Below are 144179 nucleotides of genomic sequence, written 5' to 3'. Positions count from 1 at the left end.
CATTTGAGATATCAAAACATCAAGACCTTCAAGGACTTAACTGTACTAGGGACACGAATTGAAGACGACATCCGTAAAGGACTCTTGTCCAAAACGGTAGGTCGAGGATATCAAGGGTCCACGAGTCGTTCATACGGCTCTACTAGCAAGATCGACGAAGTTAACCTTCTCGAGCCATCCAAGAAAACTAGCCCACCAAGGAAGTTCACAAACCTTGGAGATACGTACTCCAACGCTCTAAAAAGACTAATGAAGCAAGGTAAACTCCAACCCATTGGGCCTACTCCCGAACCTGAAAGGAAGTCCAAATTCTGGGATGAAAATTCCTACTGTGAATACCATAGGGGCAAGGGGCATGACACAGAAAAATGCTACAAGTTGAAACACGTGCTTCAGGATATGATTGAAGATGGTCGACTTCCAATTCCACCAGGAGGTAAGCCCAACAACACTCAGAATCCTCTTGGAGTTCTAGTGATTACAAGTGACGAATCTACCTTAGATTGCTCACATCTCATTTCTCCCACCGAAAATGAAATTCATGCAATTGAGAAAGAAAGACTCTACTCTTCCATCTCCCCTACCATTTCCGACTTCATCACATGGGCAAGGAGTGTAGATAGACAAGTGTGGGAACTAGAAAACATGGTAACGACCTTACGCGATCCCAATGCAATGCCTAAAGAATGTGTACCATTGACCTTCTCTCAAAATGCCACTATGCAAGAAGTAGTCACCGTGGTCGATAAGCTAGTCGATCAAATCATACAACTAGAAAGTGACATCATGAGGATGAAGGAACTAGCTGCAATCAATGGAGTTTGGGCCGATGACGATGAAGACGAATATCTCATTGAAAACTCCTTGGTCAAGGAAATAGTCCAAAATGGTGAAGACCAAGATGTGGATCACCTAACTCGTTCGGGTCGCCCATATCAAAGCACCACTCAAAACGGTCCAACCAATGTCATCACACCAAATGACAACGAAGACGACCCCACTGATCATTTGCTCAAGCAATTACAGAAAACCAAGGCTGATCTTTCAGTCTGGAAACTAGTGGCAAGCTCATTTCCGCATCGCCAAGCTTTACTGCAAGCTTTGGCCAAATTGAATGTAGCGCATAACTCTACTCCCGAAGATGTAGTCAACTTGGTCTTCCAAGAATCACCGAAGCTAAGTAATCCTATTACTTTCTCAGATGAAGACTTGCCACCTTTTGGCGCTAGTCACAACCTTGCTCTATACATCACCGTCATTTGTCTAAAGAAGAATGTGCCAATGACTTTGGTAGATGATGGCTCCGCGGTCAACGTCATACCCCTCAAAACGGCATATAAACTAGGCATGAAGGAGTCAGATTGGACTCCCACCAATCAAGGTGTACGTGCCTATGACGGTACACGACGAAAAGTGGTTGGACTTACTAGCCTAACCATAGCCACGGGACCAATCGAGCGAAAAGTCAACTTCCAAATAGTAGACATCGAAGCTTCATTCAACATACTTTTGGGAAGGCCTTGGATTCACGCTTCCAAAGCGGTAACATCCACCCTTCACCAAAAGATCAAGATCCCACTTAATGGCAAAGTTGTGACGATCACTTCGTCACCTATCAAGGCAATAATTGAGAAGCAATCAAACAATCAAGTCCTTGCGGATCCCATATACGAACTTGGGGGCTTCCAAAGTGTGAATGTCATAGAAAGTGAGTTGGCACCTTTATACTATAATCCCTACTCTAACTTGGTGGTCAACCACATACTCAAGAATCAGGGATACTTCCCTGGAATGCCTTTAAACCCAGTTCGGAAGAACACCTTTGCACCATACAAGAAAGGCAACTCGACGAGGATACCACTTGGGCTAGGATACAAACCCACAGCTGAAGAAGTTCTCGAAATGCTCGCTCAAGTCCAAAATCGCAAGTACGTAGGAGTCCAAATGAGGCCATATCTCCCCACCTTAAATGGATACTTCGTTCAAGAAGGAAGTTCAGAACTCTTTCACGGATTTCCCGAACCTTGGCATTATCTTGAGAGGAAGTTAGCCGGAATCGAGATCTTTCACGATTGCTACTTCATTCCTCCCGAAACGGTTCCTACCGTCAAAACCCGTCAAGCACCTTGCTTCGACGAACAAGCCGTTAGTCTATTATTTGGAGAGGACCGATTCATTAGGGCCGCGCAGGATGAGATCATTACTATGATACTTCAGGACGATCGCTTCAACCCCACCGCATTGATCACAGAAATCGACACAAAACAGCAGAAAGGATGGAGAAAATCTATCAAATGGACCAACAACCAAGGAAGGCTCTTCAAGCTCACTACTGGAGAAGGAGAGATGTTCAAAGGAGAACCAGAAGACGACGAGTTCGAGTCGGAGTCGGAATCAGAGTCAGAGTCGGAGTCTAGAGAAGTCATTAGAGAGTCTACTCCTGTTGTCATCCCCACTCCCTTCGTTTCTCCTAGCCTAGCATCGAGTAGTCACGGTAGTTCGGGGAATGCCCCAATTACTGTTCCTTTACCGCCACTGACCATGGATCAGTTGGCTTCTTTGTTTCAACTTTACTCAAATCTTAATATGAATAAATCAGGTTCGCTTACTCCTCTGTGTTCTTTCGAGTGCAATTCTGTTTATGATGATACTGAGGATGACCAAGACCCAGACTTAACCGAAATACCTCCCTACGTAGCCAAAGAAATATTACAGGAAGGGGAAGGGGGACCAGTAATAGAGGATACCGAACCCATCAACGTAGGAACCGAATTAGAGCCCAAAGAACTTAGGATAGGGACTACCTTGAGCTCTACCGAAAGGGCCGATTTCATAGACCTCCTAAATGAATTCAAAGACGTTTTCGCTTGGTCCTACAAAGACATGCCAGGGATCGACAGGGATATCGCCGAACATAGGATTCCGATTAAGCGGGTTTCAAACTCAGAAATGAAGCTTGACGAATGAGAACAGAATGGGCTCTAAAGATTAAGGAAGAAGTTGATAAGCAATTCAAAGCCGGGTTCATCAAAGTTTCCGAGTACTCTTCTTTGGGTAGCTAACATAGTACCCGTACCCAAAAAGGATGGGAGAATCCGTGTTTGTGTTGACTTCAGGGACTTAAACAAAGCGAGTCCGAAAGATGACTTCCCTCTACCTCACATTGACATATTGGTGGACAATACTGCAGACCACGCATTACTATCCTTCATGGATGGGTATGCGGGCTATAACCAAATCAAGATGGCCATGGAAGATATGCACAAGACCGCTTTCGTCACCCAATGGGGAACCTATTGCTATACAGTAATGCCATTCGGATTGATCAACGCCGGAGCTACATACCAACGCACCGCAACTACACTCCTACATGACATGATGCACAAAGAAGTTGAGGTATATGTAGATGATATGATCGTCAAATCCAAGGAAAGAGGGGGACACATTGCAAACCTTCGCAAGTTCTTCGCAAGGCTACGAAAGTACAACATGAGACTCAATCCTCAGAAATGTACATTTGGGGTAACATCCGGAAAACTCCTAGGATATGTCGTTAGCCAACGCGGTATAGAAATAGATCCCTCGAAAATCAAAGCTCGATCGAAATGCCACAACCTCAAACAGAAAAAAGTCGAGGATTCCCGGGAAAGGTACAATATATAAGCCGATTCATATCGAAGCTTACCATGATTTGCGAGCCTATCTTCAAGAAACTCAAGAAAACAGACCACACCATGTGGGATGATGATTGTCAAAAGGCGTTTGACCGAATCAAGGAGATATTGGCTAAACCACCAGTGCTCATGCCGCCACAACGAGATCAACCTCTTGGTTTATATCTCACAAGAATCGAAACGCCATGGGTGCTATCTTTGGCTCAAACCGTAGGAAGTGAAGAAAGAGCTATTTACTATCTAAGTAAGAAGTTCTTAGAATATGAGTGCAAGTACTCACAACTCGAAAAGACATGCCTCGCTCTTGTGTGGGCAACGAAGAAGCTACGTCACTACATGCTTAGCTACTCAGTCAAGATATATTCCAAAATGGATCCAGTCAAATACCTCTTCGAGAAACCCGTCCTCAACGGACGGCTTGCAAGGTGGACTCGATGCTCTCGAAATTTGACCTTAAATATGTGCCACTAAAAGTCATAAAAGGTCGCGCCGTCGCCGAATTCTTCGCAGAAAATCCTATCAACGACGCGCAAACCATAGACACTTGGTCATTTCCCGACGAGGATATACTCCAAACAGACGTAGACTCGTGGGACCTATACTTTGATGGAGCATCAAACTTAAGAGGATTCGGAATAGGAGTATTGCTCATTTCTCCCGAAGGTGAGCATACACCAATCGTTTGTCAAACTCGACTTCGAGGTGACAAACAACGCCTGCAGTATGAGGCTTGTCTCATTGGACTTCAAGCGGCAGTAAGCTTAGGCATCAAAACCTCCGGGTACATGGGGATTCATCACTCGATCATCAATCAAATTACGGATCCTGGAAAATCCGAAGCGAGAGCCTCGCACCCTATCAAGCCAGGATAGACCAAGTGGCTCAATTCTTTGACCACGTAACCTACCTACACCTACCTCGGGAGGAAAATCAATTTGCAGACGCTCTTGCGAAACTCGCATCTTTGATAAATATGCCGGACCACATGGTAGAAATGCCTTTGTGTATTGAACGACGATCGAACCACTTACGTCCATCAAATCACCGATGAAGAAGAAATCGCACAGGAACCCTGGTTCCAAGCGATCCTGAATTTCAAGCTTAACGGTACCTATCCACCAGATATGGACAAAAGGGGACAACGTGCTATACGCCTACTAGCTTCCTAATACATCCTGATGCAAGGAGAATTATACAAAAGAACACCTCTTGGTGTAATCCTACGTTGCCTTGATCATTCACAGGCACGAAAGGTGATGGAAGAAGTCCACGACGGAGAGTGCGGTCCTCACATGAGTGGGCCTATGATGGCAAAGAAAATCACGCGTTTAGGGTATTATTGGACCACAATGGAATCTGATTGCATCAAATACGTGAGACACTGCCACAATTGCCAAATCTTCGGGAACGTACAACACGTCCCTCCTTCGTTGCTATACACGATGACATCTCCTTGGCCATTCTCCGCATGGGGAATTGACATAATCGGAAAGATAACCCCAGCCGGAATAGGAGGTCACTGTTTCATTCTAGTGGCAATTGATTATTTCACCAAGTGGGTAGAAGCGGCTTCCTACACTGCTCTCACGGCCAAAAATGTGGCAAAGTTCATACAGAACAACATCATCTGTCGATATGGTTGCCCACATGAGATCATCAGCGATAATGGGTCACACTTCCAAGCCGAAACCGAGCAATTGCTAGCCAAATACAAGATTAAGCATCACCACTCTTCGCCGTATAGACCACAGACTAACGGCGCGGTAGAGGCGGCAAACAAGAACGTTGTCACAATTCTCAAGAAAATGACCGACAACTATAGAGATTGGCCAAGCAAGATACCCTTTGCTTTATGGGGGTATCGTACGTCAGTTAGGACGCCCACTGGGGCTACTCCTTTCTATTTAACCTATGGAATGGAGGCCGTACAACCAGTCGAGCTGGAAATACCATCATTACGCATTTTACTCGAAAGCCAAATCCCTGAAGCCGATTGGAAGAGGGATAGGTATGAAGAACTCATCCTCCTGGATGAACGTAGGCTACGCGCCTTGCATAATGTCCAAACATATCAAGCACGTATCAAACGAGCATTCAACAAAAGAGTTAGGCCAAGAAACATCAAAGAAGGAGACTTAGTACTCAAATCGGTTAGAGCTCTTTTACCCAATCGACCCAAGGGGAAAATTCAAACCTAATTGGGCCGGACCATACCTAGTCAAATCCATACTCCCAGGGGGTGCGGTTAGAATCACAGACCTAGATGGGAATGAGTTTTCGAACCCCACAAACCTTGACCAACTGAAACGATACTATGCCTAGAATAGGACAAAAACGTGCCTCGCGTAAACCCATGTGTCGCTCTTGTGGCACTAAATAAACGACCCCCGGCCAAGCGAAATAAGCTAAGTGTCACTATGCTCTTGCATCTTGACAAGACTGTCATCCTCATATCACCAAATAAACTGAATTCGCACCTTGAGAACAAAAGCTCATGCTTATTTTCTATGTTCATTACAAGCTCTTGCTTCGAACAATTATTTTTTTACATTTACTCGAACTACGCGCAAGGGTTTGATTTCGCTTTTTTTAAGTGAATACGTAGGCAATCCTTCACCGGATTCAACCCAATATACCTAAAATGTAAATAGAAGGACATTTGCATTGCATTTGAAATTCGACAAGAATAATAAAAGAAAATCACAAATGGTTTTCTTAACCATTCAACCTTTTTTATTTCATTCATTTTCTAATAATAATAGTACGTTACATAATAGAAAATAGAATAGGCTAGGATTCTAAAAATCCCTCCTTTTTATTACAACAATAATAATAATAATCAAATAATAAATAAAGACTCGGGCTATTCCTCCATCTTCCCCTTGCCCTTGTCAGTCTTGTCATACTTCTTGTCACGACCTCGAGCTGGGCGCTCTTGCACCACTTCAGACCTAATTACCAACGGTCTTTCTCGAGGCCTGACTTTTCCATTCTTGCCAACCACCATTTCCGCAACAGGAGTAGTCTTTGATTTCTTCGAAGGATGAATGACCTGAAATCCAGCTTCTTCTTCTCCTTCTGTCAGATGCTTCTCCTTCTCTTTCTCTCCCTCGCGTACCTTGTAGTCGACAGGCTCGCGTTTCCTCAGTCTCTCGCGTTCTTCCGAAGTTGCAGCCTTTCTCCACCTCAGATAGGAATCTGACACCCACAAAGCATTGGCGGAGAAGCTCAAGAACCACATGTTCCTTTGGGCCCATTTGATGGCCCACTCTCTTCGGCTCTCGGTGGTAAGCGCTACGGCGATCTCATGAACGGTATCAAGCCTCGGGATAGTCTCGCTTCACCAACCTGCCTCATCAATCTCTCCGGAAAGATGCATACCATGAACTCTAATCCCGGAATGCGCACGGACCTAGTGGGATCCAAAGAAGACACTCCAGTAACAGACTTGAGATGCCACCACGGTACGACCCACCTAATCAACGGGCCATCATCACTCTTGACTTGTTCTTCCAATAGTCACAGACAGAGTGAAGTCCACCATGTACAACCGCGTCCTCATCGCAATCATACGGGAATGATAGGAAAGTGCATGAACTGGGGGCTCGAGTAGTCGGAGCCGTTCCATAAGCCAAACCTACCAAAAAGCAGGAATTAGACACCCACAAAAAAAAAAAAAAAAAAAAAAAAAAAAAAAAAAAAAAAAAAAAAAAAAAACGAAAAAAAAAAGGTGTCTTTTACCTGTAAGATAACGGGACTCCCCAAAAATGGGAGGTCGTGGTTGGATTTCCTATTATCCAAACCCGGGATAATCTCCCTAAGCACAAGCAAGCTGGGCTCTGCGCGACTCCATTTGCTCGATAAGACCCAAAAGACGGGGATCACCTCGCAAATCTTCATCAACATGTCCATGAAAGACATACACATGCGATGAAACAAGCCAAATGCTCTCCTCCTAGCAACATAAGAAAGCGTGGGGTCGGCTCTGTTGATGAATCGGTCTACAAAATCCAGCATTCTCACGCCTTTCGGGGTAACCAAGCGATCCACCTCGAGTCTAGTCAATCCGAGCAAGTCTCTGAATTTGGTCTTATACCCTTGTGAAGTGGAAGGAATAGCAGGTAAGTGCTCGGGATCCCACCCACCAATAGCGCAATTTCCTCCCGGAAAAGGACAAATATCACCTCCCGGGAAAGCGAAAACATGACAATTTGGGTCCCAGTAGTCTAGACAAGCATCCAAGAACGGTTTCACAACCTTAATGAGTTTCAAACTCAACAAAGACCCAAGGTTATGAGCACCCATGTCGTGCTTCTCAATATTCGAAAATTCATTAGTCCATTCCTTCAAGCGGATCTCCAAAGTATTCATGCTGACAATTTTCTCTTGAAAATTTATTTTGGGAGTTTTTTATGAGGATTAACGGAGAAAAGACGGAAGAATTATATGATTCAAAGCTTCGTCGACGCTTCTATTTATACTAATCGCTGTTTCCAAAAATCCGCCAGAAGAGACAAGCTTGGGAACAGGCGCAGCTCCTGCTGCGCCTATTCAAAGGTACGCAGCTCATGCTGCGCCTCTTCCCCGGACTAGATTCCTGTGATCTCCGTGTTTGGATCTTTCCTAATCCTATAACGAATAATTTCCTATTCCTACGGGATTTTATTTTGGTAAATATGAGCAGTTTACCATGTTTCATGTTTCCTAACTTCGCGGGCACGCATTTCGAGGCGACGTCGACACATTCGCCATTTTTATCACATTTACCTTTTCTTTTATTATTATTTTAATTTATTTATTTATTCTTGGGAAATAAATTTCATTTTAATTTCGTTCTTAGGAAATAATTTTCTTTTATTTTCATTTTTTCTAACATTTTCACTCCTACACTTACAGGTTTCTATTTTTTCTTTTTTTTAGGGGGTAACCCTCCCTACCGTCCGGTCGTTTCCGACAAAATTTTTGCTTTTTTGCATTTTTGCATTTTTGTCCTTTTGAGTCTCATTTTTGCGCTAATTAAGACCATATGTGTATAAAATGCATGATTTCCATGTAAATTTCGGCAGCATGACGGCGTAAACCGTTGTCTACCAAACCTGTTCAAGAACTAACTGCGGTACAAGCAACACAACCCAAAGCAAAAGGCACTCGTGCCATCATATATACAAATGTACAAAACAATCGGGGCTTGCGCCCGAATCAAGTTCCAAAGTCCGAGGCAACCGGGGGCTTGCGCCCCAAACAAGTCCAAAAATGTTCAAAATCAAGTCTACAAGAACTACGCAGACTCTGCTGGGCACCCTCCAACTCAAGAACCCTCGCCGTAAGAGCGGCAATCTCGGCGTCCCGAAACTCGAGCTCCCTCGACAAGCGAGCCGTCTCCTCCCGAGACCGGGTCAACTCCCGCTCCAGACTCACGACCGACCTGTGGACAACAAGAAATTGGCTCATGTCAATCAATTCAAACAAAACTGAAAAACCAAATATCAAGAGAAATCAAATGAGGTTCATACCTGACGATCTCGACCACCGACAAGTGCCTCGATGGCGGTAGCTCGTAGCCGGTTGGCCACCCTCCATAGTGCCACAAACCGGGATGGCGCGACCTGCATTTCAAAAGAAATTCTCAGTAAAGTGAACAAGTTCAATCAAATGTGTTCTTACACGAAAGGTATATAAGCTGGAGGCTCACCCTCCGAATCAGATGTTGCCAGTCGCTAGGCCAAGGATCCGTCACAGCTACGTCAAAGTCACGCAACTCGGAGATCGTCGTCCTCCCAGTCGCGTCAGTGTACTCAAGAGTCTCGGGGTACACTGGGGGCTCGATGCCCGCCGCCTCAACCTCCTGCGAAGACAAATAGCTCTCATTAATCGATGATCTTTCATCATAACTCTCGAAATCAAATCAAGAAAAGTAAAGGATACTCACTACTACTGGCCAGTACGCCAACCTCCCGTAAAGGAATGCTGAGTAGTCCTCGCCAGGCATAAGAAGGTCGTCGCCACCGGCACCGGCCCAGTCCGCCTCCTCTCGGCCTCGAAGGCTCCTAAACATCGTCCTCGGAGGGTCAATGGGAACCGTCAACGCGCCCGAGAGCACCGACGAGCCAAACGCTCGCCCGGATACCACACAGACCCATCGACGTCCACAACAAGAAAGACTCGGGCTCCTAGGTCGAAGGACCTCAGCGACAAAAGGAGGCGCTCCAGCGTACTCCGCCCAAGGTCTGGGCACCCACTGCGACAATATAAAGGCAAAGATCATTCCTATGATCAAATAGAAGCAAAGTACAAGAGATGCACATACAAGTGAGATACTCACGTGCCAAGGGAAGGGCGTTCACATCCCGCCGATAGACATTGTGAGAAGAGCGCTTGCTCTTCGTCCTGCACATCACCCAATCCCTCACTACGGGATAGGCCTTCTCCAACGGCTCTGTCCTCTTGGGCGTGAAGCTCGGGAAGTAGGAGTACACCCATGCCTACAAAACAAGATAATCAATGACGATCTTTCGCGATTCAACAAAGAAAAGAATTTATTTTGGTCTAAAGGAAGGTTCGTACCTCCAACGATAGTCCGAGTCCGACGCGGCGGAGAAGTCCCCTTCTCCATCAACTCCCGACGAACCATGGCCCTCATGAAGCGGATGAGGACCGCAAAACCAAGCGGTGACCCGGTCCCAACGCCCTAGGGAACTCGGTCGAAAGGAAGGGAAGAAGCTTCGTCGATAGCCTCTCGCTCTTGTCTCCGAGGTAAATCGAAGACAAGAACCACCAAAGCCACGACGAGCTCTGCGCTCACCAGTACAAGGAGGAGGAGCGAGTCCCTCCCATCAATCGTCACCGCTCCGGGTCTTCCCATAAAGTAGTCTCGGACGTAGGTGCGGGTACCAAGCCCGGCAAGATCGCAACAGACCTTCGGCGACAAGTTCCAGCCGATCAACCTCCTCGCCTCGGCCGAATCCGCTCTCATGGCGCCTCTCGGCCACACCATCTCCTCGGTCCCACACGGCAAACCGTAAATCATGCCGTAATCCTCCCGAGTAACTCCCACCTCACCAAAAGGCAGGTGAAACGTGGAAGTCGTATCCCAGAATCGATCCAAGAAAGCGCGGACCGGGCTAAGGTTAGCCCGCAACTTCCTCTTCACGATATCCCTCCGGACACGAACCGAGAGGACCAAACGCTCCACGCTCGATCATGGCCCTCTCCTCCGCCGACAGCCGCTCGTAGTGCTCCATCGCTGTCGTGTAACCCGAGAACGACCTGATGTTCCCGGCCTCCTATTATGATTTGAAACAAGGCTATCTTTAGTTTTGAATGAAATTTGCAAGAAATTTGGACAAAAAAGAATGAAAGAGAATAGGTGATGAGCAGTGAATTCTTATTTACCAAGCTCTTCACCGTCCTGTAGGACAGGTGACCCTCTGCAGCCCACACGAGGTGCCTACTCTCCCAAGTCTCAGCCCACGCAGGAGCTCCCCTCAGCTGACGACCTCTCTGCCTGACGTTGGCCCGTCTCGGGGCCTCCTCCTCCTCCTCGACGGCCTCCTCCTCATGAGCCTCGCCTCCAGTAGCCATCACCGCATCGGTGAAGACCTGCTCCAAAGCCTCAACAACAGCAGCGTCTATCTCCATGGGAGTCCTCCCAGAAGTAGAAGCCTCATCACCTGCAACATTAAAGTAAATGTAGGCCGCGTCACATGACGACGAGCCTTTGTTAAGGAGTTTTTTCGAGCCTCCGGAGCCCTGAAAACTGTCCTTTCTGGCCATCCTTGGCCATATCCCCGCTAACCCAGTCACTCGTGTGATAAATTGGGTCAAGTCAAGTCCAAGTCAAAGCCTAGTTCTGGGCTCAAGTCAAAAATTCGGCAGCATTTCGTTATAACGGCGATTATGCCCTAGAAAGGTGCCCTGAAAAAGTTGTCACAAACCAAAATTTCGAGATGACAGGAAGTTTACCCATCATCCAAGGATCCCAAATATCAAATTTCATCGCCAATGGACAATCCTAAGGCTATTTTCGAAGCAATTTACGGTTCAGCTGTAAAACCGTCTCAAAATTCGCTCAAGGGCTCAAAACTCGATGAAAATTCAAAGTGAACACATGGTTATGTTCCTAACATTGCCTACTATCCATTTCTAGCATCAATTTGGCAAAGCAAATTCATTTGGGGGAAAAGCCCCAAATTTTCGATCAAAAGGGTCGAAAACCCTAACTCTTGCGGCTCAAAATTCGACAAATACGGATGATTAATGCAAGATTAAGACACATACCTCGATTAGTCATGTTTAAAGCAAGCTTTTGAATCCAACCTCGACGGAAATGGTGAAGATTTGAGAGAGGAATTGAAAGAATTGAGTTTCGAAATAATGAAGAATAAACCTTCTGATTTCGCGTTTTTACGCGGAAATTGCCAAATTGGGGAAAAGACGCGGCGGGCTGCGCCTCTTCCAAGAGACGCAGCTCTTCTTTGCGCTCTTCCTGGTGTCCCCTCCATACGAATTTTCAAAAATTCGTTATGAGTTCGTTATTAGTGGGCCCATCTTTGGTGCGCCTCTTCTTCAACGCTATTATATTCTTTTGGTCCGTTTCGACGATCTTCTTTCGTTCCGGTCCACGTTTTACCCAGCGCGACAGTATTTTGCAGTATTGTCCAGATTCATTTTACCCGGCGCGACAGTATTTTGCAGTATTGTCCCAAATTCATCTTATCCCGCGCAGCAGTATTTTGCAGTATTGCTCAGTTTATTTTGTCCCAAAAGAGAGTATTTTGCGATCTTTTGCTCACTCAAGATTCCTCTCACGACGATCAAGATGTTCCTAGTCGTCAATATTTCCCCAGCAAGAGTTCGCTTGAGACCAACGCAAGCGGGTTCCCCAGCAGTTTCTACCGACGTCCTGCTGCTTTCAATATTTCTTGTTTCCCCGCGGAGTCCGACAAGGTGTCGCTCTCCAGAAGTTCCTATACCCAAAACTTAATTACCTCTAGGTTGAACTTATATTTGACCTCCTTCCCGTCGATGCTTTCCTTTAGGGTCCCACACCCTAGCACCAATCCTTATATATCTTTTAGGTCTTACCCTTAGCTCCCAAGCCCAAACCTTAGCTCCTATGCAAACTCCGGAAGCATCTCGAGGAAGAAGTCTCAGGTATGGTCTCTTCTTATGGCTGGCGAGCTTCCTTAAGTAGTCTAATGGACTTTAAACGACCCTCCCCGATAGTCGACAGACTCTAAAATGTTCCCGACGACAGGTCCTTGGTTCAGACCCCTTGAACCGCCTCGCGTCGCCATAGTCGTCAGGTTGTAATCTTCGATTGACCTGATGGCTATACTTTGACTTTCGCCTTGTCCAAGCCTCAATCAAAGTGGGGGCTCTGTAGACACCTCGTTTCTGCACCTCCCTGTGGACAGCGGGCCGCCCACGGGGGCGCTTGGGACGAAGGGGCTCGAAAACAAGCGTTTGCATTTTGTAAGGAGTCGCCACCAATTTTTATGGGAAATTGGAACCGTTCGAATACCTCGTGTCATGTCAGGACACAAAGTAGTGACATGAACACTAAGCAATCGTTACCCTTAGCATTCTATGTCTAGAATGACTCTCGTGGATGCCAATGAACACGGGTGCTCACGGAGATCTGGAGTAAGGGGTGAGGGTACGTATTAGGAAGCTCTTTTGATCGAACACCTAATCCCGCCCGCCTCGATAGCGGCCTCTACTAATGATTAGGGAGTTTATTCGCACTCGATATATCGTCGGCTATATGCATGCTATGCAACATCCAATAAATTAATCCTAACATGTGAATTAGACTAAGTCGGTGAACACGTAATTAGCAAACAATTGATATCGAAGTCGGGATTTAATATTGATTTACGTGTGGAAACATACAAATGATAAATGGAATACAATAAAGATTACAATGATAGAAAATTACAATAATTACAATGGAAAAGGCGATTTATGTCGAAAACACCTTTAAAACGGATGGTTTGAGAAAAAGGAATAAAAGAAATAAAAGAAAGAATTAAATAAACCAACGACCAGGAATTAGCGATATTACGGATATTGGTTGATTAATACGTAAACTAATTAAACTACGTCAAGGCAGAAAAGGAGTTCAGAGACAGAACTCATCCTGGAACAAAGCAGAGCGAACGCGCCCTTTGGAAGAGGCGCGGCGATTCTGCTGCGTCTGTTCCAAGGGTGAGTTCTGGCTGTGAAGCCGGAACTGCAAACCGTTAATGTCAATTGTTAATTTAATGATTGATTACGACAATAATTACTCGGATGAAAGTGATTAGCATGTTATTTACATATGAATGATGGATGAACAATTATATACATGTGAATTGATATGTTATTATGATGAACGAATTAATGAACAAAAAGAAACAAATAAAACAAACACAAACACGAATTACGAGAGGACGGAGAAGAAGAAAAGAAGCGGGAACTGCGGCCCTCACGAAGAGGCGCGCGTCTGCGCGCTCCTTCAAGAGGCGCGGCGATTCTTTGCGTCTTTTCTCTTCGTCTCATCTCTTGGAAATCCGTAAAAAAAGGTTTTAAAGACGGTTTTTAGAAATCGGTTTTAATGGTGTGTTCGACATAAATCTTACAATTGTTATGCGATAAACAAAATACAATAAATAAAGAGAATTATACACCCTCGGACTTACATGTTGTGAAACGAGAAGAACTAAGAATATCGATTAGTGATGCTCGACGCGAATGCAAGGAAAGAGTGCCCTCGTAAGAGGAAAACGATTGAACAAATTGATTAATTAGATTGATTAAGTGTAGTGGTCAAATTGGTCGGTCATGCAACGGAGAGGCTGGTACCCGGAAAGATCCGAGCTTACGTGGTCGAATGTTCAAGCACGTAGGCGCCAATTAGTAAGAACAAAGTCTAGAATGCAAAGGGAGAAGAGAAGGGCGGACACTCGCGTGAGAAATATGAGGAACGAAGCTCCTATTTATACTAATCACACGGAGGAATAGGGTTTCGGAGACTCTTTGGAAGTGAATCTCGGAAAGATATAAAAAGATACGTAAATCATGCAAAGAAGGGCACGGGAAGAGGCGCGGCAGCCACTGCGTCTCTTGAAGAGGCGCAGCGACTGCTTGCGTCTATTCCCGTGGAGGTTTCCTCCGTTTAAGAAAGATTTCCGTGTTTTAGTTATGGTAGGACGGATTTAATTCGATTATCTTTTGAATATTACGGGATATTATTTGCCAAAAGATAAAATTTGAGAAATATGGAATAGAAATATCCTAACATTCCAACATTCTGACTCGGGATTTTACAGCTATCAGAAAATGGAGACGGTTTTTGACCCGGACTCCGAATGTACTCTAATTACTGTCAAAACGACCGTATCGGGACGTGGATGACAACTAAGAGGCTGACATTAATTTTTGAGCAATCACTTGACGATAATCTTACGAACTGTCACTAATCGTTCCGCGAACCAAACATGCGGCCCAATCATCACCGGGTGGTTTGCGAGGGGTGCAGAAACGAGGTGTCTACAGAGCCCCCACTTTGACTGAGGCTTGGACAAGGCGAAAGTCAAAGTATAGCCATCAGGTCAATCGAAGATTACAACCTGACGACTATGGCGACGCGAGGCGGCTCAAGGGGTCTGAGCCAAGGACCTGTCGTCGGGAATATTTTAGAGTCTGTCGACTATCGGGAGGGTCGTTTAAAGTCCATTAGACTACGTAAGGAAGCTCGCCAGACCATAAGAAGAGACCATACCGAGACTTAATCGAACTTCGCGGGAAACAAGAAATGTTGAAAGCGGCAGGACGTCGGTAGAAATCGCTGGGGGAATCCGCTTGCGTTGGTCTCAAGCGAACTCAGGCAAGAAAACTTGAGGTTGAAGTTGAATTTGCTTGCGTTGGTCTCAAACAAACTCTCGTTGGGGAATACACCGACGATTAGGGACATCTTGATCGTCGGGGAAGAAGGTCTTAAGTGAGCGGTACTGCAAAATACCACTGCGCCGAAACAAAATGAGCAGTACTGCAAAATACTGCTGCGAGGGATAAAATGAATTTGGACGATACTGCAAAATATTGTCGCGCTGGATAAAATGCGGGCCGAAACGAAGAAAAATCGTCGAAACGGACCAAAATGATACAAAATGTCATCGAGGAAGAGGCGCACCAAAGATGGGCCCACAAATAACGAACTCATAACGAATTTTCGAAAATTCGTAAATAGGGAACAAAAGGAAGAGGCGCAGCAAGAGCTGCGTCTCTTGGAAGAGGCGCAGCGCCTGCTGCGTCCTTTCCCCAATTTGACAATTCTTGCGTAAAAACGCGAAATCAGAGGGTTTTATCTCATTATTTCGAAACACAAATTTTTCAATTTCTCTCTCAAATCTTCACCATTTCCGTCAAGGTTAGATTCAAAAGCTTGCTTGGAATATGACTAATCGAGGTATGTGTTTTAATCTTGCGTTAATCACCCGTATTTGTCGAATTTTGAGCCGCAAACATTAGGGTTTTCGACCCTTTTACTCGAAAATTTGGGGCTTTTCCCCCAAATGGATTTGCTTTGCCAAATTGATGCTAGAAATGGATAGTAGGCAATGTTAGGAACATAACCATGTATTCACTTTGAATTTTCATCAAGTTTTGAGCCCTTGAGCGAATTTTTGAGACGGTTTCACAGCTAGATCGAAAATGGCTTCGAAAATGGCCTTAGAATTGCCCATTTGTGATGAAACTTGATATTTGGGACCCTTGGGTGACGGGTAAACTTCCTGTCATCTCGGAATTTTGGTTGGTGACAACTTTTGCAGGGCACCTTTCTAGGGCATAACCGCCATTATAGCGAAATCTTTGCCAATTTTCGACTCGAACCCGGAACTAGGCTTTGACTTTGACTTGACTTGACCCAACTTGTCACATGAGTGGTTGAATTGGTGAGAATATGGCCAAGGATGGCCAGAAATGGGCGACTTCCGGGCCTTGAAGGCTTGAAATAGCTACTTAACAAAGGCTTGTCATCACGTGATGCGGCCTGGACTTGCTTTAATGTTGCAGGCGATGATGCTTCCACTTCCGGGAGGACTCCCATGGAGGTTGACGCCAGTACGATTGAGGAGGCTTTGGAGCAGACTTTCACCGACGCGGTGATGGCTGCTGCAGACGAGGTTCCTGAGGAGGAGGTTGCTGATGAGGAGGAGATTTCGCGACGGGCCCACCTCGGACGAGGGGGTCGTCAGCTGAGAGGAGCTCCCGCATGGGCTGAGACTTGGGAGAGTAGACACCTTGTGTGGGCTGCAGAGGGTCACTTGTCCTACAGGACGGTGAAGAGCTTGGTAAATAGGAATTCCCTAACTCATTACTTATCCTCTTTCTGTTTTTCGTTCAAATTTCCTTCAAATTCACTTCAGAACTAAAGATAGCTTTATTTCGAATCATAATAGGAGGCCGGGAATATCCGGTCGTTCTCGGGGTACACGACGGCGATGGAGCACTACGAGCGGCTGTCGGAGGAGGAGAGGGCCATGATTGAGCGTGGAGCGTTCGGTCCTCTGGTTCAGGTCTGGAGGGATATCGTGAAGAGGAAGTTGCGGGCCAACCTTAGCCTGGTCCGCGCTTTCCTGGATCGATTTTGGGATACGACTTCCACGTTTCACCTGCCTTTTGGTGAGGTGGGAGTCACCTTGGAGGATTACGGCATGACTTCCGTCTGCCGTGCGGGATCGAGGAGATGGTGTGGCGGAGACGGCATGAGAGCGGATTCGGCCGAGGCGAGGAGGTTGATCGGTGGAACCTGTCGCCGAAGGCTGTTGCGGTCTTGGGTTTGGTACCCAGTACCTATGTTCGAGATTACTTTGCGGGGAAGACCCCGGTATCGGTGGTGATCGATGGGAGGGAGACGGCTCCTCCTCCTTGTCAGGTGAAGCGAGAGGGGCTCGTCTGTGGCTTTGGTGGTTCTTGTCTTCGATTTACCTCGGAGACAAGGGTGAGAGGCTGTCGACGAAGCTTCTTCCCTTTCTTGCTGACCTGAGCTCCCTAGGGCGTTGGGACTGGGTCACCGCTGGTTTTGCGGTCCTCATCCGCTTCATGAGGGCCATGGTTCGTCCGGAGTTGATGGAGAAGGGGACTTCTCCTGGCGCTGTCGGACCTGGGCTACTGTTGGAGGTATGAACCTTCCTTTGGACCAAAATAAATTCCTTTCTTTTATCAAAGATCGAAAGATCGTCATTGGTTATCCCGTTTTACAGGCGTGGGTGTACTCTTACTTCCCGGGCCTCGCGCCCAAGAGGACGGAGCCGCTGGAGAGGGCCTATCCCGTGGTGAGGGATTGGGTCATGTGCCGGACGAAGAGCAAGCGTTCTTCTCACAATGTCTACCGGCGGGATGTGAACGCCCTTCAGCTGAGCAGCGTGAGTATCCCGTTTGTATGCATTTATACTTCTTTCCCTTCATCTGATCATAGGAATGATCTCTGTCTTTATCTTGTCACAGTGGGTGCCCAGACCTTGGGCGGAGTATGCCGAGGCACCTCCTTTTGTTGCTGAGGTCCTTCGACCTAGGAGCCCGAGTCGGCTGTTGTTGTGGACGTCGATGGGTCCTGTGTGGTACTTAGGCGAGCGTTTGGCTCGTCAGTGCTCTCGGGGTGCATTGACGGTTCCTATTGACCCTCCGAGGACGATGTTCAGGGAGCCTTCTGAGGCTGAGAGGGAGGCAGACTTGGCTGGTGCCAGTGGCGATGACCTCCTTCTGCCTGGTGAGGACTACTCGGCGTTCCTTTATGGGAGGTTGGCGTACTGGCCGGTAGTGGTGAGTATCCTTTTATTTCTCTTTGATTGGCTTCGGGAATTACGATGAAGGATCATCGATTAATGAAAGCTTACTTGTCTTTGCAGGAGGTTGAGACGGCGGGCATCGAGCCCCCAGTGTATCCCGAGACCCTCGAGTACACCGACGCGACCGGGAGGACGACGATCTCCGAGTTGCGTGATTTTGACGTGGCTGTGACGGATGCTGGCCTAGACGACTGGCAGCATCTGATTCGGAGGGTGAGCTTTTACTTTGCATAGTTTTTTTTTGTGTAAGAACACATTTGATTAAACTTGTTCAGTTTACTGAGAAGCTTTTGAAACGCAGGTTGCGCCATCTCGGTTCGTGGCACTATGGAGGGTGGCCAACCGGCTACGAGCTACGGCCATCGAGGCACTTGTCGGCGGTCGAGGTCGTCAGGTATGAACCTTGCTTGATCTCTTTTGACTTTTTGATTTCCAGTTTTGTTTGAATTGGTTGACATGAGCCAACTTGTTGCTGTTCTCAGGCCGATCGTGAGCTGGAGCGAGAGTTAGCCCAGTCCCGGGAGGAGACGGCTCGTTTGTCGAGGGAGCTCGAGTTTCGGGACGCCGAGATTGCCACTCTTATGGCGAGGGTTGCCGAGTTGGAGGGTGCTCAGCAGTAATCTGCGTGGTCTTTGTAGTCTTGATTTTGGACATTTTTGGACTTGTTTGGGGCGAAGCCCCCAGTTTGTTTAGACTTGGATTTGTCTGGGGCGAAGCCCCCAGTTTGCACATCTGGATTTGTTTGGGGCGAAGCCCCCCCAGTTTGCTCGTACATTTGCTTTTTTGTTGTATATACGATGGCCTGAGTGCCTTTTGCTGCTGGGTTGTGTTGTTTGTATCTGCAGGTTAGCTTTTGGACAAGTTTGGTAGACAACGGTTTGCACCGTCATGCTGCCGAAATTCACATAGAAAAACACATTCATTTACATTTTTATATACGCATAAGGCCTTTAATTGGTGCAAAATGAGACTCGAAAAGGACGCGAAAATGCAAAAATGCAAAAAAATTTTGTCGGAAATGACCGGACGATAGGGAGGGTTACCCCCGCAAAAAAAGAAAAAAGAAATATATAAGTTAGAAAATGAAGAAAATAGAAGTGAAATGATTAAATAAAAGTGAAAATGAAAAAGAAAAGAATCAAAGAAAGGAATTAAAATGAAAACTAAATATAAAAGTGTGAGAAAAAATGGCCGAAAATGCCGACGTCGCCTCGAAATGCGCGTTCATGGATCAAGGAAACCTGGAGCATGGTAAATTTCGCGGATTTACCAAAATAAAATCCCGTAGGAATAGGAAATTATTCGGTTATAGAATTAGGAAAGATCCAAACGCGGAAATCACAGAAGTGATGCTAGGGAAGAGGCGCAGCAAGAGCTGCGTCCCTTTGAAGAGGCGCGAAAGTCCGTGCGCCTTTGTTCCCAAGTAGGTCGGTTCGACATTTTTGGAAACAAAGAATTAGTATAAATAGAAGCGTCGATGAAGCTTTAAATCATACGATTCTTCCTTCTCTTCTTCGTCGATTCACATATAAAACTCCCCATAAATTTTCAAGAGAAAATTATCATCATGAATACCCTAGAAATTCGCTTGAAGGAATGGACTAACGAGTTTTCGAATATTGAGAAACATGACATGGGTGCTTACAACCTTGGGTCTTTGTTGAGTTTGAAACTCATTAAGGTAGTAAAACCGTTCTTAGATGCATGTCTTGATTATTGGGATCCAAATTATCATGTTTTCGCGTTCCCAGGAGGTGATATTTGTCCTTTTCCGGAGGAAATTGCTGCTATTGGCGGGTGGGACCCCGAACATCTACCTGCCATCCCTTCCACTTCACAAGGGTATAAGAGCAAGTTTAGAGATTTGCTTGGACTTACTAGGCTTGAGGTAGATCGTCTTGTTACTTCGAAAGGCGTGCGGATGCTGGACTTTATGGATCGATTCATCAACAGGGCCGACCCTACTGTCTCTTATGTCGCTAGAAGGAGAGCATTTGGCTTCTGTTTGCTTCACGTTTACGTCTTTCAGGGACATGTTGATGAAGATTTGAGAGGTGATCCCCGCCTATTGGGTCTCGTTGAGCAAATGGAGCTGCGCAGGAGCCCAGCTTGCTTGTGCTTAGGGGAGATTATCTTGGGCTTGGATAATAGGAAATCCAACCGCGATCTTCCATTTTTGGGGAGTCCCGTCATCTTACAGGTAAAAAGACACCCTCCTTTTTTCTCTTTTTTTTTTTTTCTTTTTTTTTTTTTTTTTTTTTTTTTTTTTTTTTTTTTTTTTTTTTTTTTTTTTTTTTTTTTTTTTTTTTTTTTTTTTTTTTTTTTTTTTTTTTTTGGGTGTCTAATACCTGTTTTGGTAGGTTTGGCTTATGGAACGTCTCCGATTGCTCGAGCCCCCAGTTCATGCACTTTCCTATCATGCCCGTATGATTTCGATGAGGACACGGCTGTACATGGTGGATTTTACCCGGGTCTGCGATTATTGGAAGAACAAGCTGAAGACTGATGATGGCCCTTTGATCAGGTGGGTTGTACCGTGGTGGCACCTCAAGTCCGTCTCTGGAGTGTCTTCTTTGGATCCTACTAGGTCCGTGCGCATCCCTGGATTGGAGTTCATGGTATGCATCTTCCCTGAGAGATTGATGAGGCAAGTCGGGTTGAAGCAGATGATTCCCAGGCTTGACACCGTTCCGCAGACTGCTATGGCGCTTACTACAGAGAGCCGAAGAGAGTGGGCTATGAAATGGGCCCAAAGAAATATGTGGTTCTTGAGCTTCTCCTCCAATGCCTTGTGGGTGTCGGATTCTTATCTGAGGTGGAGGAAGGCCGCAACTTCGGAAGAGCGCGAAAGACTGAGGAAGCGCGAGCCCGTTGACTACAAAGTACGCGAGGGAGAGAAAGAGAAGGAGAAGCATCTGACTGAAGGAGAAGAGGAAGCCGGGTTCCAAGTCATTCATCCTTCGAAGAAATCGAAGACTACTCCTGTCGCAGAGGTGGTGGTTGGCAAGAACGGGAGAGTCAGGCCTCGAGAAAGACCGTTGGTGATTAGGTCTGAAGTGGTGCAGGAGCGCCCGGCTCGAGGTCGTGATAAGAAATATGACAAGAACGACAAAGGCAAGGGAAAGATGGAGGAATAGCCCAAGTCTTATTATTATTATTTGATTATTATTTATTATTGTTGTAATAAAAGGAGGGATTTTTAGGATCCTAGCCTAGTCGATTTTTATTATTTGTCGTATTATTATTATTAGAAATTGAATGAAATACAAAAGGCTAAGTGGTTACGAAACCGTTGTGATTTTCTTTAATTATTCTTGTCGAATTTCAAATGCAATGCAAATGTCCTTCTATTTACATTTTAAATAAAATGGTGGGTTGAATCCCGTGAAGGATTGCCTACGTATTCACTTAAAAGTGAAATCAAACCCTTGCGCGTAGTTCGAGTAAATGTAAAAGAATAATTGTTCGAAGCAAGAGCTCGTAATGAACATAGAAAATAAGCATGAGCTTTTGCTTACTCTGGAGGTGCGAATTTAGTTTGTTTGATGATACGAGGATGACAAGTTTACCAAAATGCAAGAGCATAGTGACATTCAAAAGGGCCAGGGGCCGCTTATTTAGTGCCGCAAGAGCGACACGCGGGTTTACGCGAGGCGCGTTTCTGTTCTATCCTAGGCATAGTATCGCTTGATTGGTCGAGATTTGTGGGGTTTGAAAACTCATTCCCATCTAGGTCTGTGATTCTAACCGCACCCCTGGGAGTATGGATTTGACTAGATATGGTCCGGCCCGATTAGGTTTGAATTTTCCCCTTGGGTCGACGGTAAAGAGCTCGACCGATTTGAGAACCAAATCTCCTTCTTTGATGTTTCTTGGCCTAACCCTTTTGTTGAAAGCTCGTTTGATACGTGCTTGATATGTTTGGACATTATGTAAGGCACGAAGCCTACGTTCATCCAAGAGGATGAGTTCTTCGTATCTATCTTTCTTCCAATCGGCTTGATCTCGACTCTCTAGTAGGATGCGCAAGGATGGTATTTCTAGCTCGACTGGTTGTACGGCTTCCATGCCGTAAGTCAAATAGAAAGGAGTAGCCCCAGTGGGCGTCCTGACGGATGTTCGATACCCCCACAAAGCGAAGGGTATTTTGCTTGGCCAATCTCTATAATTGTCGGTCATTTTCTTGAGGATTGTGACGACGTTCTTGTTAGCCGCTTCTACCGCGCCGTTAGTCTGTGGTCTATAGGGCGATGAGTGATGATGCTTGATCTTGTACTTGGCTAGCAACTGTTCGGTTTCGGCTTGGAAGTGGGACCCATTATCGCTGATGATCTCATGTGGGCAACCATATCGGCAGATGATGTTATTTTGTATGAACTTGGCTACATTTTTGGCCGTGAGAGCGGTGTAGGAAGCCGCTTCTACCCATTTGGTGAAGTAGTCAATTGCTACTAGGATGAAACAGTGACCTCCTGTTCCTGCTGGGGTTATTTTCCCGATTATGTCGATTCCCCACGCGGAGAATGGCCAAGGAGATGTCATTGTGTAGAGCAACGAAGGAGGGACGTGTTGTACGTTCCCGAAGATTTGACAGTTGTGGCAATGCCTCACATATTTGATGCAATCGGATTCCATTGTGGTCCAATAGTACCCTAGACGTGTGATTTTCTTTGCCATCATAGGTCCACTCATATGAGGACCGCATTCTCCGTCGTGGACTTCTTCCATCACTTTTCGTGCCTGTGAATGATCAAGGCAACGTAGGACTACACCAAGAGGTGTTCTTTTGTATAATTCTCCTTGCATGAGGACGTATTGTGAAGCTAGTAGGCGTATAGCTCGTTGTCCCCTTTTGTCCATATCTGGTGGATAGGTACCATTAACACTACTACAGATACAGCCTATAACAACGGGTAAAAACCGTTGTAAAATAAAAAAGCGGACGTTGTTAAAGCGGCCGTTGTAGAAGGTATTTACAACGGTTTGCTTATTTAGTGAAACCGTTGTTAAAAGTATTCACCACGGTTAAAAGCCGTTGTTGTTGGGTGTTCTCCGTTGTGGAAAGTGTCTCAAAATTTTGGAGGGAATAATATAACAACGGTTGTCCTATGTATAACCGTTGTTGTAACTTTCCCTCCAAAATTATGAAGTCTTTTCACAACGGGTTTATGTTACATACCCGTTGTTGAAATTATTAGTAACAACGGTTCTTTGTTTAATACCCGTTGTTGTAATTTTACCTCCAAAATTGTGAATACTTTTAACAACGGTTCTTCGATTAAAACCTGTTGTTGAATATTATGCGCGGGTATTTGTGAATGTCATTCACAACGGTGTTATTTTTATTAACCCGTTGTTAAAGGTATTCACAACGGTTTTTTTTTAGTAACCGTTTTTATTACGAACTCCTAATGTTTTGAAAAATTTAATTTGTTTCATGCCATTCAAAAACCTCGCATATATCAAGAAGACCAAAGATAAATCACAAATGGGTTCATCGAACTCAATACATTCAATTCAACCACAACAAAAAATCATCATATATATATATACTTACAAGGAGTTGAATTTACATGAACTAATCATTCCCTAACTTCAACAAAAATTTACTAATAAGTTGATCTAAACTCCGAGTATCATGCATTTCTAATATATTCTAAGACGTAGTTGCCCCACATGTCTCTTACCTCGTCTATATCTATATTTGAGTACTTGCTCAACTGTTACGACGGGTTGATTGCATACTGCGGAAAAAACAAAGAGAAGACATTATGGTATATATAGCGAAAAGCAAGACAACATAGCAACATCATGGCATATATAGCAGCAAGCAAGACAACATTAACTCTAATTTAAAAAAAGTAATAAACACATTATTAAATTACTAACCTTTGGAGGAATAATGATATATCTTCGCCTAATAATCTCCAACATGAACCGACAAGCGTAGTATCCACATTGTATGCTATCTCGTTTGCGAGGCTATTATTACATAAAAACAAACAGACGAGAGAAGGCTTACATCAGAATCTTGAACTTTAGGTATTGTATTAGTATTAAACACAGATTTTGCACTTAATATTATTGTATTTGAGCACGTACCCTGTTATCGTAATAAAATCGGGGCCAACATCGAGAATCTTTCGTGGGTTGATCCCCGCTCGTTTGCTCTTTTCTTCTCAAAGGCCCTTTTTTTAAAAAAAAAAAAAAAAAAAAGGAGGCGAAAACTCATTTTGGTAGGGGCAAAAATGAGCTTTTTTCTATAAATAAAAATTGAAACTTAATGTTATTATAAATAAATCAATATTATAAACTTACATATTAATCAAGCGCTTAAAAGTCTCGCTTGTTGCGATGTAAAGAGTCCAACCAGAAAACTTTTTCTTTGTCGGCATGATGTCTGCTAGCACCCAATGAGTCCTACATCAAGAGACATCATCATTATTAACAAGTACATATACTCCCTCCAAGTTTTATCAATCTTCCCCTTTCAATAAAATACTCCTCACATATATTAGAGAAAGGGGAAGATACATATCACTTGGAGGGAGTATTAGTTATGAAAATGCAATTGTAGGGGAAACGTAATATTAATTTGTTTATTACCCTTTTTCATTATAAACGCCAAAAATCGGCTTCTTGTTTGTCGTCAATTCTTGAGCAATATAATCTACCCGTTGATCGAACGAGAAATCCAAAATAAATAAAGATAAAACATAGGGGCACAGGAATCCGTAGTGATCAGATGGAATTTCTTCTCGGGGATCACTCTCAATTGCAATATCCTACATTATTACGGTATTAATTCCGGTATTTAAAACACTATCTACCTAGTAGTCGAATATTAGACTATGAAATTATTTATTAAGAAACTTACTTCATCCAAACAAATATGTGTGATATATCAATCTGGTCTAGGCCAACCCATACGGCTAGCAGATCCCATGATATAAGCGCTTGGCGCTCGGCCCCTAGAATATCCTCCTCGAGCGGAATAATTATCGATTGCTCGGAGGCTATGCGATGGCCACCTCCTCATACATCTCATCATCGTCTCCGTTCTTACTTTTTGCATGTAATCCTTCCCTTTATATATTGTGGAGTTTATACTCCTAACTTTCACTACGGAAAGAATGAGTCTTTGATGTGGTGCTACTACCACCAGCCTACACATGTAGTATAGATAATTAAAATAATAACAAATCCAAAGGTAATAACATATCCTAGTTGGAGTAATAAAAATAAAAGCGTACTTAATTAAATACATACCTCATCAAGTTGTTGTGAAGTCGAGGTCGTTGGCATGTCTGTGGACTTAGGCTTATCCGCCAAAGCCGCCTTTTTGTTCCCTACAAAAAAAAAAAATAACATATAAAAACATTCAACAATTAAAAATGTAACACATATATATATATATATAAAGGTGTTTCTTCTAACCCCAATCGCTTTCCGCTTCTCGGTGAGATATCTTCGCCAAGAAGATGTGAGTATCGAGCCATTGGATGAAACTTCCAAGCGCATCTCCCGAGAATGGTAATGTCGTCACGAATCGGGACGAGCGGTGGAAGTTTTTCATGGCCTGGATTGACCGTAGTTATCTCTACTATTCTATGATTCGGCAAAAGTTTTTCGCCATGAACTACAATTTCATTGCTGCTGAGGTTTGTTTTCTACGAGACCCCGACCAACACGCACATGTGGCTTTTCGATTCTATTAGGGTCGCAAGAATAATCGGCCTCTTGTTTACGGCCTGAGGAATATACACATACATACATTATTATTATATCTTTGCAAAAACGCTTGAAAGATTCAAAAGATTTTGCAAAAACGCTTTCTGTCTCGGGCCGATTTTTGCACAAACTTCAAAGATTCATATAAATTTAACTAATTAAACACTTCATGCATACCTTATTGAAAACAGGGAACCGACTTGAAGGGGATGTATCTTTGTTTTCCATCACCGTCTTCTCATCAAGTTGCATCTCCTTTTCAGACCCATTATTTACCTAATAAAATTAACCAATTCAATGGCACCATGTCGAAGTTGGCGGTGAACACACCCCCTGATCTTACCCAAAAAAAAAAAAAAAAAAAAAAATAAGGAAGTATATTAGGTACACGATCGGCTTTAGTTGTTACAACTTGAAGCATTATTAGGTACCCGATCCTTCGAATCTCGTTGACCGATACTTCCTTCTCATGTATTGCCAAGGTAGTAGCGGCCTCTTCACCAATCTGTTGTACCTTATTATTACCCCCTTTAGAAATGACATCCTCCATCATCTTCACTTCTTCTTCGGAAAGCTTACCTCCAAAGATTCAGCTTTAGTAGTACGGATGCCATTAATCAAGTCGCTTGCCAAGAATGTAATGTGTCGGCAATTTTTATCCCAACAATAACATGTGAATTGAACTTAAATGAAAATAATAGAATAAATGTTACATTGTCGGCCTTCTCGGACTTAGTCTTCCTTTTCTTCTTTATCTCGCGTTTTCCCATAATATTTCGTTACTCCAACCTGTAACGGACGCCCCTCAAACGACCTGGATGTTCGGGTCGGCCGATCGCTCTAGCAAGAACGTCATTACGACCATTGGGAGTGAATTTCCCTTCTTCTACCTCTTTCAATACGTTATCCTATAATATATTAAATAAACTTCAAATTATATTTGTGACTAAAATAATAAAGTTAGTAATGAACTCGTCTTAATAAAATAATGCTTACTATGTTGGCCAAAACTTCCACATCGTATTTGTCATGCGACGACCGGGATCCTTTAGGCGTGTGCCCATGTTTATAAGTTACATGCCGATCCACCTCTTTCACTCCCTTTGCCACCTACACATTAACATGGTAACATTTATACACGTAAATGTGTATCAATGCAAGTCCAAGTGTGATTAAAAAATAAAGTCTCACAGGGCAATAATGCATGCTACTTACGAGGTCCTCTTCTATCTTTCAGAATCCGCCTCGAGAACCATAGAATTTCCCCTTCTTGCATGAAATGTTAGCACGATTTCTTGTGCTAACGGACTTCAAATAATTATATAAAAGCGCAAGTTGATGAGATAATAAAAAGATTATATAAAGGACTCATTAATTAAAAAATGATAGGTAAATCGTTAAAAGGCGAGGATATTTAACCGAAACTTCTCGTAGTTCTCATCTTTTGAAAAGATCCCATTCTTCCTGCTTGATGGTGGGACACTTGTTTTCCGGTGGGCTCTTACGCATCTCCCCGTTGCCTTGTCCACATACAACCAATCCCTAGCAACGGCACACTTCCACCGCTGTGGACCTCCGCTGCCTTATGCATTAAATACTCATCATGGCTTATATCGGGTATAATAAAGCCTTCCTTTATACGAGCCAAGTATAACTCCGCCAATTTTGGATTCAAAGTTCTAACATCATCTAAATGGATAGGCACAAACTGTCTTGTGCAAGCACCAATCCAACCGGAGAAAAGACCCGCATTTGGACCAAAGAGGGGAAACCCTTCTCACTCCATGTTATTTCGAACTACATTTTTTAGCGGCTATAGCTGCAAGGACTCTCTTGCACTTCGTAGCACCCCTCTCACCAGGCTTATTATCACCAGGCTCATTATTCTTTTGACTTCTTTTACGTTTTTCACCCATGATAATCCTAAAACCCAAATATGAATGATATAGGAAATGAACAACTTAACAACGTACATGCAGAGTATTATCTAAAACCCTAAACCCTAATAGGAATGAAAATTTAAAACAACAGATTGAGCTTCTAAAATCCTAAACCCTGATAAGAGGAGTAAAGTAGATGATGCGGGATGATAAAGATAACAAAGAAAACGAAAAACAAACAGATGCACGAAAAAAGAAACAAGATGATCATCTTAAAACCCTAATGACGAAACACAAAATTAAAGTGAACATCCCTGTTGATGATGATGATAAAGAGAACGAGCGAAGGCAACGGAATCTGGGCTTCGAAATCTGGCGACGGCCGCGACGAAATGTAAAAAGCGAGGAAGAGAGAAGAATTAACACAGGATACCAACGGTTGGAGTAATAATGTTGTGTGTGTTTTTGTGTATGGCATGCTGGATGGGTTTCTATATTAGTTTTTTATTAAGACAACCTATTGACAACGGGTGCTCAAAACAAAACCGTTGTTGTATGTTATAACAACGGGTCAATAAACGTTAACCGTTGTCAAAATTTTATTACAACGGGTAAACTATACCCGTTGTAATATATGTTCACCAAATTTGCGCCAAAATGAAATATGTCAAAAAAATATAATTGACAACGGGTAGAAGTACTACACCCGTTGTTGAAAGTATTAACAACGGGTAATTTAAATATAACCGTTGTTATTGTTGAACCTCTTTTTTTTTTTTTTAAATTATCGTAATTCCATTACTGACCAAACTCAGTAACAATACATACTGCAACATTATTCAAAGCAATTTCAACACCAAAGATCCACATCTAATAATAAGATCAAGAAAATAAGACAACTTACACCAAAGATGCATGCATACTTGTACATGTCCCGATGAACTATCTCGGGATCGGGGCGTTTCTTGGATGTCATAGTTTCTTCGTTAACCCAAATACCTTCACCATGGTCATCACGCATATAGATGCTTTCAGTGTCCTCATGATCAGTGTCAACATCGTCGAAATAAGATACAGTGGTAGACTGATCCATTCCCTCAAAAACGACATCCTGATCATCATCATCATTATCGGATGGACTACTCCTTCTTTTCCTTATAGACAGTACAACAGACCACTTCTTATCCATAGGATCGGTGACATAGAACACTTGTTTAGCTTGGGATGCCATTATGAAAGGATCATCCTTATTATTGCCAACCTTACCCAGATTGACCAACGTAAATCCCATCTTATCCTTTCGGACACAATGGATGTTGTTATCAACCCAGTTACATCGAAACAAAGGCATTGTGAAATCAATGTAATCTAGTACCAATATTTCTTGAATAACACCATAATAAAGGCATTTTCCCCAAATAGGCTTTTTATCTTTTGAAGTAGCAAAGTGCATTGCCTCAAATTCAGAACTCACACCACTATTTTGCATTGTGCTCACCTCATCTTGCTCGCGGGTGTAAAAAGTATATCCATTAATGGCAAAACTGTTGTAAAAGGTGACCCTGGCATTTGGACCTAAACCAAGACGTAGTAACCTAGGAGAGATGTCATCACCAGTTTGATCGGTACACCGTAAGACAATATTCCTAAACCACTCTGGAAACGTCTTCGTATGCTCGTTCGCAATCCACTTCTCGGTCTTGTTTTGGTGATCGTATTTGAGCTCATCTTTGTGTTGTTGAATATAAGGTTGCACCTCATCTTCGTTGTTTAGCACATACATGTGTGCTAAATGCAACATTTCACGTGTCACAATTTTTTCAACCCGGCCCCTAATACCTTTTCCGGTCATCCAATCACTATGACGATTCTTAGGAACGCCAATCAACTCCTCAGGGGAGAGATGAGCGTAACAATATGAAAGAGCTTAATCTAAAATAGCGCGTTCAGCAATACAACCTTCCGGACGATACCGATTAGATGTATAGTCCTTGTAGACTTTCATCAATCTTTCGAAAGGATACTGGTATCTCAAGTACACGGGCCCAAGGTACAAAATCTCCCTAACCAAGTGAATGGTCAGATGAATCATGATAGTGAAGAAAGAGGGTGGAAAATACATTTCCAACTGACAAAGAGAGGTTACAACGAGGTCCTGCAATGAATCCGCGTCATCGGGATCGATGACTTTCTCGCATATGGACTGGAAGAAGAGACAGAATCTAGTTATAGCATATCTTACCTTTTCAGGTAAAATGGAACGAATAGCCACAGGTAGTAATTGTTGCATCAAAGTGTGACAATCATGTGACTTTAACCCGGTGAGTTTTAGGTCTTGCATCGACACTAGGCTTTTGATGTTCGACGAATAACCATGTGGCACTTTAATTCCATTCAAGCATGCACGAACTCTTTTCTCTCATTCCGTGAAAGGGTAAAAGTCTGCGGCGGTAAAAATGTACGATTACCTCTCTTCTGTGGTGCCAACTCTAGCCTAATACCCATCATTTTCATATCTTCCCTAGGCTGCGGCGTTATCCTTTGTTTTACCAGAACATTCGAAGGGTATTGATAATATTATCACGGACATTTTTCTCAATGTGCATGAAATCGAGGCAATGCACGACCTCCGGTCAGCCAATATGGAAGTTTATCAAAAAATATGGATCTTTTCTTATACCCACGAGTAGACAATTTAGAGCCGCTCTTCTTCCCATAATCTATCTCAATATGCTTTACTTTCCGATAAACTTCATGCCCACTCAAAATTCTAGGAGGTTGACGAAGTTCTTGTCTTCCATTGAATGCTTTCCGCATCTTGCGATAACAATGGTCATGATACAAGAACCTCCTATTTCCCATATACACATACTTACGAGAAGACTTCAAGTATTCGGACTCGATATCCTCCCCACACAATGGACAAGCCTCTTTCCCATGAACTGTGTGCCCGGAAAGGTCGCCATAAGTCGGATAGTCGTTATTGTACACAATAACATCGCTCTCAAATTGAAAGTTTCGTTCTTATATGCATCAAATACTTCTATCCCACTATCCCACAACAATCGCAAATCATCTAGAAGAGGTTCCAAATATACATCTATATCATTTCCAGGTTGTTTAGGGCCGGAAATTAACAACGACAACATCAAATACTTTCTTTTCATGCACACATATGGAGGTAAGTTATAAATAGCCAACACTACTGGCCAAGTACTATGTTGGCTACTCATGTTTCCGTGTGGGTTCATTCCATCCGTGGACAGCGCTAGACGTAAGTTTCTAGGTTCATTGCCGAACTCGGGATACTTAGCGTCGAACGATTTCCATTGCTTACCATCTGCCGGGTGTCTTAGCTTTCCATCATTTATTCTTCCTGTTTCATGCCAAGTTAACATTTTTGCATCATCGGGATTCGCATAAATCCTTATGACTCTTGGTATCAATGGAAAATACCACAACACCTTAGCCGGATCCCTTCCTTATCCTTATAACGCCACTCCAAACATTTAGGGCAATTGGTTAAGTTTTGATATAATTTCCGATACAATATGCAATCATTTGGACATGCATGTATTTTCTCATATTTCATACCCACTCCTCTTATTAGTTTTTTCGCCTCATATGTCTTAACAGGTAGAACATTACCATCAGGAAGCAACTCCTTTATCAAGGCTAAAAAACTAGTGAAACACGTGTCACTCACCCCATTTGCCCCCTTGATATTATACAACTTCACCACATCCGACATTTTTGTGAACTTACAACCAGGATAAAGAGGTGCTTCAGACTCACACAACTTCTCATACATGTTGTTAATAAGGTCATCCCAATTACTAGTGTCATCACCTACATCTTCAAAAGCAATGGAATCATCATCATTCTCTTCATTATCTATAGACCCAACATTCAACTCTCTACTTCCAACTCTTCCAACTCAAAAACTCGGCAAACTCAGGATCATCGGTTAGCCTTTCGTGTACCTCAACATCATCTTCTTCCGAGTTATTCTCTTCCTCTAATGATTCCCCATGAAAAATCCAAAGTGTATAGGATCGACTAAATCTCCACTTTTCTAGGTGTATTTTAACGTCCGGAAAAGCCATATAGCTAATATTACCGCATCTTTCACAAGGACATGCAATACTAGAAGAACCTTTCAAATTGTTCTAAACGAATTCATAAAATTCAGCTAAACCATCCTTGTAGGTGCGGTCACTCATATTTGCATCAATCATCCAAGTTCGAGTCATTATTCTACATTCGTAATAATAGGCAACTAATTCAGAAAATACAATAATAGGCAAACAAATAAACGAAATAAGCGTTGCTAAGAAACATATATATACCTGATTGATAAACACGCGCGATGAGGGGGAGAAGACGTGACAACAAAGGAGGAGATGAAGACAGAGAGACGATCAGGGAGGAATGGAGGATGATATAGTAGCAGTATTAGCTTGTGTTTGTGTTTGTAGCGTATAGCAGAATAAAGCAATATGTTGTTCTTAAGATTTTCATAATATTAATAACAACGGTTATTGAGACTACAACCGTTGTTAAAACGTATTAAAAACGGGTTCTAATATAACCGTTGTGATTACTTTTCACTAATTTGGCGCCAAACCATTAACAACGGTTAAATTTTAACCGTTGTTATTAGTTTTTTTATTAACAACGGTTGTTTAAGTATGACCCGTTGTTAAAAGAAATAACAACGGTTAACAACGCATAACCGTTGTCATTAAGTTTGGTAAAATTCGCGGAATAAATTCTACAACGTGTTTTGATGATTTTCGTGAATAAGCGTTGTTAAAGGGCCGTTGTGGTTGCCTGTTTTTGTAGTAGTGTAAGCTTGAAGTTCAGGATTGCTTGGAACCAGGGTTCCTGTGCGATTTCTTCTTCATCGGTAATTTGATGGACATAAGCCGGCTCTGACCGTCGTTCGATACACAAAGGCATTTCCATCATGTAATCTGGCATATTTATCAAAGATGCAAGTTTCGCAAGAGCGTCTGCAAATTGATTTTCCTCCCGAGGTAGGTGCAAGTAGGTTACGTGATCAAAGAATTGAGCGACTTGGTCAATCCTAGCTTGATAGGGTGCTAGGCTTTCGCTTCGGATTTTCCAAGATCCCGTAACTTGGTTGATGATTAGTGACGAATCTCCATGTACTCGGAGGTTTTTGATGCCTAAGCTTACTGCCGCTTGTAGTCCAATTAAACAAGCCTCATACTCTGCGGCGTTGTTTGTCACCTCGAAGTCGAGTTTGACAGCGATCGGTGTATGCTCACCTTCAGGAGAAATGAGCAACACTCCTATCCCAAATCCTCTTAGGTTTGATGCTCCATCAAAGTATAGGTCCCAGGAGTCTACATCTGTTTGAAGTATATCCTCGTCGGGAAATGACCAAGTATCGATGGCTTGTGCGTCGTTGATGGGATTTTCTGCGAAGAATTCGCGACAGCGCGACCCTTTATTACTTTTAGTGGCACGTATTTGAGGTCAAATTCTGAGAGCATCATGGTCCATCTTGCTAGGCGTCCATTGAGGACAGGTTTCTCGAAGAGGTATTTGACTGGATCCATCTTGGAGAATATTTTGACGGAGTAGCTAAGCATGTAGTGGCGTAGCTTCTTTGTTGCCCACACAAGAGCGAGGCATGTCTTTTCGAGTTGTGAGTATTTACACTCGTATTCCAAGAACTTCTTACTTAGATAGTAAATAGCTCTTTCTTCACTTCCTACGGTTTGAGCTAGCATTGCGCCCATGGCGGTTTCGGTTACCGTGAGATACAAACCAAGAGGTTGATCTTGTTGTGGTGGCATGAGCACTGGTGGTTTAGCCAATATCTCCTTGATTCTGTCGAACGCCTTTTGACAATCATCATCCCACATGGTGTGGTCTGTCTTCTTGAGTTTCTTGAAGATAGGCTCGCAAATCATTGTAAGTTTCGATATGAATCGACTTATGTATTGAACTTTTCCCGAATCCTCCGACTTCTTTTTCTCGTTTGAGGTTGTGGCATTTCAATCAGAGCTTTGATTTTCGAGGGATCTATTTCTATACCTCGTTGGCTAACGACGTATCCTAGGAGTTTGCCAGATGTTACCCCAAATGTGCATTTCTGAGGATTGAGTCTCATGTTATACTTGCGAAGAACTTGCGAAGGTTCGCAATATGTCCCTCTCTCTCTTTGGATTTGACGATCATGTCATCTACGTATACCTCAACTTCTTTGTGCATCATGTCATGTAAGAGTGTAGTTGCGGTGCGTTGGTATGTAGCTCCGCGTTGATCAATCCGAATGGCATTCTCAGATATAGCAATAGGTTCCCCATTGGGTGACGAACGCGGTCTTGTGCATGTCTTCCATGGCCATTTTGATTTGGTTATAACCCGCATATCCATCCATGAAGGATAGCAAAGCGTGGTCTGCAGTGTTGTCCACCAATATGTCGATGTGGGGTAGAGGAAAGTCGTCTTTCGGACTTGCTTTGTTCAAATCTCTAAAGTCAACACAAACTCGAATTCTCCCATCCTTTTTGGGTACGGGTACTATGTTAGCCACCCAGTCAGAATACTCGGAAACCTTGATGAACCCGGCTTTGAATTGCTTATCAACTTCTTCCTTGATCTTTAGGGCCCATTCTGTTCTCATCCGTCGAAGTTTCTGTTTTACGGGCTTGAAACCTGGCTTAATCGGAATTCTATGTTCGGCGATATCCCCAATCGATCCCTGGCATGTCTTTGTAGGACCAAGCGAAAACGTCTTTGAATTCATTTAGGAGGTCTATGAAGTCGGCCCGTTCGGTAGAGCTCAAGGTAGTCCCTATCCTAAGTTCTTTGGGTTCTAGTTCAGTTCCTACATTGATGGGTTCGATGTCCTCAATTCTGGTCCCCCTTCCCTTTCCCCCGTAGTATTTCTTTGGCTACGTAGGAGGTATTTCGGTCAACTCGGGTTTTGGTCATCCTCGGTATCATCATAAAATGAATGCACTCAAAATAACGCAAAGAGTAAAGCGAACCCGATTTATTCATATTAAGATTTGAGTAAAGTTGAAACAAAGAAGCCAACCGATCCATGGTCACGGCAAAGGAAACGATGGTTGGGGCATTTCCCAAACTACTGTGACTACTTGAAAGTAAGCTAGGAGAAACGAAAGGAGTGGGGGTGACGACAGAGTAGACTCTCTAATGACTTCTCTAGACTCGACTCGACTCCGACTCCGACTCGATTCGAACTCGTCGTCTTCCTCGGCTCTTCTTTGAACATCTCTCCTTCTCCGGTGGTGAGCTTGAAGAGTCTTCCTTGATTGTTGGTCCATTTGATTGATTTTCTCCATCCTTTCTGCCGCTTTGTATCGATTTACGTGATTAACGCGGTGGGGTTGAAGCGATCGTCTTGAAGTATTGTAGTAATGATCTCATCCTCGCGCGGCCTTAACAAATCGGTCCTCCCCAAACAGAGGCTAACAGACTTGTTCGTCTAAGCAAGGTGCTTGACGGGTTTTGACGGTAGGAACCGTTTCTGGAGGGATAAAGTAGCAATCGTGAAAGATCTCGATTCCGGCTAACTTCTTCTCGAGGTAATGCCAAGGTTCGGGAAACCCGTGATAGAGTTCCGAACTTCCTTCTTGAACGAAGTATCCATTTAAGGTGGGGAGATATGGCCTCATTTGGACTCCTACATACTTGCGATTTTGGACTTGAGCAAGCATTTCGAGAACTTCTTCAGCTGTGGGTTTGTACCCTAGTCCAAGTGGTATTCTTGATGAGTTGCCTTTCTTGTATGGCGCGAAGGTGTTCTTTCGAATTGGGTTCAAAGGCATTCCGGGAAGTATCCCCGATTCTTGAGTATGTGATTGACCACCAAGTTAGAGTAGGGATTGTAGTATAAGGGTGCCAACTCGCTTTCTATGACACTTACACTTTGGAAGCCCCCAAGTTCGTATATGGGATCCGTAAGGACTTGATTGCTTGACTGTTTCTCGATTATTGCCTTGATAGGCGACGAAGTGATTGTCACAACTTTGCCATTGAGTGGGATCTTGATCTTTTGGTGAAGGGTGGATGTTACCGCTTTGGAGGCATGAATCCAAGGCCTTCCCAGAAGTATGTTGAATGAAGCTTCGATGTCCACTATTTGGAAGTTGACTTTTCGCTCGATTGGTCCCGTGGCTATGGTTAGGCTAGCAAGTCCAACCACTTTTCGTCGCGTCTTACATATGCGCGTACACCTTGACTTGTAGGGGTCCAATCCGACTCTTTCATGCCTAGTTTATATGCCGTTTTGAGGGGTATGACGTTGACCGCGGAGCCATCATCTACCAAGGTCATTGGCACATTTTTCTTTAGACAGATGACAGTGATGTATAGAGCAAGGTTGTGACTAGCGCCAAAAGGTGGCAAGTCTTCGTCTGAGAAAGTAATAGGATTACTTAACTTCGGTGATTCTTGGAAGACCAAGTTGACTACATCTTCGGGAGTAGAGTTATGCGCTACATTCAATTTGGCCAAAGCTTGCAGTAAAGCTTGGCGGTGTGGAAATGAGCTTGCCACTAGTTTCAGGATGAAAGATCAGCCTTGGTTCTTTGTAATTGCTTGAGCAAATGATCGGTGGGGTCGTCTTCGTTGTCATTTGGTGTGATGACATTGGTTGGACTGTTTTGAGTAGTACTTTGGTATGGACGGCCCGAGCGAGTTAGGTGATCCACATCTTGGTCTTCGCCATTTTGGACTATCTCTTTTACCAAAGAGTTTTCAATGAGGTATTCGTCTTCATCGTCATCGGCCCAAACCCCATTGATTGCGGCTAGTTCCCTCATTCTCATGATGTCGCTTTCTAGTTGTATGATTTGATCGACTAGCTTGTCGACCACGGTGACTACTTCTTGCATAGTGGCATTTTGAGAGAAGGTCAATGGTACGCGTTCTTTAGGCGTTGCCTTGGGATCGCGTAAGATCATTACCATGTTTTCTAGTTCCCACACTTGTCTATCTACACTCCTTGCCCATGCGACGAAGTCGGAAATGGTAGGGGAGATGGTAGAGTAGAGTCTTTCTTTCTCAATTGCATGAATTTCATTTTCGGTGGGAGAAATGAGATGTGAGCAATCTAAGGTAGATTCGTCACTTGTAATCACTAGAACTCCAAGAGGATTCTGAGTGTTGTTGGGCTTACCTCCTGGTGGAATTGGAAGCCGACCATCTTCAATCACATGTTTCAATTTGTAGCATTTTTCTGTGTCGTGCCCCTTGCCCCTATGGTATTCACAGTAGGAATTTTCATCCCAAAACTTGGACTTCCTTTCGGGTTCGGGAGTAGGTCCAATGGGTTGGAGTTTGCCTTGCTTCATTAGCCTTTTCAGAGCATTGGAGTACGTGTCCCCAAGGTTTGTGAACTTCCTTGGTGGGCTAGTTTTCTTGGATGGCTCGAGAAGGTTAACTTCGTCGGTCTTGCTAGTAGAGCCGTATGAACGACTTGTGGACCCTTGATATCCTCGACCTACCGTTTTGGACAACAGCCCTTTACGGATGTCATCTTCAATTCGTGTCCCCAACACGGTTAAATCTTTGAAAGTCTTGATGTTTTGATATCTCAAATGGTTGGCATATATGGGCTTGAGATTGTCCACGAATTTCTCCACAAGAGTGGCCTCATCTGGGCGTTCTACTAGTTGAGTACTAGTCTTCCTCCACCTACTTAGAAAGTCGGTGAATCCTTCCTTGTCATTTTGGGTAAGAACCTCTAGAGTGCGCATGTTGACTTGGATCTCGGCATTATCCGCGTATTGTTTCGAGAACTCAATGGCGGCGTCTTCCCAAGTAGCGACCTTTTTGTGATCTAAAGTGTAGAACCATTGCTTTGGGATGGTGTCAAGAGATGAAGGAAAGATCCTTAAGAACATCTCGGGTTTGATGCCTTTGATAGACATGTAGTCCTTGAAGGCGCGGATGTGGTTCAAAGGGTTCTCATGTCCTTTAAACTTAGGGATATCCGTCATGCTAAAGTTAGTGGGCAATTTGGAATTGACGGCCTCATACTTTCGATTGTTCTCCCTGTAAATGTCATCCCCCTTAAGGTACATCAATTGCTCCTCTAGGTATTGGAGTCTTTTCTCAGCTGCAATTGTCCCCATGAGAGGATTCTCACCTTTGGACTCGTCATCGGAAAAACCTAGTACTTCACTTTTAATGGGAGGTAGCTTTCCCTCTACATCAAAGATGCGGCCTTCGATAAGCTCAAGGCGGTCATAGGTTTGTTCTTGAGTGATTTGCATTTGGGTTATCGCGGCTAGGATTCGATCATTACTCTCTTGAATTTGCTGGAGGTTCGTATCATCACTTGACCCAGGCATCTTGGAAACTGGATAAGAGACCGGCGACGAATCAAAACACGATCGACCATTCTATCACATTTGCTAAAAGAGGAAAAGTTTGACTCGTGAAGTGGGTGTGTGCCACTTGTGTTGAGTGAGTTTTTGAAGAAAGACAAGGTCTTTGAAAATGTGTGTCCTAGCCAACTGTAGTGTAGTTGTAGGAGTGGACTCGAAGTGAGGTTTTGAAATGGGCTTGTGGCCCGAATTTTGACAAACGGACAGAGTTTTGACCGGACTTTGTACTAATTAAAGGCCCTATTTTCGAAATTCTTGATTGAAAATGGGTTTTGATTTTTTTGAAAATTAAATCATGATTTGTTTTGAAATGGTGATCACATAAGGTTTTGCATATTTATACAAGCATTATAACGGGATCTTTGAGTGCATTTAGAAAGGTTTTGGTTTAAAGGGTGGGTTGCCATACCGAACCATCAAACCCGAAGTCTGTGGAGAGGCTCGTGCCAAACAAGAGTAAGGCCGATTCCTAGTCCATTTCCTCAAGTAGTGAAGGCCCTTGATACAAACAAGAGTAAGCATCATGGTATGGATGACGTCAATCGCTATCCTTCCTTAGGCCCAAATAAGAATTAGGACCGTTTAGACGGGACGATTGGTCGAATGGGTTGGGTTGGGCCTAGGAAGGCCGAATTTAAACGGTCTAGGAAGACCGAGTTATGAAAACCGACAATTGTCTTGTACAAACTTATTCCCTAACCTTGTTCGAGTTTCACCCTAGCTACACGTAAGTGTATGATCCCCAGTGAGTCGCCAAACGTGGACAGCGGGGCCGCCCACGGGGCGCTTTGGGACGAAGGGGCTCGAAAACAAGCGTTTGCATTTTGTAAGGAGTCGCCACTAATTTTTATGGGAAATTGGAACCGTTCGAATACCTCGTGTCATGTCAGGACACAAAGTAGTGACAAGAACACTAAGCAATCGTTACCCTTAGCATTCTATGTCTAGAATGACTCTCGTGGATGCCAATGAACACGGGTGCTCACGGAGATCTGGAGTAAGGGGTGAGGGTACGTATTAGGAAGCTCTTTTGATCGAACACCTAATCCCGCCCGCCTCGATAGCGGCCTCTACTAATGATTAGGGAGTTTATTCGCACTCGATATATCGTCGGCTATATGCATGCTATGCAACATCCAATAAATTAATCCTAGCATGTGAATTAGACTAAGTCGGTGAACACGTAATTAGCAAACAATTGATATCGAAGTCGGGATTTAATATTGATTTACGTGTGGAAACATACAAATGATAAATGGAATACAATAAAGATTACAATGATAGAAAATTACAATAATTACAATGGAAAAGGCGATTTATGTCGAAAACACCTTTAAAACGGATGGTTTGAGAAAAAGGAATAAAAGAAATAAAAGAAAGAATTAAATAAACCAACGACCAGGAATTAGCGATATTACGGATATTGGTTGATTAATACGTAAACTAATTAAACTACGTCAAGGCGAAAAGGAGTTCGAGAGATGAACTCATCTCGAACAGCGCGGCAGCAACCGCGCCCTTTGGAAGAAGCGCGCGATTCTTTTGCGTCATTTCCAAGGGTGAGTTCTGGCTGTGAAGCCGGAACTGCAAACCGTTAATGTCAATTGTTAATTTAATGATTGATTACGACAATAATTACTCGGATGAAAGTGATTAGCATGTTATTTACATATGAATGATGGATGAACAATTATATACATGTGAATTGATATGTTATTATGATGAACGAATTAATGAACAAAAAGAAACAAATAAAACAAACACAAACACGAATTACGAGAGGACGGAGAAGAAGAAAAGAAGCGAGAAGCTGCGGCGGCCCTCACGAAGAGGCGCGCGCGTCTGCGCTCCTTCAAGAGGCGCGGCGATTCTTTGCGTCTTTTCTCTTCGTCATCTCTTTGGAAATCCGTAAAAAAAGGTTTTAAAGACGGTTTTTAGAAATCGGTTTTAATGGTGTGTTCGACATAAATCTTACAATTGTTATGCGATAAACAAAATACAATAAATAAAGAGAATTATACACCCTCAGACTTACATGTTGACGAAACGAGAAGAACTAAGAAAATCGATTAGTGATGCTCGACGCGAATGCAAGGAAAGAGTGCCCTCGTAAGAGGAAAACGATTGAACAAATTGATTAATTAGATTGATTAAGTGTAGTGGTCAAATTGGTCGGTCATGCAACGGAGAGGTAGTGCCGGAAGATCCGAGCTTACGTGGTCGAATGTTCAAGCACGTTGGCGCCAATTAGTAAGAACAAAGTCTAGAATGCAAAGGGAGAAGAGAAGGGCGGACACTCGCGTGAGAAATATGAGAGCAAAGCTCCTATTTATACTAATCACACGGAGGAATAGGGTTTCGGAGACTCTTTGGAAGTGAATCTCGGAAAGATATAAAAAGATCGTAAATCATGCAAAGAAGGGCACGGGAAGAGGCGCGGCGACCTGCGTCTCTTGGAAGAAGCGCGACACTGCTTCGCGTCTATTCCCGAGGAGGTTTCCTCTGTTTAAGAAAGATTTCCGTGTTTTAGTTATGGTAGGACGGATTTAATTCGATTATCTTTTGAATATTACGGGATATTATTTGCCAAAAGATAAAATTTGAAAAATATGGAATAGAAATATCCGAACATTCGAACATTCGACTCGGGATTTTACGGCTATCGAGAAAATGGAGACGGTTTTTGACCGGACTCCGAATGTACTCTAATTATTGTCAAAACGACCGTATCGGGACGTGGATGACAACTAAGAGGTTGACATTAATTTTTGAGCAATCACTTGACGATAATCTTACGAACTGTCACTAATCGTTCATGAACCAAACATGCGGCCCAATCATCACCGGTGGTTTGCGAGGGTGCGAAGCGAGGTGTCTACACTCCCGCAAACCACCCGGTGATGATTGGGCCGCATGTTTGATTCGCGGAACGATTTGTGACAGTTCGTAAGATTATCGTCAAGTGATTGCTCAAATATTAATGTCTACCTCTTAGTTGTCATCTACGTCCTGATACGGTCGTTTTTGGCAAGAATTAGAGTACATTCGAGTCCGGTCAAAAACCGTCTCCATTTTCTCGATAAATGTTAAATCCCGAGTCAGAATGTTCTGGAATGTTCCGGATATTTCTATTCCATATTTCACAAATTTTATCTTTTGGCAAATAATATCCCGTAATATTCAAAAGATAATCGAATTATTTCCGTCCTACCATAACTCAAACGCGGAAATCTTTCTTCAGCAAGAGGAAACCTCTCGGGAACAGACGCAAAGAAGTGCCGCGCCTCTTCCAAAAGACGCAGGATCGCCGCGCCTCTTCCCAGGCCCTTCTTTGCATGATTTACGTATCTTTTTATATCTTTCCGAGATTCACTTCCAAAGAGTCTCCGAAACCCTATTCCTTCACGTGATTAGTATAAATAGGAGCCTTCGTTCCTCATATTTCTCACGCGAGTGTCCGCCCTTCTCTTCTCCCTTTGCATTCTAGACTTCGTTCCTACTAATTGGCGCCTACGTGCTTGGACTTCCGACCACGTAAGCTCGGATCTTCCGGTACCAGCCTCCCCCGTTGCATGACCGACCAATTTGACCAACTACACCAATAATCAACTTAATTTAATCAATCGTTTTCCTCTTACGAGGGCACTCTTTCCTTGCATTCGCGTCGAGCATTCACTAGTCGATTCTTAGTTCATCTCGTTCCGTCAACATGTAAGTCTGAGGGTGTATAATCCTCTTTTATTTATTGTATTTTATTCATCATATCATTCATGTAAGATTTACGTCGAAAATACCTCATTAAAACCGATTTCTAAAACCGTCTTTAAAACCTCGTTTTTGATTCCCGATGAGAGAGACGTCGAGAAAAGACGCAGAATCGCCGCGCCTCTTCGAAGGAGCGCAGTTCCTGCTGCGCCTCTTCGTGAGGCTGCCGCAGTTCCTGCTTCTTTTCTTCTTCTTCGTCCTCTGTTATTCCGTCTTTCTTATTTGTTTTCGTATGTTTGTCTTTAATTCTCCCACATGATAGTTCAATAATTCACATGTATATAATTTATTCATCATTAATATGTTTTAATCATCATAAATCCGACCTTAAATCCTAAATAATCCATATTTACGGGTTTTCGTCATTAATACTCAAACCCGGATTTTAGAGATTCAATTCGTTCATATTGAGTTTCTGGAATTCGTCATTGATATAGTTTTCATCTGTTTATCCATTAATTCGTCATTAATTTGTCATCAATTCATCATGTTTAGTTTGTTCCATTCACCGATGTCACTAATTAATCATTCATTAACATCGTCCCTTCACATAATTAATCCGTTTGCATCCGCCTCATTCATGTTCTACTGTTTTTATGACTAATTCACATGTTAAATAATCTATTAACCACTTTCATCCGAGTAATTATATCTAATCAATCCTTAAAATTAACAATTAACCTTAACAATTTGCGATTCGGCTTCAACTGGGACCACTTCAACCCTTGAGCGCAAAGAATCGCCGCGCCTCTTCCGAGAGGGCGATCTCGCTCGCTTTGTTCGAGATGAGTTCTGTCCCTGAACTCCTTTTCTGCCTTGACCTAGTTTGTTTAGTTTACGTATTAATTAACTAGTATTCGTAATGTCACCTAATCCCTGTTCGTTAATTTATTTCTTTTATTCTTTTATTCCTTTTTCTCAAATCATCCGTTTTAAAGGTATTTTCGACATAAATCGCCTAACCCGTTGTAATTATTGTAATTTATAATTATTGTATTTCTTTCTTTGCTTGTATGTTTTCACATGTAATCAACCTTAAATTCCTACTTCGACCAAATTGTATGCTAATTACATGTCAACCGACTTAGTCTATTCTTCACATGCTAGGATTAACCTAATGGATGTTGCATTGCATGCATATAACCGACGATACATCGAGTACGAATAACTTCCCTAATCATTAGTAGAGGCCGCTATCGAGGCGGGCGGGATTAGGTGTTCGATCAAAAGAGCTTCCTAATACGTACCCTCACCCCTTACACCAGATCTCCGTGAGCACCCGTGTTCATTGGCATCCACGAGAGTCATTCTAGACATAGAATGCTAAGGGTAACGATTGCTTAGTGTTCATGTCACTACTTTGTGTCTTGACATGACACGAGGTATTCGAACGGTTCCAATTTCCCATAAAAATTGGTGGCGACTCCATATAAAATGCAAACGCTTGTCCCTCGTTTCTCACCAAGCGCCCCCGTGGGCGGCCCGCTGTCCACAACGGGCAACGACGACGGATTTCCTGAAGCATGGTCGCACGATCAACAAGGTTGAAAGCATTCTGGAAATCAACCAGCAACATAGAAAGTCCCACCTCAGTACCCCGAGCCTCAATGAGCCGATTCTAGGCATGTAAGATAGCCTCTCCTCCACCGGACACACCCACCCCAAACTGAAGACCAGCAAAATAAAAAGATAAAGAAGCTTCAACCATAAAAGCACCAACCTTAGAGACAAGTCGTCTCTAGATAGTACCAACAGCAATAGGACGAACACCACCACCCGGTTTAACAAGCGGCGTGAGGGGGGCGCTGACAATGTACTCACCCAGAGCGAGAGGACACCGACCCTCAAGAAAAAGATAACCACCCTAGTGATAGAAGTGATCAAATCATCAGAGATAACCACAACAGCGCCACTCAAACAGTCCATAAGGTGTTGGGCACGAAAACCATCCCTCCCACAAGAAGTACCACGTGGGAAGCTCCGAATCATATCCAAAACCACTATCGAAGAGGCAACCAGAGAATGATGATCTCCAGACAAAGGAGGCAAAGAAGGAGGCAGGGAGAAAAGATGTTTCTCACGCTAGGCCACAAGAGTGGCATCGGAGTAAGGGGCGACCCCAGAGGAAGAAAGCACCCGAACAGCAGCAATATAGTGACCGTCACAAATCTTCCGTCGACATTGACGGAAGTTAAGCTCACTCAAATCAAGATCCTCCTCCACATGAAGAGAAGAAGGACCCTCATTCAAACACTCCCGTAACAGCTGCAAACCACCCCCAGACACCCCCCAAGCGAGGATAGCCCTGGTAATACTCTCCTCCTGATGCTGGCGCTGAATAACAGTCCTACACTCAAGATTACTCCGAGGGGAGAAAGTCCTAAGCAGACAAAGAGGCAACACAAGCAAACAAATCCAGCAGGAGAGGTCACCAGGAGAACTAACCACGTCATCCAAAGCCCCCCTCAAAGCCCGAGTAAACCCAAGCCGACACTTAAGAGGTATAGATTTCATGGTGCGAAGGCCCAAAGATAACAAACGATCAAGCGAAGATATGGACCACTGAACAATCTCAACCCCAGCATCAGACGAAATAACCGATGGAGACAAAGCCGGAGGTCGAGGTATACCCTGAATGACAAAACTATAGAGGTCGTCAACACACTCCAGAGGCGCTACAATAGCACCCCGACTATGCCGACATCTAGCGCGAAAGGTACGGGTTTTAAAGCACACCCCACACAGCCAGAGCCCCATCCGTCTCAAAGTACTCTCGGCAGTGGAGTAAACAGTCAAACTATCAGAAAGAGTTTGACGCGTAAGTCCCAACGCACCATCATTTCAATGGCGGTCCTGAAAATGCTTATGCCAAGCAGCCTTACTAAGGCCCTTACCAAACCCATCCCGACATGTATGAAGACTCAAAAAAGGACAATGGTATCGCACAAGCTCGGGCATGAAGGAAGAAGCAAAAACCCCACGCCCTACCTGCACAAAAACCAATATAGCCACCAAAACAAACACCCGCACGAAAACCACCACACAGGCAACCTCTCGAGCAACAAGAGGCAATTATGAAATTAACATTATTATTATTATTATTACTACTACTACTACTGCCACTACTACTACTACTACTACTACTACTATCATCACCATCATCATCATCATCGTCGTCGTCGTAAATCAAAAGCTCCAATTTCTTTTCACTTGTGAGTTGTTGCACTTGAAATAGGACCGGGGAAGTGGTGATTGACCCTATAACTTTGAGCAATTACGAAATTAACTCCAAAACTTTCAATTGGAGCAATTTGGCTCCATAAGTTTCACATAAGATTCAATCAAACTCAATACAAAATCTCACCAAAATATCATTATATATCATTAACTATGCCAATACGTATACGTATAACATAATAAAATCATGCGTATTACTGATTACATACTAAAATCATTTTTTTACATACATATGTAATACAATATGATTTTTTGGAAAAAAATAATTAACAATTTTATGTAAATTTTTATGAAATGTTGAAAAATAGAAAAAATTGAATATTTTTTTACCCCTTTATTATATTTTTTGTCATGAAAATCTTTTATTCCGACTTTTGATTTTAACACAGCCACTTAATAAAATATTTTGCAATTGAAATTTTTTACAAAAATCATAAAAAAAGTTGAAAAATCTGTACTTTATAATAAAATAATATTTTTTTGCTTTTTATAAAGTATTTTAAATTTTTTTTATCTAATTTATGCAATTTTTTTGATTCTTTTTTTTTGTATTTTTCATAAAACCATGACTATTTTTACTTTTTTTTTATATGATAAATTGAATTTTTCGTGAGATTTTAATAAATGGATTTAATTTCACTTACTATGTAAGTTATGATGCCTAATTACTCCAATTAAAAGTTATACTCCCTCCGTACCACACCAAAGGTAACGTATGGAAAATTGGAGTATTAAGAAAAAGTGGAAAAAGTAAGGGTAAAGAGGAAAAAAATAGGTGGGGTATGTAATTGTGGGTTTAATTGTGGGTTGGTAGGTGGGGTATGTAGTGGTATTTTGTGTAAATATCAAATGAGTATAAGGATAACTTGGTAATGTTATGGGCCAAATAAGGAATGTTACCTTTGGTGTGGTACGTCCGTTTATAGTAAGTGTTATATTTGGTCTGGTACGGAGGAAATAGGAATTAATTTCAAAATTGCACAAAATTACGGGGTCAATCACCCCCTTTCAGGAAATAGAACTAAAGTTCACAATGGGCTCGACAAAAATTGCAGGACGGACACCAGAAGGCGTTTTTTGAGCAACTGGATTGCACTATGATGGATTGATGGATATTAACGGGTTATGTTTTAAGCCCAATGTGTGAGCCCATCACTAGAGATGGCTTAACAAAGAACAAACACCACACCTATGATTGGTGCGACACAAGGAGTTCGAGCCATCACATGACATTAAGATCCCATATGCCCTGTTTTTTAGGACTTTAACTTTAGTTCATTCACTTCAATTTAGGTTCCGTTTGGTAAAACTAACTGAAAAGTTACCTGAAATCTGAAAAATTATCTGAAACCTGAAAAGCTACCTGAAACCTGAAAAATAGCTGAAACCTGAAAATGTAACTTAAAAGTAGCTGAAAATTACGACCTGAAAAGGTACCTGATTTTTATTAAAACTGTTTGGAAAACTAGCTGAAAAAGTAGCGGATATTTGGTCAAATGACGTAAAAGGATGTTATCATTTATGTTTTTATTATTATTGTTGTGTTATTGTCGTTGGCATTGTTAGTAATTCGAAGAAATTGTAATTTTTTTCACTATAATTGCAGAAGTCTTCAACATGTTTCAAAATGACGGAAACAATAATTAAAATATCACGATAACGTAAAAAAAAAATCAAATAGTATATCAACAAAAAAATGTATTTTATGGATACAAAGTAAGTTTTATATTAAACCATACATAAAAATAGTTAATTAAATTGCACCCTGAATTAAAGTATTGATATTATCACGGACGCTTTTCATTTCCGTAAAAACTCTTTAATTGGGTTTATTTGGGATCATAATATATAAAATAATAATATTGGAGTAATATATAAAAAGGTGAAGGGTAAAAAAGGTAAGCAAAATATAATCAGGTACCTGAAATCTCAAATGCTACCCTAGGTAGCATTTCATTTCAGGTACTTTTTTTTGCTATAAAATGCTACTTGCCAAACGCGTTCAAGAAAATAAACTACCTGAAATTTTTGTCAAAAAAGCTACTTCGATGAAAAAAGGTACCTGAAATGCGCTACCAAACAGAGCCTTAGTGTAGCTTGTTTCTTTACAGATGTATTTTTAGGTCAAGTTATTTCGGCTAAAAAGAACTAAACTGAACTGAAATACTTTTTTTTTTTTTTTTTGGTGTAAACCGGGGTGTCCACCGTCGACAACAGTGTATAATCCCCTCGCCGCGCGTGCTCTCACGAAAAGGTAAACAGCTGGCCAAAGAGTTTGCTCCATTCCCATGGACTGAACCGAAGTACTAAACGTAATGAAACTGAACTGAATAAACTTGAACTGAACTGAAACTAAGCCAAGAAAAAACATGGTCTTCCTCTAGTTCACTTCAGCTTTATTAAGGAGTTGTTTGGTTACCCACTAAAAAACACAAGAAGTACAATTCATATGAATTGCAAAATGAGGGACTTGTTTGGTTACCTCAATTCACATGAATTGGAACTTCCCATGAATTCTAATTCCTCTATAATGGAAGAAGTTGCCTACCTAGGTCCTCTAGGTGAGTGAGAATGTCTACATGAATTCCAATTCTTATATGCAACCAAACAACATATTCTAATTCACATGAATTCTAAAATCATGTGATTTATCACTTCCTAGGCAATAAAAATTCCTACATGCAACTAAACGACTCCTAAGTTCAACTCCATTATGACCATGTTCTTTTTATTAGTTTTTCATTTTAATTGTATACCATAAATGCCTCCGCGAGATGTATACTAGTATCCAATCTCTTAGGATAATGATATTATAACCACTTCATTACTTTTTCTGAAATCATTCAATTTCTTCAAGATATCCTTGTCATCCAAATACTATCCATAAATACAATTTTAGCAAAAAAACAAAAGCTTTCCGAATCAAACTCCAAATCAAATTCAAAATCAAAATTGAACTCCAAATCAAATAAAAACCATACAAAGAAGGAAAAAAATCGAGTATACAAGGTATGAAATGAAATCACCAACCATGAAGATAAAATCAAAGAGATACTGATGCACCAATGCATGTGACACACATATAGCCCGTCCTATATTACTCTCCTACGGCCCGACCCATGAACCAACTGAAACAAGTGGCTTACATTTTGTTACATTTTCCGCGTGTGGAGCTTTGCTTTCCTACTCCACAACCCCACATGTTTCTAACGTAACAAACTACGAGTACTTACAATTCTGGTTACTGAGTCTTTGAAGAGACCGTCTCTTAATAAATTATTGTAAATTATTTACAAATGAATTTGCGGTTAATTAGGAGTTGTAAATAAATGTACATAATACAAAATGAGTTACTAAATAATAGTGTCACTAATAACATACAAACGTTATTAAACTTAAAGTTACGGAGTATTCTGTATTAAACAATTTTGCCTTAATTTCTTAGCAAATTAAACTTATGAGAGATTATTAAAAATTATCGCATAACTCAGATAGTTTTTAATGCTCTGAATTATTTATCGTTTTATGATTGACTTCAAACTAGTTATCGAAACGGTTCACGTAGAATCGTTACGAAACCTCTATCACACATCAACTTTAACGTAAATCATCTGGTTAAACTAATAACTTAGACTACAGATAAGACTCATGAGTCATGACAACTCGTTAGAAGTTTATCCCTTTATCCCCAGGTAAAAAAGGCAAGCATAAAGTTGTTGGTTTAATTACCGATTTCTTTAAGGCCGCAACTCCACATAATATCTTTTTTAGTCTTATACGCTTCCACATTACCCCTTTCACGGTAAACATTTCCGACTCAAACGAGAATCGGGAATCCCCAATGACAAACCTTTATACTTCCTCCATTCAACTCCACTCTACCTATTTGTATTTTGCACAAATATTAAGAAGGGTGGGGTTGAGTGGAAAATATTGTAAATAAATAATGAGGTATAATGTAATTAAGTGGGGTATGAGTGGAAAAGGGTGGAGTTTGATGTAGAAGTAGTGGGGTATGAGTGGTAAATATTGTAAATAAGTAATGGAGTATGAGGATAAAATGGTCATTTGGCATTCTTTTTTAGGAAATAGGTAGAGTGGAGTTGAATGGATGGAAAAGGAAAGATGGTAGAGTGGAGTTGAATGGAGGAAGTAGTAACTCTATCTTAAGTCAAACTCGGATCACCCCACCAACACCTACACACCTCTTTAAAACGCACCCATCCATCCTTGATCTCTCTTGTCATAATTTCATCCTCCATTAATATCACCATTAACGTTACTTTCTAACTCCACACACTTTTACACCAAACTCATCACCACCTTCAACCAAAATCAATCAAATCCCCAAATCAATCAAACCCTAATTCCGCCATGGAAGACATCACATTCGCCGACGAGATCTCCGCCATTAACGCCGCCACTAACAACAACCCCAACCACGGCTGGCAGAAAGTCACCTACGCCAAAAAGCGTAAAAACCAGAACGCTTCAAACGCTAAATCAGCCGTTACGGCGGCGGCGACGGGTGGATCTACGGCGGAGAGAGAAAACGGGAATGTATTCCGTGCGATCGAGCTGCAATCGGAGGATCGACACCGTAGAATCGTTGAAGCAAAGAAGAATTCGACGGCGGAGATCGATGATGATGAGGATTATACCGGTAAGAAAAATGGTAGATCGAAGAAGCGTGATTCGGATGAGAGTGATTCAGATGATGCTGAGGAGAGAGAAAATGGAAATGTTGGTGGTGTTAATGAGGTGAAGAAGGAGAAGAAGAAGAAACCGAAAGCGGAGAAGAAACCTAAGGTTTCTGTTACTGAAGCTGGTTCGAAGATTGATTCTGAGAGCTTATCTGCGTTTTTGGTTGATATTTCGGTGAGGATTTGATTTGATTTTGTTTTGATTTGGGGATTTAGGGTTAATTGTATTGAATTGTATTAAATTGATTGAAAATGTTGTTTTTTTTGTGGTTTTGTGTTGGATTAGGCTACGTATGAAGCTCAGGAGGATGTACAATTGATGCGATTTGCTGATTTCTTTGGACGCGCGTTTTCTGGTGTTGGTTCTGCTCAATTTCCTTGGGTTAAAACATTCAAGGAGTCGCCTGTCCCGAAAATTGTTGATGTGAGGATTAATTATTTACGTTTGATTGTTAATTTTGGATGTTATTTAAGCAATCTGATTGTTTGCAATTGTTAGAATTTCGTAATTTGGGTGATCACGTGCTCAATTTCTGTTGGTTAGGTGAGGATTGATTTTTTCGGTTTAATTGTGTGAGATTTGTGTGTTTTTGTAGGCAGTTGGATGTTTGTAACTGTTAGAATTTCGTAATTCAGGTGATCTTGTGATTTGTAGTCCTGCATTGGTGTTGAGAAGTATATTAAATTGTTAATTTATCTGTGATTTAGCATGTTTGCTCTCATGATGTGATGTTGCATTGATACCTGTTGTGCCGAAGAGTGCTTTTGTTGCTGAAAGTTCGCGTCTTTGGTGATCATATCGTCAGAGATTTAATGATTGTGTTTAAAGCAAGAATGGCCTTGACGAAGTCACGAAAGTTATGTTGGTGACGAATGAGATGAACTTTTTCCGTTTGTCAATGATGCTGTATGGTGACAATGTGACATGTTTTTCATCTTCATGTGTGAGTGTGAATGAAATGTTTTGAAGATAACCATTGTGCAAAAAAGTTTGGAATTTGCTTTTGTTTTGAAAGTTTCTCATTGATCACTTTTGTTTTTTGACAAGCGCTGCTTTATGATAATATTGTGTACAAAAAAAGAACGTAACTTTTCACGACTAAACAAAATATTAAGATGATCAATGTAAGTCAATGTTTAGAATTTACATCAATTTTGAAGTTCGTTCTTTTTATAAATGGTAGGCAGAGGCCTTTGGCATCACTCCAAGCAACAAAAATGTGTACTTTATCAGTTCATATTTTTAATTTTGTTTTTGAGCGACCTAGTAGACTTTCTTGTTCATTGAACAAGGGATTCAACAGTTTCAGCTTTAATATAGTTTGTGGTATTCTATTGCAAAGATTATCTGTGATATAAATGTTTCGTAGAGTACCTGGCCCTTTATTTTGTTCTCGATCTAGTCGCTCATGTGGTGCTTTCATCTGTGAACAGATCCCTCTCTCCCATATCCCGGAGGCGGTCTATAAGACTTCAGTTGATTGGATCAACCAACGTTCAACGACAGCTCTTAGTTCGTTTGCGTTGTTGTTACTAGATAGTATTCTTACAGACTTAGCAAACCATATTACCAGTGTCAAAAGTTCGAAGAAGGCGAGTCAACAGCTATCATCCAAATCTCAGGTAAATTAGTTGTGCTTCTCATGTTTTCTTTGTCTCCCTTGTAGTCTTGCAGACATAGCAGACCATATTTTGCCAAAACTCCTATAGTTAGCTTCTGGTCTTTTATATTGTTCATCATATTACTTGATACTTGAGGTCTGACTGTTTGAGGAACTGTTTTGTTTGAACTTTGCAGTAGAGTTTTTCTACAGGCCTTTCTTTTCTTTTTTTCTTTTTCCTTAAAACATTTTAGACGCACCTGGTTAGATTATAGGAAGCAAAAGAAGGATTTTAAAAAGGGTTTGGAAGAAAAGAAGTAATAAAAAGAACTTGAAAGTTTAGCATGAGGATGATAAAAACAATGAAATTAAAGGGAAAAATTGCGAGGCTATTTCAGAAGAGTATAGGAGTTGGGTCAAGGAGTGAGAATAAGGTGAAGTGATGTAAGAATTGATTTTTTAATCACATGTGTTTTCAACTTAACAGATGGTGGGTTTGTTGGAGGGAAAGGAGAAAATGGATTCTGTCAATTCCATCATCCCTTCCGTCAATTCCATTTTCTCTTCCTTCACTGACGCGGCCTCTTGGTTATACAAAGAAGGGATTTTCAATCCTTTCCTCCTCTCCTCCCTTCCCCCGATTTACCTTGATCTCAATAATAATATACACATGTGGGTTGTTTAGCTCTTAGCTACTGCCTACTAGCTTTAATCTGGAAATGCTTGCGTCAGCTAACATGAACTCATTTGGAAGTGTCTTTGAGAGGTTAATAATGAAAAGAGAAGGTAATAAGAATGTGAAAACAGGAACCCAATAACAACACAGTCAAAATTAATAAAATCGATACCTAATGCTTTTAGCACATTATACTTTTGTGTGAAAATTAGGGGGATAAGGCTATGTTGACTCAGTTTCTTGGTGCATGCTTTTACTTATTGTTATTAACTGTTGTCTGAACTGAACCGTCTTGGGACACCCTTTTTGCTTGGTCCTTTACAGAATCTTTTTTCCCTCCCCTAGTATTCTGCTGAGCTTGCATGTTGTATGCTTATATCATATGATGCTTCATCTGGTTATTTTATCTACTTTCAGTGTCCCATAGGCAGTTATGGGGCTCCAATGAAGATTGTTACATTTGTATTTATAATTGTTATCGTTATCAAATTGCAGGTTGCTATTTTCGCTGTCTTGGCTATGGTTTTGAGACGTAAGCCAGATGTGCTTCTGAGTGTTTTGCCAACACTGAGGGAGAATTCCAAGTACCAAGGACAAGATAAGCTGCCAGTTATCATTTGGATGATATGCCAGGTATACTTTTTGAGCAGTAAAACACATTCAAAGTAGCTTTTGCGAAATTATTCTTCTTTTTCCATATTCTGTTGCACCGATTTAACATTAGCCCATGTACACTTCAGGCTTCTCTAGGAGATTTGGCAGTTGGCTTGTATGCGTGGGCTCATAATCTCCTGCCCTTGCTCAACAGCAAATCAACTAACAATCCACTTAACAGGGATTTGATTTTGCAACTGGTGGAAAGGTAGGTTTAACTTAACTATTGACTATTCCTCTACTTCGATTAAATTCGCTTGGAACCCTTTATTTTTAAATTTCTGCATTTGACAGTTCATATTTCCGACAATTCTTAGTGGTAAGTTAGCTGTCATAAAAAGATTTTCCTTTCTCAAAAAATAAAATTCAAGTTGTAAAAGCCTCTTTGATTAAGCAGTACACGAGATAAACTGTGTTTAGAGAGAGATTTCTGAAGGATGTATGAATAATGTTGACTTATATTGGTGGTGGAAATGTACATAATTAGAGATTAGAGATTGACATAAATCTGAATCTGAATGTTTAAATAGTTTGGGATACATTTGTGCACAGAGTTTCATTTAAACCCTCATCTCGACATGGTAGACAGTTTGATACTGATATTTTATTCAATTTGTAGAATTTTGGCAGTGCCAAAGGCTCGCACTATATTAGTTAATAATGCTGTTAAAAGAGGAGAACGTGTGATTCCACCAGCTGAACTGGAGACCCTAATGCGTGCAACTTTCCCAGTATCCTCTGCGAGAGTGAAGGTTTGTAATCAGCTCGGTGTCTCTTAATTAGTTATTAGATCTCGAATGTTATTTACTTATTCGCTGATGGACCTTTTGCAGGCTACTGAGAGATTTGAATCTGCATATCCAATCCTTAAAGATGTTGCTCTTACTGGCGCAGCTGGAAGCAAAGCAATGAAACAAGTTGCTGTCCAGATATTTGGTTTTTCAATAACAGCAGCTGGAGAAGGTAATCACGCAGTACGTTATTATGCATTGTTTTCTGCAACTAGTGATAAAAACATGATATTTATCTAGTTTGTTGTTTGCGTATGTTATTATTCTGCAGCCAATCCCGAGGTAGCTAAAGAAGCAACCAACCTAGTTCTTTGGTGCTTAGATCAAAACAGTGATATCTATAAGCACTGGGTAAGAGATGCAAGCATCTTATAGTTTTCAAAGCATTTATTTTTTTTATAATTAAAAACTCGTCCACCCTATATTTGAAGTTTTCTTTGTCTGGGTTCCACTTGATTATGTTTCATTTATTCCATTCAACAGGACAAAATATACCTGGACAATCTTGAAGCAAGTGTTGCCATTCTGAAAAAGCTATCTGTGCATATAAGGGAGCACCAAGTCAACCAGTCCTCGGTTGAGGTCGTGAAACAGACTATGAAGAGCTTCCAGCAGAAGGTAGCTTTCCTTTATCTGTGAAACTATATAGGAAACAGCATTTACATCGCGCCTTAAAAATCTGAATGAAGTTTTTACTTTTTACTGCATAGGACTTTATTTTGAAAATACAAATTTATTTGCAAAAACAGTGCACCTGAGGAGCATTGTGCCATGTCGCCACAGGCACTCGGTGCACATTGCGCCTTTAAGACCCAGGGAATAGTCTAAACACCCAAAATCCCATTAGATATGTTTTAGCTATATACTAATCCTTCACTGCTCTGCTTTTTTCTTTAGAATGAGGAAGCACTGGCCGAAGGGAAGATCGCTCACCAAACTCTCAAGGATGCTGACAAGTATGCTAAATCTATTTTGGGAAGATTATCTCGTGGTCACGGCTGCCTGAAGGCCTTCTTTTTGATCGGTATTGCGGTGGCTGCTGGTGCTGCCGTCATGTCCTCCAACCCAGAGACCTTTGACTTTGTTGACTGGAATAAGGTGACTGTTATGCTCAACTCATTCCAGTCTTCGTAGATCGTAAACCAATCATATAGCCCCCCTTCAGGGGCATATATATGGTTTCAATAGAGAGAGGAAGCAAACACTGTTAACAATTTGCGTTCCGGAATAAGTCTCTAAAGAGAGCCTCGAATACATGGAAGTAGGTTGAAAAGATTTCATAGTTTACTTAAATACTTCAGTCGGTCAACAACCTGTCGCCTTGATCGATTAGATTCTGTTTTAATTATATGTAGTTTTATAGTTTATTTTGTGTTTTTTTTTATGTCGATCCTTTTCAACCCCTGGGATGGGGTGAAGGAAATGCACATTTTGTAGTGTAATGTCACTCTTGTTAACTTATGTCTTTCAGAGCTAGTTTTAATTTTATTTGAGATGAATTTTCTTGATGGTTCGTTTTTTTCGTCTTTTAAGTTATTTCCAACCGTTGGCTCTGTTGGACGATGGTGCTAAAGCATCGTGTACTTGATGTGTTGGAACATGAAAATAATCATCGTTTGAAGTACTGACTTCAGCTTGAAGCAGAACATGGTTCCGCTTTTTTTGCGGTTGGAGCCGCGCTTACGCCTGCCGCTCCCACTTTATTCATACTGCTGCTAACTTGTTAGTCATTCTGTATGAGTTCTTGCTCAGGATGCTTGATCTGACAAACTTGTCATTTTCAGTTCCCCCGTCACTTTCGGGTTTCAAGTGGGTTACTTTGGATCTTTCATGCTGTCTAAGATCTAATTCGGGTAGGGCTAGGCGGCTAGGCGCTAGTTTATATCGGTAAGTGTATAGTTTGCCTGATTAACGAAGTCTATGGAGCCTTTGGGATATACTGGCACTAACAGTGGCCTTTATGAACATATCAGTTACCACATTACAAGTTTGATAATTTATTCATAATCCTCGATTGAGCCCCAAGGATATTTGAGGAAACCGCCTCTAGTCTCGTCTGGGTTTTCTGGTTTCGACAAGGGATTCTTCATATTTGGATCGCGACGAAATTTCCTTGAAGTTTTTTTCATTCGAGGTCAACCTCATGATAAATATTTTAAAATAACTCACGTGGATTGACCCATGTGGATAATAACACTACTTTAAGTAGAGATTATACCTATTCACATTACACTGATATGACCCAGGCAACGCCCGAGCTTGAATCTAATTTGATTTTGATCGAGGGAGTAATTGCACAATTTTATTCCTGAAGCTATATAGTTTAGGTGTTGTTTGGCCTAGTTTATGTGAAATAACTTTTACTTTCTAGAATGAGTTTTTTCATAAACTACTTTTTGAAAAAGTTGTGGTTGTTTGGCTTAACTTTTGTAAAAGTAGTTTATTTAACAAATCGATGTGTTTGTTTACTAACTTTTTTTTGGTTTTTTTTTTTTTTTTTTCCATAATCCTAAGAGTTTTTGGGAGAAGTAGAAGCGAAACATCAATTTGGTCTTCATTTTAGTAGCTTTTTATTAACTTCTGACTTTTCAAAAGTAGTTTTTTATCTCCCTAAATTATAGTGTTTGACCCAACTTCTAGTTTTACAATTAGAAAAGCACTTAGAAAGCTTGGCCAAACACCCCCTTAATTTTATGATTTTTTTTTTGATTAGGTAAGAAAACAGTTTAATTTTATAATGGTTATTTTAACGCGTGTCCTATGAGAGTATTAATTAATATTAATATTTGTTTATTAATATTGATTACTCTATTAGTTCCCTAATTGGATCGAAATTACATATGTTTTCATAACTGGAATTTGTTTTACTTTCCAAATTGTACCTTTGCTAGGTTTAGGACTCTTGTTGTATCAGCTATAAATATTCACCAATTCCATAGAAATCTTACAAAAAAAAGTAAATATGAGGGCATTGTGGTGGTTGTTTGTGGTAGTTCTTGTATGTGGGACAGTAGTAATTGGAGCAACGGAACCCGATTACATAGAGAAAGACGAAGAACTGGTCCGCTTGGAGAAGGCGTTACTAGCAGCAGAGGGTAATGTTACTAATGTAGACGAATATGTCGAGGCAATGAAAGAATTCAACGATTACTTTTCAGCACAATGCGAAAACATTAAGCAAGAAGAAGATCGTCGTCGTGCTAACATGAAAGAAGATGATGTCTTAAATAATTTGCTAAAAGCCGTACTTGACTACAAAGGTTTCTATTCTGCTAACTTTCCATCTTATTCTGACTCTACTCTCCTATTTCGGTTACTTTCCCACATTCTCCTAATTTGGCATTAACTTCCATGTTTTTCTGATTTATTTTTATCCTATTTGTATTATGTATTACTTTTATTTTAATTTAATAAAGCAAGTGACTGGTTAGCTAATCAAGGAGTTTCGTCGTCCACAACCGTGACTCATCTCGATGAACCCCCTGCGGCTCTCCGTACTATTTTACGCGAGGATATTATGGGTGTTACAACCCCTCGTCTAGTTCCTTAGTTATGGGCTATGCCCTCTTTTGTACCCTAAAAAAAAAAAAAATGAATATTTATTTCGTTTGGATTGCTTCATATTACTATTACAAATTTACGACTATTTTATCTATTGATAATCCGGCAAGAAAAAAAAGTAGTGTCATATCACAAACAACCAGTTGGTTGATCACAAACAAATACGAAAAAATAAAATAACAAAAAATGCAAGACACATACTCCATATCACAAACAAATAACTACCTACTGGATGAATCTATTAGCAAATGAACTTAGAGTAGGATACTAATTGTCGGGTACAATATAATCAATATAAGCTAAATGACTTATACTCCGACATAAATCGCCTACTACGTACAAGATACACTTCTCGACTATAAATATTAGGGAGTACATTCATCCTCCGTTGCCTTGCAATATTATATTTTTTCTTTGCAGTTGATAAATACAATAATATATTACTGTTGGGTTTTATTTATTACATCTCCGATATTATGGCCTAAATCAATTCGAATCGACCCAAAATTATTTGCTATGCTGAATCTCGATTTCATCTCCAACCTCGAAAATACTTTTCCAGTTGGATGATTTCCTCCAATTCTTAAAATTTCGACAAGATCCGGTAAACTACAACATTCCCGTTTCACAATAATGATTTTGACTATCGACCTTCAGTCCGATTTCGACTCTAACTTCGATATGACGAACGAATGTTATTAGGGTTATACACATTACTTACAGAGTTACAGGAAACATTTACAGATGACGGAATAAGATACTGAATATATATATACTCATATATAACACTAGAGTTTGATAATTTATTCATAATCCTCGATTGATCCCCAGGGATATTTGAGAAAACCGCCTCTAATCTCGTCTGGGTTTTCTGGTTTCACATCAATTACAGAGTGTTTTAGTTTTTCTTTGCATAAAATTGGAAGCCTCGACTCGATTTGGACAAACACCAAGCCTGGTTAGTCTTTAAGATCAGAAAAACGAGGTAATAAAGGAGGACTTCGGTAGTACCAGAATGTTACCAGGGTTATACACATTACTTCCAGGAAACATTTACAGATTGCGGAATAAGATACTGAATATATATACTCGTATATATATTTTTTTGGTGCGAATATATATATATATATATATATATATATATATATATATATATATATATATATATATATATATATATATATATATACTCGTATATAACAATGGCCTTTATGATTTATGAACATATCAGTTACCACAGTATAAGTTCGATAATTTATTCATAATCCTCGATTGAGCTCCAGGGATATTTGAGGAAACCGCCTCTAATCTCCCGTTTGGGTTTTCTGGTTTCGACCAGGGATTCTTCATATTTGGATCGCGAAGAAATTTTCTGAAGTTTTTTCATTCAAGGTCAACCTCATGATAAATATTTTAAAATAACTCATGTGGATAATAATATTACTTTAAGCAGAGATTATACGTATTCACATTACACTGATATGACCCAGGCAACGCCCGAGTTTGAATTCTAATTTGATTTTGATCGAGGGAGTAGTTACACAATTTTATTCCTGAAGCTATATAGTTTAGTTTAATTTTATGATGGTTATTTTAATGTGTATCCTATGAGAGTATTAATTAATTAATATTAATATTTGTTTATTTATATTGATTACACTACTAGTTCCCTAATTGGATCGAAATTACATATGTTTCCATAACTGAAATTTGTTTTACTTTCAAATTGTACCTTTGCTAGATTTAGGACTCTTGTTGTATCACCTATAAATATTCACCAATTCCATTGAAATAGGCAAAGGAAATATAAAAAAAAAAGACAAAAAAAGTTAATATGAGGGCTTTGTGGTGGTTGTTTGTGGTAGTGGTTGTATGTGGGACAACAGTAATTGGAGCAACGGAACCCGATTACATAAAGAAAGAATTGGTCCGCTTGGAGAAGAAGATGTTACGAGCAGCAGGGGGTAATGTAGACGAATATGTCGAGGCAATGAAAGAATACAACGATTACTTATCAGCACAACGCAAAAACTTTAAGCAAGAAGAAGATCGACGTCGCGCTAACATGAAAGAAGATGATGTCTTAAATAATTTGAAAAAAGCCGTACTCGACTACAAAGGCTTCTATTCTGCAAAGTTTCCATCTTATTCTGACGCTTCTCTCCTATTTCGGTTACTTTCCCACACACTCCCATATTTGCATTAGCTTCTTTTTATCCCTATCTCTGTATTATGTATTACTTTTATTTTAATTGAGAGTTTGAGTGCTTGCATGAATATTTATTTTGTTTGGATTTTGCTTCATATTACTATTACAAATTTACGACTATTTTATCTATTGATAATCCTGCAAGAAAAAAAAAGTAGTGTCATATTAACACGTTTTTATCAATAAGTCTTGCTTGTGACGGGTCGGATATTGCGACGGGTATTTTGTGAGTGGAAATGGGTAGAGGGGACAAGGTGGGCACCCACCCCATGTGCTCCTTCTCTCACCCCCTATGGATTTTTTGTGAAACAATATGGTACCCGTCTCTTATTTGTGACGGATACCCTCCGTCACAAATAAGAATTTGTGCGTTTTTATTTGGATGGTTTTCTCGTGATGAATTTGTTTTGGCTCGACTATAAGGAGTCGTTTGGTTACATACAGGAATTTCCATTGCCTAGGAAGTGAAAGATCACATGAATTTAGAATTCATGTGAAATAGAAAATGTTGTTTGGTTGCATATAGGAATTGCAATTCACGTAGGCGTTAAAACTTACCTGGGGGACCCAGGTAAGAACTCCTCCATTATGGAGGAATTAGAATTCATGGGAAGTTCCAATTCATGTGAATTGGGGTAACCAAACAAGTTACCCATTTTTCAATTCACATGAATTGTACTTCCTATGTTTTTTAGTGGGTAACCAAACAACCCCTAAATATTACAGAGTACAAGATGAATTTGTTTTGGCTCGACTATAAATATTACAGAGTACAAGATACACTTCTGGACTATAAATATTACGGAGTACATTCATCTTCGGTCGCCTTGCAATATTATATTTTTCTTTGCAGTTGATAAATACAATAACAATTTAGTCTTTAGCTTGTGACAGCTAATCCCGTCATTAAAGCATGACCTCTCACAAAAAGGGAGAGAGGACAAGGTGGGGCACCCCCATGTGCTTCCCATTCACCTCTCAATGGGTATTTTGTGAGAGAAAACGGTATCCGTCACAAGCTTGTGACGGATATTGCCCGTCTTCAATGAGATTTTGTGATACAATAATATATTACCGTTGGGTTTTATTTATTACATCTCCGATATTATGGCCTAAATCAATTCGAGTCGACCCAAAATTATTTGCTATGCTGAATCTAGATTTCATCTCCAACCTCGAAAATACTTTTCCAGTTGGATGATTTCCTCCAATTCTTAAAATTTCGACAAGATCCGATAAACTACAACATTCCCGTTATCAGGGTTATACACATTACTTCCAGGAAACATTTACAGATTGCGGAATAAGATACTGAATATATATACTCATATATAACAACAGCCTTTATGAACATATCAGTTACCACAGTACAAGTTTGATAATTTATTCATAATCCTCGATTGATCCCCAGGGATATTTGAGAAAACCGCCTCTAATCTCGTCTGGGTTTTCTGGTTTCGACCAGGGATACTTCATATTTGGATCGCGAGGAAATTTCCTGAAGTTCAGGAATGGTGCCCACACCAACAACCTACATTTTTACAGTCATACTGTATGAGACATTTGCTTTGCCAAGTACCAGATTAAGTTTTTTTTTTAGGAAATTGCGGACTTTTTGAACTTACCCGGGAAAGAATATGAAGACGAACATGAATTGGAAATACATCTCGAGTAGGTTCCTTCTGTACCATCTTATCCTTAGCCAGTTCATGATAATTGGCTGCCAACAATTTATAGGAAATCATATCGAAACTGAAGCGTGTGAAAACCATGATCTTAAAAGAAGTGTAATGCAGAAAGGGGTATGCTTACAGGCATAATAAGGAAGTACCAAAAAGCTATTATTCCAACTTGAATCAAAACCAACACTAAGTCTGGCTCATCGTTCACCCCTGTAACCGCAATTGCTGGTTCCGCTACCTGTTCAAATGCTTGCATATCAGATGATATATACCCCTGTTACCGCAATTGCTGGTTGTATATACGACCAGTTGTATAATACATTAACTGAATAAAAACCTAGTACAGGAATGTCTCACAGTGGCCAAAAGTCCGACATGAACCCACAAACTGTTCTTGATTCCAAGATAATTTCCGGGCTCCAAGGAAATACTTCCATTAGTCTGCCAAAACAATTGAACAAAGCAACTAACAAAACTCAAGAACAAAAACAATGGAAATTAACGTCACATATATTAAACAAACGTATGGAAATGAAATGAATAGACGGGAGTATTACATACAGATGATTTATTTGGGTTTGAATTGAAGGGCAGCTTATGAGTACAGCAAATGGAGGAAGATGTGGTTTTGCCTTTGGTGTGAGGGGTAAGAGAAGGGAGTGCCTTCAGAGGTTGAAAGCTTAGTGACTGCATTTTAGAGACCTTATCCCCTTCAAATATGTTGTTATTGAAGTAGTCATGAATTATTGCATGGTAGAGGTGGCATGCATCATCCTTTTAGAATGTAGCACTACCTCAAATTCTTTGATTTTTGTTGTACATGTTGTTATAAGTGTGGTCAATTTGGTGTCTAAGTGATGCCAGGATTTTTAATTTAAGACGACTTTTATCGCAACTCGTTATAAAAATAACGTAGTGATACGACGATATTTTATATTTTCTCAAAGGGTCCGCTAATTGTACTCTAGAGCAAAGGTGGTGACACCATGAATGTAATTACTTTTTCACTATATTTAAGATCCGATGAAAAAAGAATATTTTGATCGTGCTTTAAAAATTCACTCGTATATGTTATAGATTTGCTGGGGATGAGTGGTAAAATAAAATGATTATACAAGATTTGATGAAGAAGGAATATTCTGGACTTGATGGTCGTGCTATACATTCAATCGTATATGTTGCGGATTAGACAACATTGGGAGGTAAAATGTTGTGAACCGAGCCGATCTGAGCTCTAGACCAACGTGATTCAGTCAAGCTCGGGCTCGTGATTGATTTGACCAACCTCGAGGCAAGCTTTGACCAGCCTTATCCGAGAGTTCTACAAACCAACTCAATTCAATTAATTAATAAATAATCCTAGATAGTGACTATAAAACTCATTTTTAATTTCGATAAGTTATCCATATTTCAGTAAAATCTTAAATGAAATTTTATAAAAACCCGAACCAAACCAGATCCGATACCATGCCCAAAACAAAAGCTTCAGTTAATGTGAGTGAGACTCGCATCAACCAAAAAAGGACCCATCATCCTTCATTCATCAGTCAGATCACCCTTCATCCCAACCAACTCTATTCTTCTTAAAAACTTAGAGATAGAGAGAGAAAACTCAGTTAAAAATGGCGACTATAACATGGCGTAAAGCGTACGGCGCCATTAAAGACCACACCAAGGTCGGCCTTGCTCAAATCAACAGCGATTTCAAGGTTTGCACTTTCTTCTTCTTCTTCACTCTCTCTAATTCATTCTTTTCATTTAATTTCAATTATTTACAAAATTCGATTTTCTTGTGATTAGGATTTGGACGTTGCTACTGTAAAAGCAACGAATCACGTCGAAATTCCTCCGAAAGATCGGCATTTAAGAAGTAAGAATACGCAATTGTTGTTGAACTTTTGATTTTTATCGCAATTTTTGTGATTTTCGACTGGTAGATCGAAATGTTTGATGAATTTTGAATGATTTGTTGCAGAATTATTACTTGCTACATCAGCAGTTAGGCCTAGGGCTGATGTTGCGTATTGTATTCATGCTCTTGCTCGTCGTTTAACCAAAACGCGTAATTGGACGGTATTCGCCTTTTTCCGTTTACTTTTCGCTTCTAATTACAGGTTAATGTCTATGAACTGGATTGCGTGTTCGCTTTATTGTGTGTGTAATTGTGTAAATATAAGGGGATTTACGATAGTATTTGTGTAAAACCGTCTTACTTATGCAAGAATGATTGTTTTTCTAGATGTTATTTCTGGTTGTCGGTGGCTACAAGATCCTGTTGACAATGTCAACTTATTTTATGCAATTATCACTCTTTTATTTTATTTTTTTATCGTTTTAAGGTTGTTTGGACCATAGACATTGTTTATTCATACACCATGGACATTATGTTACTCTTGATCTCTTGATTTGCCATATGACTATTTGGCAAGAGATTTGAATTTTATTAGGACACTTCTTGTTTGCAGTGGCGTAGCCAGAGACGTTTAAGTGTGGGTCAATTTTTACGTAATTGTTATTTGTTTCTTCTATTACGGGATCATAAAGACATAAGATTTCCAAATCATACAAATTTTGATAATAGAAAACGTCAGTTGTCGGAAAGCCATGGGGTCTCAAGACCCATTAACTTGTATATGGCTAAAGTCACTGCTTGTTTGTACTCATTTCAATTTTTTAATGCTGATAGCTTATTTGAATTGGTAAATGACTATGAAAAGTTGTGTATTGTTCATGGTGTTGAATGCGGCAGTGGTTAGGGTGGGTAAGGGTGAATTGGTAAGGGTCGCGAAATAACAATATTGGATTGTCGTAGATGTGACGTTATGCGTAGCAGCAAATGTGGCCGTAATTCATAGTCGTTTTCCAAATGCATTAAATCTTCGCTTCTTATGATCTGATATTTAAGTTGGTTTTACACTTTTACATCTTTATATAGCACATGTTCTCTCTACTATTACCTCTTCACAAATAGTACACAATTTTCAAATGTAATGTTTTCAGTTAAAAATTCCATAAAAAGTGGTAATGTGGTACAGTGGTAGTATACGTCTCGAACATATCAGTAGAGTAATAATGATATTTTGAAATATTTTGAAATATCAACTGATGCGGCTGAAGTTTTGGCATTTCTTTTTACGGGCATTATATAGCGGAAAATAATGTAATGGCGGTCTAACAATCCGGGACATTATGGGTTATTAACATAATGGGGAGCATCTCTATACCATAGTATCATTGAGGTTGGATACATAAACCGTCGATGTCAGATTCTGACTATATTGTCCGAAGAAAATTTCTGAACACGGAGCATTGTTGTAGTCAGAATGTCAATGCAACAATATGTTGGGACTTTAGGACATTTAAAAATTAAATGAAGGCATAATGTTGTACTGGTCTTGCAGTCTTTCCACTTGATTAGTTACTGTGCTTGTTGTAATTGTGAAATTATGAGAATTTTGTTTCAATTTCGGAATTAGGATTTTCTGTTGCCATTGTGTAGCAGCTTTCTGACTGAAACATGATCCCATTGTTGTGGTAGACTGTTTGAATGGATCATAGAAGGTCAAAATCTCATTTTAGTTCACCAAGTGTATGTGAATTCAGTCCTGCTGGCGGCTGGCCAGTGATGATAATGAACCCTTTTAAGGAAATTTTTTTTCTTAAGTTGCTCTTTATGTTCCAGCATAATATTTATGCCTGCTGTAGTTTGCGATTCATTGGTGTGGGTTGCTATTTTGATTTCATCATCGTTTGGCTTTAGAGAATCTTCACTTCTTCTTATTGAACAGGTAGCACTGAAGACATTAATAGTTGTGCATAGGTTACTACGGGAAGGTGACCCGACTTTTAGGGAAGAACTTCTCACTTTATCTCAGCGTGAACATGTACTTCAACTGTCGAATTTCAAGGATGATTCAAGCCCAATTGGTTGGTATTCAACTGTTTTCTCGACTTCTCGTTCTTTTTGCTACCGTCATGTCATTTAGCTTGTTGGCTTGTATATATTCTTCAAAACCTTATCATTGAACCATCATTGCAGCTTGGGACTGTTCTGCATGGGTTCGTAGTTATGCACTTTTCTTGGAGGAAAGACTCGACTGTTTCAGGTCGTTGAAATATGACATTGAAGCAGAGCGTTTACCGAAGCCTGCGCAGGGGCAGGTTTGTGTCTTATTCATAAAGTTCTCCACTAAGCAGTATATCTTTCTTTTCTTTATTTGATTCACATTCCCTAGCAGCAGTTTTATTTGTATTAGTGGCCAATAACATTTATGTGACATTGTGTTGCATGTTACTGCCTTATTGGTCAATCGTAGCATAAGCTTATGTCATGTTGGTTCTCTTTGTTCCAACTTCCAAGTGTTTTTATAGTGTTTCATTTAGTGTCTGATACAGGTATAACTTCTTATAAGCCATGCTACGTGGTTTCCCTTTGTTCTAAGCGTTTTTGTTATATGTATATGGCATATTAAGCATGTTATAGCCTTCTTGGTAAGACTCTTGCTTAAGGTATAGTAAGTTGATGTGAAGCATTGATGTTTTGGAATGAGTTTAGATGTTTTACCATGACTTACCACGGGATGGTCATATCCAATCCTTCACTTTCACTTATTAACTTCATTGCATTCTGATGTGGTTTTAGCTGATTTAATAATAGATCTTTTGAAATGGTAGTGACAAAAATTTGGTAGGTTTGGTTTTAGTTTGGTCATAAACAGTTGCGGGATGCAACGCTTGTTAATAAATGTTACTAGTATTATGATTAATAACTTTATAAACTGTATTAATCTGTTCTTCTTTTTGTGTAAATGTACCCTTTTGTTTTCTGATTCTTAGGATGGGAATAAAACTGTTGTTTCTGCAGTGAAGTAGGTTGACCACTAGGTTAGTATGCTGGTGAATAGAAGGCTAACTTTTGGAAATGCAGCCTTTTTCCAAGTATTGTCATGTAGTCGCAGTAGCTCTCGAATGGTTTCTTCTTTGATTGAAGTTAAACATGTTGTTCGTCTAACCTCTTGACCGGGACGGCTGGACGAGAATCTAGTTTTGGGATTCTTAAAAAGACAATGGTAGTTTCTAGGGTTATTTTTAGATAATATTAGGTGTTGCGAGCATATCCTTTGTTAAATAAAAAGACTTGTCCTCCAAATGCATTTGTTTAATTTTTCATCATTGAAGATCCCTTTCATCTGAAGAGACATGGCATTGTCGTAGATATTAGTATATTATGAATGTGTGCACTTAACGTTTTTTTTTCTGTTATTTCATGTTTTGTTTTCGCATTTTTCTCTTACTATATATACACTCTAAAAGAGACTGTCTTGTACATTATTTTGTGAGAGGCCACCATTTGTCTACTAATCATCCATTCATAGTTTCATACAGATAATCCAGCCCTTATTAGTTAGGATTAATGATGTCTCACACTTTCTATATACGAGAGTCTTTGATATATGTAATCATATGTATAATGTATATGATTTTGGACATTGCAATTTTCTATTAATACCAGAATAGAACAAACCTTGCCTGTAGCAGAGTATATGATTTTGCTGTTTTGGGGCTTCGACAGGGACACAGCAGAACAAGAGATCTGGATGCTGAGGAACTATTGGAGCAATTGCCGGCCTTGCAACAGTTGCTGTATCGTCTACTTGGATGCCGGGTACTTTTTCTTACCTACATTTTTGTCTCAGTAATCAGTAGTTTGGTGTAATTTTCTTTTAATTCTTGTATAAGCTAATGGCTTAGGGTTACGATTATATACAATATTCACAATATTCACAGGACCCTGATCTTCTTCATCTGTTAAGATTCTAATTTTTTTTGCCTTTCTTTGCCATCTACAGCCAGAAGGAGCAGCACTTCGTAATTATGTCATACAGTATGCACTTGCACTGGTATGTCTTTCTTGATTGGCCTTTTTCCATTAAAAAAAATATCATGTTTTTAAATGCTTTGCTGATATCATTTTACAAACTTCAGTCTTTTGGCTTAAATAAATTAGGTTCAGGTTTTTTGAACATAAAAAAAAACAGTAGTTTGTTCGTGAAGGATAACAACAACAACAACAACAACATCAGAGCCTTAATCCCAAAATGATTTGGGGTCGGCTGACATGAATCATCCTTTCGAACCGTCCATGGGTGAACACACGCCTCAAAATACGAATAAAAAAAAGGGAATATGAAAAACAAAAAGGAAGAACGAAAATGTTATGGAAAGTCAAGGTAAACTTAGGGGTTTTAACATCGAATTCCGGCTTTCTTTTATAAAAACTTAAAATTTAAATCGAGAGAAAAGATTAAAACGATTTTTAAAAACCGAAATAGAATTAAGGTTCCGGAATGAACCAGGTAAAATCTATAAGAAAGTGGTTGGTAAAAAGGTGTAATAAAGGAGAGAAGAATAAATAATTTAATTTCTTTAAATTAAATAAGAAAACACTAAATATGTCAAAAAAAACATCCAATACTAAAAATCCACATGTATCCTTTCCCTCCATTGTGCCCTCTCCATCACCATACTCTCCTCAAGCCCCAGAGCTCTCATATCGTGCTCTATCACTCTCAACCATGTCTGTCTCGGTCTTCCTCTACCTCTAGGGACCTTTTCTGTTCTCCAAGTCTCCAGCCTCCTAACTGGTGCGTCCATAGGTCTCCTTCTCGCATGGCCAAACCATCTTAGTCGGTTTTCCATCATCTTGTCCTCGATTGGCGCCACTTTTAACTTTTCCCTAATCACCTCATTCCTTAACCGATCTTTCCTTGTATGTCCGCACATCCACCTCAACATGCGCATCTCCGCCACACTCATCATCTTTTGAATGTGACAATGCTTCACGGCCCAACACTCCGAGTCGTAAAGTAAGGCAGGCCTAATTGCCGTGCGATAAAATTTTCCCTTTAATCTTTGGGGCATATCTTTATCGCATAGAAACCCTGAAGCACTCTTCCATTTCAACCATCCCGCTTTAATTCTGTGAGCCACATCTCCGTCTAACTCCCCATCTTTTTGAATAAAATCTGTCAAATTCGTAAGAAAAAAAAAATTATACAGGGATTAACATTAGCAGAATGGTGGTTTATTGGAAGTAACTCAGTAGTAAGTTATCGGAATATACTGCAGCTGAGTGTGGTCTTGCCTTTCTACAACAGTCACAAGACAACTGTGTGACATTATATTCAATTGCTTTTCTGTGAGAGACAGTTTCATTAATCTTGACATTTGTCCAAGTTGGGTCTAAATTTGAGTTATTAGTTGCTTTAATCCGAAGGCCTAAGATTCGGATGTTTCAGGATCAGTGGGAATGTTAATGTGATATCCAAGAACAAATTTGATGTGTATGTGATGGGAGGGTTGGGTGTTTTGACAACAGGCTGGTAGTGGCAAGCAAAGAAATTGGACATTTTATTTGGCGAATCTGTAATGTTTGTTTCTCTGGGCAGGCTATCGTTACTGAAATATATGCTCTCCACTCCAGATCCTCCCCTTCTGCTTTCGTATCGTTAGAGAAATCTCTGTTGCACCTTTTGTGTCTTTGAGTCTTTCCAGATACCCGCCCCTTTGATTTTCTATAGGCCACAACAGTCATTGCCTTGTGTCTTTAAGTCAATTTTTTTAGTGCATTTTTTCTTAAATAAGTATCGACCTTCTTTATATTTCGACCTCAAGCTGATGAAATTTCCTATTCTAGTTTTTTTTCCTGTGTGAGGCATTGGACAGAGCACTGTGGAGAGAGAATCCATGTGGATGATGTAGTATGATCTTTGAAATTCTGCTCTACTTTTATTCTTATTTTACAAAAAACTTTATTTTTTACTATTTTTATCCTTTATTGCTAATTTTCAAACCCTTCTACCATTCGATTTTTTTGTTTTTCACATTTTCTTACTCTATTTTACGACCTATTAGTTCTGTTACAATTTATTTTATTTCATTTACTTTTTGTTTGTATAAAACTTTTATGCGCAGTATGTGACTCATGCCCGAACGGTTTCAGACAATGATTCATGTTAGCTGACCGCAAATCATTTTGGGACTAGGACATTGTTGTGGTTTTTTCGGCAGCTGGCATTGTTGTTGTTAGCTTTGTTTCCTGTCTAAAAATCTGTTTTTGTTTCCTATTTAAAATCTTCTTCTTTTGAGAATAGTGTCCATGTAGCGTCCTTCCTCCTTTCTAGTGTCACAGTTTTTTATATTTCTATGATCAGTATACCTTAAACTCTATGCGTTTCTTTAATCATGAAGTACCAGAAGACTGCTTTTTTTTTCTATCTGAGAGTGCACCTGGAAACCCCCTTCTTGTTTAGGCTGGGAAAGAGTTCCGTCGAACATGATGATAGGTCTTAAAAGGGAAAATTATTTTGTTTCTATTTGTTAGTTAAATGGGCCAGTGTTCTCACCAATCATGTGATTTTCTGTAATCAGTTTGTCTTATCATTCATATTATTACTTTGATTTGATGGCGTGCCTATAACATTCCATGTTTTAAGAATTACTTAACTGTGAGTGACTGTTTGTTCTATTTATGATTGCAGGTTCTTAAGGAGAGCTTTAAAATTTATTGTGCAATTAATGATGGAATTATTAATCTGATTGATAAGGTAACTTTGGTAATTTCTGTTCTTATTACTTCAATAGTCACCGTACTCACAATAGTTTTTTTTCCTCTTCTGACAGTTCTTTGAAATGCCAAGGCATGAAGCTACGAAGGCCCTTGAGATATATAAAAGAGCTGGCCAGCAGGTAATGCTAATTGTTATGTTCATACTGCTAAATTAGTTAGTTTGGCAGTATTTTTATAGTCTGTTCTTCATGTTAGACAAGTTGGGTATTTTTATGACAGTTTATTGTTCATAACATCAATATTGGAAAATGTAATTGTGATGAGCATGAGCCTCAAAGATGCCGCAGATAAAAAAAATTCTAATTTGATGCAGGCTGCGAGTCTGACCGACTTCTATGAAGTTTGCAAAGGGTTGGAACTGGCTCGGAATTTTCAGTTCCCTGTGTTGAGAGAGGTATATAGTTGCACAGATGAACTTCTTACCTCAGTACTTCAAGTATATGTTTTAGCTGATGATAATGTGTGCTAGTTTATCTTTTACAGCCACCACAATCATTTCTTGCCACCATGGACGAGTACATCAGAGAAGCACCTAGTGTTGTATCTATCCCTAGCCTTCATCTGGTTAGTTTAGTACATTAGTTTCTCAAATCTCATGAGAAAAGCATGTTGCAATATAGTGGCTTTGCAGTTACTTTTTTTGTACGACTGTTCTGAATCAGGAACTTCCAGAGAGGCTTCAACTGACATACAGACCCGAAGAAGATTCTCCTCAAGAAGATGATGGCATAGTAGTTGAAGAGCCTCAACCAGTAGCTTCAGATGGTTTAGCTGAAGTTGCTGAAGCAGCTGCTTCAGCTACACCACCTGCTGAGATGCTTGACTCAGGAGATTTGTTGGTATTTCTTTATCCTTAATAAATTAATTTTGGATGAACATATTGTTGCTTTTTCTGCATGGTTTTAAGTCTTTCGAAGACTACTACTTAGGGATGCAACTTTTTGTAATGGAGAGACTATTTCATTAGTAATAGGATATACGATACAAAATATATCAAGATCATTTCGTTAATAAATGGTTGATGGTAGTTCATGGTTGATGATGAAGTTGTAAGTTCTTTGACAGGAAGAAAGAGGTGTGGTTGAACTAAGAAAGATTTTGAAAGAATTGACCGACTTAAATTCTTAAATATAAATATACTGTGTCCTATGGCAAAGATTACTTCTGTATTCCCAAAACCTTATTGTTTGCATCATCCAGAGAGAATGTTGAGGGTAAGGAGGAAGGGAATGGAAATGTTACTCTTAGATCAAAGGAGAGAATTATGACAATTTCACATATTCATCCGAGGGTGTGAATATGGAACGACAAGATATCTTTAACCACAATGTAGTTGCACTTATAATAGCTCATACTCTTATCATTTATCAGAACACTTTTACTTTATACCTACAGGATTTCAATATAGCCCCTGATGCATCGTCAACCTTTGAAGATAGCAACACATGGGCTTTGGCTATACTGCAGTCAGGTAGAAGTTAGCATATATCTTCTGTGTCATACATGATTATTATATTTCTATTTCGTTACTGGGAATCAAATTATTTTTTGGCGTTGGTTTCTAGATGATGCCTCGACTTTGAATTCTGGGACTGCCACAGCTAAAGAATTCGATCCTAGTGGTTGGGAACTTGCGTTAGTTACAACCCCCAGCAGCGGCATTTCTTCTCATCCTGAAAGGCAACTGGTAGGTGGTTTACCTTACAAATATCACTTAATTTTTCATCTTAATATGAAGCATTGGACGGTCTTGAATTAGAGGATTATCAATAAAAGTTCATGTACAAGTTTATGGCCCACAAAAGGGAAAGAACATACACCCGTCCCACAAGGTGTAACAATGATGACAATTTCAAACCGAAGGACTGGCATCTCTTACATGTTCATGCATTCTCTTTATTTGTACCTCCCTCTTCTGATTTGGTCACTGAAAGCTCATGAACCCATAGTTGGGAACTTGGGATTACTTAAAAGTGTCCCGAGTCCTAACCTACTTTAGCTGTGACCTCCACGCATTGTCTTCCAGTTTCTTACCTGTGATTCTTTGAAACAATAGATCAAACTCAAGCACATTTTGGTTTGAAATAAAGACCAAATGTTCAAAGGTGTTTGCTTCCTGTGTCCTTTCATCCGTCCTTTCATCCGAGTCTTTTAGTAAATAGCGCTTAAGTATGCTACATGCCTATATTCCTTGTGCCATTGCTGTGACACACCTCAACTGATGCAGGCTGGCGGATTGGATTCACTTACGCTGAACAGCTTGTATGACGAAGCAGCTTACAGAGCAAACCAGCATCCTGCATATGGTACTTCAGCCCACAACCCATTTGAAGTCCAAGATCCATTTGCAACCAACAACATTACCCCGCCGAGTGCTATGACCCATCAAACCCCTCACAATCCTTTCGGACCTTGTGAACCGGCCTTGCAGGCACCAAATCCTTTTGCCGACAATGTTATAGATCAACCTGACGTTGCTCCTCACGATCCCAAACATGCTAATCCCTTTGAAACGCAGGGTTGATCTGATTTTTACCCCTAGTATGTTCGGAGTTGGGGTTATCAGGTTCAGCATTTGGTGAACATGAGGTGAATACAAGCAAATGTTGATATGCCCGCCCATAGGCTTTGCTCACGAGGTGTTGTTTTGGTGCGCACATAATCATCCTCGGGTATATTGCTTATTCGTATTATGTAAACTACTGTGAAAAGTATGCATAGGTTCGGACTCAAGTTTAGGGACTATAGTCGCCATTGATGTTATCTCATTTTGTGATTATGTTTCAAACTAAGATTCTATTGTCACTACGTTTAGCCTTTAATCTTAATCAGATATGAATTCAGATATTTTGAACTTGTTTTCCGAATTTGACACCACAACATTATCCCAATACCTCAATGACTCTCGTACTGCCATAGGAAGAATAAACTCTTCCACACACAATATACTCCGTATTCGACAACCAAACGAACACAATTGAATTCTTATAGAACCGACGGCATTATAAACTAGACCATACAACCATATTATTTGAGATTGTGTTTTAAACCTATGGAGAGTGGTCTTCCAAAAGAAAAATTCACGTGTCCTCTGAAAAGACCGTACTTTTTATACTTTAACCTTTATAATATTTCATTTGATGGATTCCTTTAGATGTAAGGAGAAATCACACCTTGAGAAACTTTATCCAAAAAATTGTTGGGAGTTTAACACAATTTGTACATTGTCCAACCAATTCCCAGCTAGGGCCTAATAATTGACAGCAGAAAACTTGCATTTTATGGAAATGTCGTCACAAATGGTATACCTACCTTTTTCTTTTGCTTGTCCATTTTCAATTCAATTCAAAAAGCATCCTTACACCTATACCGAATAAATAGTACTTCTTCATTATAATAACATCAAAATAACTTCTTTGATTACTACTTCTGCGTAAATATGGGATATTTGCTTCGTTCTCGTCTAAGAATCACAAGACGACTTTATTTACATGAATATATCGTAAAACAAGTTCTTTGGCAACTACTTTTGCAGAAATACGAACATAAAATTGGATTAGAACCGTCTTAAGACAATGTTTGCATAAAACCGTCTCAAATTAAACTTACTAATCCTCTTAAAACATTAGTTTTCCAATTAACAACAAGACATTTACATCTCAACTTTCAACATAAACAACAACTCTCTTACTAATTCTTCAACATCATCCTAACTTACTTAAAACACTCATAATTAATAATTAAAACATAATTAATTAACCTTACTAAAATCAAACCCTTAATTCCTCAATTAAAATTAAAAACCCTAAAAAAAACAACCATCAACAATCTTCCTTATCCTTCCTCCAACTCACAACCTAAGTACTCTTGCGAGGACGACCACGTCCACGCTTAACACCAGAAACCGAAACCGGAACCGGAACAGCAACACTCAACGGATCCTTACGTGGCCTACCACGTCCACGTCCAGATGACGTAGGCTTAACCTTAGGCTGAGGTGGCGGAGCAAGTGGGTCCACAACCTTAGGGGGCCTACCCCTGGGCCTGGGGGTCCCAGTATAAGCAGCAGGAGAAATCGGGTCGGTGTCAGATTTGGGTTTGGGTGGACGGCCTCGGCCTCGCTTAGCTGGAGTAATGTTTTGGTTCGGGTTCGAGTCGGGTTTGGAGAAAATGTTGTTGGAGTAAGTGAGATGACCAGAAAGACGTAATTTGTCAAGAGTATTGGACAGAAGAGAAGAGTGAGCAGGTGGGAGATCTGGGTAGTTTGATTCAATGTAATTGTTTATTTCTGTTATGTTTGCTCCTTCATTTGAGTTTAGTTCTTCAATTGCTTCCATTATCATCTGTTACAAATCATGCATACAAAGATTATTAGTCACTCCGTCTCGATTATTTGTTTTTGGTGACTGGTCATGAATTTGTCTTCTTTCTAAAAGATTAAATTAGCCCCTTATTCTCAATTATTTGTTTATGGTGAAACGTATTTTAATCAAAAGTTAGTAAATAAATAAACAAAATAGGAAAAGTAGTTCATGTTTTAATCTAACTATTTGACCCGATTTTTATTTAATAATGTTGATAAAAAGTAAAAACCCGTCTTGAACAAAAATTTGTGTTGTTTCTAAGATTAGCATCTTATTTGTGCTTCAGATCCGTCTTGATTATTTGTTTATGGTGAGTTGTATTTTAATAAAAAACAAATAAATAAACGGAACGAGAAGGACAGAAAGTTGTTCATATTCAAATCTAACTATTTGACCCGTTTCATGTTGTTTCTAAGAATAGCCCATTATTTGTGGTTTAGATTTTGAAAAATGGATGAATTTCCGAGTAAACCCGCTTTAAACAAGAATTTGTGTCATTTCTAAGATTAGCATCAGAGGACAAATTCTCAAAGTATACACCTTAAGATATTATAAGGTTGTTGTACACGATATCGAATACTAACTAAACATGGGATATTTGAGCACAACACAATTAGTCAAACAATTTGAACATAGACAAAGATATAACAAAGGTTAATTTAAGGTAAAAAATGAGATTTGAAAGGGGTAATTAATTTTTACCTGGTTGTAGTCAACAACAGAGTTAGTGGAGAGATCTGCAAAAGCCATGATAAGTTGTTGGGGAAGAGGTAAAAAAAAGATGGAGTAGTAAAAAAATGGAAAGAGTGTGATGTGTGTTTGTGTGAGAGTGAGGAGAAAAAGATGTGAAAGAGTTGGAATATATTGGAAGAAGAAATGATTTATTTAAAGGTAAAAAGGAAGAAGAATTGATCCAAATTGAAAAACAAAGAGGGAAAATTTAGAGGGAAAAACAATGAAATGAAAAGTTGAAATGAAAACATTGTTCTTCTTGTTTTTTTAATCTAATGGTGAGGGATTGATTTGAGGTTTTAGATCAATGGTTGGAAATGAATGATTTATTTGTGTGCATGGATTGGTGACATGGCAAAATTGGGTATTTTTTTTAAAAAAAAAAAAAAATGGTTTTATTTTATTTATTTATGATAGTGTTGTCATGTGGTATAAGGGTGGTCCATGTATTGTACTTGGATGTGCTAAATGACATTAAAATATTGAGGGTTCAGACAAGAGAGTAGGGAGTGGTTTTGTCATTCATTTCTCTTTTTTTTTTTAAATGTTTGGATAAAAAAATTAATAAATTGGGTTTTTGTGGAACGTATTATTGAAAATGATTTTACATTGGATTGGTTTTGCGGGAAGTTGGAATAGGCATAAAATCGTTGAATCGCTCAGCAGTATAGGATAAACAAGTGATTGAAACGAATAAAATCAATCTTATTGTGTTGGAATTTGACATAATAGGCTTGGTAAAGAAAAGATTTTTTTTACAAATTAAACGTAGAGATTTAAACACAAAACTATGATTGTGATTAAATAAACCAAAGAGTTTTCTTGGGCCAAAGACTGAATTAGAGACATGGATATTTGACTATGTTATCTGGTTCAGACTCCGTGGAGTCGGAGACCCCCGACTCTTGACATCAAAGGTCGACCTTCAACAACACCAAGCAACACCTCAATGTCCAGTAACACTCTCTAGTTGTTCTATGGGGTCATACTTATAACCTTCACTTAGTCAAGACATTATTCAATGTTGCGGAATTATAGACGCCTAGTCGCCTACAATTTACACCCCATAGAACAGCCGTGTGGGACTGTATAGGTGTCTTAGATCACAGTCCCATGTCGCGAAACGACTATAAAGGCGTCTTACGTCAAATTTATGTCGCAAATAGACCTATAAAGGTAAAACAAAACAATACTCGAGATTGCATGTCGAAATCAAATCAAAACCAGATTTTTGTGTTGTCACCTGTCAAACACAGATCATGGTTGGACAATGGACACTGAGTTTGAGTGCAAACATCTTAGGAATCTTAGTCCACATTTGATTACAATCTTGATCTTACAGATCGGTTTACTCACTACATAATTAAACCAGTTCACCAACGCGCATCTACACGCCAAATAGTCATAGAAGCATTCCAGATCATTGTAAATGTTTCAGCAACAACATCAAACATTCAAACCCTCAAGAAAAAAGCGATGACCCAAAACAACTGCTCCAGAAGACGATAGATAACCCGACAATGTCATCTTCCTTATATTGGCTTGATTTTGAAATGGAGAGAGATCAAGGAAAACACGAAGCATTTCAAGTCCTGCAAAAACAAATCATTGGTAAATGCCTATCACACCGCAAAGCATAAAAGAATCAGAGTTTACACCAGAAATATTTACATCAGAGTTTACACCAGAAATATTTACATCAGAGTTTACATCTTCCCCATCCTCCTAATATCACGACACCTCAAATGCATATCACACCGCAAAGCATAAGAACATCAGAGTTTAACAAATACTCCCCTCCAAGTATTTTTTATCTTCCCCTTTCAATAAAATACTCCTCACATATATTAGAGAAAGGGGAAGATTAAAAAAAAAACTTGGAGGGAGTACAATGAAACATTTTCAGTATCATAACAGATATTCATCGATTCTTCTAAACCATTTTTATAGCCCACACAAAGCTACTTGATTTTCACCATAAAGGCATAAATATAGGGCAAACATGAAATCTTTCATACGTAAGTAGTTTACAGATCCAAGTAAATTTCATTGAAAACCACTAACTTGAACGAAAAACTTCTGATATATGGAAAGTATAACACCAGTTGTGAGCAAGGATTTATGGAACAGGGTACACTAACAGAAATTCAGACACTCGTCTTTGATTAAAAACCCATGCTAAACCCTTACCCTTTCCAACCACTGAGATGAACTTCTGTTATACAATAATTAGGCACAAATCCAACTTATAGCGAACCTAGGAGGGGCAACATGGCTCTACTTGAATGGACAAATAGCTCTTTTCTCTTCTATTCCCTCCATTAATTTGGATTCACTACACGTCAAATTGTCTATAAGACACATATCCCAAGAAATAAGAAAGTGGGTAGGGTAATACTATGTATCCCAAGAAACAATCGAATAAACAACGGAATCCAGAAGCGTTGTGTGGATATATTTGTCTTCTTAAAGATCAAATTTAGTCGAAAATGTAGAGGATTGGTTTCAGTGACCAAAGAAGGATAATACTATGTATCAAAGTGAACAAGGGAGTATGTGCAATTCTCCTGAATTCACATGTACTCCTTAAAATGGGCACCCTCTCGAAAGAACTTTGGGAAACTAAGAGCTACTCGATGATTCTTATCCCCAAGAGATTTTGGGTACATACTTGTGTGTTCGGGACATAATATTATAAAGAACGACAAACTCACACAGCAACTTTAAAGGTAAGAGTAATGAAAAACATAAGATATAAAAGCAATTAACTACTGTAAGAGTGAAGGCACACTCTTCCTTTCTTAAAGAAACTAAAAATTATAATCCATGATTCCTGTGTGTGTACGCAATAAAAATCCTCCAAATGAAAAGGTTATGAGATGATAGAGTCCACCAAATCTATCAAAATTTAAAAGCCAAAGCTCTGACACTGATTTTAGAGGGGTGTTTGGTTGGGGGAGTTGGAATGGAATGGAATGTAATGGATTTGATCCTCCAGTGTTTGGATTCCGCATTTTGGAATGGAGTTAGAAACCCCACGGATTCTAATTCCACGCCAACCCCTTTGAATCTCATACCCACCATCCCCCTCAAGTATCAAACTTCATCCCCCCTCCACAAAATTCTAGAGTAAACCAAACAAGAAATATTAGGTATGGGGTTCTAAATCCATCCCTCTACGGCATCTCATTCCATTCCAATCCATTGCAACCTTTTGAACCAAATGCGCCCTTAGTGGCTTAGTGACATATTTGGTGGATTGCCAATGGATTCATTCACACAAATTCAAATGATAACAAATTAACAATGTTGTACAAGATGAGGTGGGGGTAAGTAGTAGGGTGCCAAGATTGCCACTGATGAATTCTAGAATGTTATATGTGATGACTGGTATTGATGTCGAAGAGGAAGTAGTTAAGACTATTTTTGATACGTGATCAAATGTTAGTTCTCATTGATTGTACTACCTGATCTATTACATGGGGAAGCATCCTTTATATTTACCTTGGCTTGCATGACTGACTCAGATCTAAAACTAAAGATAAGCTATAACGACTCCTGGCCAATATTATTTTGTGTAACAACGAATATATATACATGGAGACAAGCTTTACTTTCTTAGGTTTTCCTCTGCCTTTTCCTTTAAGTTGGCACTTTTCACAGTAATTTACCATTGAGTAATTCATAATAAGTAATAACCCAAAGTAGTGACAAGACTACCGCACTCACAGTAGCCTATTTTCTCTTTTAATAAGTGACGGTAGCCTATTTTAGTGAAGTACACATTGTGAATTCAGGATGAGATGACTGCATGTAAACAAAAAAAGTTCATGATCCATTTATAAGTGTGAAGCTTCCCCTAGCTAGATTTACTATATAATGTGTAAAGGGAGGGCTAGAAAAAAACGGACAAACTAATTTTCAATGGTTTGTAACATTTTTCTAATATCGAACAGAACCGAAATTCAATATTCTCCTGATTTTGGACTTTTAGATTATGACGGACAAAACAAAAATTGTCGCACATTATTATACTGTGAAATAGCGGCCAATCGAATTGTTCCCACTATTTATACAGTGAGTAGCACACAATCAATGCAATGTTCAACATGGGTCGCTGGAACAGCCTTCTCTATAACACATGTAAAAGTTGCTTACATCTGATTACCCCTCACCACATTTTAGATTGGCGCCTTTGAATCACATGTTAAAATTGTTGCCTTGTGTTTGATAAAGCATTGCACTATTGTAGCCGTTCACATTATGCCACACCCGAGGGGTGTAAACAAATAATATACATTTAAAATTTAAGTGTGTTTGGCCCAACTTTTTAAAGTGTTTTTGACCAAAAAACACAAATTGGCCAAACACACAATTATTTAAAAGTCAAAAATAGATTCTTAAAAGCTCAAAATCATCTTTTTGCCCTTAAAACTAAAAGTACCAATTTGGTGCTTCTAGCTTTTGAATAACACTTTTAGAAAATTAAGCTTGAAAACAACAAAATTCATTTTTAACAAATTAGGCCAAACATGATCTAAAATATCTAAGAAATGTTATGACCATATACGATTTCTAAAACATGAAATATGCTAGACAATACTACGCATCAAACAACGTGTAGACATTTATCCCTATTAGCAACATTGAAAGTATCTAAAAAGCAGCCAAACCCTATTGCTTGTTAGGTTTTACTTGTTTACAATCAGCCCTCTTACCACAAAATTTAATTTTGGAAAAGAAAATTTGATTGGTTTTGTGTGCATGGGCACGCCATTTACCTCGATGTGCCTTGTGCCTTTTAGAACTAAGTAAGCAACATATTTTTTTCTCATCTACCAAATGGCTTGCAAGCAAGATGCCCATAATCCTTAGGGTTGATAATTCGAAAAACGAAATACATTCAAAGAGATCCTCAAATTTCAATCACATACGAGAGTATGTGATGTTAAGCATTCTTCAGAAGTATGAAGCTGTGAAGGCATTAAAAGTCCTCCACCAAAGCATAGACAAAAGCAAACACAAAGGAAATGTGAAATATCCACTTCAGCGAAGGTGAAGAAACAAGCAACGCCTAAGAAAGGTGCATCTTATGCATTTAATTTAGTGAAAGTTGTAAAAATAATAATTAACTATAGTACTATACACAAAAAATATCATTTTTCTCAAGCCGACGATTGCGAGAGAAAAGACTCTACTCTCCCAATTTGGTAGAAAAGGTGAAAGAAAATAGCAGACAAACAGACTGAGCGACAAAAGTAACAAGCACCCAAGTACTACATTGAGTACATTCATATTATCATCCTTCAAATAAAGAACTGAAACAATGAGTTCAATTCTAAAGCTCAAATAAAGAACTGAAACAATGAGTTTAATGTCTAAAACTTAAATAGTTTTCTGTATCATTAATTTCCATTGTCTTTATATATGGCTATGTGACCTAAACCAGATACTATGGATCCCATACGGTTCCTGACCATAGAATGATACTATTGACCATTAATTTCCATTGCTGATATAGAAGTTGGGTAGACAATTAGAATTAGAACAAAATAAAGCTATGGATCCATAACAACCCCAACCTTGTACAATGTAAAAACTAAAAACACTCACATGCCAACAGAACTTTTATGCATAGCATAGTGCCACAGAAGCAATCGTTTAAGCACAGGTCTTTATAATGGTCAAAACTTAATGAAATTAATTTAAACAAGTCAATGCAACACCAAAATAGCCAATATAAATATCAATATACGCAGAGAGCCAAGAGAAATGCATTTCAAACTACAATGTTCAATCGTCGAAAGATCATAAAAAGCAGCTGAACATGATACCAGCAATAGCATAATGCAATAAGAGGCAGAGCCCAAATATAACAAAAACCTGAAATAGCAGAGCTAGAAAGGAAAAGAAAAATAAATATGGGGAGGAAGAACTGACCTGAACAAGATAGTAAAAGATGCGAAGGCCCTCAGGATCATTACTGCTTTGGACATCAACAAGTGAGCCAATCTTAGAAGTTGTGAAGGAGATATGTTCATTTCCCATCACAATTTCAAGCTCTTGCCTGCCAACACGGTCAGGTTCGGGCCAGAGGTTGTCGTCTTCCTTCATGATCTAACCAAAAACAAACATTTCTCATTACAAATTACGACCTTGAATGAAATTACAGAAACTACCTAAAATCAATTATAACAAGCTTGAATAACAAGCACCAAAAGTTAACCCAACAGGACAACAACAATAGAGTGTGAAGATATAAACATGAGACATTATCAGCAAGGAAGCTAACTACGGCTGCACAATAATAGTTCGGCTAGTTTCACAAATACTTATAAAAGGTGGTTCACCACAAAGATTACTGTAAAACCACATGCTAATTAACGCAAACACCCCATATATAAACTTTTAGCAACCTCCATAACTTGTGAACAACATATAAAACAGCCAAAAAGATACCCAAATTAACAATAAAATCCAGAATTTCCCCAATTAACCGAGCAATTAGGTTAATTCCTAAGAGGCCCTCAAATTACGCTATTATATTCAAATCAATCCAGAAAACAAATTTCAGTTGTAATAATGTAATCCACACGGCTACAACCTCATATACAGATTTTAACATTTGAAACAACCGAAAAATACCTAAACTAGCGATCAAATCTACAAATTTATGGTTTTGATTTGTATAAGAAATATAACCAATTATACCCGCGCAATTAGGTTTAGGCCTACAGATAGTCAGATACCCTCAAATAACCCTAATATCTCCAAAACAAGCCAGCAAACAAAGTAAATACAATAGACGCAGCATCAACCCTAACTTAACAGTCAACTCATAATATTTCTAGTACTTTGTAGAAACCAAACAAAACTTCAATTCAAGAAAAGAAAAAACCCTAAATTAGCAAACAAATCTAGATTTTCCTCCATTATACACGAGCAACTAGGTTAAACCATAGTGGCACCCTCAAATTACCCTATAAACAACCCAGAAGACACATACATTAACAGTCAAATCCAGCTATTTTCCAATATTAGGGCTCAATCAATTTGAATTCCAATCCAATAGTACAAAAAAACCCTAATTTATCAGGACAAAAAAATCGAAACCCTACGGAGATGGGGGTAAAGGTAAACGTCCCTGTCGGATAAAACCCTAATTTGAATTCCGATTGTTTAACCAATCAAATGGTCAAAGCTTCGTGTTATGTTATAAAACCGTCTTATTCTATAATTTGTACGTAAATAAAATACGGAACCGTAAAGTAAAAGAAATCCGTACCTCGCTGTCGGAGATGATACGGCGACATTCGCGAAGAACGGCGGGAGTAAGGAAGACTTCTTTACGAATCATAGTATCGTTTTTGTAATTGGAATTATTAGCGTAACGGAGTTTACCATCGGGTCGGAATTCGAATTCTAGGAATTCGTGCCCGAATTTGCCTTTGTGACCTACGTAGTATCGTAGGTAAAACTCTCCTGCTTCTTCTTCGCTTGCCATTGCTTCTTTCTCTTTCTCTCCCTCTTTTTTCAGAGAACGGAAACTCGATGTGTTATGTGTTTTTCCTATGACCAAGTTGTAACTATATGGGCTTTTAGGTTGCACTTTGAAGGGTGCTCTCACCTGGGCTAACTTGGTCACTTGAACGGGTTGGCCCAATTCGACTCATGGGTCGGGTTTTCCCGCAACCCGGCCTGTCTCCCGGTGAGCCTATTCCGGGTAAAGGATAGTGCAAATGGTTTGACCCGGCCCAACTCCTCCCACATGCTGATCCAAGACCATGCTTGAGTCAACCGGTTACATACTTACGTCTCTCTTGTCAGCTGATCCAGGGTTTGACCGTTTGATTCGTTAGAATGAGTATGCGGAGAGCTTCTTTGATTTTTTTTTTTTTTGTGTATTCGTTTCACAGACCGTTTTTACACGAAGTATGTATTGTATTGTTTTTTATTTCAAACTAGTTTGAATGCCCGTGCGTTGCAACGGGGTAATTAACTTATTTATAATGCAAAAAAAAGCATAAGGGTTTAATGTTTACATTCTATGTCTAATGATTTGTTTACATATTATTAAAATATCTCTTTAAAAAAAAAAAAAAAGATTAATATATACGTGGGTTAACTCTTATTTATAATCATATAATCACCACCACCTTATACTAATCTTTTGATGTGAACAATTCTACTATTTATAAGTAATATATTCACTAAACTTGGATTATTTTTCTGATGTGGGACAATTCTAACATTTATACGTAGTATGTATATCATCAAACTTGCATTGTTTTTCAATGTGTGACAAATAACATACTCAGAATTACACCATCTTCTTTGCATTTAGTTCGACATTCACCAGATCCCGAATACCGAATACGGTTAATTGATACTCATTATATCTAATAGTTGTATTTAAATTTAATAATATGATCAAGTATTCTCCATTAAAAAATAATACCTCCTTTATTGTTTTATTGGTACGGATATCTCTCTCTTTGAGATGAAAATTTAGTTAACTATATCATTATAGTATTGGAAATTTCTCATGGTAACCTTGAACTTTGATAGATTACACATGGTACCCCTAATTTTAAGTTTCTACAAATGGTACCCCATGTGTTCACCTTTTTCTTTCCTAGAATACCATTTGACAACTTCCGTCATAATGTCACTACTCCTATGACTTTTGACGCCTTTTTCTTTTGTTATCGTCTATTACACAAACACTTCATCATCTAATTCTTAAATCCATATTTTATTTAATAAACTAACATTTAATACCTATATAACAAAACACAAATAGCATGGCATGCTCAATTACTCATCTAGTTACTCATAGGAGTAACAGCGTTATGAAAAAAAGTAAACACAAGGGTATTATATGTACAAACTCAAAATTAGGGGTATTATGTGTAATCTAACAAAATTCGAGGGTAACATGAAAAATTTCCGCTATAATATTAAGCATTTTATCGATCTTTCTCCCACCTAAAAAAATGTTGCAACTTTAAAAATTAAACATAATTCAAGATTATGTTTAAAGTCTCTTATATAATAAGTATACTTTAAGAGATTTAATATATTTGGGGTGATACCTAAGTTCCAAGGATAAATCCTATTTATAATCATGGGATCACCGCACCTATGATAATCTTATGGTGTGGGACAATTCAACTATTTATACGTAATATATATTTATCACACCTACATTATTTTTCAATGTGAGATGAATAACATATTTAAAAGTACACCATATTTTTTGAACCTAATTCGACATCCAACCCGATTTAATAATAAGCAAATACATCTATTAATATTCATACGTTTTTTTTATCATAATTAAAATATGTGCAAATGATATGAACCTATACCCTAATGATAGAATTTTTTTAACACAATTTTAATTATATTATTTAAACGTGGTATATTTATCACACCTACATTTTTTTTAACACAATTCTAGTTATATTATTTAAACGTAGTATATTTACCACACCTACATTATTTTTCTATGTGAGACATATAAAATCTATAGGTAGAAAATATAATGATATAAAATTTTAAGAACTCTCCAAGATAATACTTAAGAGACTCAAAAGATTTTGGGTTGATGCATAAGTTCCAAGTATGCCTCCTATTTATAATTATAGAATCACCCACCTTATACTAATCTTTCAATGTGGGACTATTCTACTATTTATATGTAGTATGTTCACCACACCTACTTATTTTCCAATGTGGGAGAAAACATACTAAAAAGTACACAATTTTACATACTAAGAAGTACACCATCTTTAATATGTGCAAATAATATGAAATTTATACTCTAATGATAGCATTTTTTTTACCACAAAGCTAATTATATTATTTTCATAATTTTTTTAACGATATTTTTTTTGACAAATGAAATGTAAAACTTTGATATAAAATTGGAAATATCACTTGAATATAATTTAGGAAATATACATATTATAATAACTAAAAGATTTTCTACTTTATTTTTTACATCAAAAATTATACTTTCCTAAATTTATTTTTGATGATGTGGACGCTCTCAGATCGCTCGAAAAAACTCTCTTTTATATATATATATATATATAGATTGTTATCTGGTCTCTCTAAAACCAAGTGAACGAGCGACTTTCATAAACTTACTATTTATATTAATAAGTGGCAGGTGAATGTCACATATACATTCCTACCTCTATCTGTTTGGGTATGTATGACTTTAAAACTCTAATCATCATGGGTAAGATTGACCTCCAAGACCCAACCTAGTTCTATATGGTCTGACTATAGTAGGGCATATTTGGGTCCCATAATTTTCGACCCAATGTTTCAAGGCAGGATATGAGTCTACAAAATTAAAATAGGCTGAGATTTATATTTCATCATTGAAACCCATAAATGCATTTTACTTTATCTTTCTATTATTTTAAGTTTATAAAGCCTAAAGTTTAACGAATAATAATCTTTTATCCCTTTTTAATCTCGTAACAATTTTGTATTACTTGTCATTGATCATTACCAACACACAGATCCGAGAAATGAGAATAAGCCCCCATTGTTTTGAGCTACATTTAGTTAGGTTTAAGTCTTATTAGCTCATTTTTCTTCTTCACTTCGGTTGAGCTGATTCCCGTTTAAACTAAGCTCATGTTCTATAAACAGTCCAGTTATATTAAGTAGACCTTGAGAGGGTGGTACAAAGTTTTCCTAATCAAAGAGACTTCTTTATAAATGATCTAGTGACAGTGAGGTGTCTTAGCCCAAACCGCCACATCGGGTCCATCATCTTTATGCCCGTGGTTCGGTACAAGGATCTGGCAAAGCTGACCCAAGACCCGAACTTGATGGACCCAGATCTTGATTGACCTAATGTTGATCCGACCCATAATTGCCCCGATACAAAATGACATAAAATGAACCAAAATTATTCGAAACGACAAGTATTAAGTAAAATTATTGTTATATACATCAAATAGAATTTGCTATATAAACGACAAGTATTGTTATTGTTATATACATTCCCTAATAAATAGTTAAATTTGTAAAATAATATTTCTTAATCAAAATAGTACTATACAGTGTTTTAGTCATTAACCCGAAAACAACCCAATCCAAAATAACCAATATTCGGAAATGACCCAACCCGAGGTGACCCGACAAAAGGTCACCCGAAATCTGAAATGACCCGATTCGACCCAACCGATCCAAAATGTATGACAAAATCGAAATGACCGACCCAAACTGATCAGACCTATACCCAACCCGAATGACCCATTTACCACCTCATAAATAATAACTTAGCCTACCCCTACCTAGTGTCGGACCACACTTTAACAACCCATCTCAGCCGGACCATATAAAAGTAAGATTTTAACTAAAAATGGTACATCGAACGAGGTCGGCCATGCTTAAAAGAGAAGAGCTCGGCCTGTCACCAACCCCGCGCGGTCATAGTTACTATGTGTTAGGGGTCTTGATCGTAAGCCCAACCATAGACCAAAATTAATTGTAGATTAACCGAATTATATAATATGAAAATGCATGACTTTTATATTTGAGAGAATGATTTGTGATTCGTATATGTTAACTTAACTTTACCGTGATTCTCTTATGAGATGTCTATAGTACTAGCTTAACCAGCTTTTATTAACTAACTTCTAGGTTTATAACCACCTCCGTGACTAACTTCAAATTACTCTCTACTTATGCTAATACATACCCACTCGAAAACAAACATACTCTAACTCGAATAACTTGTCCGGTTGTACTTGTACCCCTCCTTCAAATCATTTGTATATAAATTTGCTCTAGCAAAAAATCTTGTTAAAAACGTTCGTATTCAAATCAATGTATAATATGCTTTGTATGTTTGATAAAAACAAAATGTCAATGAATTAGAAAAAAACAACAACTTATCTTTATCTATGTGAGGTGTTTTTAACCCGTTTTAAATCTTAAACGAATAAATTCGCTTTAAGAAAAATCAACCATTATTCATATTTTATTTTATTTTTTTAAAAAAGGTGCAAAAGGATTTACAAAGAGTTAAAAAAGAGTATTTATCCCTCTCTTGTAATGATCATATGAATTGGCTTATGAGCAATTGACAAGCAGCAGTAGAGCAGTCATAGCTGCTGAAATAGAAGTATGGTAGTGGGGCCCAAAGTACCGACTCGATTACCGAGCAGAAAGTTTCCGCAATCCCGCTCCTCAATTTGAATTCCTGTCTCCCTACTTCTACAGTTCTACCAACCACCTACCAATTTCGTATACACAATTTCTTGACGAGATATCCGTCGGAACTTAAAACGGATCAAATAGATAGAATAAAATAAAAACAAAATGCATGAAAATAAGTACTCATTTTGAAATTACATTCGCAATATATTGGTTTTATATGCACATATAAATGATATTTAACACGTTTTAATGTTAAGTCGGATATATACATCTAAGGGATACTTATTGTTTCTCATACGGATTTTTTTTGCCTTAACAAAATTAAACCGTTTAAAAACGGTAAACCACTGAATTTTAAAGGGATGATTAAATTTTTCCATGGTTTTAGAGAGCGAACACTCCTTTTAACCCTTTTTTGGTGTAAATCGGGTGTTTATCGTCGATAACAGTGTATAATTCTTCCATCGTTGGTGCTCTCACGAAGAGGTGTCCAGCGTCGACAACAGTGTATAATCCTCCCATTGTTGGTGCTCTCACGAAGAGGTAAATTGCTGGCCAAGAGTTTGCTCCATTCCCATGGGCAGGGACCGGACCCCTAACGGCATAATCTCATGATTAAGGGATGAGGTGAACAACCACCACACCAAACACATTTGATTTCCTTTTAGGCCCCGCATTTTTTGATCAAACTTATCTCGATCCAATCGAATCAACTTATAGGATCTCAATTGAATCAACTTAACTTATAAGATCTCAATCAACTTATTGGAATCAATCGAATCTTATAGGATTTGAACCAATCAACTTATAGGATCTCGAATCGAATCAACTTATAGGATCTCGAATCAACTTAAATTAAGTGAGGTATAGGATCTCGAATCAACTTATAAGATCTCGAATCAATCGAATCAACTTATAGGATCTCGAATCGAATCGATAAGATCTCGAATCAATCAACTTATAGGATCTCGAATCAATCAACTTATAGAATCGAATCAACTTATAGGATCTCGAATCGAATCAATCAACTTATAGGATCTGAAGTGAACTTATATTAAGTGACTTTAAGTCCAAAAGAACAGGGCCTTAACCCTTTTAGAGGCCTTAATCTATCACGTCCTCGTTTGAAGGACCGTTAATCAAATCGAGTAATTTTCACTATTGTCATTATAATGCAATACAAAGTAATGTGTATTCTATACTCCTATAAGATTATTGTGAATAACCGAAAAGTTTTACTTGCACAAATAAGATAGTTGTATCGTATACTACTATCTTTAAAATAGTTTATGCTCATTTTTGATCATTATTGTATGTTTACCATTTTTTTAAATCAAAAATAAATAAATAATTAAGACGAAAAAAATGTAAAACATAAATCAATTATATGATCGTTGCACGTCGTACCACCGTCCTACAAAAAAGCGCAAGTAGTATTTCCGTTTCTCTCTAAACAAAGTAGCTGTTGCACAAACTTTTTTCAATTCCTCTCATTATTATTTCATTCACTCTCTCAGACATTTCACCAAACACATGGAGTGCATCTCAGGATTTCCTCTAGTTACCGAGTAAAAGCAAGAAACCACAACAATGGCGGGTGTAGAAGAAGAACTAGAGAGAAGAAGCAAGTTCTTAAGCAGTTTAATACAAAAGAAGAAAGCAACAGAACAACAAAATGTTCATCAAGAATTAAATGTTAAAGTTAGAGCTTCTGATATGTCTACTGAACTTCAAAATGCTGCTTTTAAATGTGCTCGAGATCTACTTGATTCTATGCCCATTAAAAAAATTGATACAAAAAAAATTGCTACTGCTCTTAAAAAGGTATAACCTTTTTTCTTGTTATTGTTTCGGATTACGGAGTACTCCCTCTGTCCTGGTCAATAGTTTTGGCCTTCTGGGTTTATTGTTTTGGATGCTTTTATGTTAGCATTTGTAAATTAGGGTAGTTATTTAGTTACTACTCCCTCCGTCTCAATTATTTGTTTATCTTTTTTTATTATTTGTGACGGGTATTTTAATCAAAAGGTAAACAAATGATTAGACGGTCTTATTTAATTCTTGCCATATTTTGTGTTATGGGTGATATATGTCAAAGTGTCAGGTTTAATGTTTGTTTATATGGATTTGGATTTGTGTAGGATGTGAGCTTTTATTGTCAGATCTTGTTTATATTTTTTCACTGTCAGTCTATATTAATAGAATTTGGAAATATGGAATATCAGAAATATGTTTGGAAAAAGGATGATGATTGGTTTAGTTAGTTAATTAATGTGTTAGTTCTTCAGTTTCATAAGATGGGCCATCCTCTTATAGTCTGATTGGGTGCACTCTATGGTCAGTAAGCTTAAGACGGATAGTGTCGTCTTAAGTGTGAATTTGTGATCTATGGTGGATCCATTCTACGGTTAGTCTTGTGTGAGACCGTTGTATGAATATAACAAGTTATTAATTAGCTCTCTTATGAAATGAGGGTCATAACATAAATTGGGATACAATGGTTCTGTACTAGTTATTGTGTTAATCCCATTGCCTGGTACTTATAATGTTAACATAGAATCGTCGATGGGGACCCTTAGGCTTGGCTTGGTTGGGGGAACTGTTCTTTGATCAGATGGTTTCCTTTGTTTCCTTTTGGTAAGCGCAGAATAGGAGCCGAAAACCATGTTCTTATATGAAGACTCGTTTTCTTTGCCTATCCAATGGAATTCCGGCTTTTTATTGTTGTATACTCGCTCATACACACAGTGTCCTACCCGTTTCAGCTCCTCTATGTTAATTTTGAGCTGCTCTCACTAGCTGACACTCAATGCATGTTGATGGATATTGAGCTGCATGATTCTGTTTAGCCCAGTTTAATTTAGCGATCGTAATCAATTCTGTTTTTCATCCACCTGTTTCTTTGGCATACATAAAAGACAATGTATGAGACGTCTTACATTGCTGTCTTGTCATTCTACGGATTTCCCTGGATTCTGTCACTAATCACTACAATTTCACCAACCAAACACCATGTAACAGTTTTAGGTATAATGATATTCCATCAACTGAACAAGGGAAATTCCTCTTTTGTGGAAATTCATTTTTCAGTTGAAAACATCTGCCACAAACCAAACACGACCTTAGACTATTTACATACTTTTAGTTCTCGAACCTTATAATGATCTCTTCATACCGATGAAAAGCAATCCCGTTGTCGTCTATACTAGTCAGTGGCCTTTAGCATCGTAAATAGCTTAAAGGGTTATTGTTCTTCCTGGCATTCAAGGACCAAGGTAGTCCTCCACTCCTCCTATGGAGTAGGGAGGGTCTCTACAGCCCGCTGTTTGAATTAATGATTAAACATTGAAGCATGTTTGAAAGAAATGAAGCTTTCTTGCTTGTGATGATCTATAATGTCTTACTGTAACTCGGCAATTCGAAATCCAGTAACTTTGATGTTGCCATATGAACTGTGCACAAATCTATCTGCTAGTTGTTTCTTAAGCGCTACATACATGCTTGTCCTCAGACCTTTTACTGCTTATCTTGTTCATTTTGACCTGGCTAACTGAGCAGAACGCATTTTCACATTTTTTTTCGTGTGCTTGCAGGAATTTGATTCTGCATATGGACCTGCATGGCATTGCATCGTGGGCACAAGCTTTGGCTCATATGTCACTCATTCACTAGGAGGTTTCTTGTATTTCTCTATTGACAAGGTTTATATCCTTCTCTTCAGAACAGTTGTCGAGCCTTTGAAACAGTAATACTTACAAATGCTCAACCTTTGTTCTGAAAACGCTCTAGTACACCAATGTAAGTTGTGAATTATGGTCGTGAAATTATGTATTTGTTTGTGACAATGTGACCTACCCTACTCGGTTCATTCATGGAACAGAAACAAATTGTGCAACTGTTGGTAGACTTTTGTATGTAGTACATGCTCGTAACCTAGCTAGCTTAGCAGTTAGACCTGTCAAATGGGTCTCGAGCGGGTTAAATCAGAAAACTGGTCACCACTTCTGAAGTTCTGAAACAAGCTCTCGGAATTTTGTTTTTAGTTCAGGATTATGTTTCTAAGCTTGTGACGAGGGGAGCTAAATGTAGCCTTGGTCAATCACAGTTTGTTGTAAAGGATTCGTTTTGGGATGATCATTGTGTAATTACAGGATTAATTTAGAATTGTCGAAGTATTAAGAATCATGCTTAAGCTATTTGATGTCTTGGTGAAATTTGGAAATTTTTTGTAAATGAGTTGTACTAGGTTGGTTGTGTGCCGTTCTACATCTCTACTGTTGATGCTTTTTGATTAGGCTTTCACTGAGCTTCTCGTTGAGGACAGTTATGCTAGCTTAGCGGACAGAGGCCTAGAGCATATACTTAAACATGCGACATGGTTTACTCTCTCAGTGTAACCGCCATTTGTTTACCTTTTTATTCTGTGACTTTTGAGAGATTCTTTAATCGAAGGTGAATAGATGATTGAGACGGAAGTGAATTTGTGATCTAGGTGGCTTGATTAAATTTACACAGAATGCTTCCTTCTGGAGCTGTGGTGTGGAGAATCCTTAAATTCATTGCTAAATCCAACACGTCATTTTACTCAATCCAACACATTTTGCGTGTTTTTTTTTTTCCATCAATACCCTTTATTTTAAAAAAAAAAGGAAAAAGCAAACACCCACATTCCCAATCGCAACCCTGCCCCCCTTCCCACAGCCCCAATCAACCTTCACCAGACTTCCTGACCCCGATGCCGAACTCCTACCCCCTCGCCGTCAAATACATCCCAACCCCGCCGTCGATCCAACACCTTCGTTGGGGCTGAAGGTGGATCGAATGATTATTGCAGCTGAGTCGAGGCGATGAACATGGTGGGGAGAGGGTGGTCGGCGCGGGTATAGGGGCTGGGAGGGGTGATCGGCGCTCGGATGGGGCATTGAGAGGTGGCCAGCGGTGGGGGAGGGGTTGTTGGCTGTTGGGTTGTGGAGGCTTTCGTGATGTTTCTTCTTGGTTTTTGATTTCTCCATTTGTGAGAGTTAGAGATTAGGGTGTGAAATGAGAGGGTTAAATTCGGAATAAGACGAAAAAATGTACGGGATTGAGTTAAATTATGTGCGGAATTTAGCATGTTCCTTTTTTTTTTTTAAAATTTGAAAATTATTTCAAAAACTTAGTTTATTTTTGTAAAAACATCTACGAATAAAACCGTTTAAAGACATCTTGACTCTTGAAACCATAATCTAATACGGAGCACCTAGACGGGTTAGTCCTTTTTTTTAGACAAATGTGTACTAGTTTTATATATATAATAAGGTTCGAGTACAAACGAAGCCGTTACAAAACAAACCGAGGGCCAGAAAAGACCCCTAAACTACCAGAAACACAACTAACAGAACTACTATTACAAACCGAATTAACAAGAACACAAAGACGACGCTTTTTAGACGGGCTAGTCGGAACTAACCTGATCTAGAGTTGATTCTAACAAACCCAATTTCGTAGTCTCCAAACCGACCATTGTTCCTAAATAACTGACATTCTCAAATACAAACAGCCGGACCCCAATATAAACCGGACTCATACCCGAATAACCTGTTTACCATATACTAAAATACCTTATTTGCCGGATGAAAATACTTGAAAATTCCTATCTAATACACCCATCACCTAAACATCAAACAACAGCCACACAACAGTCTTCTTTTCATTACTTGGATCATTTTCCTTGAGCAATAAAATATCAACCCTCTCAACATTACATGAAACTGATGAAATGGAGCAAACTGGTGATCCACATGAAGCCTTGTTCCTAGTCTTGTCCTACCTCCCTCTACTCCAACTCCTATCAATGAGTCAAGTTACCAAATCGCTTCGACATGCTGTTAGGAGCGACGTACTTATATGGATGGATTTGGTTGTCGAAAAGCCCTTGAATTATCGCCTTTCTGATCAGAATTTGATCAGGATTGCCTCCAATGCTCAGGGTAGGCTCCGAACTTTAGCTCTTCTCGGTTGTTTTAAGATTACTGATCATGGCCTAAGAAGGGTCATCTATGCTAATCCTCTCATTTCTAAGGTAACCTACCGGCCACCTTCGCTTCTTCTTATACTCCCCCGTCCCAGTGAATAGTTTACGTTTACTTTATTTTGTGAGGAGAAAATACAGTAAACGTAAACTATTCATTGGGATTTGGGACAGAGGGTGTGTACCAATCACGGCTACCCTAACTTTTTCCTGTCAAAAATCGAGTCATAACCTACCGGCCACCTTCGCTTCTTCTTATATTCCCCCCCTCCCAGTGAATAGTTTACGTTTACTTTATTTTGTGAGGAGAAAATAAAGTAAATGTAAACTATTCACTGGGATGAAGGATGTACCAATCACGGCCGCCCTGATTTTTTCCTGTCAAGAATCGAGTCATAACCTACCGGCCACCTTTGCTTCTTCTTATACTCCCCCTCCCAGTGAATAGTTTACGTTTACTTAATTTTCCTGAGGAGAAAATAAAGTAAACGCACACTATTCATTGGGACGGAGGGTGTACCAATCACGGCCGCCCTGACTTTTTCCTGTCAAGAATCGAGTCATAATATCTCTTTTTTGTTCATCACTAAACTTTGTGAGTTGTTGCAGCTCTATGTACCTGCTTGCACAGGCTTAACACCCGAAATCATACTGGAGGCGACCAAGACGTTAACTAAACTAAAACAAGTAAAAATCGACAGCATACCCAACTTCAAGCAAGAGCACCTTCAAGAACTCATAAACCATTTCCCACATACCACAAGAAAAAAGCCAAGATTCTATCACAAATATGGTAATTCCAATTTCCGCGCTTTGGATGAGGACACTAGCTCTATCGATGTGGAAGAATGCCCTAAATGCAAAGAGGTCAAATTAGTGTTCGATTGTCCTAGGGAGTCTTGTGGATGTCTTGGTTGCGGTAATTGTATCCAAAGGTGCGAAGGTTGTGGTATATGCTTGTCTAATGAAGACGATGAACAACTCGGAGAAACGTTGTGTAATGATATCTTGTGTTTAGATTGTTGGCTTGCATTTCGTAAGTGTGATTACTGTAATAAGTCGTTTTGTCCGCGACATGCCGATGAGCAACTTACTGGTCCAGGAGGTTTTGTTTGTGAAAACTGTAAGATGAAACTGTTAGACAATGAATGAATATATCTCCTGCTATAATTCTACTTACTTGTTGTTAAGGCTCCGTCGTTTGACAAGACATTTCAGGTATCTGTTTGGTCAAAAAGTAAACATTCGACCAAAATTCAATTCATCTTATCGCTTTAATTTTCAAATACCTTATCCGTTCTTAATTTTCAAATTCCTTATCGCTTCTTTTTCATGTTTCTGATTTAGCTTTTTAGTTTTCAAATACCTTTTCGTGTTTACTTTACCTTTTCGCTAGTTTTACCAAACAGCTTAAATATATATATATATATATATATATATATATATATATATATAGAGAAGGGTTAACTTATAAGGTCCCTCCTATCATATAAGCCCCAAGTCCTTATAAGGGCTTTTGGATGGAAGGGATGGAGGGATGAGATTACATCTCATTCAAGGGTCACAATTCTCCCTCCCTAATCTCCTTCCCTAATTGTGTATAACTCTACCTAATTGTGTATAACTCTACCATCATTCTAATCTCCCAACTCACTCCCTCATTATTCATTCATTCACACTTCTCTCATACACTCATTCTCTCTCATCTTTCTCTCATTCTCTCAAACAAAAAAAACCAAATCAACAAAAAAAAAAAAAAAAAAAACCACAAAAACCCAAAAAACCTCCATCCTCCACCAAAAAAACCTACATCTCGCCATTTCCTCATCCCGTCACCATCACCGCCTCCCTTTTCCTCCTTCCTTCTCGGCTCCTCCAACACCACCATCACCAAACAACCCCACTAGCCTCGAAATAGCCGCCATACACCACCCTGCCGTGCGGATCCGTAACATTTTAGGGAATTTATTCATGCTCATTTCCCCTTCTTGTCCATTACACATGTTTGTATTAGTTCATAGTTTCATACTTTTCCGTCTGTAGTAAGCACCAAGTAATGACACTTCTTTGTCTTTCGTTTTCGATCATAATTCTTTCACAAAATGTCACCACAAGATTGTCAAAGGCCATATAACTTGCGTAATGTGCGCTTTAATTGATGAACTCTTGCTAATGACTTGTCACTCCTTCAAATCGAATGAATTTTATAAGTTTGTCTTTGTTTTTCATTGTTTTTGGTTTTTGTTTTTCATTGTTGTCGTCAGTTGGTGTTGGATTGTTGTTGTTGTCTTTGTTTTTATTGTTTTTGTTTTTATTGTTTTTATTGTTTTTGGTTCCATTTTTTTTTGGTTTTGTTCTTTGTTTTTTTTGTTTTTGTACTGATTTTTTGTTCTTTGTTTTTTGTTTTATTTTTGTTTTTGTTCTTTGTTTTTTGTTTTGTTTTTGTTTTTTGTTTTGGTTTTTTGTTTTTATTTTTTTATTTGGTTGTTATTGTTATTTGATTTTTTGACTTTAAAGTTATACATCTTGTTTATTAAAGTTATACACTGTGTGCATTAGAGTTATACACACGATATTTAAATTTGGTTTTGTTATTTGGTTTTTTTTTTATTGTTATTTGGTTTATTTCAGATTTCGGGTTGGGTTGGGTTGTTGGTTTTTTTTTTTTTTTGTGATTTACTTATTATGTTGTTATTTATTTAGATCTAGTTTTTAGATTTTTAGATTTGTTTTAGATCTTTCATATTGTTGTTATTTTTTTTTTTGACTAGAGTTATACATCAAATGCCTGTAGTTATACATTGTATGCTAGAGTTATCTGATTGTGACTAGAGTTTTACATCTTTTGACTAGAATTTTTTTTTTTTTTTACTAGAGTTATACATCAAATGCCTAGAGTTATACATTGTATGTCTAGAGTTATACAGATTGTGACTAGAGTTTTACATCTTTTGACTAGAATTTTTTTTTTTTGACTAGAGTTATACATCAAATGCCTAGAGTTATACATTGTATGTCTAGAGTTATACAGATTGTGACTAGAGTTATACATATTATTTTTTTTGTTTTTTTGTTGTTATTTTTTTTTTGTTTAGAGTTATACATCAAATGCCTAGAGTTATACATTGTATGTCAGAGTTATCTGATTGTGACTAGAGTTTTACATCTTTGGACTAAAGTTATACAACTTGGGACTAAAGTTATACAATTTTGGACTAAAGTTTTACAAATATGGACTAGAGTTATACAAAAATGGACTAGAGTTATACAATTATGGACTAAAGTTATACAAAAATATACCAAAGTTGTACAAAAATGAACTAAAGTTATACAAGAATGGACCAAAGTTATACAAAAATGGACTAGAGTTATACAATTATGGACTAAAGTTATACAAAAATATACCAAAGTTGTACAAAAATGAACTAAAGTTATACAAGAATGGACCAAAGTTATACAAAAAAGGACTAGAGTTATGCATCAAAGGCCTAGAGTTATTTTTTTTTTTTGACTAGAGTTATACATCAAAAGGCCTAGAGTTATACATTGTATGTCTAGAGTTATACAGATTGTGACTAGAGTTTTACATCTTTTGACTAGAATTATAAATATTCTGACTAGAGTTATACATTAAATGCCTAGAGTTATACATTATATGCGTAGAGTTATACATCATATGCATAGAGTTATACATTATATGACTAAAGTTATACAATTTTAGTCCATATTTGTATAACTTTAGTCCATTTTTGTATAACTTTAGTCATATAATGTATAACTCTATGCATATGATGTATAACTCTAGGCATATAATGTATAACTCTAGGGATTTAATGTATAACTCTAGGCCTTTGATGTATAACTCTAGTAAAAAAAAAAAATAACTCTAGGCCTTTGATGTATAACTCTAGTCCATTTTTGTATAACTTTGGTCCATTCTTGTATAACTTTGGTTCATTTTTGTATAACTTTGGTTCATTTTTGTATAACTCTGGTTCATTTTTGTATAACTTTAGTCCAATTTTTTGTGTAACTTTAGTCCAATTTTTGTATAACTTTAGTCTTTTTTTGTATAACTTTGGTCATAAAATGTATAACTTTAGTCGTAAATAGTAAAAAAATCAAACAATAAATATGAAAAATATGAAAAAAAAAAATAATAACAAAAACCAAAAAAACTCATAATAACAAAAACAAAAAACCAAATAACAATAATAAAACCAAAAAACCAACAACCCAACCAAACCCGAAATCTAAAATAAACCAAATAACAAGTTTTAAAACCCGAAATCTTAAAAAAAAGTATAACAAGAAGAGATTTGAGAAAATGAATAAAAAAGGAGAAGTAACAAAATAAAAGAAAATAAAAGACAACAACAAAAAATGAATTGAAAAAACAACTCAAAACATGAAAATAAAGACCAAACGAAAAAAAAAAAAAAAAAAAAAAAAAAAAAAAAAAAAAAAAAAAAAAAAAAAAAAAGATGGGGGCCGTGCGGTGGCGGCGGTAGCGGCGGTAGCGGCGGTGGTGGGCGGTGAGTTGGTGTCGGGTGGGATAGTGGTGGGTGGTGGTGAATGAGGAAGAGAAGAATGAATGATTTATTTGGGTTTTTTGATTTAATTGGATTTTTTGGGTTTTTTGATTTAATTGGATTTTTTGGGTTTTTTGATTTAATTGGATTTTTTGGGTTTTATTTATTTATTTGGGTTTTGGGTTTTTTATTTATTTGGATTTTTTGGGTTTTTATTTTTTGGGGTTTTAGAGAGAAGATGAGTTGTGTGATATATGAGAGAAATGGATGAGAGGAAAAGAAGTTATAGTGAATTAGTGATTAATTAGAAGGATTAGTGAATGAGGAGAGAATGAGTGATATTAGTACATAAACACACTTTTGGAGGTTGATCTTGGCCATCCATCTCCCTCCATCCAATGGCTCACAATAGGACTTATGGACTTATTTTATCTATGGACCTTAGTTGATCCTTCCTCTATATATATATATATATATATATATATATGCAAGATCCGGTGAGTCCACCTATCTTTTTGAGTCCCGTGAGTCCAAAAAAGTATCACACGCTATAAAAAATAATATCAGTCACACGCTATACAAAACACAATGCACAAAATCAAAAACAAAAATCACGAAGGAAAGGTTCCTGATAAAAGTACATATATGCAGCTACACTCACCTTGAAACCACCAGATTAATTATCACCGACAAACCCATTTCTCAATCCACAAAATCAAAAACAAAAATCAGATTCTGAAAAATCACACACCAAAATTCGATAAGCTCATCCAAATGGTGAAGGAACGGGCAGAGGCGGTTCTAGGATTTGATGGAAAGGGGTGCGTAAAATTTTTTAACAATGAAAATATCGAGTTATATGAAAAAAAATATTGTTTAGTTGGACAAAATGTATGATATATAACATTAATTAAAAATTGTTCAATATAAGGATAGAACCCATGACCTCTAGCTAAAAAATAGTCTTGATAACCACTAGACCCACATAACTAATGTGCTCCTTTACTAAAAAATACTGTAATTATTTTTCGGGAAAGGGGGTGCAGATGAACCCCCTGCACCCCCGCCAAAAACGCCACTGGGAACGGGTCCTGCCAGAGAGTCTGATCTTTTGATGCTTCCCATGCCACAAATGATGCATCCCGGTGATGATAGGGCAGCAAATTTCGCCCCGCACAAATCAGAAACATCATACCCAATAGTCGATAAACGACTAAGAGTGGCAGCACAAAACTGAGACGGGTCTTCCACGGGATCCATGGACTTGTTGGACAAACCCCTTTGGTCACACAAGTCAATCAAGCTCCTCAACTCCACTCTTTTACCTGGAGGTGCTTTTGAGAAGAGGAGATCAAGCATTTGTTTAGAATATGCATAATTCGACCTCCATGTTTCGTTTTATTGTTGTTCGTATGCACTTATACGATGTTTCGCTAGAAGAAGCGGTGATCCAAGATGCCGGAATAATCTGCCATCTCATCTTTAGCACTTATAGCAACTGCGCCTTGGACCCTTTGTAGCCGTCCGATTTCCTGACCGATAGATATAAAGCTTGGATGAAGGATGCGAAATATAATAGGATTAAAAATATACTCCCTCCGTCCCGGTCATTTCTTTACCTATTCCATCTATAATAGGACCCATTGTAGCCGTCTGCGGTCTTTCTTAGTTCATAATGAGAACTTAGTTGTAAAACCGTATAAAGGTTTTGAATCATTTAAACAAATAGTGTAGTCGTCCCTACTTCAATTTGGTTTTAATGATGTACTCGTAAGAAGGGTAAACTGTGATATTGTTTAGTATAACTCGTGATATTGTTTAGTACAACAAGTGATATTGTTTATTGTAATGTGTGATATTGTTTTGTATAACTTGTGATACTCCTTTACTGGACTCGTGGACTAGATACAATATCACAGCTTATACTAAATAATATCACGTTTTTTAAAAAAAAAAAAAAATTTAAAAAAAAAAAAATTTTTTTTTTTTTAAAAAAAAAACGTGATATTTTTGTGTACAACATGTGATACATAAGTGGACTCACGGGACTCAAAAAGATAGGGTGGACTCATGTGATCCTAATTTATATATATATATATATATATATATATATATATATATATATATATATATATATATATATATATATATATATATATATATATATATAAAATCAAGGTTGAAATGTCAGTGGATGCGTCACGTGTCAACCCACCTTAAAATACACGTATTAATTACAGCTGATTTAAATACAAACATAATAAATGCTGTATAAATCTCAGCAAAATATTAATTATAGTTTAATAAATTTTATTATAAAATTATATTAAATAATTACGGTGATTTGATTCTAAATTTACTAAAAAGTTATTTTGATACAAATTCTAAAATGTAAATAATTACGTTCATTATGAAAAATGCTTTCAATTGATTATAATTTTCATTATATTTATTGAAATACTTATTTTGATATGTAGAGATGATTAAAGTTAGTGTCTCACAATGTTTTACATTTACGTAAAAAAATATTTTGAGAAAGTTATAAAACTTAGACTATTAAATCCATTGAGAAAAATATATTTGGAAGAGTCATTGTATATATTAAAAACACCACTCTTTAAAAAAAAGGGTTATTTAATGGGAATACTCCAAATTACTGGGGTCTTCCCAAAATACTCTAAACTGTAATTTAACTAACAATATAACCAACTATTACACCCTTTCGCTTTTAATAGAATTGACCCTATATTAACCTATAATAGCAGGTAAAAAGGTCATACATTTCTCATTATAGAAGATCTTCATCTCCTTCCTCTTCCATTTCATAAAAAATCCAGAAGAACCGAAAAAAACCCACTTCAAATTACCAAAGAAGAGAAAGAGGGAAACTAAAATACCTTGATCCTTGACAATACGGAGAATCTTACTGCTAATGACACTCTTTACCTGAGTAATTTTAATTATTTTTTTTATTAAATAAAGATAATCATCTCTTTTCATTCATTTCACCCAAAATTATCTTCCTCACAACTCCAAATCATAAACACCAAGCTTCCATGGATGACCAACCAACTTTTCTATCATCGAACTTAATTTCGCCACTTTGTCCCAAAGTATGACCCTCGACAATTAATACTCAGCCAAAAATATCATAACTTCAGCAAATATGGTTCATCAAATCGAAAGCAATCGAAAGTTTAGTACACAAATCGAAAACAATCGGAAATTTAGTACATAAATCGAAAGTAAATTAAAACAAATTAGTACAACAGTTACCCTATAAGAAATTAGTACACAAACCCTGAAAAAGAGTAATGAATTAAGAAGTTATGTTCATTAAAATTGATAGGGGGAAGAAAGAATAAATTGGTCGTTGGTGCCCTGAGCTATAAATCAGAGGTTTTGTTAGGTTAGATCTAAGACAAAGAGATAAGTAAAAGGTAAGGCTATGATTCAGTATGGAGTAGTTTATCATCAATGGCGTTGGTCACTTGGTGTGTTGGAGAAGAGAGGAGGTATCAATGGAGTTGATTGAATACAGACGACAATAGAAAAGAAAAAGAGGGGTTAGGAAGGGTTAAAAACATTTTTACTGGCTTAACAAGTAGCCGGTCTACCTATTCTAATATGAGGGAAAGGGTATGAAAGTTATGTATATTGGTAGTTAAAATGAAGTCCGGAGTATTTTAAGAAGGACCCTAATATTTTGGAGTATTGTTATTAAATAACCCTTAAAAAAACTACTAAGAGATAATTTTTATAGTCTGGAAATGAAAAAAATTATATTGGATAAATTGAATACATATGAGATTTTGATAGATTTCAATAGTGTGATAACGAGTATGTGTACGAGTGTGTATGTACATAGTGATTGCGAGTGCATTAGAATAATCAAAACAAAAGTAATGATTATTAAGTAATATAATATTATAAACGACATGAAAAAAAGTAAAAAACATGTTACATTTTTCTTTAATATCTTTAATTAAATATGTATAAGTCAAATATAAAATATAGATTATGACTAACCAAATACTCCGTATTACTTTTAGTTAAATATTTTATATGTTATCTTTTAAATACTTTGAAGTTAAACATCAAAAATCAAAAAATAATATTTGAGAAAGTTCAACCGATTATATTTACAGGTAATAAATTCTTAAACATCATTATATATAATTGTTTAAAAAAACAAAAGGTGCAAATTTCTCATAGATATGTTTGAAACATATCACATGCAAGACACAATCAAAACATTTAAATAAGTTGAGTTTGAACTCTATATGTTTGATATATAAATGTCACATGTTATACATAAAAAATTAAAAATTACAAAAAATTATGTTCACATCATTTTGAATAAATATTAATTGATGTGAGACATAAAGTATCGTGAAATGATATAATTTGAGAACTTATTATTGATTGTTGTATTACTCGAATAAATTTTATTTTGATTAGTATGATATTTCAGCAGTCACAAATTTATTTATAAAACGTCGATCATGCATAATTAATTATCACTTATTAGTTTTAATTAAAACTCTTATGTATTTTATTTTAAAACATTGAAGTTAAACCTAAAAATATTAAATTTGAGAAAATATTATTTATAAGAGAAAATATTGAAGGTTATATATGAATTATATAATTTTTCTTAAATTATAATCATAAAATATTGAAACAGGCCGCGCGAAGCGCGGGATACCACCTAGTATAATTCTACTTTTGGGTTGATGAAGTTGTACATTCGAGTAATCGAACACGAACATCCTCTAAATAACTTTACCTGTAATGCTAGAATTTGGTGAAAATTCATGTTTGAACGGGATTATTTGAATTTGAGAAGGGAGAAATCATAAATTCATACGGTAATTTGTAAGAATATGTGACGTGGACACTCTCTTCTCCTCGATGATTCATGTACTAATTGACTAATTCGATATAGTATCAAAGCCTATTTTTTTTTTTTTTGATAAGGTAAAGAAACTAGATTGATCGAAAATCAACCTATACCATCCTTTCGGATGGGAACGATAAAGAAAATCAAGATTTTCAAATTACCAGGTAACAAGCATAAAAGAAAGGGCACCAATAGAAAATTCTTGTTAAACAAGAATGTTTGTTGAACGCCCGAAAAAGAATTAAACAATAATATAACATAAAAAGTTTCGTCTTAAAAAAGAACGAACTAACCGTAAAAGGCAGTTGCCAATTTAACGGATCGCCAGAAAACTGAAACGAAACCGAAATCGGATGAAGATAGTTATTTCTCTATCCTCACACGCATAATTGAAAATAAAAATAAATAAATAGTATCAAAGCCCACAATTGTGTGACATGAGCTGTAAGGAGAAATTGGACTATTATTTGACAAGTTCATCAAAAAATTGACGTTCTCATTCATGAAACATTTGGCGGGTTTGAAAAGTGATGACGTTCCCACCCGATGAAACACGTTTGAAAAGAATAGCATTTCCGTCAATTGATTGAAAAGGAGACCTTACACGTAAGGGAGCATGTGAACAATGTTGCTCACATTTAAAGGTCTCCAACATTGATAAAGATGAGAAAATGATCAACTTTGTTAGATACAAACTTTATAATCCCCCTAATTCCCCTAAAACTAAAAGAATAAGAAAACACAAACTTTTTCCCGCCTAAATGCTCATATAAGTGGGCCTTTTTTTACATCTTACTATGCTGGGCTTAGTGTACACTGTCAAATAATCTATAACAAATACAAGTCTACTAAAATCTATAACATTAGTACACGCCTACTATGCTACTAAAAATATAAAATTTTTACATATCTTTGTAATAAAGGTTAATGGTGGATATACAGCAAAATTATTACGATTTATATATCCTTCTAATAAAGGTTAATTAACATACGCACCAAAATTAGGGATATACATATCATTATAATATACTGATATCATAAAAAGATTAAGCATAAGACTATATCAAAAAGATAACATACTGATATCAGAAAAAGATTAAGCATCTCCCTAAAATATTATACAAAAATACATTCCTAATTAACATACTTATTTCAAATCATTTATGTACTATTATTTATCCATAAAATACCCCAATCGTAATCTTTTGGGTCAAATAAAAGGCCAATTAAAATTATTTTTTCTAATTAATCTTTTGCTGAATTTATATTCTTCCCACAAATACATTTCTAATTATACTACTCAATAAAATCTTTCAATATACCTCTAACAACCTCTCCATAGTTAAGATCTTTTGATGAAGCAGAGATGGCAGCATAAACATGTCGTACAAAATATATTGAGATGGTAGCATATACTTATTTATGAATATTTTTTGCTGAAATTTTATTCTCTCCCAATACCAATTTCTATTGCTATATATAAACATACGACTATACACCATTAAACTACAACGAAGAAAAATCTACAAACAACCTATTTAGCACCTATGGCAGCATCTCAATCAAGAAGGTTTAATTTCATACGTGATGTTGACAGTTCCAAGGAAACTTGGATGAGAGCAATTCAAACCTAAGTCTCCAAGTTTTCCCTTAATCTAAAAGTCCTTTAAATAGTAACCTTTTTTATATAATTTTATTAATATTATAATCAGTACATTACAACATACTAATATAACTACAACTCATTTATGTAATTTTTTTTAGTTTTTACAAGCTCAATTAATTTAAACCTTACAAATACCGTACTTTAGCACGGAATCTCAACTAGTAAACCATTAAACCAATGAACTAATCCAGCCATTGCCAAGTGGTTTCGGGATCGAACTTCTTGATTTTATAGAAGAATGGTAATGCTTCTAAACATAAGATAAAATAAAACCTAGTACGAATATGACAACTAACAGCCATCTTTGGTTTTATTAGGTGAAAAAGCACTATGTGTTTTATTATTTCATTCTCTTAATTAATGACACATAAACACTTTAATACGGAGTATTATTTCTATAATTTAAATTGTGATGTGTTAACATATTAAGCTAGTGAAATACACGATGGGACAAAACCGTCGTTCAAAATGGACGCATTTACCATAATTTATTAGTCCGATATCAAATTACGACAACAAAATAGTTTAATCTAAAACCAAAAACGTTGATAAATAAATTCTTATCTCCATATTATATACTTTAATTTTTCTTTACAAAAGTTCTATAGCATGAAATACTAAACCTACGATCCAAGTTATTCTAAAGACAAAAAAGCAGCAACCTCAGTTCAACACTGCCACACGCTTTTCGAAACACACTTCGTTATAAATAGCATAATACAAACCTAAACTCAAATTTGCATTGTCACAAATACTTACACCAAAAAAAATATAATTAACGAGCGATAATTAATAGGAGTATTTAGGAAAGCGATAGGGCGTCACCATGGACTTCGATAGAGAGTGGTATCGACAAAAATCGTCACGTATAACGGTCGTGGCTCATTTGTTTGGAATTTTGGCTATTATTCTTATGCTTGTTTGGCTATTGCATTACCGTGGGGGTTTTGATCTCAACTCTGATAATCCTGCTCGTATTTTCAATGTTGGTGCTTTCTTACAACCCTTACTCTTTACTTTTACTTTTACTTTTACTTTTACTCCATAGTATTTTCACCGCACCATTCAAATTGTATACGGAGTACATTTTTCAAAATCAGGTACTATTAAAATTGTATACAATTCAATGGTGCAGTGAAAATACAAAAATAGACATTACACTAGCTAGGTAGGGTTAATTTTTATTGAATTACTATTCTTTTTGTCTCAATAATTAGTTTGTTTACGTTTATTAAAATAAATTATTGAGATGGAAAGAACAGTACTACATCAATGTTTAATGTCACCTAAAAGTCCTAAGCCGACTATGGTTTTTTTGATACGGCCTTATAATCAACAATTTAATTTTTTTTTTAACAATGTAAGGGCGAAAACTAATTCTGAAGGTCGAATGCTCGATCCATGCAGGTTCATCCCTTTCTCATGTTCTTTGGATTCATATTCTTCGCCGGTGAAGGTAGATTTAATTTTCTTTTTTATATTAATATGTTCCCTTAATTTTTCTGACACCATTTAAACTTAATTATTTGTTTAGCTTAAGTAAACTTTGGTTAATAACCTTACATTTCGGGACTCAATGGTCCAATCAGATGGGAATCTAACTAGTAAGCAAAGGGTAGCACTCGCTGCCCCAAAATTTTAGAAAATAGTTAAAATTATCAATTTCTGCTACCTCAAAATTCTTATATATGAAACTTACACAAGTATAAAACAATATTAGAAAATTCGCTACCCCAAAATTGTAATTCTGGATTCGCTCCTTGGTCCAATACAAGTTATATATATATACATATCGAAATCTATAGTCAAACTGTCTTGAAAACAGCGTAAAAGCAAATGAGATAAAAAAAAATGGGAGGGATCAAATCAAAATTGTATTTAAAATAAACAAATATATGTGTATTTCTTGATCTTATACTCGTATAAAACAGTTTTACATAAAATCTACTCGTAACAAAATAATGATAATAACTGTGTGATTATGTGTGTATTGGGCAGCTATGATGGTGTACAAATCAGTTCGAGCTGTTACTCGTGTGCAAAAGATAACACACATGATGATGCATGTCATAGCAATGACTCTTGGAATTGTAGGAATATATGCTGCTTTCAAATATCATAACAAGCGCAATTTAACCAACATGTATTCTTTACATTCTTGGATTGGTCTTAGTACCTTCATCTTATATGGCATTCAAGTAAGTAATCTTAGCCCTATGGTTAAGACGGAAAACGATATTATTGTAATAAATTACTCCAACTCGTATGCGTTATTCATCGACTTAAGTAGTTTGTCATCTTTTCAAGAGAGAAAAATACTCGAAATATAATCTGATATGTATTATTATTTTATAATTAAAATGAACCAGATTTTAGAAACTAAAAATAATTGTTCGAGTGATTTCAAGTTGATTAACATCTTACCAATGCCTAACGAGCGTGTTAGAAATTAAAAGCGGATTATAAATGGTAGATTTTATTAGAAGGAGCAGAATTAGTTAAAGTGTTTTATAATTAACAGTTTACGCTGAATAAATTGTTATTTTCTTTGCAAAATGAAGTAAAATTTCATATTTTAGAATATGTTAACTTAACTTACAGGGGTTAATTATTAGCATGTTGCAAAACAACATACTGAGCTATAATAACATACTGTTTCAATATATTGTTTACAAGTACCAAAAATCTTGAATATGCTAAACATTCTATATAGTCTCGCTTATATAACATCGTAACTTAATACATTAACAATATTATCTTGTAAAATGTAGTGGATATTCGGGTTCGCGACATTTTGGGTACCAAGGCCACAAATAACAAGAGCAATGTTCCTGCCATGGCATGTATGTTTTGGACGTGCATTACTTTACATGGCAATATGTACAGCAGAAACAGGATTAATGCAAATTTTTACAATAATGGGTTTGGTTGATAATCGTGAGGCAAGATTGATCAATTTCACAGGCCTTCTTATTCTGCTTTTTGGAATCACTGTTGATCTTTCTATCGTCTTCGGCCGTTATGTGTGAACGATATTTTAATCAAAGGGAACTTTGTAAATTGTGTTGTAATGTGCCTAATATAATGTAATGTGGTTACATGATTGTTTTTTTTTTTACACGATTTTTTGTCAATTTTTTCAGGTTCTAATCAATTTTTTTTTTTTGTACGGTTTTTTTTGGGTTTTAAGGTGATAAAAAGGGTTGAGTTGGTTGTACTTCTTGTACTACGCCATGTAATTTTTAATTGTGTTTGTTCGTTAGTCTAAAAGGCTTATTAAATTATACTCCCTCCAATTCGCTATAATGTTCCCTATTTCCCAAAACGGATTATTCAGGTAATGTTCCCCTTTCCTTTTTTTAGTAACATTTTCACCTACACAATTACCATTCTATCCTTACTTAATTTGTGTTTTTACATTTTGTACCCCTACTTTATTTCCTAACCCAAATACTAATTAACCTAATTAACCCAACCCAAATACTAACCCAATTATTAACCCAGCCCATTTAACCCGTAATCCTAATCAACCAAACCCTAATTAACCCCTCCCGCCATATTTAACCCCTTAATCAGCCAAACCCTATTTGTCACTCTCTCTCTCTTCCGCCATTGTTCCTCACTTTCTCTCTGTAGATCTCACTTATTTTCCGTCCAAATCTTCCTTTGTTTCACATATAATCCCTTTCCTCATCTCTGATCTTCACTTTCGCACTCTCCTTTCTATCATTCAATCATTATGTCGATGGATTTTTACTTAAATCGCCAGAAATTCGATAAGGTTATCAATTTTTTTCCAGATTTGAGTTATCTTGACTCGGATCTTGAAGATGGCCCTTGTTTGTTTAACAACTCTGTTGTTTTGGTTGGGTTTGATGAAGATTGCGAGGGGGTGAAAAGAAAAGATGTAGGTGAGAAAGTTGTTACTGATTCTGGTGATGGTATCCTTGATTTTGGGAAAAATGATGATTATCAGAAGGCTAGGGAAGAGATGGCGGAGTTTATTAGGGTTGATGTAGAAAGAAGGATGAAAAAGATGGTTGAGAAACGTGAAAGCCCAAAATACCGTCGTTTGATGCGGATTGAAATGGCGAAAATTGATCCCATGTTTGCCATTGAAGATGAAGATGCCGATGAAGGTCTAATGGGAGATGAAGTTACTGGTGATGTCATGCATGAAGATTTTGATGATGTTGGTGGTTACAGTCAGCCCATAGTTGACTCGTTTGATGTTGTTCCTGACAGTTATGGGGAACTTGATACATTCGTCCCTGATTCTCAGTATTGCTCTTTGTTTGTTCCTGATTTGGAATAAAAACACGATGGGAGGTCTAATTCTTCTCCTAATTTATTGTTTTTTTTTAATACGGTTTGAAGGACTGATGATGTAAAAGTTGCTGTTTATGGGTTTTTATTCTCCTTTTGTTCAGTTTATTTATGCTCAATGATTTCATTTGAGAGCATAGTTACACAATTCATGCATTACGCCACCACTGGTAATCGTGATGCAGGCTATGTATGGATTGTGTTGTTGGTTATCTTAACTTGAAACTCAATTTGGTTGAAGTCTTACTACAATAGCACAATTGCCATTTAACTAGTTCAGTTTACATTAATTGCCCAAAAGACATTATAAACTTGTGCAAAGTTCAAAAGAGTATATAAATTGCATGTTTGCCTTCTATTTTTTTACTGCATTCATTTTGTTGTCTACTCTACATGCTTGTACTCTGGTTGCATTCGTCTGGTTGTCTTCAAAAACTTGCATGTTACTGATTTATCTTCACTGACACATTCATGCTTCTACTATATCTGAATGCATACATCTGGTCGTCTTCAAAAACTTGTTTGCTTCTACTACGTCTGAATACATACATCTGGTTGTCTTCAAAAACTTGTCTCATTCTCGATTTATCTTCCCGACACATTCATGCTTCTACTATATCTCGCAACTGAATCGCATTAGTAACTGCATTGTCTTCAGTAATGTTACCAACAACTTCATGTTCACCTGTTGGATCATTACTGCAACCTGCAACATCTGTTAGTTCTACACTAGTTTCTGCACTACTAAATGACTCTACCAGTTCAGTAATTCTACTTCCATGACCAAGATTTGTTACATATCTAATGCAATCTTTCACCAATTCTGTATTAGCATCTAGATACTCAGGTAATAAACCTTGTGATGCTAATTTTGATTTGTGCATATGAGGTATAGGATAGTCAATCCCACCTTTGAGTTGCATAATCTCTAACATACATGCCTGTAAAGTAATGAACACATAGTTAAGCTTGATCACTTCCAACTCTTCATAAGCTTTCATAACATTGTCAAGAAGTTCTTGTAGTGTGTTTGATTTTTCCTTTTGTTGAAGAGATTGAATGGCTCTAAAAAACCCCAAATCAAGAACATTTAAATCTGGAGAATTTGGAGGTTGATAACTAAATTGAATGTTCCACTCATCTTCAGTAGCATGCTTTCTGAAATCTGCATCCACATTATTTATATGGGGTCTTGCATTATCCTGCTGTATCAGAATATTCTTACTGTAGTTTGCAGGCCATTTAGCCTTAATGGCAGGCAAAACATTAGAAATCATCATTTCTTTGGTGACTTGCTTAGTAATTGACTCTATGTTCTTTGTTTCTAGTGTGCCTGCACTTCTATTTTTTGATTTTCTCTTAGCTGGTACCTCCATTATAAATGGCCATATACCAATTTTCCCATCACAAATTACTTCTTTATTTAGACCATATTTAGGTCTTGATACGGCACACATGAACATAACCTTAGTTATGAATCTTTTAGATTGCACACATCTAAAAGGTCTTCTTTCTTTTTTTCCTACATAAAACCTTTGACTTGGTTTTGTAATAAAAAACCATTTTTCATCTATGTGAATCACATTGCTTTGATCCTTGAAAATAAAACGTTTGGTATTTTTATCATATTGAAGGTGTGAAAGACAATAAATTAATCGTTCAAGTTTGTTCTTATCTCGGAAAGTGGCTTGATTGCATTTGTATGTGAATCCAACAGATCTGCCTTCACCCATCTGCATACTGTTGATTGACTAACACCCATCCCTTTACTAACTTCATATTGAGTTGTCCTCTTTGCAAGTTCCAAACTCTCTAGTTTAGAAGTGTCAAACTCCTTTCTTTTTGGCATCTTTCTACCTTTGAGTCTGCTGTTGACATTGATTCCCTGGCCTGCAGCATGTTGAACTTTAGCTTTATTCCAAATTTTGGTTATTGTTTTGCTGCATACACCAAATTGTGCTACAATTTCTGCCATTGCTCCATGCTTTACTTTTCCATCAATGGTTTTCTCTAGTAGAAGATCACTGATTCTCCCTCTTTCCAAGTTATCTAGATTTGGTTTCTTCATTTATTGAGAATGTTTATTGTTTGATTTATGTAATGGTAAGAAAGATACTTTTTGGCTCTACTCAAATAAAGCCCAACTGCTAACTGCATCTCTATTTATATACACTTGAACTTTGCACAATGTTTGAGAAGTAATTGGGCGCAAAAACTGAAATGTTTGTGATATTTGGCTCCTAATTTGAATTTGGTGCCAAATTTGCATATTTAAGGCAACTTGCTTTGTTGGATGTAGACTTTGACAGTTGGTTTTTGGTTGAAGGACAACCAATTTGGCTGACAAGATAGGGGAAACCCTTAATGAAAACTGAAGTCCTCTTTCCCTCAAAAAAGAAAAAAACTGAAGTCCTCTGATCATTGATCTGCCGTTTTTTTTTTTTTTTTTTTTTTTTTTTTTTTTTTTAACGAAAAATTGTTGTAATTTGTATACTAATCAGCTACTAATCCTATGTAATTTTATTTAATAAACATTGGATTATTGGTAAATGGAGGCATGTCTCCATATGTAATGGTTGTTAAACAACCAAGTTTTGTAAACTTAACTTTAATTAGGCGGTTAATCAAGTATGCAGATGGGTTAAGGCATATTCATATGGGAACAATTAGTCATGTCTAATTTTGTGTTTAACTTTTGGAGGGAACAATTACCAAAAGCTTCATCATTATTTAACTACTAATTATTCTTCTCTCTCTCCTATCATTATACCCCACATTTGTCCTTTATTATTTTATAATCAACTTTCTTAAATATTGTGCCATATTGATATGGGAACATTATGGTGAATTGGAGGGAGTATATATGTTCAGAAAAAATAAAATACAACAACAAAATTTGAAAATGGCTTAAAACACTAGTAATTATAGTAGGAGTAACTCTTATTATTACTAAATTAACCTTCCTCTTCGGTGATCTTCACCTCTCCATTGAAGGGGTTGTTCGAAATATAATTTAGAAAAATGTATATAAAATATCTCAAATGAAAATATATCTACACACTTGCGTGATCCACTCTCATTTTATAAGAGAGATACTATCAGCTTTAGACGGCTAATGTCCGTCTATTTAAGAATTTGTACTAACGGTATCTTAGATGCCGTATTGCCTTGTTAAAAGTTCTGATAAAAGAAGCATGCTTCTTCGATAAGAGTGAGATTATCAGTTAGACTCACCAAAGTTTTAAAACTCTGCCACATTAGCTTTTCACTAACTTTTATTATTTCTTTATTGTTTAGACCCATCTCAGACTTTATACATTATCCGTCAGACTTATCTAAACTCTGCTTTTCTACTCCACTTTTTTTCTAACAAAACGAAATGACACATGTTGTCCACTCATTTGATAATTTTTCTTTAAGGTGGTCTTAAACTGAGTCTTGAATTTTCAAGAATCGACTTAAAACTTTGTCAAGACTAGAGTAGATTATTGATAGTCTTGAGTGAGCCTTGTTTCAAAACTTAATAAAATCTTGTCTCAAAACTACCAATAATCTTGTCTCGCTAGCTTGATAACGAGTTGATGCGGTCATCGAAGATGTTGATTCGTTGCCTAGCACGAATGTTGGAGACGTTTATTCGGGTTCGAAGGCTCTTTGTGTTTGTATGGTAACGTGGGCAGTAGTGTGACTTATTGTTGGTGTTTATTTCCTTTGCCTTTTTAGCTAATAGTTTTATTTTTGTTAAATCCTAAGTAGTTGTAATTAAGTGGAATAAATTGGCTAGTTAATATCCTTAAATTAGCTAGTTAATTTTCTTAGGATTACAAGGGACTTTTCGGTTGTCTCTTTGGGCTATTTAAGCCAACTTTAATTGGAATAAAAAGGATCCAAAGTTTAAACAAAAATCATTGTGTGTGAAATTTCCCTGAGTTGTTGCGTGCAATTCATTTGGCTTCGTAAGATCGCGTTTTCTTGCGTAGTTCTTCGAGTATCAAATCAATAGGTCTTGGTTTGACTCACGATTATCGAACTATAGGTCTAGTTCGTTAATCACATATCTTTGTTACTTTATTCCGCTGCGAAATTCGTATCATAAGTGGTATCAGAGCTTCGGCTCTTGATTTTTCCATTAATCGAGACGATCCTATTGTTTCATTTTTTTTTTTTAAAAAAAAAAAAAAAAGAGAGAGAGAAAACTAATTACCATGGCAGAATACGACGAGGAGGCCCTAATCAATCATCTTCAAGAATTGTTGCGAAATCGACCGACGGGTAGCCGTTCTGGCTTTCGTCCTAAGCATGACGAATTTAAAGTCACGGAACTTCCGGAGTTTACTGGTGGCACAAACCCGGAGGATTACTTGGAGTGGGAACGGAAAATCGAACGAATGTTTGATTTTAAGGGTCTCAATGATGAAAAGAGATGTCGATATGCCATTCTTAAATTGGGTAAGGACGCATCACTGTGGTTCGAAGGGATAAAGACCAGACGGGAGCGCGCGGGAAAGGATAAAATTTCTTCTTGGGATTCTTTGAAACGCAAACTTCGAAAACGGTATGTACCTACGACTCACAAAATTTCTACTTATCGACAAATTGCTGAGTTTAGGCAAGGAAAATTGACTGTTGGAGAATACATTGATGAGTTTGAAAACCTGACTTTAATGGGGGGAATTGGAAGAAATAGAAGAACAAAAGATGGCAAGGTTTTTAAGGGGTCTGGATTTTAGTATTTCTAGCGTTGTTGAATTGTACCCATATTCCGACTTTGATACGTTGTGTGGGCTTTGCCTAAAGCTCGAATCCCAGGGCAAGGCGAAATCTGGGGGAGGATCGAACTCGGACTCGGGTAAATCCAAAATATGGGCCAAATTCGAAACACCTTCATCTGTCAGTAGTCCCAACAAGAGTCCTAACCCGGACACTCCAACTCCCACCAAAACAACCAACGCGAATAAGGAAACTCCCCTGTCCAGAGTAAGGTGTTTTAAGTGCCAAGGTTTCGGACACTTTCAGAGCTCTTGTCCAAACAAGCGAGTGGTGACATTAAGGGAAGCAGTGGCGGTTCGGGATGAACTGTTAGACGAGGAAGAGAGGGATCGTTTGGGTGACATATTTGATTTTGGTGATGGAGGCAGTGAGGAGGGAGAAGTAGAGGATTACGTTGCTCCGAGTTATGACATGACATTAGTGCTTCGCACTTTGCAAACCCAGCCAATCGTGGAAACTACGGAACAGCGGGACCAATTATTTCACACTAAATGTCGAGTTGGTGATAAATGGTGCAGCGTGATAATCGACGGCGGTAGTTGCACTAGCGTGGCATCTAGCGAAATGGTTTCCAAACTTGGGTTGACCACCACGGCTCATCCAAGGCCGTACTCATTGCATTGGCTCGATGACGGTAATAAATTGAAGGTGTCGAAATAGGTACTTGTCAGCTTGGCAATGGGATCATATCGTGACGAGGTTTTATGCGACGTAATCCTTATGGACGCCTGTCACATTTTATTGGGACGTCCTTGGCAATATGATCGAGATGTGATGCATAGAGGGCGAAGCAATGAGTACGAGCTGAATTATAATGGGAAGAAAATCGTGTTGAAGCCTATGGAGTCAAAGGCGGCTCAAGCTATGCATTCTGGTCGAGGAAAGAGTTCGAGATTATCCATGTTCGCTATTTCATACAAGAATGAACCCGTTATGTTTAAGGAGGGCAGCGATGTTGCTTCAAATTTCAAGGTACTTCCTATCTTTTATTGCGCTGATGAAGAAAAGTTCGCATTCGACATCAATTCTTTTGTCGATTTCAGTAAGCCTCCAATATTCGACAAACATGAGAATGATGTAGAGTGCAGTGCAAGTGTCAGGAAACCGTGTTGTCCACTGGTTTGGGCTCCTGATTTCGAATTCATTGGTCGTTCCGACAAGGGTTCCACTGGTCTTCTAACGGTGCACGTTCAGACTACAAGGGCTGCCTTTATGCAAGAGCAATGTGGTTCTTTCAGTTCTGGCCATGGGCTCAAAAAAATTACTAAGCCAATTTCACATATATTAGGTGCTAATGAGTTTCGGGTTTACCAAGATTGTTGTTTGGTTGATTTCCAAATAAAAAAGAATGCTGCAATTGACAAGGAATTGTATTATCCATTCGGATTTGGCTACGAGTTCATTACAATTTTCAAATTGAGAAGGCATGTAGCTGGTCCTATGGGGTTACGAAAGCAAGCCAACTATCCTTTGCTCGAGTTCGAAACGAAGCATTGCGCTGCAACTAAGGAACAATCAGTGTGTTCGATATACTTGTTCCATGATGCGATTCGTGATGTTGTGTCTAAGGTTGTGCACGGAGGGAGGAGGGGTGGAAAGCACAAGTTGTTTTGGCACAAGGAGTTTTCGAAAGTCAGAGTGTTGCAACTTAGCATTGAAGATGGTCTGAGTTCAAGTTTGTTCTTGGTTTGCATCATTCTTTTTGTTTCTATGCTTATGGTATTGGTCTTTGATTCCGGTGGTTTGAAGTTGCGGGAATTGTGGTCCATTCCTTTCAAAGGAGGAGGAGATGATGCGGTCATCGAAGATGTTGATTCGTTGCCTAGCACAAATGTTGGAGACGTTTATTCGAGTTCGAAGGCTCTTTGTGTTTGTATGGTAACGTGGGCAGTAGTGTGACTTATTGTTGGTGTTTATTTCCTTTGCCTTTTTAGCTAATAGTTTTATTTTTGTTAAATCCTAAATAGTTGTAATTAAGTGGAATAAATTGGCTAGTTAATATCCTTAAATTAGCTAGTTAATTTTCTTAGGATTACAAGCGACTTTTCGGTTGTCTCTTTGGGCTATTTAAGCCAACTTTAATTGGAATAAAAAGGATCCAAAGTTTAAACAAAAATCACTGTGTGTGAAATTTCCCTGAGTTGTTGCGTGCAATTCATTTGGCTTCGTAAGATCGCGTTTTCTTGCGTAGCTCTTCGAGTATCAAATCAATAGGTCTTGGTTTGACTCACGATTATCGAACTATAGGTATAGTTCGTTAATCACATATCTTTGTTACTTTATTCCGCTGCGAAATTATAAATAGTATTTCTCTTGGGAGTAAAAGAGAAAGTTGAATCTTGATCTCATTGGGTTGAACTGTGAACGTCCAATTTTCGGGGGAACACACACATTTACTCAACAAATTATAAATATGCCACGTGCTAAGCATAATAACCTAAGTTTAATTATTGATTAACACCTGTATAGTACACAAATGTAAGAAGGCTTGAATCTTGATCTCATTGGGTTGGCATGTTGCACAACACAAATTATAGTTGGAAGAGCAAACAGCAGCACACAGTATCCATGTCAACGGTTGGAACACCCTATATTTAACTCCATACACTTCCTGCCTTTTCTAATGGCTATGTATTAATTCCAGCTTAGAAGATTACAGCAATAACAAAGTCCACTACAATGATAAGGTATGAATAACAAAGTCCACTCAAGATTACAGCACACTTGTCTTCATCTTTTGCGTCTTCGCGCAAAAGATTCGCGTCCTTTTCCGGGATAACAACCCTTGTCTTTCTCCACTTCTTCCCAAAACCTACCTATAAACTCGCCATAATCCGTGTCAGAACAAGCGGCCTTTGAGAGTAAATCAACAACATTACGCTCATCTGTTTGTGGAATCCAACTTAAATCCACTTCGGCTCCCCCACCCCTTTGTTCCCTTCCCCTTATGATTTCTTGAGTTTTCAGTTTCTGAAAACTGTCAAATATGGATAACATAACTGGTGGTCTTCCTTTCTTGGCTTTGGGAACCATCTTGCGCAGGCAAATGTTTAAGATGCGCACAACATCTAGGTTGTCATTTCTGATAATAAAATTCTTAAAACCTAAACACCTAGCGCAAAAAGTGGCGAACAAAATAGTAGACATCTCGCCCTCGTTTACATCCTCAGAAACGCATTCACAAACCCCGGTCGCAAACCACAATAACTTTCTAGTTACGGGATCACGGTCAACATGCCCTATGCATGTCACCCATCTACCGACGCCATACTACAATCCGCATGTAGTAGGATCTCTACTGAAACATCTAGTTTTTAACAACCATCTTAGTCTTTCTCTCGACTACCCACTGTTAACATTGAAACAAGCAAACAATGAAACACTGTTAACAGTGCAGAAGTGTAGGACTCCCACATTATTATGTGTGTTCGAGCTTTAACTTCAATTTCAAACAATAGAAAAGCAAAATATAAAGTGAATGGTACCTTTGATGCTTGCAATCCTGCCTTTTCAACCATCATAGGAAAGATATCATCATCATGAGAGTGAGGTATAGTAGAATAGCGTCTCACTAGACCCTACAAATTGCAATGAGAACCAAGTAAACTTTTAGGCAGACTACTACAAGAAACATGCACTCAATTTCAAAAACCCACAAATTAAACACAAGTAAATCAGGTACGCTTTTAACAAACAACTAGTTCTGTTACCCGCGAAATTCACGGGGTTATCTATGTTGTCCCGTTGGTGGTGTTATACAAGCCCAGATTTGCTGTCGTACTGAGCCTTGATGACAAAAGGGAATCGTAAGAAAAAAAAATTTGTTAATCAATACCTATATTGTCGTAATGTATCGTCAATGTATTTGTTCCACAATTTACTAAACGTTTGTCACGAATTATTAGTATTATGTCTCGAATATTGCTATGTTTATTAGTATTTTATCACGATTATTGTTATTATTATTATAATCGATTTCTTTAGCTGCGTAATTAATTCAACTTAGAAGAATTTTTTTATAAGAGAAAGTTCTATATTTTTATTTGTGAACTATAATTCAAGGTAAATTGAATGATTGACATTGTTTTGAAAGATTATGGTGAGAATTATAAAAGCTGAAAAAATAAATGATGATTTTATCTGTAAAATCTACTCCAACAAATAAGATCCTAAAATTTATTTAGTATTTGATTTAATGTTTAATTTACTTTTAGAATGATATTTTTTCCAGATTTGATTAGAAGTGTTTTTTAATGGTACCGTTGTAAGTTTTATTAATTTTAGTGTAAAACTAACTATTTTTTTTTGTTTAGCATTGGTTCAACTATAAACCAACTGAGTTCGTCTCTTTCACGGATCCAAAAGATGACATAGGCATCATGAAGGGGTTGCTGAGAAGACCTTTGTTAGTCTTGATAAGGACAATCCCACGGCTCGACAAACTCTCACTTGTAAGTCCTTTTTTTTCCATATGTTAATAATAGTGATGTAACCAGTCATTATTCCCTGCACTTATAATTATCATTCTGCTTCAAGATCATTTTTTGGTGCAACTAATACTCTTTTTTTTTTTTTTGGAAAGACTCGCATGAAAACTAACTAACTGTACTTAAAGTAGTGACTTGGACAATTCTGATCTGTTTTAGTCAAATACGAATAAAAAGACAAAATTTCATGATTGTATTTAGTGATACAAATTTTTTCAACATTTTTTTTCTAGATAAAAACATGATATAAGTTTTCTTATTAAAACTTAGACGTTTATCTTAATACTAAAAAGTGAACATTAATATTTAACTGAATCTAAATGTATAAAAATTCTTGCAAAATTCATGATATATATAGTAGCACAAGACAATTACATATTGTGTTTGAAACATAAATAGTTTGTATTATGAAAATAAATATGAAAAAGTGAAAGAAATTATCCTAATATGAATAAAATAGTTATCCATAATATATGAAATACAAACTTTACAAACAGTTGACATTTGGCACAAAATACACTTTTTTTTTGTCTTTATCTACTAATAAAACGATGGATCAATAAGTTATGAGCTTCTGCCCTAATTTTTTACCATTTATTTTACCTCAGTCTTGTACCTTTTCTACATGAACGTGCCTTTGATGATGGTGTAAAGTTGATACACAAATTTTATAGATCAAAAAGGAAAACATCAACATGATGATGTACAATTGATACACATTTAACAATAAAATCAAACCAAGTAAAAGTATGAATGTAAATATAAAGCAAACAATTCATAAAAATGAACAACATAACAGTTAAAATATACTTTATCAGACTACAAAACAACAAAAGTAACAAATTAATATAGGGATGTTAATTTCATTTTTACATACCATACTCTATACATCCATACTCATCATAATCAAATACAAAACAACCATGAAATACATTATGCAATTTGATAATTCATGAGCAATAGATATTAAATAGATGATTAGTGATTGAAAACTAATATAGGTTTTATAGCCATTACACAACTATTGATTCTCATTTTTTAATTGTTTTTCATTTATTTTGTGTGCTATAAGTATTATTAAATAAGATGATTGATTAGTAAGAAGCTCAAGAGGTAATTTAAATAGGAAAAATGTTAATGAAAATGCTTAAGATTACCTTTTAATTAGACTGTATAGATTATGTACTAAATTTTCTATGTGACAGCTTGAATGTCCCTTTGTCATCACAAAAACTTGGGAGAGACGGTCTCTCACTAAGTTATTGAGAGACCAATCTTTCGTACCCTTTTATTTGTATTTCGTACCCTTTTTGTTGTTGATCGTAACATAGTAATTTCGTACCTATTTACATAATAAATGTACCCATTTTATCATTAATCATGATTTGTACTTATTTTATTACATTTAGTACCACTTTTTCTAAAAATTGTACAATGATCTCTCAATAAAGCTTATTAAGAGACCGTCTCTCAGGAGACCTACTCCTTTGTCATTTAGGAAGACAAAAGAGTAAATTAATCCATAATATTAAATTATTGATCTTTTTTTTTCTTTTTTTTTTTTGAGAATAATAAATCTCGAAATGTAAGGAGTTAAGAAGATATAGAATTATAGGACTTTTTATCTTCTCATTTTTTTAATACTCATAAATTATGTTTTCTAATAGTAGCATAATTATGAAGTTTAATAAATGATAATCTTAATATATCGTTTATATCAATTTATCAAAAATCCTAAATTTTAAAACTTTGCATAAAAGATAAAATGAGTTAAATGGTAGTCTACTACAAATCTCATTGCAATCTCATTTGTGTTATAAGACATACACACAAGATAATATGACATGTAGCTATTATCAATACCAAAAGAGATTTTGTTGTCCAACTTGTTAATAAGATTGAGATCATCGCAACTCCAATTTCATTCTATGAGAGCTGTTTTTCAAAGAAAAAATGATGAATAAAAAAATAACACATACCCAAATAAAACATATAGTTGAAAGTTTCTGAAATAAACAAAAATTATGAATCTAAAAACAATTACTCATTCACATTCATGTTGTCAATATTGTAGTTAGTTTATAACATAGTATTGAGTGTAATAGGCGAGGTATTTGTTTAAGCAATTATAGTATTTCTCTTCTTCATATAGCCTTCTTTCTCCAATGAACTATCCATACAAAAAAAATCCACTAAGTGATTAATAACAAATAAAATGGTGGAATTTGATTTATGTAATATTAACCTTATCGTTATTAATTTAAGTTTTCTCTTACCACTCTTTTTCATATAGTCTTCTTTCTCCAATTAACTATTCATACAAAAAAAATTCACTGAGTAATTAATACCAAATAAAATGGTAGAATTTGATTTATGTAATATTAACCTTATTGTTATTATTTTAAGTTTTCTCTTAAATAAGGTAAGAAATAGGCATTGAATTATAAAGATATAAGTATATTTACCTTTGAATAGTTCAACTCCATAAATCTTGATAGTCTCTAAATGAAAACAAAATTACATATATATTATATTAAGGTTAAAAATGTGAAGATTACTTCAAATCAATCGAACTTAAAAATAAATAAATAAATTATTAATTTAAAAACCTTAATACATTTACCTTGATGTTGATACAATGATAAGAAACATTATTGACACATACATACAATTTTTTTTTGCAATAGGGGTAAAAAAAATTTTGGCTTGAATTTTGGCTCACAAATGTTGCCTTCCATAAAACATTTATATCGCTAAAAGAGAATGCATTTTATGACTTTTAGACTTTTTTTATTATTATTATCAAAGTTAATATATACATAAATATGTAGAAAGGTTTCATGACTTTTGAGTATTCGTTTTCATTATTAGCATATTTATTAAAGACATAAATATAGAGTAAATAGAAAGAAATGTAAAAGGTTTTTTTTCTTTTTTTTTTCTTACAAAATTCACATTACATGAGAATTTTTTAGGAAGTTATCTTATGAAACTAAAAGAGGTGGATATTTTGTCTTGCCTTTTATTTATAAATTATATTTATACATTTATTTATTTATCAGATTTAACAAAATTGAGCAAGTTTATTTCAATAAGAATTAAGAAGGAGTTGCACATATAAACAGTTTAAAATTAGAGTGATGTAATTTTTTAATTTTTTGTTTAACCTATTCTACTTTTAAAAATTAAAATATTAATATTTAATGTTAAGTATGCTATTATTTGCTCTTAATATTTACGAATTATTTATTATTTTATAAATGGTGTAAAATTATAATTATGTGATATTTATTTGCTGGTTAAAATATTCTAACAATAAACGTAAAAAATTTTAATTTAGTATGAATTTATTTTTAATGGTTGTTTAATTTATCTAAAAATTAAAAAAGCCAAAGTTAAAGTTGTTATGCTATTTGCATTTAATGCTTCAATTTTTTTTTTCTTTTTAAATAAGAAATAATGACGTGACTCTCTATAATTGGTGACATTGGTGACGTGAAATTTTGGTTATGCAAGGTGGCATTTAGTAATGCGAGGTGGCATTGTCTACGTGGCTTTTAAGGTTTACCCTTTTAATAATATTTATAGATTGCTCAATTACTTCATAAACTAGTTTAGCTCTCGTGCAATGTATGCACGGTATATATAGAGTTTTACTTTTTTTTTAGTGTATTATATTTGTGAAATTTAAATTAACTAATCTTTTTTTTTACGTTTCTCATCGTTATATTTAAGTCAAAATCGTATTAATCATGAAATGAGTATTTCAATGAATGTTTTTTCTATTACCGAGAGATTAATGGTTTATTTTATGAAATTTTACTGATAATATATTTTTAGCCGCAATTTTTTTATCATAGAAAATCAATAAATATTTTTCGTACGATTCTTCAAAAAAAAATCATTTTTATATCATAAAAGGAATGGAGATAATTTTGTTTAGAATGTAAAATACTAAATGACATAAATATTGATAGGCTGTCGCACACCTATGCAAAGATGATATTTATACCCTAGACAACTGTTCCGGGTATAATTTCAGAGCAGGTTTGTTACCACGTAAGCTTGTAGAATGATGACTTTGCTTGACTCTTCCTTTCGGCCTCTCCTGAAACAATGAACAAACTGAGGGCTCGGCTTGGTACCGAGCGAACTCACTCCGACGCTCAAGTCAGTAAACTTAAAAGGGATTAAGTTGTGTGTTACTTGGCACAAAGTATATTGTAGAGAGATAAGGGAGTTTATACCAGATTAGTGTGTTTAACTGATTATTTTCGGATCCTTTCCTCAATGAGGGTTGAGGAGTATTTATAGACTTTCACCTTTTGTCACGTAGTGGCCAAGTGGCCAAGTGGCAGAGCAGGTGGAAAGACTGTTCTACCCTCGACCGAGGGACCCATGGCAGGCCGACGGGCCCTGTTGACTCCATGCCGAGGGGTCTTGGATGTGAGTACGCGGATGTGCCTCCCGGCTGGCTAGTTGCCAGTAGGGACCCAAGTGACAGCCGACAGTGCGCTGCGTGGTTAGGGTCATCCAAGGTGTTGACTTGCTGTGGATATCTTTGACCTTGCTCAATATGTTGATTCGGTCAGCGGGTGCAGAATATGCCCCATCAATTTGCCCCCAGCGTAGTCTATGCCGTGGTATGGACCTTCGATGAGTGTTGAGCGTATTCTGCGTAAGTTGAAATTTCTTCCCCGGCTTCTTCTTCCTCGGCTTGGTTCTCTCGGGCCGTATCAGATCCCCCTCCACATGGATGTGTAAAGGGCATCAAATGTGGAAAAGAAAATGGCGCTGGCCGAGACCGAGGTTGCGAGTGCCGTGTGCTTTTGATTGCCCCCAGCCGGTGCTGCTGACACGGCTATCGCAACCTTATCAAAGATAAAACCTAACGGTCTCAACTAAAATGTAGCAGAGGCAGTCGAGTATCGAATCCACAGGGAGGAAATGTAATTATAGCTGTCTATTCTAATCCTATGGTAACAATTGGGGGGTTTGATTAAATTTGATTCTAAACTACGAGTAATAAAAGCAGTAAATTACGATTTAACTATCAAGAAGAGAGGGACATGTCGGGAATTCGGTTCACTACGGTAGTCCAACAACTCAGCAGTAAATGACTCAGACGAACTAGGTATGAGACGGATGTTAAAAGGTCCTTTCGGTCCACTTTCTATCCTAAAATACCACTAACTTAACTTTCGTCCTCATTAGGGTAGTCTACTGTTTATAGCAGGCCTATTTAGTCCAATCTTTCGATCCAGGATTAATTTTAGCCAGATTAAAGGTGACATAGAAGCGTGCACTCATCTAGGTCGGTAATTACAGTTAAATTGCTCTAGGGACAGAGTCTCGTAATTAATCCGTCTAATTCATTCACTACGTCGTCATTTTTCTACCGCAGATCCCCTAATCCCAACATGAAAGGGGTTTAGCTACTCATGACGGTAATTAAACTAACAGCAGATAAATTTCCAGCAGAGAACATAATGAATAAATGATAAAACGTAATAATGAAAATTAGGGCAAAGAGAAATGATAACATAAACGAGAAATTAACGCAACAAGTAATTCTTATTAATAAAGAGAAGGGAGGAATTACAATCCAGGCAAATTCCGGCGTAAAGAACACGAAATCCAATGAAGCAATCCCGAAAATAAGAGTAGCAGCAGAAGGTAAAAGCAACGTAGCAAAGGTAGCAGTAGTTTTTTAGTGTAGAAGGTTAGATACATTAACCTAATTAACTTAGGTTTAAATAGAAAAAAGAACTAAAGTTTGCGGAAATAAACAACACACGGACTAATTAAAAGCCCATGCCCGTGAAAACCTCTCGATCGAGTGCTTTAAACCACTCGATCGACCAACATCTCAGCAGAAGTCCTTCGATCGACCAGCTTCTTACTCGATCGAGGACTTGGTCATGTGCAGCTTACTCGATCGACTAAGGGATAGCTCAATCGAGCATCAAGGGGTCTAGAAACCACTCGATCGACCAACACACAACTCGATCGAGTACTTTTATCTTCAATTCAGCTCACGTCTTCACCCAAGTGCCTCGTAGTGCGTGCCACGACGCTTCCAAATGCAGTAACTCACTCTGGGACAATCCCGTCTCCTCTAAATGCATGCAAAAAGGACAAAAAGGAGTATGGTTCCACCACTTTCGCGATCATTCCTACAAAAAGGACAAAATACACCAAAGTAGCCAATTCGGGGCAAAATACTATAAAAGCAGTATAGAAATGCATAGAAATACGTCTTTGAAATAGGCCAAAAGACTATACATTAGGCACGTATCAAATCTCCCCAAACCAAACCTTTACTCGCCCTCGAGTAAACTCAAAACTAAACTAATGGAACGGAAATGATAACTCAGAGCTAGCTTAACTTGTCTACTTGAACCGATTTAATGCAACAAAAATCAACAGTTAAAGCCAAGCAGTCAGTACGCAAACGAATTATAAGCTGTTCATAAATAAAGCTGACCTATCGACCTTGCAAGACCAACAAAACTGGACTCTCACGTGGTCACTCTTCTCTCATGAAGCAAAGGGCGAATGTAATATGTAAAAGAGAGAAGAAAGACAGTCACTCACCTAACTGCGACCTACATAGCATGCATGCAACAAAAATGAAAGACAATTCAAGTACTGATGCACAAATTCCAACCAATAATGTCCGTCACAGCCGAGGGTATGCAAATAATATGGGAATAGTGAGGTTCAGGTGAGAAAAGGCAAAACAAGTTATGGAAATGTGGAGGTAAGAGCGTCAAGCTAGTTCCTAACAGGACCATAATGAAACCATCCGGATCTCAAACTGACTGAAAAACTAAGTACTAGTGCCCTTCACTTGGCACAAAACTCACTAGACTCAAAGCACAATCTCCTCAAAAAATGTAGGATAGAACGGAGGAGTCAGACGGTTACAAACTTCCTTTTTTTAAAGACACCGTCTGAAACAACTAACTGAACAACAACTCTTGTCGATTGTACATCTTCGAACATCTTCTCAACTCTGACAAGAGGGTGCAACTATTTTCACAATTTTTCTTTCTTTCTTTTTCGATTCAGCTCTTTTTTTTTCTCTGTTTTTTTTTTCATATTTTTCTTTCTTTTTTTTTTCTTTCTTCTTTCACGTTTCTTTCTTTTTCTTTTTTTTCTTTCTTCTTTCACGTTTCTTTCTTTTTCTTTTTTTTTTTCTTTCCTCCTTCCTTAATACAAACACCAACTCCAACAAAAATTACGGGCCAAACTGCAATGGAAGACATACCACAAAAGACATACTAACTAGCTTGACTAGGCAGGCTTAGTTTGGAATGTAGCTAATGGGTCAAAAAGGCAAGTTTTGGCTAAAGTGGAGCTAAATGGGTGAAGATATAAAGAAAGGGGAATTTGCAAGACCCTCCCTGCATGTGACACCAACCGCAAACCCGAATATGTGCATTTGACGAGAAATTGAATGTCATAAATGTGCAAATGAGATGAACATGCTATGCAAGGAGTACTACTCTCAAAATTCCTAATGAACTGGTCATGAATGGCACCAGTTATGGCTCTAAAAACTCAGAATTTTTTAAGTAGTTTGCCAGTTTATAGGTCAAGTCTAAACGGTCAGCTATTATTTGAACAGAAATTCGTAGATTATGCGTATGACAAGGCTAAAGACTATCAATAAAAGTGCAAGGCTCAAGTAAAATGACAAGTTATAGTGCGATTTCATCACGGGAATCTACTGTTCCGACTCAACCTATATGCAAAAATAAACGTGAAATATTTTTGAATTTTTGAAATTTTTCTAATTTTTTGATTTTTTATTGAAAATAAACAACAATGCAAGCGGGAAATTAAACGTGAATGCAAAACAAATGCAGATGCAGACTCAAAAGGATGCAATACCCTCCCCAAACCAAAACGGACAACGCCCTCGTTGTCCTCCAGCATACACCAGCAGAAAGATGGGGGATGGGAGTATACAACCAGCAAAAATAAAAAATAAAGGAGACAAAAATGAAAAGAGTAAGGTACATACAAAAGCGAACTTCCCCAAACCAGTCAGAAAACTGGGGAAGTGAGTAGACCAGTAGCTACCCGTCGTCGGCACCCGTCGTCACCCAAGACTTTACTCAACAAAACGGTCTCCCCAAACCAAAGAACAGACAAGGTGGAAACTCAGTCGTCATCTCCAGGCTGATCCTCCGGACCGGGTGTGAACGGAGGATCACTCGCCTCCTCTCTGGCGCAGCTCGTGTGTCCTTCGGCCCGTAACCGCACCTCTCGTGCTACCGGTGTCTCCTCCGCCTCCTCCTCTGAGTCAGAAGGTAGTGGGGGGTACCCGTCCGCTGGGTATCGGTAGAAGGAGGGATGTGGCCACCCCTCTGGAATCGGTCGCCGGGCTCGGATATGGAACTCGTAGAGCGGGAATACAGCCAAAGTCATATTCCGTCTCATCTCAGTAATGTACCTGCACATATCCAAAAGCAAGGCATCACGACGCCCTTGGTCCATGACCTCGGGCGCCCCTAAAACAGGAGGGCAGACAAAATTGGCCGGAAAGGCCGGATCATAAGGAGGTGGAGTGAGTGAAGGTGTAGGTGTGGGAGTCTGTGTGGGTCCAGTCTGAGTCTGAGTCTGGGCCGGAGTCTGAGCCTGAGAGCTAGAAGTCGCTCCGGCCTCCCGCTTCCTCTTCTTAGAAGAAGAAGTAGGAGTGAAGGTAAGGTGGTAGGTGGGTGGAGGTGGCCTCGCTCCCTCAGCAGCAGACGGGAGCGGTAAGAGTGGAGGAAGGGTAGGGCACGGCAAGGTAACAGACGTGGAACCACAAATCTTCCACGTCCTCGCGCTCCCCTTCGTCTTTGGGAACCAGGCGAAGTCGGCCATGGCACCCAGGTCAAGGTAAGCCATCCTATCAGGTGCAGTAAGTCCAGGCTCAGTGGGGTAAAGGTGGCGGGCAATCCTAGTTACTAGCCCGCCGCAGAGAACAGCGGTCTTGACCCGAGTCCCAATTCCGTTCCAATGCTGAGCTACTAGATAAGCAATGTTTAGAACAAACGGGGTACCGTAGTCAATGTTGAGGTACCCCGCGAGAATCGCTAGCTCAGTGTTGGTCACGTTATTGGGCTCAGGTCGCCCAAAGATGGTCTCTCCTATCAGACGCAAGTAGTAACGGGGGGCAGGTAAGTGTACGTGGGCTCCCTTCCGTGTGGGGAAGGGAGTGTGAGAAAGTGCAGCCCAAAGTGGCTGAAGGAGATCCCGAGGTGGGTCTACGGGGCCGTCACTAACTAGGCCTAAAACCTGCCCAAACCTGGCCAAAGTCCAGTGGTGCGACTCATTGCGGAGTCGAAAGTGAATGCAAGAACTGGAGTGGTCAACATCGTAAGAGTCGGTGTCAAAAGAATAGGAGCTGAAAAACTCGTATGTAGGGGTACGAATAGCAGCTTCCTGCATGGTGATCAGACCCGACATACCCGTCCCGTTCAACAAACTATAGACCTCCTCATAAATTCCTAAGGTCTCTAGGTCAGTCCGTGCAAGGAAACGGGTGGAGGAGAGGGGGCAACGAAGTAAAGCGGCTAACCTAGTCCGGTGGTCCGGCGAAGTAAAACGTCGCACTGGGCATCCGCGGTAAAGGGGTGAGAGTGCCCTCTCCCGTAACATCGCCCTCGAAGGGTGGAAAGTTATGGCTAATCGGCTAGCCTGCTGTTCGTTCGGCCTAGGTGGCACCATACCCGGCCCCGGAAGCGAGGGGTGAGTCCTCCGTCCCGATGGAGAAGGGCTGGCGGGAGTGGTGGCCGGTGTAGCTCGAATCGAGCTCCCGGGCCGAGCTAGCCGAGGTGTAAACTGTCCTGCCGCAGTGAAACAAGGAGAACTGGTGCTGCAGTGGTGACTAAGGCGAGCTAGTGGCAACAACAGGGACCACTGGCGCGCTCACGGATGGACTGGAAGTGGTACTAGTAGAAGGCAGAGAACTAGTATCCATCTGCAATCAAATCAAGGGCTTAATAAGAAAGAACGGCTGCTAACCGTGGCTAAAATAAAGCGTTAACCAAAGATGTGACAAAAAAAGATGGCCCTATCAGTCGAAAAATTCGACGTCCAGCATATAAAATCCAACAATCCTCAACAAATTCGAAAGGCAGCATGTGAGTGGTGGTAATATGATAAAGTAATGACTGCTATGGTGGCTAACACAGCATAAAAACCACATATGGGAGCATGTAGGACTCCTAGCAGTCGAAGGTTCCGACTCACAGCACGAGATTTCCCAGTAATTCACATCAAGTAATGGCGATAGGGGACGGTAAAAAGCAGTTAACGACAGCAATAAGTGAGCAAGGACTGAGGTTAAACAAAGCAAGGCAACGAAAAAAAACGTCTGACAGTCGAGAAAAACCGACTTAGAAGCCCTAATCGCGGAAATCTCGCGCAAATTTCGAATTAAACAAGCAAAGCAGTGAGGGATTGGGATAAGATCATCAAGAAGCTAATTAAGGGTGTATAAACACAATTAAATCGAAAAAATTCGACTAGACATGGATTTTTCGAACCCTAATTCAAAATCACATCAAGAAATTCGAATTAATCGAAGAGAAAATGCAAAGAGTGTGAATGAAACACTTACTTGATGATGATGATCCTATAATAGCAATTAAACTTCAAATGAACAAGCAACAAAGGCGGATTTTAATCGAACAAACCCGCAAACCCTAATTTCCCTTAAATACCGAGAAAACGAGCACAAATGAGAGGGAAAACAAGGGGCTTTTGAAGATTAAAGTGCTAGCAATGGAATGTAGGTGACGGATTTGGTGATTTGGGCAAAAAAATTGGGGATTTGGGGGAGTGAAAATCGCAATTAGGGGAAAGGGGTTAGACGGAATTAGGGATAAAATGGAAATTAAAACTGAAATAAGGAGTTTAAGTTTAGAAAAACTCCCGTGTCCACTGTTCATTTCACTCGATCGAGTGATTTTAAGTCACTCGATCGAGGGCTTTTGATGTCCCTGCTGCTCGATCGAGTGAACATCCCCTCGATCGACCAGTTCCTCTGTGGCATTTCTCGATCGAGTAACCAGACAGCTCGATCGACCCAATTTCCACTCGATCGAGTACAAAAAGTACTCGATCGAGGACTTCTTCTTGTAGACTCTTGGATTTCCGTCTTTACTTCCTCGAAGTGCGTGAAACTTCCCCAAACCTGCATAAAACACATCCAAACACATCCCGAAATACCAAATACGCAGAAAACACAGTCTATAGTCTTAGTCTATGCTAAAAATTGTCTAAACTAATTGTCCTAATTAAAACGTAATAAAGCAAAGTTTAAAAGAAATTCAAACGAATTGTCTATTACAATTTGTTACACGGGGCATTTCCCCGTTTAATTCTCATCGGTTTTGTAGCCCCTTCGTGGGCTTCTCGATGGAGGACGTCACCTCGATATCGACCGACCTCTTCATCTTCCATGAGCTTGAATCACCATTTGCGACAGTAGGAGGAATGTAGTTCCAATCTATGTAGGTTCGAACTTTCTTCGTTCTCGCTCCTCTGTCATCTTCTTTGGCATCCTTGCTGCCACTTTGATTGATAATGGCCACACCACGTCCTTTGACAAATGTCCCATCCTTGCTTTCATCCGCCTGCCGGTAAGGACAACAGATGAACTTGCCTCCTTCTTGCTCTCAATCTGAGGCGGAGGGTTAACAATGACAGCAATATTCTCCAAATTTTCATCTGGAGCGTCAACAATAGGAACAATAGAAGAAAGAGCATTGCAAGGTTGGGCTTGCATGGGAGCTCTCCGGAACTTGGACTGATGAAAAATTAGCTCCTCATCCCCTACCTGAAATGTCAAAGTCTTCCCACTGACGTCTATCACTGCACGGGCAGTGGACAGAAATGGTCTACCTAAAATAATAGGTGTGTGTGCATCTTCGGGGATATCTAAGACAACAAAATCGACGGAATAAAGAACTTCCCTATCCGAACAGTCGTCTTCTACAATACCTAATGGCCGTGATAGACTACGGTCGGCCATCTGGACAGTCATGTTGGTGCAACTCAGTTTTGTCAAACCAAGTCTCTTAGCCAGAGACAAAGGTAAGACACTTACGCTAGCGCCTAAATCGTATAACGCATTATCAATCAACTGCATACCGATGTGACACGGAATCGAAAAACTACCCGGGTCTGATTGCTTAGGGGGTAACTTATTTTGAAATAGGGCTGACCCCACCTCAGTCAAAGCTACGGTCTCACTATCATTAATAGTCCTCTTACGTGCTAAAATTTCTTTCATAAATCTTAAATAAGAGGGTACCTTAGTCAGCAATTCAGTGAACGGCACGGAGACTTCCAAGTTCTTCAAAAGTTCAACAAATTTGCCAAACTGTTGATTAACTTTGGTATTCTGCAGCCGCCTCGGGAAGGGAACCGTGATAGGTATCTCGAGTCCCTTGTTTCTCGCTTCCAAAGTGTCTTCTGGTGCAAGCTCGGTATCCTTTGGACGCCTCTTACCTCTCGAACGAGGTCTTTCCGGTGATTTCTCGCTTAAACGAGCACTAGCAGGCTCTCGAATAAGCTTCCCGTCATCAATATCACTCGATCGAACAATATGCTCACTCGATCGAGCAGTTTCTTCATCAACTTCAGTCGATCGAGTAACATTCTCACTCGATCGATCAACCTCAACTTCCTGTTCACTCGATCGAGCAGAAAGACTACTCGATCGAGGGCTTTCCTCACCATTTTCACTCGATCGAACACCAGCCTTTAGTCGATCGAGTAACTGCTTTGTCGTGAGCCCTTTTTTCTTGATAGAACACTGTTCATCATCGATTCTGACTATCTTGGTCGATTTCTTCACTTCTGGTCCCTCATAAGAAAGACCGCTTCTCAATTCGATCAGGTTTACCGTCTCATGTGGGTTCTTCTCATTTTGAGTCGGTAATTGACCCGGCTTCCTCGAGGATTGATTTGCAGCAAGTTGGGCAACTTGAGTCTCAAGTGCCTTATGTGACGCGATTTGCTGTTGAGTTTGTTGATCATTCAGCTGCAATTGCTTCGATATAGCTTGCACCATAGACTTCAGTTCACTCATTTCACTCACCCCACTAGAGGATGATGCACCTTGGTTAGGAGGATTGAAGGATGGAGGCTTCTGATAGCCTTGTTGCTTCTGGTGTGGAGGAATGTATGGTTGCTGCGTTGGAGGAGCCGTGGGGTTGAGCACGTTCTGATTGCTCCACCTCAAATTGGGATGGATATTCGTCTCGTAGTAACTGTTGTTCTGCCTGTAATGTTGAAAGGCGGCGCATTGCTCAAAAGGATCGGGACAATGATTTGAGACATGTCCTCTCCTCCGCATCTCCTACGAGACATTTAAGGACCGTCTGTCACAGCATTAACCTGGTACATGCCCCCCTTAGAAACCCCTCCTAGCTCATACTTGTCAAACCTTGCAGTGAGGGCTTCAAGTGCCGCGACAGAAGTAGATTCGGCAGCTCTTCTTTGGTTTCCTCTCGAGTTCCCATATTCAGCTTTATGGGTGGCCAGATCATCAATGATCTTCCACCCCTTGGTAGCTCCCAAGTTTTCAAAGAAAACGGCCATTGGCGTGATCTAAAACGGCCTGTGATCATCATATAAACCATTATAAAAATGGTTGCACAAGCTCCATTTTTCGATCCCATGGTGCGGTATGGTGCGCACTAGCTTCTTGAATCGAACCCATGCCTTGTGGAAGGTCTCGCCAGGCCCTTGTTTAAAGCTCGTTATCTGAGCTCTAATAGCAATAGTCTTTGAGGCGGAGAAATACTTCTTATAAAACGCCAAAGCTAGCGAATTCCGATCGATTATCCCCTCGCCTTCCCGGTCCAAATCCCTATACCACTCCCTTGCAAAGATCGCGGAGTGAGAAAATGAACATGGTTTCTTTCACTTGGTCAGGAGTCACGCCAGCTGGTGGAGACATGGAACTGCAATAATCAATGAATATTTCCATGTGCTTGGCTGCATCTTCATTTGCAGCTCCCCCAAATAGATTCCTTTCGACCAAATTTATAAGGGACGGCTTTGGCTCAAATTTTCTTGCTTCCCCTGGTAACACAAATCCCTTGTAGAGATTCGCTGTTGTTGGTTCAGAATGACTGGCAATGGATGCTTCTTCGGCCATCTCGGGAAAGTCTGGAAAAATAACGGTTTCAACTGATGAGGTAGAAACTGGAGAAGACGGTGGGTTGTCCTCGAACAGTTCGTTCTCGTAAAAGTTGGAACGAGAACTGGACTCTTCCTCTAACTGTTGTTCTTGAAATAATCTCCTCTTTACGTGCAAAGATCTTTCAATCTCGGGATCAAACGGTAGTAGTGGACCACCTTGTGACCTGCGCATAAGAAGAAACTACAACAGAAAATAAGAATAGTCCAAGGAACGGGTGTCCCTTAGACCGAAAAAGGATTAAAACGAAACAACTAATAAAATTGAACAATTGCCTCCCCGGCAACGGCGCCAAAATTTGACACGGCTATCGCAACCCTATCAAAGATAAAACCTAACGGTCTCAACTAAAATGTAGTGTAGACACCTCGTTTCTGCACCCCTCGCAAACCACCCGGTGATGATTGGGCCGCATGTTTGGTTCGCGGAACGATTAGTGACAGTTCGTAAGATTATCGTCAAGTGATTGCTCAAATATTAATGTCAACCTCTTAGTTGTCATCTACGTGCCGATACGGTCGTTTTGGCAGTAATTAGAGTACATTCGGAGTCCGGGTCAAAAACCGTCTCCATTTTCTGATAGCTGTTAAATCCCGAGTCAGAATGTTCTGGAATGTTCCGGATATTTCTATTCCATATTTCTCAAATTTTATCTTTTGGCAAATAATATCCCGTAATATTCACAAGATAATCGAATTATTTCCGTCCTACCATAACTCAAACACGGAAATCTTTCTTAAGCGGAGGAAACCTCCACGGGAATAGACGCAAAAGAAAGTCTTTGCGCCTCTTCCAAGAGACGCAGTGGGCTGCTGCGCCTCTCCCAGCCCTTCTTTGCATGATTTACGTATCTTTTTTATATCTTTCCGAGATTCACTTCCAAAGAGTCTCCGAAACCCTATTTCTTCACGTGATTAGTATAAATAGGAGCTTTCGCTCCTCATATTTCTCACGCGAGTGTCCGCCCTTCTCTTCTCCCTTTGCATTCTAGACTTCGTTCTTACTAATTGGCGCCTACGTGCTTGGACTTCCGACCACGTAAGCTCGGATCTTCCGGTACCCACCTCTCCGTTGCATGACCGACCAATTTGACCACTACACTCAATCAATCTAATTAATCAACTTGTTAAATCGTTTTCCTCTTTCGAGGGCACTCTTTCCTTGCATTCGCGTCGAGCATTCACTAATCGATCTTCTTAGTTCTTCTCGTTCCGTCAACATGTAAGTCTGAGGGTGTATTAATCTCTCTTTTATTTATTGTATTTTTTTATTGTATAACAATTGTAAGGTTTATGTCGAAAGTACCTCATTAAAACCGATTTCTAAAACCGTCTTTAAAACCTTTTTTTGCGGATTTCCAGTAGACAGACGTCGAGAAAAGACGCAGCAACCGCTGCGCCTCTTCGAAGGAGCGCAGCACCTGCTGCGCCTCTTCGTGAGGCTGCCGCAGTTCCTGCTTTTTTTCTTCTTCCTCCGTCCTCTGCAATTCGTATCAAATTTATTTCTTTTGTTTTGTTCGTCTGTTAATTCGTTCACATGATAGTTTAATAATTCATATGTATATTAACCATCATCATTAACATGTTTAAATCGTCATAAATCCGACTTAAATCCCTAATAATCAATATTTGCGGGTTTTTCGTCATTAAATTCAATTCGGGTTTTAGAAATTCAATTCGTCCATATTGAGTTTCTGGGATTCATTGTTGATATATTTTCATCTGTTTAGTCATTAATTCATCGTCAATTCATCATGTTTAGTTAATAATTCGTTTAGTTAGTTAGTTTAATAAATCATTCATTAACATCGACCCTTCACATAATTAATCTGTCTTGTTTCCGTCTCATCCATGTTTTACTGTTTTATGACCTCAATCATATGTAAATAATCTGTTAATCACTTTCATCCGAGTCTAAAATCGTAATCAATCCATTAATTTACCAATTAACATTAACGGTTTGCAGTTCCGGCTTCACAGCCAGAACTCACCCTTGGAACAGACGCAGCAACTGCTGCGCCTCTTCCAAAGGGCGCAGTGCCTGCTGCGCCTGTTCCAGGATGAATTCTGCCTCTGAACTCCTTTTCTGCCTTGACCTAGTTTAATTAGCTACGTATTAATCAACTAATATCTGTATTATCACCTTCTGACTTGTTCGTATTTCTTTCTTTCATTCTTTTTTATCAAATTATCCGTTTTAAAGGTATTTCCGACATAAATCGCCTATTCCGTTGTAATTAATGTAATTTTCATTATTGTAATTTTCAATTATTGTATTTCTTTTATCATTTGTAAGCTTTCACATGTAAATGAGCATTAAATCCTACTTCGACCAATTGTATGCTAATTATGTGTCAACCGACTTAGTATTAATTCTCACATGTTAGGATTAATCTATGGATGTTGCATTGCATGCATATAGCCGACGATATATCGAGTACGAATAACTTCCCTAATCATTAGTAGAGGCCGCTATCGAGGCGGGCGGGATTAGGTGTTCGATCAAAAGAGCTTCCTAATACGTACCCTCACCCCTTACTCCAGATCTCCGTGAGCACCCGTGTTCATTGGCATCCACGAGAGTCATTCTAAGACATAGAATGCTAAGGGTAACGATTACTTAGTGTTCATGTCACTACTTTGTGTCTTGACATGACACGAGGTATTCAAACGGTTCCAATTTCCCATAAAAATTGGTGGCGACTCCATACAAAATGCAAACGCTTGTTTTCGAGCCCCTTCACCAAGCGCCCCCGTGGGCGGCCCGCCCATCACGCTTTGGCGACTCATGGGGATATACACTTACGTGTAGCTAAGGGTGAAACTTGAACAAGGTTAGGGAATAAGTTTGTATAAGACAATTGTCGGTTTTCATAACTCGGTCTTCCTAGACCGTTTAAATCAGCCTTCCTAGGCCCAACCCAACCCATTCGACCAATCGTCCCGTCTAAACGGTCCTAATTCTTATTTGGGCCTAAGGACGGATAGCGATTGACGTCATCCATACCATGATGCTTACTCTTGTTTGTATCAAGGGCCTTCACTACTTGAGGAAATGGACTAGGAATCGGCCTTACTCTTGTTTGGCACGAGCCTCTCCACAGACTTCGGGTTTGATGGTTCGGTATGGCAACCCACCCTTTAAACCAAAACCCTTCTAAAAGCACTCAGCATCCCGTTATAATGCTTGTATAAATGTGTAAACCTTACATGATCACCATTTCAAAACAAATCTTGACGAATTTTCAAAAAATCAAAACCCAATTTCAAAACAAGAATTTCGAAATAGGGCCTTTAATTAGTACAAAATCCGGTCAAAACTCTGTCCGTTTGTCGTGTCAAAATTCGGGCCACAAGCCCATTTCAAACCTCACTTCGAGTCCACTCCTACAACTACACTACAGTTGACTAGGACACACATTTTCAAAGACCTTGTCTTTCTTCAAAACTCACTCAACACAAGTGGCACACACCCACTTCACGAGTCAAAACTTTTCCTTTTTTAGCAAGTGTGATAGAATGGTCGATCGTGTTTTGATTCGTCGCCAATCTCTTATCCAGTTTCCAAGATGCCTGGGTCAAGTGATGAAACGAACCTCCAGCAAATTCAAGAAAGTAATGATCGAATCCTGGCCGCGATAGCCCAAATGCAAATCACTCAAGAACAAACCTATGACCGCCTTGAGCTTATCGAAGGCCGTATCTTTGATGTAGAGGGAAAGCTACCTCCCCCTAAAGGTGGAGTGCTACAATTTTCCGATGACGAATCTAAAGATGAGAATCCTGTCCTAGGAACAACCGCAGCTGAGAAAAGACTCCAATACCTAGAGGAGCAATTGATGTACCTTAAGGGGGATGACATTTACAGGGAGAACAATCGTAAGTATGAAGCCGTCAATTCCAAATTGCCCACTAACTTTAGCATGACGGATATCCCTAAGTTTAAAGGACATGAGAACCCTTTGAACCACATCCGCGCCTTCAAGGACTACATGTCTATCAAAGGCATCAAACCCGAGATGTTCTTAAGGATCTTTCCTTCATCTCTTGACACCATCCCAAAGCAATGGTTCTACACTTTAGATCACAAAAAGGTCGCTACTTGGGAGGACGCCGCCATCGAGTTCTCAAAGCAATATGCGGATAATGCCGAAATCCAAGTCAATATGCGTACTCTAGAGGTTCTTACCCAAAATGACAAGGAAGGATTCACCGACTTCCTAAGTAGGTGGAGGAAGACTAGTACCCAACTAGTTGAACGCTCGGATGAGGCTACTCTTGTGGAGAAGTTTGTGGACAATCTCAAGCCCATATATGCCAACCATTTGAGATATCAAAACATCAAGACCTTCAAGGACTTAACTGTACTAGGGACACGAATTGAAGACGACATCCGTAAAGGACTCTTGTCCAAAACGGTAGGTCGAGGATACCAAGGGTCCACGAGTCGTTCATACGGCTCTACTAGCAAGACCGACGAAGTTAACCTTCTCGAGCCTTCCAAGAAAACTAGCCCACCAAGGAAGTTCACAAACCTTGGAGATACGTACTCCAACGCTCTAAAAAGAATAATGAAGCAAGGTAAACTCCAACCCATTGGGCCTACTCCCGAACCTGAAAGGAAGTCCAAATTCTGGGATGAAAATTCCTACTGTGAATACCATAGGGGCAAGGGGCATGACACAGAAAAATGCTACAAGTTGAAACACGTGCTTCAGGATATGATTGAAGATGGTCGACTTCCAATTCCACCAGGAGGTAAGCCCAACAACACTCAGAATCCTCTTGGAGTTCTAGTGATTACAAGTGACGAATCTACCTTAGATTGCTCACATCTCATTTCTCCCACCGAAAATGAAATTCATGCAATTGAGAAAAAAAGACTCTACTCTACCATCTCCCCTACCATTTCCGACTTCATCGCATGGACAAGGAGTGTAGATAGACAAGTGTGGGAACTAGAAAACATGGTAACGACCTTACGCGATCCCAAGGCAACGCCTAAAGAACGCGTACCATTGATGTTCTCTCCAAATACCACTATGCAAGAAGTAGTCACCGTGGTCGATAAACTAGTCGATCAAATCATACGACTAGAAAGCGATATCATGAGAATGAGGGAACTAGCTGCAGTTAATGGGGTTTGGGCCGATGACGACGAGGACGAGTATCTCATCGAAAACTCCTTAGTCAAAGAAATAGTCCAAAATGGTGAAGACCAAGATGTGGATCACCTAACTCGCTCGGGTCGTCCATACCAAAGCACTACCCAAAACGGTCCAACCAACGTCATCACACCAAATGACAACGAAGATGACCCCACTGATCATTTGCTCAAGCAATTACAAAGAACCAAGGCTGATCTTTCAGTCTGGCAACTAGTGGCAAGCTCCTTTCCACATCGCCAAGCTTTACTGCAAGCTTTGGCCAAATTGAATGTAGCGCATAACTCTACTCCCGAAGATGTAGTCAACTTGGTCTTCCAAGAATCACCGAAGCTAAGTAATCCTATTACTTTCTCAGATAAAGACCTGCCACCTTTTGGCGCTAGTCACAACCTTGCTCTATACATCACCGTCATTTGTCTAAAGAAGAATGTGCCAATGACTTTGGTAGATGATGGCTCATGGTCAACGTCATACCCCTCAAAACGGCATATAAACTAGGCATGAAAGAGTCGGATTGGACTCCCACCAATCAAGGTGTACGTGCATATGACGGTACACGACGAAAGGTGGTTGGACTTGCTAGCCTAACCATAGCCACGGGACCAATCGAGCGAAAAGTCAACTTCCAAATAGTAGACATCGAAGCTTCATTTAACATACTTCTGGGAAGGCCTTGGATTCACGCTTCCAAAGCGGTAACATCCACCCTTCACCAAAAGATCAAGATCCCACTCAATGGCAAAGTTGTGACGATCACTTCGTCACCTATCAAGGCAATAATTGAGAAGCAATCAAACAATCAAGTCCTTGCGGATCCCATATACGAACTTGGGGGCTTCCAAAGTGTAAATGTCATAGAAAGTGAGTTGGCACCCTTATACTATAATCCCTACTCTAACTTGGTGGTCAATCACATACTCAAAAATCAGGGATACTTCCCTGGAATGCCTTTGAACCTAATTCGGAAGAACACCTTCGCGCCATACAAGAAAGGCAACTCATCGAGAATACCACTTGGACTAGGGTACAAACCCACAACAGAAGAAGTTCTCGAAATGCTTGCCCAAGTCCAAAATCGCAAGTATGTAGGAGTCCAAATGAGGCCATATCTCCCTACCTTAAATGGATACTTCGTTCAAGAAGGAAGTTCAGAACTCTTTCACGGATTTCCCGAACCTTGGCATTACCTTGAGAGGAAGTTAGCCGGAATCGAGATCTTTCACGATTGCTACTTCATCCCTCCAGAAACGGTTCCTACCGTCAAAACCCGTCAAGCACCTTGCTTAGACGAGCAAGCTGTGAGCCTCCTGTTTGGAGAGGACCGATTTGTTAAGGCCGCGCAGGATGAGATCATTACTACGATACTTAAAGACGATCGCTTCAACCCCACCGCATTGATCACGAAATCGACACAAAGCGTGAGAAAGGATGGAGAAAATCAATCAAATGGACCAACAATCAAGGAAGACTCTTCAAGCTCACCACTGGAGAAGGAGAGATGTTCAAAGAAGAACCGGAAGACGACGAGTTCGAATCGGAATCGAGTCGGAGTCGAGTCGAGTCGAGTCTAGAGAAGTCATTAGAGAGTCTACTCCTGTCGTCATCCCCACTCCTTTCGTTTCTCCTAGCTTATTTTCAAGTAGCCACAGTAGTTCGGGAAATGCCCCAATTACTGTCCCTTTACCGCCACTGACCATGGATCAGTTGGCTTCTTTGTTTCAACTTTACTCGAATCTTAATATGAATAAATCAGGTTCTGCTTACTCTTTGCGTTATCTTGAGTGCAATTCTGTTTATGATGATACTGAGGATGACCAAGACCCAAAGAAATACTACAGGAAGGGGAAGGGGGACCTGTAATTGAGGACACCGAACCCATCAATGTAGGAACTGAACTAGAACCCAAAGAACTTAGGATAGGGACTACCTTGAGCTCTACCGAACGGGCCGACCTCATAGACCTCCTAAATGAATTCAAAGACGTCTTCGCTTGGTCCTACAAAGACATGCCAGGGATCGACAGAGATATTGCCGAACATAGAATTCCGATTAAGCCAGGTTTCAAACCTGTGAAACAGAAGCTCCGACGAATGAGAACAGAGTGGGCTCTAAAGATTAAGGAAGAAGTTGACAAACAATTCAAAGCCGGGTTCATCAAAGTTTCCGAGTATTCTGACTGGGTAGCTAACATAGTGCCCGTACCCAAAAAGGATGGGAGAATCCGAGTTTGTGTTGACTTTAGGGATTTGAACAAAGCGAGTCCAAAAGATGACTTCCCCCTACCTCACATCGACATATTAGTGGACAATACTGCAGACCACGCATTACTATCCTTCATGGATGGATATGCGGGTTATAACCAAATCAAAATGGCCATGGAAGACATGCATAAGACCGCGTTCGTCACCCAATGGGGAACCTATTGCTATACAGTAATGCCGTTCGGATTGATCAACGCCGGAGCTACATACCAACGCACCGCGACTACACTCCTACACGACATGATGCATAAAGAAGTCGAGGTATATGTAGATGACATGATCGTCAAATCCAAGGAGAGAGAGGGACATATTGCGAACCTTCGCAAGTTCTTCGCAAGGCTACGGAAGTACAACATGAGACTCAATCCTCAGAAATGCACATTTGGGGTAACGTCTGGCAAACTCCTAGGATACGTCGTTAGCCAACGAGGTATAGAAATAGATCCTTCCAAAATCAAAGCTCTGATTGAAATGCCACAACCTCAAACAGAAAAGGAAGTCGGGGGATTCCCGGGAAAAGTGCAATACATAAGTCGATTCATATCGAAACTTACGATGATTTGCGAGCCTATCTTCAAGAAACTCAAGAAAACAGACCACACCATGTGGGACGATGATTGTCAAAAGGCGTTCGATAGAATCAAGGAAATATTGGCTAAACCACCAGTGCTCATGCCACCACAACAAGACCAACCTCTTGGTTTATATCTCACGGTAACCGAAACCGCCATGGGTGCCATGTTAGCTCAAACCGTAGGAAGTGAAGAAAGAGCTATTTACTACCTAAGTAAGAATTTCTTGGAATACGAGTGCAAATACTCACAACTCGAAAAGACATGCCTCGCTCTTGTGTGGGCAACGAAGAAGCTACGTCACTACATGCGTAGCTACTCACAAGATATTCTCCAAAATGGATCCAGTCAAATACCTCTTGAGAAACCCGTCCTCAACGGACGCCTTTGCAAGATGGACCATGATGCTCTCCGAATTTGACCTCAAATATGTGCCACTGAAAGTAATAAAGGGTCGCGCCGTCGCCGAATTCTTCGCAGAAAATCCCATCAACGACGCACAAACCATAGATACTTGGTCATTTCCCGACGAGGATATACTTCAAACAGATGTAGACTCCTGGGACCTATACTTTGATGGAGCATCAAATCTAAGAGGATTTGGGATAGGAGTGTTGCTCATTTCTCCCGAAGGTGAGCATACACCGATTCTTTGTCAAACTCGACTTCGAGGTGACGAACAACGCCCATGAGTATGAGGCTTGTCTAATTGGACTACAAGCGGCAGTAGGCTTAGGCATCAAAAACCTCCGAGTGCACGGGGATTCGTCACTAATCATCAACCAAGTTACAGGATCCTGGAAAATCCGAAGTGAAAGCCTAGCACCCTATCAGGCTAGGATAGACCAAGTCGCTCAATTCTTTGATCACGTAACCTACTTACACCTACCTCGAGAAGAAAATCAATTTGCAGACGCTCTTGCGAAACTTGCATCTTTGATAAACATGCCAGATTACATGATGGAAATGCCTTTGTGTATCGAACGACGGTCGGAGCCCGGCTTATGTCCATCAAATTACCGATGAAGAAGAAATCGCACAGAACCCCGGTTCCAAGCAATCCTGAACTTCAAGCTTAATGGTACCTATCCGCCAGATATGGACAAAAGGGGACAACGCGCTATACGCCTACTAGCTTCCCAATACATCCTAATGCAGGGAGAATTGTACAAAAGAACACCTCTTGGTGTAGTCCTACGTTGCCTTGATCATTCACAGGCACGAAAAGTAATGGAAGAAGTCCACGACGGAGAATGCGGTCCTCACATGAGTGGACCTATGATGGCAAAGAAAATCACACGTCTAGGGTACTATTGGACCACAATGGAATCCGATTGCATCAAATATGTGAGACATTGCCACAACTGTCAAATCTTCGGGAACGTACAACATGTCCCTCCTTCGTTGCTCTATACGATGACATCTCCCTGGCCATTCTCCGCATGGGGAATTGACATAATTGGGAAAATAACCCCACCGAACAGAGGTCACTGTTTCATCCTAGTAGCAATTGACTACTTCACCAAGTGGGTAGAAGCGGCTTCCTACACCGCTCTTACGGCAAAAAATGTAGCCAAATTCATACAAAATAACATCATCTGCCGATATGGTTGCCCACATGAGATCATTAGCGATAATGGGTCCCACTTCCAAGCCGAAACCGAACAATTGCTAGCCAAGTACAAGATCAAGCATCATCACTCCTCGCCCTATCGACCACAGACTAACGGCGCGGTAGAGGCGGCTAACAAGAATGTCGTCACAATCCTCAAGAAAATGACTGACAATTACAGAGATTGGCCAAGCAAAATACCCTTCGCTTTGTGGGGGTATCGTACATCAGTCAGGACGCCCACTGGGGCTACTCCTTTCTATTTGACTTACGGCATGGAAGCCGTACAACCAGTCGAGCTAGAAATACCATCCTTGCGTATTCTGCTAGAAAGTCAAATCCCGGAAGCCGATTGGAAAAGGGATAGATATGAAGAACTCATCCTCCTGGATGAACGTAGGCTACGTGCCTTACATAATGTCCAAACATATCAAGCACGTATCAAACGAGCTTTCAACAAAAGGGTTAGGCCAAGAAACATCAAAGAAGGAGACTTAGTACTCAAATCGGTTAGAGCTCTTTTACCTGTCGACCCGAGGGGAAAATTCAAACCTAATTGGGCCGGACCATATCTAGTCAAATCAATACTCCCAGGGGGTGCGGTTAGAATCACAGACCTAGATGGGAATGAGTTTTCAAACCCCACAAATCTCGACCAACTGAAACGATACTATGCCTAGAATAGGAACAAAAACGCGCCTCACGTAAACCTACGTGTCGCTCTTGTGGCACTAAATAAGCGGCCCCTGGCCCATTTGAATGTCACTATGCTCTTGCATCTTGGCAAACTTGTCATCCTCATATCGTCAAACAAACTAAAATTCGCACCTCCGGAGTAAGCAAAAGCTCATGCTTATTTTCTATGTTCATTACAAGCTCTTGCTTCGAACAATTATTCTTTTACATTTACTCGAACTACGCGCAAGGGTTTGATTTCGCTTTTTTAAGTGAATACGTAGGCAATCCTTCACGGGATTCAACCCGCCATTATATTTAAAATGTAAATAGAAGGTGTAGATACCCGTATCCGTCGATATTGGAATTTATAGAGAACCCGACAAACACCCGATGATGATAGGACACATGTATTCCTTAGTTGTCATTGTCATTATTTGGGCTCGTTTTACGAGGTAGAATGGGCGTCGTCGATGAAGTATTTTATTAATTTAAATGATATTTAAATTAATGTTTTTTTTAGTGAGTTCATTCTGTTAATTTAAATGATATTTAAATTAAAGTTTGTTTTTTAAAGTAGTTTCAATTTAATTTATCTTATTTTGAATTTATTTTGGGCAAGTTTATTTTATTGAAAATAAAATAAATATTTGATTTGAAAAATCATTTTATGAGTATATTTGATTTGAAAAGTCATTTATTTTAATTTGTTATTTGATTTGAAAAATCGTTTTTTAAAAGCGAGGAACTCGTTTTGCATCGTGTGTTTTGAGCTCGATTTTAGCTCGTTTTTAAGCCCGTTTCCTTTGCGAATTGGCACGAATCTCGAGTACACTAACCCACCTATACCAACACCCATCAACCCATGTTCGAACCCCCTCACAAGCAGCCCAAAATCTCGTTCAAAACCAACCCCAAGCAGCCCGCATAAAACCGAACAGCTCCCCTGTTTTGCGAGCCAATTCCCGAGCCCAAACCCGCTTCAAACACTACCAAGACCCGTACCCATTAACCCTAACCCATACCCTAGTATCCTACCCATATTATCCTAGCTTAATCACCAAGAAATCCCCCAAAACGAACCCTAGAAACCCCTCCCAAAACCGATGGACAGCAGCTATGTTCATTGAGCCCGATTTGCCTCTCCTCTCTTTTAACCTATTTTAAACCCTTATAAATACCACCCCTTCACCATACATTCATTCCTCTAAGTTCACCATACATCCAACCATCACATAGAAGCTTTAAACCTCAGAAACAAACCCTAAACATCCTCCAAAAACCCTAAACAAAACCGACACACAAACTGAAACTGTTTGTGTGTCTCCTTCGAAAACCCTTTCGTTCCTCCATCAAATCACCATAAAAATTCGAGTTTCTTGTTCCTAATTAACCATATAACATCCATATACACATTAGATAAAGAATTACGAGCCAAATTGCCTTTGAGAGCACACGAAATCCCTCGAAAAACAGAGTGAAATAACACTCTGTTTTCGCGGTTTTTCCTTGTCTGTCCAGTTCTGTTTGTGCTCGTTTTTCGTGCCCAATAACCCAAAACGAGCAGGGGTTGCTTTAAGATCCTTGTTCTCCTCTCTTTCTAGTTTTTAAAACATCTTTCGGATTGAATTTTCGTCGTGAAACGAGGGAGATATCACTGTTTTAAAACTGCTATCC

General features: G+C 38.7%; 9 protein-coding genes across 9 annotated transcripts; 6 read left to right on the top strand and 3 right to left on the bottom strand.

Annotated features, from left to right (window-relative positions):
* Positions 1 to 17745: 17745 nt before the first annotated feature.
* Positions 17746 to 18530, top strand: LOC141600558 (uncharacterized). The gene is made up of 3 exons (XM_074420801.1): positions 17746 to 17840; positions 17924 to 18085; positions 18168 to 18530. The coding sequence occupies exons 1-3, from the start codon at positions 17763 to 17765 to the stop codon at positions 18528 to 18530; spliced, it is 603 nt and encodes a 200-aa protein (XP_074276902.1). The 5' UTR covers positions 17746 to 17762.
* A 31167-nt stretch (positions 18531 to 49697) lies between these two features.
* LOC141599003 (uncharacterized) lies at positions 49698 to 55451 on the top strand. The gene is made up of 10 exons (XM_074418861.1): positions 49698 to 50396; positions 50508 to 50645; positions 51656 to 51844; positions 52994 to 53131; positions 53239 to 53360; positions 53772 to 53904; positions 53986 to 54115; positions 54215 to 54294; positions 54427 to 54561; positions 54841 to 55451. Exons 1-10 carry the CDS (start codon positions 49893 to 49895, stop codon positions 55075 to 55077), a joined length of 1806 nt encoding a protein of 601 aa, XP_074274962.1. The 5' UTR covers positions 49698 to 49892; the 3' UTR covers positions 55078 to 55451.
* A 5406-nt stretch (positions 55452 to 60857) lies between these two features.
* On the bottom strand, positions 60858 to 62226 carry LOC141599002 (NAD(P)H-quinone oxidoreductase subunit L, chloroplastic). Its single transcript, XM_074418860.1, has 5 exons — positions 61957 to 62226; positions 61753 to 61836; positions 61526 to 61633; positions 61339 to 61433; positions 60858 to 61244 (listed from the first exon to the last, which is right to left on the bottom strand). Exons 1-5 carry the CDS (start codon positions 62086 to 62088, stop codon positions 61097 to 61099), a joined length of 567 nt encoding a protein of 188 aa, XP_074274961.1. The 5' UTR covers positions 62089 to 62226; the 3' UTR covers positions 60858 to 61096.
* Positions 62227 to 62859: 633 nt separating this feature from the next.
* Positions 62860 to 72871, top strand: LOC141599001 (putative clathrin assembly protein At2g01600). Its single transcript, XM_074418859.1, has 15 exons — positions 62860 to 63104; positions 63196 to 63265; positions 63371 to 63468; positions 65184 to 65322; positions 65435 to 65556; positions 66968 to 67060; positions 67245 to 67295; positions 69936 to 70001; positions 70078 to 70143; positions 70338 to 70418; positions 70508 to 70588; positions 70687 to 70863; positions 71420 to 71495; positions 71590 to 71711; positions 72252 to 72871. The coding sequence occupies exons 1-15, from the start codon at positions 63018 to 63020 to the stop codon at positions 72546 to 72548; spliced, it is 1626 nt and encodes a 541-aa protein (XP_074274960.1). The 5' UTR covers positions 62860 to 63017; the 3' UTR covers positions 72549 to 72871.
* A 731-nt stretch (positions 72872 to 73602) lies between these two features.
* LOC141598989 (HMG-Y-related protein A-like) lies at positions 73603 to 75656 on the bottom strand. Its single transcript, XM_074418845.1, has 2 exons — positions 75091 to 75656; positions 73603 to 74367 (listed from the first exon to the last, which is right to left on the bottom strand). Exons 1-2 carry the CDS (start codon positions 75136 to 75138, stop codon positions 73882 to 73884), a joined length of 534 nt encoding a protein of 177 aa, XP_074274946.1. The 5' UTR covers positions 75139 to 75656; the 3' UTR covers positions 73603 to 73881.
* A 670-nt stretch (positions 75657 to 76326) lies between these two features.
* On the bottom strand, positions 76327 to 82721 carry LOC141599000 (protein mago nashi homolog). Its single transcript, XM_074418858.1, has 3 exons — positions 82406 to 82721; positions 81061 to 81237; positions 76327 to 76712 (listed from the first exon to the last, which is right to left on the bottom strand). Exons 1-3 carry the CDS (start codon positions 82622 to 82624, stop codon positions 76653 to 76655), a joined length of 456 nt encoding a protein of 151 aa, XP_074274959.1. The 5' UTR covers positions 82625 to 82721; the 3' UTR covers positions 76327 to 76652.
* A 5985-nt stretch (positions 82722 to 88706) lies between these two features.
* LOC141598999 (dynein light chain 1, cytoplasmic) lies at positions 88707 to 91540 on the top strand. The gene is made up of 2 exons (XM_074418857.1): positions 88707 to 89133; positions 90903 to 91540. Exons 1-2 carry the CDS (start codon positions 88900 to 88902, stop codon positions 91056 to 91058), a joined length of 390 nt encoding a protein of 129 aa, XP_074274958.1. The 5' UTR covers positions 88707 to 88899; the 3' UTR covers positions 91059 to 91540.
* Positions 91541 to 92960: 1420 nt separating this feature from the next.
* Positions 92961 to 94500, top strand: LOC141598998 (F-box protein SKIP28-like). Its single transcript, XM_074418856.1, has 2 exons — positions 92961 to 93370; positions 93929 to 94500. The coding sequence occupies exons 1-2, from the start codon at positions 93068 to 93070 to the stop codon at positions 94469 to 94471; spliced, it is 846 nt and encodes a 281-aa protein (XP_074274957.1). The 5' UTR covers positions 92961 to 93067; the 3' UTR covers positions 94472 to 94500.
* A 10656-nt stretch (positions 94501 to 105156) lies between these two features.
* On the top strand, positions 105157 to 107703 carry LOC141598988 (putative transmembrane ascorbate ferrireductase 3). The gene is made up of 4 exons (XM_074418844.1): positions 105157 to 105405; positions 105828 to 105876; positions 106419 to 106618; positions 107192 to 107703. Exons 1-4 carry the CDS (start codon positions 105247 to 105249, stop codon positions 107447 to 107449), a joined length of 666 nt encoding a protein of 221 aa, XP_074274945.1. The 5' UTR covers positions 105157 to 105246; the 3' UTR covers positions 107450 to 107703.
* The last annotated feature ends 36476 nt before the right edge of the window (positions 107704 to 144179 follow it).

The sequence above is a fragment of the Silene latifolia genome, chromosome 9 (genome assembly GCF_048544455.1).
Source record: "Silene latifolia isolate original U9 population chromosome 9, ASM4854445v1, whole genome shotgun sequence".
Lineage (NCBI taxonomy): Eukaryota > Viridiplantae > Streptophyta > Magnoliopsida > Caryophyllales > Caryophyllaceae > Silene > Silene latifolia.
This window is presented reverse-complemented; position numbering and strand designations above follow the sequence as displayed.

Bases quoted from the DNA above. Each gene is read 5' to 3' on its own strand.
- LOC141600558 (XM_074420801.1), top strand. From the start codon at position 17,763: ATGAGGGCCATGGTTCGTCCGGAGTTGATGGAGAAGGGGACTTCTCCT. The intron at 17,841-17,923 runs GTATGAACCTTC...CCCGTTTTACAG, and splicing joins GACCTGGGCTACTGTTGGAG to GCGTGGGTGTACTCTTACTT. The intron at 18,086-18,167 runs GTGAGTATCCCG...ATCTTGTCACAG, and splicing joins ACGCCCTTCAGCTGAGCAGC to TGGGTGCCCAGACCTTGGGC.
- LOC141599003 (XM_074418861.1), top strand. From the start codon at position 49,893: ATGGAAGACATCACATTCGCCGACGAGATCTCCGCCATTAACGCCGCC. The intron at 51,845-52,993 runs GTAAATTAGTTG...ATCAAATTGCAG, and splicing joins AGCTATCATCCAAATCTCAG to GTTGCTATTTTCGCTGTCTT. The intron at 53,132-53,238 runs GTATACTTTTTG...TGTACACTTCAG, and splicing joins TCATTTGGATGATATGCCAG to GCTTCTCTAGGAGATTTGGC.
- LOC141599002 (XM_074418860.1), bottom strand. From the start codon at position 62,088: ATGCAGTCACTAAGCTTTCAACCTCTGAAGGCACTCCCTTCTCTTACC. The intron at 61,837-61,956 runs GTATGTAATACT...TTGTTTTGGCAG, and splicing joins CAAACCCAAATAAATCATCT to ACTAATGGAAGTATTTCCTT. The intron at 61,634-61,752 runs GTGAGACATTCC...GCATTTGAACAG, and splicing joins ATGTCGGACTTTTGGCCACT to GTAGCGGAACCAGCAATTGC.
- LOC141599001 (XM_074418859.1), top strand. From the start codon at position 63,018: ATGGCGACTATAACATGGCGTAAAGCGTACGGCGCCATTAAAGACCAC. The intron at 63,266-63,370 runs GTAAGAATACGC...GATTTGTTGCAG, and splicing joins GAAAGATCGGCATTTAAGAA to AATTATTACTTGCTACATCA. The intron at 70,144-70,337 runs GTAATGCTAATT...AATTTGATGCAG, and splicing joins ATAAAAGAGCTGGCCAGCAG to GCTGCGAGTCTGACCGACTT.
- LOC141598989 (XM_074418845.1), bottom strand. From the start codon at position 75,138: ATGGCTTTTGCAGATCTCTCCACTAACTCTGTTGTTGACTACAACCAG. The intron at 74,368-75,090 runs GTAAAAATTAAT...GATTTGTAACAG, and splicing joins CTGTTGTTGACTACAACCAG to ATGATAATGGAAGCAATTGA.
- LOC141599000 (XM_074418858.1), bottom strand. From the start codon at position 82,624: ATGGCAAGCGAAGAAGAAGCAGGAGAGTTTTACCTACGATACTACGTA. The intron at 81,238-82,405 runs GTACGGATTTCT...GTTTTTGGTTAG, and splicing joins GTATCATCTCCGACAGCGAG to ATCATGAAGGAAGACGACAA. The intron at 76,713-81,060 runs GTCAGTTCTTCC...TTGTTTTTGCAG, and splicing joins TCTTTTACTATCTTGTTCAG to GACTTGAAATGCTTCGTGTT.
- LOC141598999 (XM_074418857.1), top strand. From the start codon at position 88,900: ATGGCGGGTGTAGAAGAAGAACTAGAGAGAAGAAGCAAGTTCTTAAGC. The intron at 89,134-90,902 runs GTATAACCTTTT...GTGTGCTTGCAG, and splicing joins TTGCTACTGCTCTTAAAAAG to GAATTTGATTCTGCATATGG.
- LOC141598998 (XM_074418856.1), top strand. From the start codon at position 93,068: ATGGAGCAAACTGGTGATCCACATGAAGCCTTGTTCCTAGTCTTGTCC. The intron at 93,371-93,928 runs GTAACCTACCGG...GAGTTGTTGCAG, and splicing joins CTAATCCTCTCATTTCTAAG to CTCTATGTACCTGCTTGCAC.
- LOC141598988 (XM_074418844.1), top strand. From the start codon at position 105,247: ATGGACTTCGATAGAGAGTGGTATCGACAAAAATCGTCACGTATAACG. The intron at 105,406-105,827 runs GTTGGTGCTTTC...CGATCCATGCAG, and splicing joins ATCCTGCTCGTATTTTCAAT to GTTCATCCCTTTCTCATGTT. The intron at 106,619-107,191 runs GTAAGTAATCTT...TGTAAAATGTAG, and splicing joins TCATCTTATATGGCATTCAA to TGGATATTCGGGTTCGCGAC.